The following is a 144,179-nucleotide window of genomic DNA, read 5'->3' as shown; positions in this document are numbered from 1 at the left end:
AGGGGACTCGGAACGTTTTTGGATTGATCAAGCCCAGCAGAAGGGCCAGGCCCAGGGTCCACATGCAAAGAAATGTTTGTAACCAACTCCTCCATTCGCAAGTTAATCTTTTCATCGCAGAGCAGCTATGCAGGGGAAAGAACCGGAAGGGCTGGGGGCAGCCGGCCTCTTTGAGAGCCCTCGAGGCCGGCCAATGTGGGATCCACAAGGGGGAAAAAAGAGACTTTAAAAATTCCCAGCTCAACAGCTGGGCTCGAGTTTTTCTTGGCGCGCGCGCGTGTGAAAAGTTCAGAGACTCAAAAAATTAACCACCTACTTTCTCCCCTAGTACCTGTCAGAGACGCAAGGAGCGCAGACACAATGGGGTTAAGAGGTGAAAGCTTTTTACTTGGGCAGAGTCAAGACAAGGGAAAGAAAACCATTCATCTCTAGGAACCCCTCGTCTTCCAAACGAGGGCGTCCCCATTTCGCTCCAGAAGCATTTCCCGCGCTGGGAAGCCGAGCCAGGCGCCCGGAGGCGTCTCTCCGAAGCCGCAGGTCCAAGGCAGGGTTTCGGATCTGAGTCCCCAAATGCCCCCAATCCCCGCTGGCTTTTTCCGAGACGCTACTAGGTGCTAGGTAGGTTAGTGCGCGACCTGCCGTTCGCCTGTTTCTTCTAAAAGTTCTCCAGCTGGATTTCAGCAATTTAGGAAAAAAGGCGCCCGGCCTCTGCGACCTCCGGGCCGCTCCTCAGGCCTCGTGGGGCAGTTGGGTCAGGATCTGCGCGCCCCCCGACGTGATGAGAATTGTGTGCTCGAACTGGGCGGACCTGAAATGCGCAGGGCAGCGGTCAGGGCGCGCGCGAGCGCCGGCGGGGCCGGGAGCAGCAGCTCGCCAGCACCAGCGTCGTCGCCGTCGGACCAACCTTCCCTCCCCGCACAATTTAAACGCAACGGGGCAGAAAGCAAGCACCTTTGATTGTCCAGAGAGACCGCGGTCCATGCATCCTCCAGGACCTTGAATTCAGGGGATCCCTCGGTTATGATTGGCTCTGTAAGAGGGAAAATATTTACTACAGTCATCTAATCAGCTTCTTGTCAAACATTGTTTAGGCTGATTATCAAAAAAGAGAATAAGGCTCTCCTCCCTCCTCCCAAGTGCTCCCCCCACGGGTTCATGTTGTCAGCTCGCGAAGGGCTGATAATTGATGTTGCTTACATAGTATACTACAAACTAAACAGTAGGGAGAGGAAATGCTACGGCATTCAAAAATGTATGAAGTTGTCTAGTTCATAATTTTTTAGAGAAAAAAGGGCATTTTAATCAAGGCTTAATTAGGACCCCGTGGATAATAACCACCCAAACACCAGTCCCTCTTATAAATACCAGTCAGTTTTTAAAAATATTTGAATTTTTAAAACATGCTCTAAATGTTCATTAATCAGCAAATAACAATTTTCTTATTTCACTCTAATTGCTTCTCCATTAAGTCCCACAGTCAGAAACATGATGCCTTCAGGGTCTCAGGTGATTGGAATTTGGTGGTGACACCAATCACATGTTCAGCCAGGAATGGGCCGCCAGAGAGTACACGCCACTTGCTGTCAGGAAGCAAGGGACATAATCGTCTCTAGTTACTGGGTGTTAATGAAAAAAAAAAAAACCCCACAAAAACAAAAAAACCGAACACCACATTACGCTGGTAACAGAATTAGAGGTTGGACAGCTGCCGTCTCCTAAATGTGTCAGTAAGTATCTGATTTAGGAAGATGGGGCTCGAGGATATTATTTAATCAGATTTAGTATGCATCTGAATTATTTCATTACACTGATTGGCTTTATTAGTCCTTCACGGGACTGCCTGGCCTAGGCCAGCGTGGTTGCTTCTGCCCTGGGAGCCACTGCTCTCTGAAGAGGAGGTGGGCACTGACCTATGGTGAATGCCATTCCCTCCTCCATGAGTAGATCGCTGTCATTCGCTGCAAAACAAAACACATGGGGGAAAGGGAGTGGGAATGGGAATTGGAGAGGACAGAGAGAAACACAATGAGAGGGGTTGGGCTGCTCCCAAAACTTGCTAATTTTATTTCTTTTAGGGTGGAAGGAAGGATGGAGGTTTCTAGACTCCTGGGTGGTGGCTAGCACCCAGGGGCTAAACACAGGGCTCCTGGGCCACAGCCTTTGCATTTTCTGGGCTTGGGGTCAAGGCCCCTGAGGAATGTGCACCAAGGCCTAGCAGGGGCAGCCTGGGGGTTTTAGACACCTGTCTCGCTCCCCACCTCCACCGTCCCCTGGCCACTTGCTGCAAGCTCTCCTGGCTTCACTGAGTCCTGGGCCTTGCCCCCAACTCCACCCTAAAGAGAAAGACATCTTGGGGAACTGATGCAAAGGGAAGGCAGCCACTTGGGGTGTCAGACGGAGTAGGAGGCAAGGACAAGGGTGACTTCCAACAACTCCAAGTGTTGGTGCTGGCTGGGGCATATGCCGGAGAGGCACTTTCTACGCCCCTGCCTGGACCCTTCTGAGCTGCTTCAGGAGGGGCTCTTTGGCCCAAAGGGAGTTCTGACCTGCCCTGTCTCCAGGGATCTTCCAGGGAATGGGTTCCAGGCAGTAGTTCCTCCAGAAACTGCTCCCACCCCAAGCACTCAGGTCAAGGCCCCAGGACCAACTTTCCTTTAGTCCCTGTCCAGGTGTGCACCCCTCTTTGGGGGCACTCCACGGAACTGCCTCCTACCCTACGCAAATTCCCCCACCCCTTCTGGCCCACACTTGCCTCTCACTGTAGGGTGCCCACAGGCAGTGAAAAACAGGAGGTTCTGGGGAAGGCACACAAGGGTGGGTACAATCTAAAAATCACTAAAGAGTACACGCTGCTAAATACATCAGCTGTCAACACGGTGTAGGATGTAATGAAGTTTAACCACAACAGTCGGCGGTTAGAGAAGCGGGCAGAAAAAGGCAAACAGACAACAGTGATGTGTGCATGCTGCTGGGACCCTGATGCAGCGGTATTTTGTTTTCAGTAACTTTTTCTAGACAAATATCCCCTATACCTTCCAGTTATCACCCTTTGGGAGAAGACAAAAAGCAAAGTAAACCTTATTTTGAGATTGAAACTGCTAGGCTCTAATCCAGTAACACAATAATGTGCAGGTTATGATTAAGTAGACCCCCCCCCATGCCAACACCCACACATATATATACACAAAAGGATAACAATGTGGAACCAAAGTTAGAGGCAGAGCCTCAGGAACAAAACTGCCTTATCCTGATTCCATTCAATAAACAGCTCTCAAATTAACTTTCTTACCATGATGCCAAATTTCTGGATGTCCATGAAAGTAAGATCCTATCCCATGTCCCACAAAATGTGGACAGACTTGCAAACCATTCTGATGAGTTATGTGGCTTTAAAGGTAACCAAACAAAATATTCAATTAAATTAGGTAAGTTTTGAATACATACATAGATAAAACAAAGTCACTGTAAAATATGCTGGAAAAGAAAAAAAAATCAGTTATGTTTAGAGTCAGATAAAAACAATATGTTTTCATTATTCTGGAATAATTTAAATTTTTTCCATTACTTGTAACAATTCCCTCTGGATAAATGAAAAAAAAAAAGTATGTATCTAACACAGTCATTTATTTCATTTACCTTAGTACAGCATGTAAAGAAGGCCACTTCTACACAACAAATGAATGTGGACACACAGATATAGAGATCAATATAACCAAGATACATGTGCACAGAATGCACATCATAAAAACCTGCCTGGTTTGCATGGGGTTTCACAAAAACACTGTGCAAATTACTACTGATTTAGAAACCAAAAAGAGAAAAATTTACAATCTAGAAATGTGACTTCCTACTTTTATAGTTCTCTTATTCTAGTCTATTTCAAAACATTATACATTTTACAAACAGGCACACTCACAAGGTCAAATCTGCTTTGTCAATATTCTTGAAACACTCCAAAACTTTGTGATCATTTGGGATTTCCACTCAAGACCGACACCATTAACAAAATTCATAATTTTATCAAATTATTCATAATTTTATCAAATTATTCATAATTTTAATCACGGTGATGCTTAAGAGAAGCTAGTATTGTGATTCCCAATTCTTAATGTTTCAGTTGTTATCTCTATATGCAAATTTTGGGGGTTCCATCTATTCCATGTATGTAAATAAAATCTGGAACAATGACTCCAATCCTAAAATCTTCACCTACAAGGTTAAGAAGTTGTTTTTGGAATCAGGTGCACGTGTTTACTTCCGGGAGCACCAGAAAGACAAGAACACATATACCATTAACAATTTATATTTTTATGTGGGTGAAGGGCATAGTGCCTTAACCTTAAATATAACAATTATTGGGATTTACAGGATCACTATTTAAGTTCTTAACAAAACCAAAGTTCTTAAATCTCAAACTAGTTTTCAACAGACCCTTGGTTTAGTTTAACATGAACTCAAGGGTGTTTAGCCAGCATCTTTATGAGCATTTATGTCAATGTACTTTTCTTCAAACATTTTTAACCTTCATCTCTAGATCTGTAAAATATCTTCACTTAACCAGGATGTCACTTTATATATATATTTATATAGTTTATACAGCAGATAGGCAGCCTCTCATTCAGAGTTAATTCACGTAAGTGATAGTGCAGAAATAAGTAAGATATGCATGTGCTGAGGACAAAAACGATAAAAGTCAACATTTTTATCTCTTAAATGGTACTTTATGGTTATGGTTATTTCTGTGTGTCTTTGCACTTTGGGCAGGAGGTATAACAACTTTTCCAAGGTGTTTCTATTTGCACTACACAATTTTTGAATAGAAACTGAGGATAGAGAGTGGATAGAGGGTGGAAGAGAGATTATTAAATAAGATATAATAATCTAGATTTTTTTTTACAAGAATAGGTTCTACCTAAACCTGTAAATTATGTCACTTCAGTCTCAACAAACCTCAACAATTCTGAGAGCACTGAATACAAACTGTTCTCCTAATTTCTTTTCTTAAAAAAAAAAGTTTTGGTTTTTTAAGGTTCTGATCGGCAGGCATCACAGCTACATCTTAAATGTGTTACAATGGCAATCTTCATTTTAATTTCTGATGAGAAGAGAGGAAGAAAGCCCACTCTGAAAAAACCCTCAGGGTCCCTCCCCCATCATACCTCTCATTCCTCTTCGTAAAAGAAGCTGTGCAATTACTAGGTGGCTAAAGATATCTGAGTGCATTCTCCTACAACTATTTATGGCCGGGATCCTGCTGGAACTTCTGGTTGTAGGAGTATCATAGAATGTATGTGTCATGGATGCAAAGGTCAGAGGATTTCACAACCATGTGGAAAGAGGAAAAGAACAGGACAGACTTCCCTTAGTTTCTTGGTTGAGCACCCAAGGACTCCTAGGAGCTAAGTATACACTTCTGTCTGCTTTTCAGGGTATTTTCCTTTGGATTGGTAGTTAGTTTTTTAACACATACTTACTGGGACTAAATTGGATAAAATCTCATTTAACGTTCTTAATTACTATTTAAAGCCATGCCTCTTCCCATGTATTTTTGGAATACACGGAATGCACAAGATTATTTACCTGATTCTAGGGTTTAAATCTAACTTCACTGAGACAATCCAACTGACTTGTAGCAGCAAATTCCACTCTAACATGAAAGTAAGTACTGGTACCTTTGACTGTGGCATGGGAAGGTGGAGCCTGTGTGCTTCTCTTGACTGGTGTTTTGGAAAAATGGAAACGGCTGGGTAGGTGGGGGTGCCCAAGAACTGCTGCATTGCTCCCCAACACCAGCCATCTCAGGGCCACCATCTGTTTCTGAGCACAAGGATCTTCTTGCCCTGGATATTTTACTGATGAAATCTGCCTTCTTTTTGCTGAAATCAACTGAAAAGAACTATCCTGGTATTAGCTCTTCTGTTCTGATTTTCTCTAACTAAAAATCCTCTAAGACAGTAAGACTCTTACCCATGAGCCTGAGCACGTTTATGATTAGAAGCCTTTCATATGGAGTATTTGGGGAGGGGCAGGAAAGGAGAGGAGGAAAAAGGTGTATAAAAGCAGTTTATGAACTTACTTTTAAGTTATATTGTATTATTACAGGTCATGTTTCAGTTATAGTTTATAGTTGAAAGAGAAATCTCTCTGAAGGAATTTCATCTTATGACAATTTTCTTCAGTTTAATTTCCTTTCATGAGGCAGTTTTCCTTAACTGAAGTACTGTCTAGATAAATTAAAATTCCTAATACATTTCAACTACATTTTATGACTAAGAATACAGTCCCCAAGAGGGCAAAGCAGTACTACATTTAAGTACATGCTCTTCTACTAAAGCAATAGAAATGCACGTGGAAACAGTTTTACTATCATTTTTACACGAACCCTATAAACAGCACTAATCTCTAAATGATCATATCTCCAACAAAAGGATCTCAAATGGCACCTGATTTTCTAAGTTAAGAAATTTTACTTTAATCTTTCCAGATTTTTATTTTAAGCAGTAGTCTTTGAATGAAGGAATGTACAAGTCCAAGGATTTCCTCTACTGACAAGGAATGTTGCAGTACAATTAGCAATATTTTTGAAAGCCAACAACTGTGTTCCAAAAGAGTTTCCAAACAAGAGTTTTCCAAAAATGGTTCACTTTTTTGTTTCAAACTGGATCACAAATTACTGTATTTTTCTTACAATAGTGCTAAACTTTTATTTGAGGTTTTCTGTTTCTGAAAAGCAGACATGATGGATTGAAATAAAAGATAATTTATTGCAATGCTTACTTTCATGTGCGGAGAGAAGCAGTGTAATTGTAATTTACAGTAGCTGTCAAGAAAAATCCATCACAGATGACATTAAAATGACTTATTTTGCCTGAGCCACTTATTGTTTAAATGTGCATAATCTAATAGAAAGAGATTATTTTTAAAAATCTGCTTTATATCCTTCTAAATTAATATCAAAACATATACTTATGAATTAAACATTAAAAATCATTTATTGATACTTTCATCATGACATTTACAAGTATAAGTTTAAATTATTTTTGATTGAACTGTCACATATTTGTGATGCATGAATCTACACATTCACAATATTCTCATATGTACAGATAACATCATCTAGAGATAATTACAAAAATACAGATTTAGATATATTTTAAAGCAAATGGAGGAAGAGTGAGTACAAAAACACTGTAACCTGAAGATCAGTAGCCATCCCTCATGAAGCAAAGGGCACCCAGAGAACTCTTTTCATTAAACTATTTCAGCCAATACTTCTTCAGAGATATCATCCTATCCTCTAGGTTTCAGAGAATTTCAGGATTTCCTATAAAGATCACTAGGTTTTTGGTAACATAATGCTAATAAAAGATGCTTGAATGTTCTTTCCATGGTGTATCAGTAGAGGGAGGCTATGCAAAAGATGGTGAATATCTTAAAATAAACGAGACTGAGTTGAAAGATGTTTGTAAACCTTCAGTCTGTAATGATTCCAAGTACTTTTAGCTTAAAGATGGAGATTGTTTATTTACTCCCTTGAGATTTTGCCTGAATAAGAAAAGGCGAAATAATAGATGTCCAGGAACAGTGCCGTAACACATCAGAACAAACATTCGTTACAACTGGGGCCAGTTTCCTCCCCCGTGGCAGACATAAACCATCTAAATAATGAAATGTATTAGGGTAAAAGTAAAAAGTTCATTGTCTGTTATTTTCCACATAGTTTTGTAAGTGCAGTTGTTGGGACAGATCTGGTTTTCAAAGGAGCTTGTATATGCAAATCCACGCTCTGCAAAAACTGACCTTTGCATCCAGATAGCTAAAATCCAATGTCACTTTCAATTCTACTCTCCTTCTTCTTCTTTTTTTTATGTAGCTAGAATTAATGTAGTGAATATGTAATGAAATGCATTATCCTGCATGGAGATTTATCAGATTTTCCGACTGAATGCTATGCTTTGCTAGTACTAGCTGGAGTTCACCTGCATGTTGGTGTGGCGTGTGGCTCTTTTTTGTAAAGAGTTAAGTCGTACACAAAAAAAGGGAACAAAGGTCAGCACCCAGCCGCCACTTGAATGTGAGATTTTTCTTTTTATTCCCCTTGATGTATACTAGGCTCTGTGTTATTAGTCTTAATGATGGAAAATTGTAGTGTTGATACAAATCTTTTTTTCAAAGTAGTAGGCGGGAGCTCCATTTGTTAGTAAGTTTTTTTGTGACTAAAAGCCACGGACAGTACATTTATGTAGCAGTAAAAGGCCTAGATGCTCTTTCCATAGCAGAGCTAATTATTCCTACTGTGACCTTACTGATCTAGCCTGTTCCTAGTACATCTCATCTGCACGCCTGTTCCTCTGTGTAGATGGTGTCAGAGAATATGAAAAACCCTATAATGAAACCATTTTCATGATGGAGAAAGGCTACTGGAGTTGCACTTGCTACAAAGAGGCTCAATTATATGAGTAATTGTGATAATTTTCTACATTCATAGCCTTCAATGGGGAAAAAAGAATGAGAGCCACAAAGGAAAATTACTTTAACAAGAAAGTACAGAGAGTAAAAATGGAAGAAGAGACAAAAAGGGGGAAAAAATAACCAGAAAAAAAGTTTAAAAAATAGATCTGGAGGGAGGAATAGCGAGACAGGGAGAACAACAGAAATGCTCAAAAGCCCATGTGCAGCTGTGTTGCACAATTAAATTGAATTTTTTTTTTCTGCAGTTGATGAATGTGACTACTGCAAATGTGCCTCTGTAGTTAGCTATCATTTGTTGTTCCGTGACAGGAAAAGGATAATTACCTCTCAGAGAGAATCAAAGGCTGACATGCCCTTTAGACACAGCCATGAATGCAGAGCTCGATAGAATGCTTGAATAAGAATCCAGTGTTCTCTGCCCCCTTCTACTGAAGAATAAATTCTGTTAAAATGCAAGAGCACCACCAGTGAATTTGTTGAACCCTAGGTGTTCAAAAATATGAGGTACATCTATCGACTCATCCCATTTGCAAAAATATAACTGCATTTTGAATTCATTTCTATTATATTCATAGACAGTAAGATAGTGAGATATGCATTAAATTTCTTTTCCCAGTAGGGGTCTGATTCAACATTTCCTATGAAAGAACAGAGAGACACTATCCTTTTTTCCCAGGCTAGTTAGCCTATAATTTAAAACTGTCAAAAACACAATTTTGTTCAAAGTCTTCAATAAAAGCTTCTCAGATATAACCCAAAGAGATTTTACTAAAGTTTGATTCAGACGCTGTTACAATATTTTTAAAGCCATAAATACATTTAACTGATACTTTACTGCCTTTTTTCTTAGAGTATTTGAAGGCTTAAGACGAAAAAAGGAAGCATCTTTTCAAGGTGACTAAGCCTTCCATCCTTTAGACAAACGGGAAATATTCAATGGTTCATATTAATGAGAACAGTACTTTAAAACGTACCGATGTGATCATCTTTAACAAAATGCATTACTTTTAAATGAAAACACATATTCTGCATGTCTACTTCAAAATAGTTACGGAAAAAAAAGATTTAAAGGTAGGGAAGGGATTACAAAGAAAAGTCTTGAATTCAGGAAATAGACATACACTCAAAAAGCAAGCATAGAATACTGCGTGAAAATAAACAATGATTTACGGAAAAAATGAGCCAGACGAAAAAAAAAAGACAGAAGATCACCCTTTCAGGCTGTTTGCTAATCCGCTAATTTGAAAGGTGAGGCTTGCTTGAGTGAATGCTTTTTATCTTCGTATGATAGGAATATGTTTCACTTTATTCCTTTATGAAATTTATTCTCCTGTCTTGTTATCCAAGGGTTTGGATGCTTCTCCACTTCTTAGGTACTTTCTTCCAAGTTTGGTATGATTTTTGAGTAAAGGAACGCTACAGACCAACATGAGAGGGTAAAACTAAAGCAGTCATATTACTTGCTGCTCCTTTAGGTTTCTTTGCTGACCCTAGCATAATTCACTTTTTCAAACCTTTTTTTTTAAAACCCAGGGAACAACATTGCAGCCTGGCAGTTCACATACTGATATCAGACTGAAATGATGGTTCTGAATCATAAAACATGTCATCAACTTTATACCAAGCCACCAATAACCTTTGTACCATTTGCTAACCCTCCCTTTACTTGTCAGTGTAAGGCTTACCTGATTGTGTTTCCAATTACAGAGAAGGGAGCCCCTGCTCTGCAAGCTGCAATTGCTTCATCTCTACACCTCCTGGCAACCTCCACCAATTTTTTACCACATTCATCCACATTGCCCACCAAAAATGTTTCAGAGGTGTCTCCATGGTAGCCATTGTAATAGACCTAAACACAGGCAGAAATTTTAAAATATGTTCTTGTTTAAAAATCTACTCTCCTAAACTATACATTGTATTCATTTATGTGTGTAGTAGATTCATGTGTTTCTCCCTTCCAGAATTAATCTCAAGTTTACCTACAAAAAAAGAAACAGATATACTGAAACCTTACAGAAATTAAAAAGACAAAGCCATTCAATGATATTACAAAATTTTAAAGTAAATAAGTGACTAGTATGGCTATTTTGGCATTATGATCAACAATGCTATTGTAACATTTTTATTCCTCACTTTATTTCTGAGAAGACACACTATATATGCAAAAATTAGTGATCAAAGACATTGACCCACAATTACTACAATAGGTTTAGAGAACCCAGAAGTATTTAACACAGTGAAAAGTTTCTTCAATGTCATGATGATACTTGATCTTTCATTTACCAGTTCTGTACTTGGAAATGATAGACACTGACAAGAAGAAATAAGATAGACATGTCCGTATTATAACAGACAGTAGGAGAATTTAGTTCTGGGAATTGAAGAGGCTCAATGTAGGAATGAAATATGTTATAGAAAAATCCTGTCGAGAAGTGAAATCTTAATCAAAAGTTCCAGATAGCAGAATGTTAACAGAAAACACTACACAGGGATTTTTTTAAAGAGTAGAATACTATAACAAAACAGGCTTAAGAATAAAATTGCAGAAAATATAATTTTATCAGTCTTCAATGATTCAAAAGGCCCTGTAGGATCTCTAAAAACATCAGATTCATCATAAAAATCAATAATTATCAAACACCATAATAAATATAGAAGGCCGAGGAGACTAGGTGAATACTGATCCTTTGATGTAGCATGGAATTTGCTATTTTGCATAAAACTGTCTTATGTAATTATTTTTCACATTTCTCTTTCTCATGAAGCAGAATACAGAAACTGTTATAAAAAAAGATATTTATCTGAGATTTCTGTCTGTTTTAATACCAAATTAATGTCTTAAATCTGTATACTATTCTGCATTTAAAAAATACTCTCCCACACTCTGAGGGGGAAGCAGGAAAGGTCTTTATTATATCTTCACTTCATAAGTCAGGAAACTGAGGCACAGAAAAACAACCTGTCTAAGGTTAGTGGCAGAATACAAACATAGATCCAGACTAATGTGATGGGTTACTGGCTTCCAATCGGGTGTTTTCTCTACTTTATCAAGTTACCTTGCAATATAGTATACATTTATTCCCATTTGCAATCTGAGAAAGCATAAGTTTTTATTTTACATACAAGTATATAACATTTGCTAAAATGAGAGTAAATATTCAAAAAAATTTGCAACTCAATGTTTATATAACTGCTACTTAAAGTAAAAATGCATTCTTAAAAATCTTTATTTGCCTTTTCATATTACTTTTTGCCAGCTTCCAAAATAACTACTTGAAAGCTCATAAGATATGGAAATATAATACGTTTGAAAGTCTATGGCAGGTATCTACAATTACTGTTTGTACCTACAAACTAGTCTTGCACTTCATTTATTTAACAAATATTTATTGAGCAACTACTATGGGCATTGCATTGTCTATTTTTTAACATTCAACTTTCAAGGGGTAAAGATATATACTAGATGCAAAAACTATGTAATGCAATCAGTATTTTCTCATAAAAAGTATAAGATCTAATAATGGAATCCTTCACTTAATAAAATATTTCATAAGAAATACAATTTGTTAAGAGATTAACCTACATGTTTCCTTGACTCCTTCACATTCCCAGACATTTGAAAATATTCCACTTTACTTTATGAGTTTTGCAATTTTGAAATTATTCGAATGTTAAAAATGGAATTGTTTATTAAAAGTCTTCAGGAAACTTAGAAAAGGCCTGGAATATTCTCTTTGGACACACTGGAAACAGTAGGGAAGAATATGTTGATTTCATTCAAAGCAGCAATATTTTGTTAAGGGGTGATTAGGTGAGATAATAAATGTAAGACCTACAAACAGGTACAATCCAAAAGAAAAGTATATCATGAAAAAGACTTTGTTTCAGGCACACTTTATTATCATTAAATACCTCCTTCTACATGATTCTGAGTGGGAAAGGTACCAACAGAATACATGTGGAGCAAATGTTCAAATATTCTAAGTAGGACAAAATGATACAAGAAAGAGCATCAGCAAAAAAAGAATCTTTGGCTATATCCTCACACCGACTGATACAAAGAAAAATGGGAGAATTAATTGAACACTAAAAATCTCACTGAGCTCAACTATTGGATGCCAATTTCCACCTCATTCCCATTCCTACTTAAGTTTCATGGTCTGGATATAAAATAACTTAAGAATATTTTCTCATTAATAGAAACTCTACTCCTTGAACACTGTCCATCTATATCAACTAGTTCTCACCAGATGTTTAAATTATATTTATTTATTCAGAATTTATTTATTAATCATCAGATGTATAGAATTTATTACAATCTACATAATCCAAAGGTGCTATTAAAAACTTTTCAGTAAAATAGACTGCCAAAGCACAAATAATCCACGTCCGAGAATAGTGGAAGGCTAACAAAATTAGAAAAGGTTAGAGCTTGTACAATTTGAAGGTCCTATGTTCAATAACTTTGGGTTGTTATTTAAAATAAAGGTTGTTAACCGTTTGGTGAAAATGTAAGTTCAGAGAGAAAACCACTCTGCTTGTGTGCTTCGAGTTCAAGGCTCTCTATGCCAGGAATGGAAGACAACGTTACCTTCAGGGATTTTAATAAATCTAAGGAACACTGCTAGCAAAAGAGTTGCTGTCCAAATAGACTGACACACACAGGCCAATGTAGCCCGTAATGACAGAGTAAGATAATGACAGGCCCCACTCAAAATCAGCAGGAAGAGGAAGATCAGTCTTGGCAGAGTGAAGGAAAAATGCTGGCTTTCTTCGCGTTAGCTCATCTCATACATATCTAGCTTCAGCAGCTGCCCAGTGCTGTGGTGCTCTGCATTAACTACACAGTGGATCAATAACAATTACACCTTCTCAAAAACATGACACATAGCAGGATTGGGTTGACATTTCACTTAGGCCAACATTGATCTCAGTGCATCTGATTCCAGCCCTAAATTCAAGTCGGGCCTGGGTTTACTTGGAATAAACACAGAGTTAAAGACAAAAAGGAAACCAGCTGCTTGCGTCTGGGTCTAGAAGTAAACAGCACTTCCACCGGTGCAGTCCGCATTTTCAATCGACAATTCTTCCTGTTGCTACCAGCAATTCTGAAGTTGATCAAAGACTATTTTTTATATGATTTACTCACCGTGACATCAATGTTGATAATATCTCCATCCTGAAGAGGTCGACTGAAACATAAACAGAAAAAAAGTGGTGATAGACAGATCTCAATAAAAGGAATATAAAAATAAACACCTAATGACTACTACCACAAACCCAATGAGATGCAATGGTAATTTGGAGTGGAGGAGGAATAAATGGAGTAACTATATCTAATCTTTAAGTTATGTTAGTCACATCAAATTTTACAAGAAATACGTAATATGAACATATTACCATTGTTTAAAAATCTACCATTCTTAAAAAAATGTACTTATTAGTTACCCTAATTTTGCAAAGAGCCAAAACAATAGTTGATAACCAATATTGGCCTACATTTGGATTTTTACCATTTATATGGTTAAAATCTAAAAAGGTAAAAGAAATATTTAATGCACCATGACTTTTTTGGATTATATACTGCTTTCACGAACATTAAATGGTGGTATTATGTCCATTTAGAAGCAAAATACTTCAAAATTTTTGTTTTACCATAATCAGCTCCAAAAGTTTGCAGGTGGGTTTCAATTAAACTACGGTGTCTCTCAACATGTGTTACAGATCTTAGTTTCATGTTTTAGTTTCCCAAGGAACAATATGTTATTAAGCAATGAATACCTGTCAGGAATACCATGACATAGCACGTTGTTTACAGAGGTACAAACAGATTTTGGAAAACCTCCATAGCCTAGAGGTGAAGGATAGGCATCATGACTGATGATTTCCTGATGAACAAGAGCATCTATCTCTTCAGTTGTCATGTCAACCTAAAATATTAAATAAAGAAATTATGGAGCAACAAGTGAAGACATTTCCTGGATTGATTGACTATGCCTACAGCTACAGCACTTTCAGGTGAGACTGTATAAATTTACTATGATAAACTTATGGTACAATATTTTAATTAATTATGACTAACATTAAAACCCTAAACTGTGCCTTCTGACAGTCATTTGGGTACATGATGGTGTTATGGACTATTAGGAAATGAAAATTTTAAACTCTAAGATCCTTTAAATCATTTGCGAGTCATTAAATGATTTGACTTTCAAAAATATGTTCTTAGGCAATTTGTTCCTCTTTCTCAACAGTTAGTGCCCTGGGCTAACCGAAGCATATAAATAAATTCTCAAAAGGATCTTCAGTTTAGATGCACAGCTTGAAAAGGAGGTCAAACCCCACATTTTTACCTCAGCGAAACATCACATGGGTTTTGCAGCAATGGTATGGAGATTACGGATCACCTTTTTAAGAATTTAGTCTGATACATTTTGTAGAGGTTTGATTTCCACTAATCTTGATTTCTTTCATGCCTAAATAAATCAATATGCTTGTTAAAATATTTTTCCCTTTCTAGAAGGTATCCAATCGCTCCCAAACTAAAACTATAATTGAGTTTTGTGAACACATGAAGACTATCTCCATAAACTCATAAATCATAAGTAAAATTCTAAAACAAAATCTTTTATTAAAAATTGGCTATTTCTTCAGTAATTTTCTTTGTGTTATTTTATATTCACATTATGCTTGGTTACGCGGCTATAACAGGTTTATTACACAATGATACCCTAAGTGATTTCGTCGTTGAGTCTGACTTCCCAAATCCTGCCCACCTTTGGGAAACCACAGGCTCGTATTTTCTTTTATGATCTTTACGTGGCAGGGTGTTTCAGATTATTCTGAAAGAACTAAATCCTGTAGTAAGATAGTTGTACATCATTCCATTGCTATATTACCTACAGCCTTTTGTATCTGGTCTGATCTTTCATTGCAGAGCTAATGCAAGAAAATAGGAGACAAAGGAGGAGGCAAAGAAACTCTTCAGACACACAGAAATCAGGTGGGGAATCGAAGCAGAAACTCCAGGCAGGAGGAAGAGGGCAAAAGTCAAAGCTGTCCGTCACTGATCAACACGGACAGGCTGACTGAGCCCAAAGTAGCTTCCGACTCCTACTTACAATTGAATTTGGATTTTAAATTATCTCTTGAATAAACATAAAATAATAAAATCCCTTCCCCCCACCTCAAGGCTTTACTTGATTTTTAACAAATTAGATGTGTACAAAAGAAGAGTCGAAGGGAAAGAAGAAAAAGGGGAGTAAGTCCTTTTGTAAGTTTGTAAGTATGTAAGTCCTTCCGGGGTTTGGTGAGACGCCACCTTCAAGCTCTTCCCAGCCAGGAGGAGGACATGACGGGCCAGCTGACAAGCCTGACGAAGCCCTTGAATCTGATCTTCATTCTTAACTTCTATGCTGTCTCCCCAGTCGGGTACAATGCCTGTCGTCACATAGTCTGGCTTCTTTATGTGCTTGAGGAAAAAGGATTGAAAACGAAGATCAGAACCCAGCGCACGACAATGGGATCATTTTTTCGGACACAGCCTCCTGCTTCATGGAGCTCTGCCCTTCCTGCCGGAGCACCGACCTCCAAAGCCAGCACAACAGACCCTCCAGGCTGCCCCGAGTTCCTTCCCCTGCCCTTTTGAACTTAACATTGCCTGTTAGTGCTGCCTTTGGACTGTCTGTTAACCTTACTGTGCTTTGAGTCAAACTGGACTGAAGTAGACTTCTGGTCAAAACAAACAGTAGTTTTCTTTTCTTCCTCCTCCCAACCCCGTTAGAAGCATATTGCCATTTATGAAAAATAGCATCAAGTTTCCAAATTGCCAAATGACTGATTAAGAGCACATTCATCTTCTTAACACAAAGATAAAATTTATGCAAAGGATAGCTCACAACACCCTCTCTGCGAGAACATATGTAAAAGGCGGACTGTCCAGTCCACTGAAACCTATTACATATACATTTTTCTTACACTTTGCAACTGTACCTAAACTAAGAAGGGACTAGAGAACAAAACAAAACAGCTTTCTTTTCCTAGTCTTTCTTTCTTTTAAGTACATAAAAAAACATCTAGAACATTTTACTTGTCAAAAACAAACCAAAAACTCCCCAAAACTCAAAACATTGAACTTTGATCCCCCTCGTAGAATATTCTCCACCACTCTCTTAAATCCATGGGCAGTATTCAGAAAATCAATACCATTTCACACACAGAGCTTCTTTCAGTCCCAAGGTTTTGCATAGCTCTTTACAAACTATTTATAGAAGCCACTAAATAAGCATTGTTGAAGAGTACCCAGTAAGGCTACACAGCAGTTGGGGACAGGAAGCTGAGGAAGATCACACTGTTCAATTGACATCACAGTAACTGCGGAAGGGCTGAGGTTAGGGCTCGGCTCTTCGTGAAGCGCATCACGCACGACTTAAGGACCCTCCCTTATTCCCATGTTCAGATGGGCCTTTCTGACACAGGTAATGCCATTGCTTGGGTTGCCACAGCTGAGCTCTGGACGAGTATCTTCTCTCCAACAGCTACACTACCAGTGCTCACAACGCTCACTCGGTCTCCCCATGGACTCTGTTCTTGTCACCACTCTGCTTTGTGATCTGGCCAGGTTACAACTACACGCAGAAGGGCAGTTGGATTGTCACTGAAATTCTAGAACAACACATTCACCTCTCCGGAGATTTCTTTTTCTTTTCTACTAAGGAAATACCAGGAACATACTCTGGGCTCCGGTGGCCTGTCTCGTCAGCCCTTGCCACAGAACTGGGCCACTCACCTTTAGGGAGTACAACATATTTAATGTGGGTTCACTGTAAAAAAAAAAACACCTAAAAGGGGGAAAGCAGGTGATCCTTGTGACAAATCTCTATTTCTTTCAGCTATTCTTGGTGTTCCTAAATGATCCACACACCTCTGTTATTTTGCATTTTGAAAAATGGATAGACTGTCTTTCCACAGAATTGTAATCTCTGAAAAAAAAAATCAAGGATGCTCTGAGATAAGACATTTTATTTAATTTACTCTAAAGGAGGATTCAAAGACAGCAACATTAGTAATACGGAAAGTATAAGAGCAGGCTTTAGGAAAAAACATCTAGTGTATTAGTTTCAAGTAATCTCTCTTGAATGATCCCAATTTTATAGTTGATTTTTTTCTCTAAAAATGTTACGAAACTATATACATGTAGTTTTGTCTTCACGTTAGAAATTTAATATAGAAAATTTCATGATAGAAATTTTAATTCTAAATAAGCTAGGCAGTTGTAAGCTCAGAGCTTTATTTTAAAAAAATTAATGTTTTACAACTGCAGGATGCTAAAACTGTTCAAATCACAATTTAAATCACAAAACAAATTTAAAAATTATGATTCAGATGGCTCACAAACCAAAGGTGCAAAAAAATTTGATCGCTTCTGCAGCTAACCTTTATCTTGGCTGGAAAAAAGAAGCAAATAATAGGCAATATCGTACCTTAGGGACTGGATGAGCTGAAGAAACTGCAGCCGGCAAAACTATACTGTGTGAAATCTCTCTTTGTCTCCGGAAAAAGAAATTTCTTCTTTGTTGACTGCTTGACTGCTTGTGTAAGTAGATATGATTGAGTGGTAAAGACAAAATTCTATGACAACCTATGAGCAGAAATAGACATATTTTAAGTAAAAAAACCTAAATGGTGCTACATTTTAAGATGTTGCATTGTCAAATCATTGTTCTAATCCTTTCTTGGCTCCAAAAGGAAAAGCCCCAAATAGAAAGGAAAGCAGTGGTATTCTGAGTTCTAGTACGCTAACAGCATAGCATATTTATTAGCTAATACTAAGTTTACATAAATGTCTGATAATGGAAAACTCTACTCTAATGGGCAACAAACATATAGAAACATTTGTGAACCACCAGGTCTGCAAAAAGAAGTTTCTGCTCTGGCACCTTATGCAGTCATGTCCAGGAAGACCTTAGATTCAGGGCATGGTTTGGGTGGCTTTATATTCTTTAAAGCCGTTTTCCTTTCAAGAATCATGGACAAAATTGCCAGCTGCACTTTTTGCCCTTGATAGGATTACTACTCTGTTAAGTTCACGTGCAGCGAGGTATTAGACTGAAATTCATTGTGATGAATGCCCAAGTCAGATAAAGACTAAATAGCAAAAATCTAGGTTGTAACTTGGAAAGAAAACGAACACAGAGCCCTAAAGTACCCACAATAGGAATTTAGAAATATCTATCAAAATTTTAAATGCACATATCCTTTGACTCAGCAATTCATCTCCCAGGACTTCACCTTGCAGATGTAATGCAATGATGGATGTATGAACATGTACCCTCACTGCAGCATTGCTTGTGGTAGGAAAAAATGTGAAATAACCCAAATGCCCATCAACAAGGGACTGGTTAAGTATAGTACTATGGTATATCTACACAACAGAAAACTATGGAGCTGTCAGAGAATAAACTAAATCATCTCTACATATTGATATGTAAAGACACCGCAATATATTGTTAGGAGAAAAGCAAGTTCTGAACAACACGCACAAAAAGCCCATTCATCTAAGAAGAGCTTATTCATTTATATAAGCTTTTATATGCCTATAAAAATCCTGAAAACTGATATTCATCAATAGTGCTTATTTCTGGGGCATGTGACTGGGACTGGGGGTGGGGAGGAAGACTTCCTGAGTCATTTTATTCTCTTCTATACTGTTATTTTTTTAAAACCATTGATTTGTATTACTTATAATTAAAATAATAGTTTAAAAATTCCCCAACGTGTCATAACTGTATGTCAGAGGTTGGCAAACTATAGCCCAAAGGCCCAATCTGGCCAGCTGCCTGTTTTCACACAGCCCAACACCTAAAGATTATTTTTGCATTTATAGACTGTTAGAAAAAAGTCATAAGAAAAACAATATTTTGTAATAAGTGACATTATGTGAAATACAAATTTTAGTGTCCCTAAATAAAGATTTATTGGAACACAGCTACACTCAATCACTCACAATTATCTATGGCTGTTTTTGAGCCACAGTAGCAGAGAAGTTGTGACAGAGACCATATGGCCCATAAAGCCTAAAATATTTACTATCTGGCCCTTTACACAAGAAGTTTGTCAACTGCTGGTCTAGATCACTGGTTCTCAGAACCTGGTACCCAGACAAGCATATCAGCATCATGTGGGAAAAAGATGCAAGTTCTTGGGCCCCTCCTCAACCTACTGAATCAAACCCCGGGATGAGGCCACCAGTCTGTGCTTTAACAAGTCCTCAGGATGGTTCTGATGCACACTAAAGTTTGAGATTTACTGGCCTAGAGTAACCTTTCAGCTGTGAAACATAATGGAAACACAAATTGCAGGTGAGTACTGGCCCCAAAATTCAAGATCTCCAAGTGAATTGAAAAAAGGCACAGAGGCAAAGAAACCCCAGTGGGCAGTGAGTCAGTGTCATAAGTTTCACTCAATTAAGTTCTTCCATAAAGTTGAATTTACATAACGTGTTGAATCAAATGAACAGAGGTGTTTTGGTATTATTTTAAACACTTCCAAATACCAGACAAAATGCCAGTAATATCACCTCTTTTAAAAATAAAAAGTTGTTCGATAGAGGCAGGTATGTATTCCCTAAAGCTTCTAAAGTATAGTATTTCCCTAAAGACAACACCAGCAGCCCTAGGACTGTGAACTGGTATTTGAGGGGCAGGGTAGTACCCTAGGGAAAGCACATGGTTGGAAAGCAGAAGCCTGGACTTTCATTTCAGCTCTACCACTTGTTAGCTGTGTGACTCTGAGCAAGTTTCTTCTTTTGAGTCTCAGGTGGGAATTAATTGGAATACGTGAAAAAAGCATGTGAAAGAATGTGAGAGCACCTTGCATTTAACAGATGCCCAGTAAACAATGGTTCCTTCAAGAACACTCAAAAAGTAAAATGAGCACTTATTCTGTGTCAATTACTGTACTAGGCACTTTACATATGTTAGCTCATTAATCTTCACGAGAATCCTATGAGTTGTGAACTGTTAGTACACCATTCCACAGTTGAAGATACCAAGGCACACAAAGGAAAATAACTTCCCCAGGGACATGCAGTATGTGCCAAAGCTGAGGGAAATCAGGTCGAGTTGCCTCCACAAAGTATATTTCTTCTCTCATATGCAGAGAAAAAATGAGGTCACACACATGGAAACACCTAAAAAATGTAAAAACTATTAAAAAGTTACTACTATTATTATTTTTCCAAAAGCGGTGATGGGTTGACCCAATCCATCCACTGTCTCAAGCCAAGCTCCCTTTGCTGACCAAACACGTGCTTCAGTGAGGTGGCTGAAGAAGTTGGTTGGGCAGCCTGTGGATATGGAATGGAAAATCTGGGACCCAGCTAAAGTACAGGGAAGACTCAGGTGGAATCAATCTATGACTCCAGGGGTGGTGGGGGTGGGAGGGCGCTAACTGCATCCCTAGGTAGGACCATAGACAAGACACAAACTCACAAGTGTTTCCATTCTGAGGAAAGTATGTATCATGATTACTATTAATAATGATAACACTAATAGAAACAGTAACAATAGTGGTTAACATTTAATGGCCAATTTCATTGATTAAGCAGAGTGCTAAGTGTCTACATACATTATCTCTTAGCAACTCTGTCAGGCAGGCTGGCAGCAATTGACATCACCATACGGATCAGGAACTAATGCTCACACATCAATGGCTGGCCCTGGCTCGAGTCCTCCAAGTCTAAATCCAGGACTGTGTCTGCCACTGAGAGCGGCCTCTCAACAGAGTGCAGGGGCTCTAGCAGCTAGCATGCTTTGCTGTAGAATGTGTTCTTTCAGGGATTGGATTTTGAGGAGGTTTTTTTCTTTTTTAATCATGAAAAAAATATCATGGAACCAGCCAACATTTAGAATGAAGGTGATTTTCATGGAAATTCTTAGAACTGATCTAATTGGGAGGCATTATGGTAGTAAAAACAGCATGAGCTTTGAAGTCAGACAGATCTGAGTTGCCAAAACTTCTGAGCCCCACTTTCCTCACCATTACATGGCAATAGCAGTGCTTTCCTCACCACTAGGCTGTTATGAACATTAGCTGAGATAACAAATATATATGTAAACCATCTTTAGAAAGTAGGTGCTCCATAAACGTTCATTTCTTTTCCTTTCCCTTCTCGACTCTTTGTCATGTTTACCTGTGGGCCTCTGAATTTATTTATTCTTTTATTCAACAGTACTTGCTGAGCTCCTCCTATATGCCATACTCTGGACACAGAGTGAACCAGGTGACAAAGTCCCTGATTTCATGGAGTTTATAATCTGTGGTGGGATGCAGACGAGAAGCCAACCAACAAATACATTAGATTACATCAGACGGTGATACGTGTGATGAAAAACAGCCCAGAGTGACACAGTCTTGGATGGCATCTTGGAGCTAAGGTTCTGCTCCTGGTCCTGCCAAGAGCTAACTGGGCGAGCTCGAGCAGCAACAGTAACAGTGAACACTGGCTGACAGCTTCCTGGTGCCAAGCTCTGTGCTGAGCACCTCACAGACACTGCCCACTGATACAAAAGGCTTATTTAGTAAAATGAGGGAGTTGGACTTCATAATCTTTGAGGTTTCTTTCAGCTCTGACACTTGTGCCTTCATGCAGCAGCATCTGATTGTCATGCTACATTCCAGGCAATGGGAATGATGCAGACTTCGATCAATTTCAGGACTCATGAAGATTTTTTTCAGAGTGCCTGATTACATGACAGGGAGACCATCTTTATCAGTATTATCAAGTTCAAGCACACAGTCATTATAGTGGGAATCTTTCCTATGTACTTAAACTTGAGGCATGAAGTTATCAGGCCTCTACTAGGAAACCTGGATGAGGCTTTTCAGTCACTCACTTCTAGGATGAACAGCTGCCAATGTACCTGTCCTGCCAAATGAGGGGCTCACAGTTGAAACGATGCAGGCACACCCACACATGACTTAAACATCGGGAACACAGTCTGAACATCTCCAATCTGTTGACAATTACGGTTCTGCAGTGTACTCAGCAATTCCATTTTCATAAGATACTTTTTTATTTGAAGCAAAATCTTTTCTTTCAATCTGATAAAAGACACCCTATAAACGTCACAAAGTAACAGGATAATAAGGTACCATACCGTGTTTATTCTACTAACTATTCATTACAAACCAGAAAAAAAATCTAGCGTTTTCACAGGTGAAATGAAGAAATGGGCTTAAGTCAATCCATGCCTTTAGGAGATAATGGTCCTGCAATTAATGTGGCAAAAGTGGGGGGGAGAGGCAAGGTCCTCAATTTTGTTTATCATATTGTAATTAATAAATAGTAATTAACAAATTTTCTAAATGCAGGTGAGCAAAATGAAAATCCCCAGTCCCAATTATGTTCAGTCACAGGATAACCAAACTAGAGTATCTGCTACAGATCATTCTAGAAAAGGTTTATTGAGTTTTCTATATATTTCCTTTCTTTATAAAAGCATTGCTTTGTACACCTAAAACTAATATACTGTTATACGTCAATTATATCTCAATTAAAATAAATACATAAATAAAAGCACTGCTAATACTTTATTATAACTACATCTAACTTCCAACTTGCTACCGTCAATGTTACAGGTAACTTGACCCATCATCAGAGGCAGAGATACCAGCCAGGTTTCCATCAGCCACAGGACTGGCCTCTCTGTCTTCTGGGCACCATCATTTACCCAGAATGCACAGTATACCCTATTTTGTTAAAGCTATTTTCAGGAAAAAAGGTTTAGGTGTGTACTAATTATTGCAAGGGACAAGTTGACTAATCTGAAGTTTAGGAGATACCAGTAGAAAATCATCAGAAACATCAGGAGAGTAGGAGAACCCCAGATGAGCAAGGAGCTGCTTTGGACTAACTTGATCTTAAAAGACATGATCATAGCGAGTGTTGTCACTGTTGATTATGCAACAGAACCTCTATATAGGGTTTCCTTAGGCAGTAAAGCTACACATTATTTGTTATGAATACTAGTTTATTTACTGTTTTCAAAGGTAATAATAAGAATTATTTTCAGCGTCACAAAAATTCTATCAGCACCTAGTTTGAGCTGAATGTTGAAAATTACAGGCAACTGCTTCATTCAGTCCACAGAGGAGCACACTGTACGGCGTGAATGTCTTCTGAAATTGGTGTATATGCTCTGGATCCTGAAGCACATTTTTCATATTTTAAATTTGTATTTGAAATGTAAATCTAGGTTGAGCTTTTAAATATTTTCATATTTGGTAATAACATCAATTTTTAAAAGCTGCATTCTATTTCCCTTTACAGATTAAGTCTGAAAGGTAGGATTACAGAATTCCAGTATGATGGAGGGAAGCATGCATTTTAAATAACCAATGTTGCTGCATGCAACATGCCCTGTATTTATTGGCCTCTTACTCAGGGTCCATTTTAATTGTTATCTACTCAAGCATTCTATACCACATAATAAAACGCTTCCATTTCACCCACTGAGCCCTGGGTTTTTATGCACACCTCTACTAATGACCCTTAATTAAGCCAATTTTACTCTTGAAAATATGAGTTTTCTTTTGGTCAACAAGTATTTTTAAGGGAAAGGTCTGAATGAACTTTCAGAGAGACATTTAAAATGCTTATTATTTTAAGCAGTTGTAAAACTGAACAAAGTATATTTGTACTCAAGTGTGGGCTACCAACACCTATATTTTTCATTGTACATTTCCAGGGAAGCACTTCCCCCTGCAGCGGGCCATCAATCCTCAGTTATGTTACATTTCAGAGGTATCAAATATCTGGGTAGAAAACAACACAAGAAAGCAGCCTGTACTACTTTACATTAGCTAACAATATCAACCAGAGATAATATGTAATTTAAAAGACACCCTGTAAAATATCTTACTGAATATATTTTTTCATAATGATCAGTAAATGCCAAAGTCTAGTAACAAAACTATTATTTATAGCATATCAACATCTAATTGATTTCACAAATGGAGGCAATTATTTTGGATGAAGGGAGGAATGCCTGCCAGATTTAAATGATTTATGATTACTAAGAGAGAAAACATCGTTTTGCTAATTCATTTTCAAATACGGCTCATACACTCATTGATACTTTTAATTTCAAACCAAACGATTTGCTTAAATAACACATTAACTTTAAAAAAAAGTAACTTTGTGACAGCAAACTGAGGGTATTTTTAACTGTTTAGAAATATTGTTTCCTACAGTAGGCTCAGAAGGGACTGTACTACAGAAATATATTTTTCAGGTGCTGATTTAGAACCACAGAAAGATCACACTTCATGAACTCCCACCAATCACCCAGCGTAGGAGCGCAGGCTCTCACAGCACTGTGTGCCCTAAGTCCAAAGGAGAACACTGCAAATGCATCCACGCCTTACATTTCTGGACCTAAAACACTGACTGTCTGCGTGATGGGTTTGATAACTCGCACAAATGTTGCAAAAGAAAAATTAGTCTGCAACCCTCAATATAACGCTCATTGATTTTTATAATCCAGTACTAAGATGTACATGTTTCAAAAGTAAATGAGAAAGATTGAAGGTTCCTCCCCACTTCAAGAAGACTAGAAAGCAGAAGAGAAGCTCACATTTCACAAGAAATAACCTATGCATTTGTTGAAGGAAAAAAAAAAAAAAGCTAGGGGAATGCCCCAGGCTGAAGCAGACACTGATTGGGCAAAGCTGAAGGACAAGGGCCCTTGAAACTAAACAAAAGCAAATTCATTCTGTTGACAGATGTTGATTACATCAAAGCAACAAGGAACTCCCCCAATTCCCAATTTTTTAAAAAACAATTAATACCTCTCTACAGCCTACACAATAAGGACAAAGAAAGTTTTAAAACCAATCATAATAAACATTGTTAAACTTGTTTTGAAAAAGTTTCAGTTCAGTTGAAGACTATTCTGGTGTGTTTCTAGCTACGGGCTTCTCCAAACAGTGGTTTATTCATTCCCATGGACATGTCTGGGGAGCCAAGCTGGCCATGCCATCAGCCCCTTCCTTCCAGGGGTTAACTGCTCTGGCTGCCAAATAAAATACAGAGCGAGCCATGTAATTATGGAGACAGTCAAAGGGCAGGCTCTATTTTGAAATCTATTTGCACAGACAAGGTCTTCCAATTGAGCTTACAGGAAACAAGCTGGTAAAGAGCCTCCTTTCCCCCAGATGCTTTCCACACTTTTTCTCCAATTCAGGAACTCATGGATATGGACACCATACACCATTGCTTCCTGGATTTCAAGCTAAGATGTCATCACAAGAAAAGTGGATCTGATTCAAAACCTGTAAAAAACTTTTTTTTTTTTTTTGCCTAATTAACAGCATTTGGCAACAGCCTCTGGATAAGGCTACAGTGTTTATTAAACAACATTTCTAAAGAGGATGCAAGCCCAGTTGTTATGCAGGTTTTGGAATGCAGATCATTTTCTTTAATGCTCAAAATAAAGCACATAGTTGAGTCTAAAATATACTAGCACAAGTACCTCTCTGAAATAAAGATTCTACTTGATGTCCAACAGTGTTGTCCTTGAAGTTATTTATAAAGCTGACTGCTAAAACAGTAACAAATATTCCACAGAAATAAAAAAGAAAAAATCCCGTCGTTTTTTTTACTGAAACATAAAGATTTGTCCCAGTTGCTTAAAGCTCTAAATTTGCAGTTTCTATGAGACTTAATCATGCTATCAAAATAGTTTTGGGCCACTACTCCTAATAAAACTAAATAGTCAAGTGAAGGCGTGATACCATAGATACCAGCCTGTGGATGTCAGAAGTCACCATCAAGCCATAAACCAAAGCCCCAGAATCCTGGTTCTAGAGAAGATAAGCTGGGAAGTCAGCCATAGTTAGAGCACTTTTGAGGAGGGGAAGAGCAGCGGCCTGAGGGCACCCTCTTCTAATAATAACAACATTCAAGAATGATGCCCAGGTCATGGCAAAACATGACCTTCCCCAAGGCTCCATCAGGAAGTTGTCTTCATGCTACATCCCTCTCCTTTTAAAAAATTTATCAATAGCAACTGATAGAGTATAACGTCAATGACAAGTTCAGAAATGGGTTTAGGAAAAGACTTCATTTTGCTTCTCTACAAAAGCTAACTGGATAATATGTGATTATTCCTTCATGTACACCAACAACACCCAGAGATCCGTGATTTAAATAAAAAGCATTCCCCTCTTCTTGGGAGACAAAAACACCCCAACCTACTCTAGAAACACAAATCAATAAACATATCTACTTAATAAAGCGGACTCGTGTTTGTGGGCCTAGAAAAAAATTGCTTTAGGCTGGTCCAACCGCAGCTGAGCAGAGGCGTCAAAGATTACAGTAAGAACTCAAAAGCTAAAACTAAAATCAGATCACTTGGTGGATAAGTAGAAGTTAAATAGAAACGATTAATTTGTAAAAGGGAATAAGGCTATTATGCGAAATTTCTCCAGTTAAGATAAAAAATGTTTACTTCAAAATTTAAATCTAAATTCATCTTTATAATCATAAAATATTGAGTCACACTGCAATAGTATATGCTTAGAAAATCCCATTGTCTCTCAGCTAAAGTTTAGAGAAAAGCAGCTTTTTAGCACTTCAACAATACATATACTCAGGCAACTTCTTGGACAAAGAAATATTGTCTCCTTCCAGGGGAAATAAAGGAGCTGTTTATTAGGACTGTGGTTAAAATGTAATAAGTCATTCTAGTTGAGCCCTGTGAAAAATGTCATCAAAATATCATTTTCTTTGCCAGATTTTCTGGATGCCGTAATATCATTTGAATACAGAATATATGACAAGCTCTGATCAGAGTAAAAAAACAACACCAAAAGGAACCAAAAGCAAATGTTTGTTCCATCAAAGTAACAGGAAAGAATTCACATAGTCCTGATACCCAGAGAATGCACACTTCTAGGTTAGCACAGAACATCTGGCAAACTTCAACTTCCCAAAGTCTCTCAAAAGAAACATTCCTGTTACCTCACACACTTTGGTTAAAGAAGGGGAAAATAGAAAAAATTTACATTAAAGCACACAAATAAGAATCAGAAAGAGCAGTTCACAAAAATCACAAATGGAATTCAATTTTAGAGAAAGTCCACCTAAAAATATGAGTTAAAAAAAACTGATATAAGAAAGCCCTTCTTTAACTCTTTTTTAAAAGACTATTCATAAATACCACTGTCATGTAAAATACTACTCAAAATATTAGTAATTTGGCTAAAAATATCCAGTAATAGAAGATGTTGGGACTTATAGTTTATGATCAAAGGCACAACTTTAATATGAATATTTTTCAAATGTATTAAAGCATTTGAAAAGAACGTAATTTTAGTCTTTATCTTACAATGGTGTCAACTGAATTTTATACGCAATATGCTTTAGTTATACTATTGGATGCATTTCTTTCTTTCTCTTTTTAGAAGCCATTTAAAGTTATACAAACAACTGGTACAAAATAGCTTAGAGCTTTGACCAAAACTGCAGTATCAAAACCAAAAAAAAAAAAATTTACATCTTAATATTTTCCTGAGAATGCTTCCACTGTACAACTCCAAATGGAAACCATGAAATAAGAAGAAAATATTTGAATATAAATCCTATGGTGGTATTCTGACAATTGTGGGAGTTTATCTCTGCTCTGTAACCAGGCATTGGAGTGGTAGGTATGTAGGTAGGTAGGTTAATAATCACGATCTACAACGAGGAAGCTAAAGCTCAGGAAAACGATATATTTCCAAGGTCCCGAAGTTGAGATTACATAGATTCAAGACAACAGGAGCCAAGATCACTCATCAAGGAGTTATTTTCACAAGAAAAATAAAAGAGAAAATATACAGTTAGCCTCTTTAGTAAAAGAAAAAGTTCTAAATTATCCAAAGGCAGTTTTTTGGACTGATGTAGTTATGTTGCCAGAAATAATTTTATATTCAATTCAACTGTGTAGACTTAGTTAACCATATGAATAAATAATCACTTCATAGCTTTAGGAGTTAATGCAAAAAATGCAATGCAGTAAAATAGTACAGGCTAAAAAGGGAGTCCCATAGGAGCCTGCTTACAAACTGGCCCTTGTATTTTTTTTTCAGGTATGGATGCTCAACTATAACACCATTATTTTTTGTACTAAAGATTAAAAATTAAAACACCACCACCACTAAGAAAATATGTATTCTTTATCTGCATAAAGCAGACTACCTCTCATATCTGAAAACACAATATTACATGAAAACCTTAGCTGACCAAGATCATTCACACTCAGTGGAATGAAAAATTCATCATCTTATTTTTAGATCAAAGTCTTCAACATAGTCACAATACTGAAATATTTGATAAGTGCAATATTTGAAACATGTTTATTGTCTAACATGAGGTGTATTGAACATTTTTTGAACTAATACTTCTACCAGAGTGTTACAAAAAGAAAATCAACCCCAAAATGCCTAAATAAAATATAGCCAATTTGGAGATGAAAAGCAGGATACAGTGTGGAATTTAAAGCACTTTATATTCTGCTTGTGAATGCACCATGGGATTTTCCTCCAAAAGATGTGTCTCCTAATTATATTTACTTGAGCTCTTGTTTAATTTAGTTTTCCTTCTCTGAGCATTAGCTCGTTTATTTGGACACATTAGTGAAATTCTATAAGCCTTAGTTTCCTCGTCCGTTAACAGGAATAATAATACCTTCTTCACAGGGTTGTTATGATACAGTAATTTTATGACATGGGGTATGGTAAGTGGCACAAAGTAAGCACTCGATAAATGGTAATTATGATCATTGGTTTCCTAACCATGGGAGAAGTTCACTCTAAAATGGACTAATCAACAGGTAGAAACCAGCCTGAATTTCAAAATGTGCTTTGGATGATTCACAAAGTAAGTAATTTACAAAGTATTCATGAGATCTTAGGTTGGGTCCCAGAACTGCTCCTTAAAAACCACAACATGCAAAGCACTGGGCCTCTCCTGCCTTCGTCACAGGACCACCCTGACCATCAATTGAGACTGCAGATGTATAAAAACCTTACAAACTGGGTAGCATCTCAAGATTGTAGTGTATTTAGAGAAGTCTTAAAGTCAGTAGGATGAATTATGCCCAGTCTAATTTTGACATTTTTCTGAGAGTTCTTGGTGGGGCCAGAATTGGTAGAATGCTGACAGCTAATGGTGAGGTCTCAGGAAAATCTCTTTTTCCACTCAGAAGCATAAAGGACTCCAGCTTTTCTCAAGAATCATATCCTTCTAAACACATTAGTGTATAGAATACTTTTCATATTTATGCCAAGGAAAGAATGATAAAAATCATGTTCTAGAAAGATGCCACTTGGTAGTGAAGACATGCCATGTGAAGCTCACTATGACAAACAATTCTAAGAGTTAGAACAGAATGCTGCAATTTTTATTCTGTCACTGGTGTTCAGTCAATGTTGTGATTTCCATAAACTGTTATGTTGTCCTTGGTAACCTCTGTAACTTAAAGTTGGTAAGAATTTAAACACACTGGTTTCAGTGTGCAACTTTTTAATATAAATATTCTAGAGCACACCAAACCTTATTGTTTAAATGTACCAAGATGTCTTCTTTGCATAAAAATTCCTCTTTATTAAACAGTGATACAGGAAGAACTTATTTACATTTCAAGCACTACCAACATGCATCATTTATGACAAAAAAGGCAAGCACTCTGTAAAGAATGCTCAATCACTGTCAATCACAAACACTAAAATACACATAAACCAAAGCAAGCTGTGTGAACTGTATTAAATTCAGCTAAACACAAAATTACCAACAGAACAAACAAAAAAACAAATAATTATCAGTGACTCAGACCTATTCACACAATATACAAAATAACTTGGAAAGGTGTAACCATAGAAACCTGATAGCCTAAATTCAGTGCCTTTAAAATTTGCATTTATTTATACACTGTGCAAACGATGTCCTTACAAAATTTAAATATTTCAAAAGCAGTCAAAGCTTATCTTTGTTATCTGATCATTGATCAAAACAGTTTCCACTATAAATTAGCTGTCTTTAAAATTACTCAAGGACCAATTTAATGAGACCGTGATAAAAATGTCAAGCAATTTTTTTCTAATTTTTCAGCAAAGTGTTATTTTCACAACCACTGATTAATAATTGTAAAAGCTCAACTGTATACAAGAAATCCCATAATAGTCAAAAACATTAAAACATGCTTTGACATAAAGACTTTCCTTAAACTCACACTGTTGCATGCAACTACCCCCACTTCCTCTGATAAACAGCTAAACCAGAAATGCTACTAGCTGTTTCAGTTTATGGGTGATTTTCACTGACAATTACCATTTGAATAGTTTAATATTTAAAGCTATAGTTAGTCCTAATGTCTTATATTTTATTTCATAAGCTACACGAGTAAAACATTATTTTGTAGTTCACTGGCTCCCACACTTAAGATGTAATGTTCAGTGTGTATTTCATTATGTAGATGAGCAATGGATGTTGTTTGACATGATTTAAATGGGTCAACAGTATTTTCCTAGTCACATTAATCATTCAGACAGCTAGAATAAAAAAAAAGACCTTGAAAACTAAAACTAGGGAATCTATTCACACAAATGACACTCACCATTGGTGTGTTATCTAGGATGTGGTTAAGGAGAAGGAAGAGTTACAGACTTTGAACACATGTTTCATTATTTATTCAGAAACCACTTTAAGACTCTAGCTCTACTTTCAGAACCCAAGTGAATACCCACAGGGACAGATTTCTGAGATACCAAACTGTAATTTTTTAAAAAAGCATTTGATGGAAATCTATGAAAACTTTTTCATTTCAGAAAAAAGAATAAAACTGGGGGAGCCCAGCTGCACATGAGACTGGGCCCCAAGGGTAGGGTGAACCTTATGGTATCTATAAAAATATACAGATGAGGACACAGCCCTCACTATGGACAACAATCCTGTCTTCACCTGCTGATGGCTCCTAGGAAGAGAAGAGAAGGAGAAAAAAAAAAAAGCAGAACTGTCCTTTAGAAGTAGCTGCAAATCACCTTGCTCCAGCCCTGAGTCAAAAGAAAGAATTTGATAAGGAACATGGAAAGCAACAGATGTGAACACCAAACAGCAACCCCACAGTTTTCCTTTTCCTTTCATCGTCACAATTGACCTTTACACTGGGTCTGATCAAGGGATGACTTGGTCTACATGGCTAGTCAACGTGCCAGAATACTATTCTGGATAACCATCCTACCACTTGGTTCCATATGAATTGGGTGCTTTCTAATAACAAGTATGAGAGCAACATACAATCGCTTCCCTCCCAGCGGAAGCTCTTCAGTGGGTCTTTGGCAGCCGTGAAGAAGACTGTCTAGCATTAACTTTTTCATTCTGAACCCACTTCTCAAAGGTCATCCTCCCAAGTGGATGTGCTCTGCCCTCTCCTGAAACCACACAGAATGAGCCAGGGTCCACAAGAAGCCCATGTTTTGTATTGTTTTTCTGATTACAAAAAAATGGTACATGTGTGGTATCAAATATTTTTATAACAACACTGAGAAAGCATAAACAGTAAAAAGTAAAAAACAGTAAAAAGCTTCCTCAATCACTGCTAACATTCAGCAAACACACTTTAGAACATTTCTTTATGTATTCACTAATATATTGTTATATATTTTTATAGTACATTAATTTATATTTTATAAATATTCTGTTTGTATATGTAATTTTATTAAACTGCTATTTTGAAAGCAATTAATTTCTCTCCACAATATATGAAAGACATCTGTCTTTAACAAAAAATATAGATCTACATCATTCTTTTAGGCCTCTTGGGTTGTTCTACTGGTTTCATAGTATTCTTTTGCATGGTTGGCTAACATAGCACTTTATTTAACCAATGATGAGCATGTAGGTGGGTTCTTTTTCTGTTTTTTCCTTGCATGATACACTTTTTACAAATACAGTTGTTGCACATGTGACCAATTATTCTTCTGAGCTTAAGTTCCTAGAAGTAGAATTCTTGGGTTAAGAAATACGCAAAATTCGGACATATTTGCAAAACTATCTCCACAAAATAGCAATTTATATTCCCAATGGTGCTTGTTTCCCTACACCCGCATCAATATTATTAATGGCGAAATCTTTGTCAGCCTTAAAAATGAAAAATGGTATCTTATTTTAATTATTTTTCTTCAGACACTACTGAGGTTGAAGATCTCTTTATTTATGTACTTATACTCCTTTGTGAAATCTCCAGTTAGGCCTCTTGGGTTGTTTTTTACTTGATTTACTTTTAAGGGTGCTCTATGAACTAGAAACTTTAAATATTTGTGTACTATATTGTTTCAAATATTTTTTCAATTTGCCATTGCATTTCAAACTTGTTTAAAGTGTTTTCAGTCATACAATTAGGTTTACAGTGCATTTATGGATTAATGTAGGGAGAACATGACTCTTTAAAATATTTAGTTTTCTTATTTAAGAGATGTCTTCACATTTACTTCAGTCTTCTGTAATACTCCTCAGTAGACATCTAATGTTTTCTCCAGATAGGTCTTGTATATTTCTTATTATTTGTTTATTCCTAGCTGTTTTATATTCTTGGTTGCTATCACAAATAGAATTTTTCCCATTATATTTTCTGTCTAAATACAGGACAGTGATTTATTTTTGTATATTAAACCTATTTTTCTTTAAAAAAACTTAAGTTTAAAAATTGAAGTATAATATTCTAGTATCACATTTTTATGCTGCTTAATATATCAAAAAAATCAACCACACATACAGATTCACACACTTTTTCCATTGGAAAGAAGTGCGTTGGGACTGACGGGGGTTAACCAGATGTTCTCTTCTATCATCGCCAACTCGCCCCCTCTTACTTTGTCTCCCCAAATACGAAGTGCTGGACTAACAGGTGCTGGAAGTGCCAGTAAGTTAAAGGCCCCCCAAAAAAGAAGGATAGACTTTTTTCGGAAGGGTTTGATACTGAAAATATTTTCCAAAAAAAACCAATGACCTAATCCCCAGGTGGGTAGAATTAGAACTTTTTTAGACTTATTATTCTACACATCTAATTTTACAGCTTAGTCTTGTTTTTGTTTGAATTATGTGTCTGGGTTGGGTTGGGGCCATAATCTTTTCAGTGCTAGAGTTCCTGTCCCAACTCAGCCCTTACTAACTGCAGAGTGCCTGAATGCATTGAGCAAACAGCACAATTACGAAACTTCTCCTAGTCTTATAACATTGAAAGAGACCGAGAACTTTAAGTAAAAAAAATTTAAAACTAATCTGCCAGCCTTCTGAACAAGGACTCTGTATAGCTCTAGTTCCTAGAATCCTCTTGTATTCAGTTTGATTTCCCCCTGAGAAAAGCAAGACATCTTGAAATTGTAGAAGGGGGATGGGCTGGGGGGAGGGGGAGGGCCACAGCGGAGAGGGGCCGGATCCCCTCTCTCTATTGCTCCCTTGGAGCAAATGCTCTCCTAATATATTTTCCTCCATGAGTTTCAGAATACTACTTCCAACTCCACCTACAAGTTTGGGTAATCATCATGCCATACAGAGGACAGAAAAAAAATGGCACTTTTTCCCATTAAAAATATCTGATCCACAGGTAATAGTATGGAGGATCATACCCTTTCCTCTGCTTTGACCTATATTTGAAATTTTCAGTAATAAAAAGTTTAAAAAGTATTTGATCCAGCACTAAAAACACATTAGCTTTCCTAAAGAATTCTAAGAAGTTTAGGAAACGGAAGGGTTCTTTTAAGTCTGGGGTGCTGTTTATACGTGAAAAAACAAACCATTTGAAATGAGCATCAGCCTTCAGTTGCTCCTGGGCTTAAGCTAGGAAGAGCCTCAGGACTAGTGCCTTTTGATGGTGAAACCGTACAGTGATTCACACGTTTCTAATTTGCAGTTCACAGCCACATGTGCTTCTTAGGAGTAATCCTGGGGCTGAGTTTTAGCTGCCCACATACATCCTGGGGCTGAGTTTCAGCTGCTCATATACATGCAAGTGAAATTCCTAAAGTCCACTAGAGCACAAGCGAGCACAGGGCTGTGCGCTGAATTGTTTCTGAGTACAGTGTGATATAAGGTGCTGGCTGGGATCTGAAAAGTGTTTGGGGCTTGTCCATCAAGATGATGTACAGAGAGGCAGGCAGTCTTCACAAAAGTTCGGCACTGGAAGTGCTGGAGAGACAATGCAGAGTGAAGGAACTTCCATTTCCAACTTTGCATTATAAAATCTTAGGCAGCAAGTAGATTTTTGCACAATGGTATGGGGCAGCCCCTCAGGTAAATTTTTTGGGGATAATATATACAAGAGGAAGGCTATAAATCCTGTAAAGGAGGCAGCAGTGGACTGACATGGACAGAATTTATACTTATAACTAACGTTTCTCCATCACCAAATCTACCCTGCTCTGAACTCCATTGCCGTGACTAGATGATGCAGAGCTTAATGAATAATCTGAAAGACTGGCAATATTTGGGTTTGGTGATTGCTAAATTCAGACCTCATAAATATTATGTAACTCTAGTCTTTTTGCCTCTAGCCAACCAGCCTGACTGCAATTTTTAGCCACAAGTAGCAAACTGACATTGAGAATTTATGAGCTCTGCTGTATTAGTAATGCACACTTCCTTTTGAATTATTTTAGCCTGTAGCCTGAAGCAGATTATAATTATCATTCCTTTTGCTACACAAGTCTGAAGATCTACAAGTGGTTCAGGTAGCTAAATTAATGTGTTTCAATGTTTTAGGTAGGTTGGTAAATAAAAGCCCATGTATGAGAAATGAAAAGCAGATGAATTTTTGTATTGCTAGAATTGTTAAACTATCTTATCTAATTAAAATTTGGTCCCAGTCACAATGTGTCCATAGAAAATGATTCCCTATCTCATTAGAGATGTTTTCCACTATACTATTTAAAAAATATATATTGTACAGTTTGCTTGGAGGAGAGTATTCAGGTAGTCAATGACCTATATTATGGATAAAGATAAATAGGTAGTCTTAGCTGTTCAGAAAGCATTTTCCTATGTAAACAATGTGGCTAAATTCTCAGGCTAGCCCATTTGCTCAGACTATAACTGAAATATTACACATTTCCAACGAAAACAAAAATCTAGGAAACAATTCAGCTGCAAGTACATAATATTTTAGCTACATTATGGGTTTTCTGGGCTAGCCTGGGAATGTTGCTGCTATTTACACTGTCATTTCTAGAGGAAAATGTGTTCCACATTGTTGGACAGTTAGGAAAACTGAAAAGTCCACTCTACAGCCTCCTACTCCCATTCTCAGCCTCTTCCTCTCAAGCCCCAACTAGAAAGGGGATGGAGGCTGAGTGGTCCTGAAAATACTGGAGAGGAGAGGAGAAGGCCAGATCTCACACCTTCCCATTAAACATGTACCAGCCCCAGAGCCAGGATCCTCATGTTGCATCAGCTTCTTCCAACTTGCTTGGTTCTGAAGTTCAAGCAAGCCTGGTTACCTAATCCATAGCACCAGAATAAACATCTCAGGGCCCAACACAGCCACCCTGAGAGGAAACACAGTGGTTCTGGAGGACTACTGTCACTCTATCCAGAGTTCTCCAATATGGGCAGGAGGTCTAGTTAATAATTGTTCATAACTTAGATGGAGCCAGTGGAACTCAATTGTCTAGCTTCAGTTCTGGCTCTAAGATTTACTAGCTGTTGACCTTCAGCAAGTTACTTCACCATTCTGTGCTTCAGTTTCTTCATCTGTTAAAAAATGGTAACATAAACACTGTTGTAAGGATTAAATAGGTTCATATGTATTAAGTACTTATTAGCATGGTGCCTGGCACATAGCGATCAGTAAATTGAGTTATCATTCCACATAGGTTTAATATCATTAGGAAAGAAAAAAGTAGAAAAATGCTCTCTCCTTTTTTAAATCTATAATATTTTTTCTGGTCTCCAGAGTAGCAGTTAGGTCGAAAGATGTAATTTAGCATGTAGACGTTAATACTAAGAAAGAGTTTATGTACCTTTGAAATACTGCTCCCCCCACACACACTCCTGAAATAAAACCCAGACTTTTAAATTACAAGTACATATAGGTAATAGACAACAGTGAACTTGTTTTACAAGAAAGAATTCAGGGGGCTGGCCCAGTGGTGTAGTGGTTAAGTTCGCTTTGGTGGACCAGGGTTTGCTGGTTCAGCTCCCAGGTGTGGACCTACACACCACTCATCAAGCCATGCTGTGGCAGCATCCCACGTGTAAAATAGAGGAAGACTCGCACAGATGTTAGCTCAGGGCATATCTTCCTCAAGCACAAAGAGGAAGATTGGCAACAGATGTTAGCTCAGCAACAACCTTCCTCACCAAAAAAAAAAGAAAAAAAGAATTTAAAAAGTTAATACAATTATAGGCAAGGACGTGGGGCAGCAAGAACTCTCATATACTACTGGAAAGAGAGTCCACTGGCACAACCACTTTGGGAAAGCATCACTATAAAGTCACTAGGTCACTTCAGGTTTATACATGATAGAAATGCACATGAAGGTGTACCAAGAGACATGCAGAAGAATATCTGTAATAGAAAAAAGTGGAAGCAACCCAAATGTCTATCAACAATAGATCGGCTAAATTATGATAAATTCATAAAATAGAAGACTATACAGCAACCACAATGAATGAACTACAGCTACAGACAGCAATACGGATGGATCTTTAAAATATAAAATCAAATAAAAAAAGCCAGACACAAAAAAAGAGTACCTATTCTATGATTCTATTTATATAAAATTCAAAAACAGGCAAAACTGAATCACACTATTCAGGAATCCATACACGGGGGTAAAACTATAAAGGAAAGCCAGGAAGTGAATGCTGTTAAAGTCAGGACTATGGTTAGCTGGGAGATGGAGGAGGTTTGGACTGAGAAGGGCACGCAGAGTTCTGAGGCCCAGGCAATGTTCTACCTTTTTTTTTTTAACTGGCACAATAGTTTTGCTTTATAATCATTCATTAAATTGTACATTTGTTTTACACATGTTTCTCTCCATATATTTTACAATAAACTGCTGGAAGAGAGGGAGGGAAGAAGAGAAGAAAAGAAGGAAGGAATGAAAGAAGAGAGGGAGGGAGGAAGGAAGCAAAGAGGAGAGGGAGGGAGAAAGCCAGAACTAGAGAGCAACGCAGAAAAGGAGAGAAAGCCGTCTAACAATCAGGTTTCTGTATGTTATGATGCAAGTAATTTAAAATATTTATTAATACGTTAAATTCAAGCAATTTTTTAAAAATCAAGCAAAATAAGAAATCAGAAATAATTCAAAATTCTTACTATAAGTGAAAAACATTAATAGTGTAGTTGTCTATACTACATTTAATTGACTAGGCTAATGAGAAAATGATATTTGAAAAAATGTTTAATGAATTCTTATAATTACTCTAATACAACAAACTAGTTAATAAATACCGTTGATAGTCATGTAACTATATTCTTATTCCAGAGCCTTTTAATTGTTATAATGTACACGGGACAACTATACTGCTTGCTCAAGCAGAAAAGGCTACCAAATTTTCTCAGCAGGAAAACTGCATCCTTCCAGGAGCTTTATAATAACAATAATAAAACAGCTGACACGTTTGTAGCAATTGACAAAGTAACTTCATACATATTATTTAATTTGGTCCAACAACCTGTATAAGGTAAACTGGGAAGATATTCTTGTATTTATTTTACAGGCAAACCCCCCTGACACTCGAGGAGGTCAAGGGATTTGCCCAAGATCACAGAAGTTACGAGTGGCAGATCTGGGTTCAAACCTAAGCCTATTTTTTCTAACTTAATATATATACAGAAAATTTCAAACATACACAAAATTAGACAGATTACTATAACAGACTCCCATGTACCCATCATCCAGCTTTAACAATTATCCACTTATGCCGATCTTGTTTCATCTATAACCATCTTCCCTTCCCACTGAATTATTCTGAAGCCAATCCCAGACATCATTATCATTTCATCTGTAAATATTTCAGTATATATATCTAAAAGATGAGAATTCTTTTTAATGATTTAACAATATAACCTTATTACATCTAAAAAAATTAACAGTAATTTCTTAATATCATCAAATATTTGGACCATCTTCAGATACTCTCCTATTGTTATATATATATATATAAAACAAAATATATAACTTAATTTATACATATACATATATAGTTAAATGTTTTAAATTAAATAATGGTTTGTTAAAATAGGATCCAAATAGGCCTACACACCGTATTTGATTGACATGTCTCCTATGCCTGTTTTAATCAATTCCTCTGTCCTCTTTTTTTTTCTTCCTTGTAATTCATTTGTTAAAGAAGTAAATTTGGGGGCCGGCTGATGGTGTAGTAGTTAATACTCCACTTCGGCAGCCTGGGGTTCACAGGTTCAGATCCCAGACATAGACCTAGCACCACTCGTCAAGCCTTCCTACTTAAAACGGAGGAAGACTGGCACAGATGTTAGCTCAGGGCCAATCCTCCTCACACACAAAAAAAGAAGTAAATTTGTTTGTCCCTAGCATCTCCTACAATCTGGAATTCACTAGCTGTATCTCAGTGGCGTCATTTAACATGTTTCTCTGTCTCTTATATTTCTGACAGAATAATAGACTGATACTAAACCTTGGGATTTGTTTTGATTCAAGTTCAGTTTTTTTGGCAAGAATATTTAATGAGTGGTGGCATGCTCTGACAGCTGTCTTTTTGTGATGTTAGCAGTCATTGGTGGTCAGTATTGAGATCCATTATGTCATTAGGGGTTTGCCAAGTGGCGACATTTACCTTCTTTATTCATTGGCAGGAAAACTTCTACAAAGAGAAACTTCCTTTTACCAAACGATTTGCTGAACCTGAGGTTCAGTTCACACAGGAAATCAAGCTAAAGGGTTGATTCTTGCCCTCCAGTTAACTAGTTTTCAGAATAGTGAGTTAAAAACCTGCAGCTTTGAACAAGAAATTCAGTGTTCTTAATCAGAGATTAGATAAAATGTCTAAAAGATTGTGGTCTAAAATAGTCTATTTCTATCTAAATGATTTCTATATGAAAGATTGAGTCAGTGAAACTTAATTTCACTTTGAAGTAAAAATACTAGTCAGAGTCCAGAAAAACAGAAATATTTTACTAATTTTTCTTATAAACTAAAAACACTAATTACCCAGACTTAATAAATCACATATCTTCTCCATCCTTTTCTTCTCACACTTTCATTATGGGGGTAGGGTTGGGCTGGGAGATTAGAGGTAACAAGAAAAGACTACAATTTAAAGTGGGGGAAAAGCCCCACTCAAAATGGATTTTTCTTTAAGAAAGAAACCCAAAACCAAAAAAAGAAAAAAAAAACCAGGTAAAATTAGCTATTGAAATTATGGCCATGTGAATCAACCCTTGCTCCCCACATCTGGCAGCACTTAGCTCCCCCAGGGCATGCCTGGTGCCCTAGGGCACCGTTACACATGTTTGACCAGCCGGGCAACAACAAAGGACACAGAGGCTATAAAAAGAGGCAGCAGGTAACCATCAGGCCGGCCAAATGGCTGAGGCACTTTGACAAAACACACAATGAAGCAACTGGTTATTCCCATGGTTGAAAAGTCAACAAGGGAGGGCTTTATTTTAGGATTCAAATTCCACAACGTCCCTCTTTAAGTCACTGGGTTACTTCCTTGTTTTAATCAGGTCCACAAATCCTCCCTTTTCTTTCAGACACTCAGTGAAAAGCATTGGAGACGAGCTGTATAAAGCCAACTTGTGTTCTTGCCAAAAACCCATCTGAGAATTCAACCAGACTGCTTTCTGGGCTTCACCCCCAGACTGTGGAGGAAGTGAAGGTGCCAAGTTATTCTGCACACACTTTGGCATTATACTCAAAAAGAGACATTATACTCAAGAAGAGACAGATGTTCACGAATGACATCGTCCATCTTATTATATCCATTCTACAACTTAGATGAGTATAGCACCATCAGTTTTAAATATGGCTCCCACCTAAGCAGACATTTCACAATTACGAAGTAGGGACTCCGCCTTTCCTACAGTCTAACGCCCTCTTTTGGAGACCTTGGTAGGGGAGTGTCTCCCTTCTCTCCCACCAAGAATCCCCTCCTCCCTTCCTCTTCTTCGCCAAGACTATTAAACCCATATCAACTCATTCCTTTTAATCCAATCTTAGCAATACACAGGAATAACTCCGATTAATCTAAGGCTTTATGGGTATATTCCCTGAAGCCAAAGGAACAATTCTAATAGTTGAAATTTTAGGTTCTAAAATTAGGCTGTCAGGAAGATACTTTGGGGCCAGGGCACCTTTCCAATTATTTCAGTTACACCATTTGTTAATCATCTGTTTTATAAATATAAAGCTCTTGGGGGAAAAAACTAGAAATGTCTTTAGTCTCCCCTTCCAATGAAATATTTCTGATTTATGAATTTTTGAAAATGATGAGCACTTAAGATAAAATATTTCTAAATTGTCATTCAGTATTTACTCCTCAAAACAATTTCTTAAAACTATACAACAGGCAGATGTTTTAAATGTACAAATACATACATACACACACATAGGCGTGTGTTTCTGGAATTATGACATCTTTGTGTGTGTGTGTGTGTGTGTGTGAGGAATATTGGCCCTGAGCTAACATCTGTGCCGATCTTTCTCTATTTTGTATGTGGGACGTCTGCCTCAGCATGGCTTGATGAGCAGTGTGTAGGTCCATGCTCTGGATCCGAACCCAGGAATCCCGGGCCACCTAAACAGAGCCCATGAATAACACTGGGCTCGCCCCAGAATTGCAATATCTTTTAAAAGATAGATCATGTACAATTAAATATTTGGAGAAGCTAAATATATTTTCTTTTCAAGTACAGGTAAAGTTAAATGAAAGATTTTATGAAGAAGAAGAATATTTCCCACTAATTGATGTTGCTCTAGTGTCTCCAACTTAAGAGAAAAGGCAGAAAGGTAACTGATGACTGCATTACTATTGCTCATGACTTTATTACAAAACCAGAAGCCTATCAAGGATTTCTATTTAGAAAGATACTTTCAGATGCTGAAAGCTGGGGCCAGGGTTCATGGGTTAAGAATGCAGACAGGGCTTTTGTCCAGGGTGTCCCTCCTGTGACGTGATAGCAATGTTGTGTCACACGTCTTTGGAGCCCCCTCTTCTTGCTTGTTTTAGTTCATGTCCACCTCTGCAATATGTTTTTTAAAAATGTAGGCTTAAAAATGAGCTAATCAGGTTTCATGAGTTTGAGGTGGTTATTTCTGCGGGCTATAGCTTTTTCATTCACCTGCTGCTTTAGGAAATGTTTGCCACAGATGCCCATTCTATGCCCGGAAAACATAATCCTAATCTCTGCTTTACTGTAATATAAACAGCTTCTTCTAGTCAAGCTTTTGCTCAGATTTTATAATTAGGCAGGAACTAAATGATGCTGGTGTTTTTACAGTTCAAGGGTTTTTAGGTATATTTTTCACAAAAATTAAACGTATTTTAAAAGCAAATAAATAAGTACATTTATAATTATTGACAATAGTAAACTGTACTTTTAAAGGTGACACATTCTCCCTGGAGTTTTCAGAGCACCTCCAGGCTGGTTATGGTTGGACCGTGCCCTTCCTGCTGTATTCTTATTCTTCTATTTTCCTTCTTTGTTCAGGCTGTGCCATATCTGGAAGACTAAAAATGGTCTATAAAGTTGCTTTAATAATAAATACATGATTAAAATAACACACTAATGATGATAGTTTATGAGAAAATCAAGAAACAAGTTAGAATATGTTTTCAATGTTCTTAAATTATTGAAGTGGATTCCTATCTATAACAGACATTAAAAACAAGCACTGTCCTTCCTTTTTTACCCCTAAGAAACTGATTTTCTGCCATAGCTTCAAATTCTTACATATCTAAATCTATTTGTCATGTCGTTCACAGCAAAACAAACATATTTTTCTTTATAAATCTTCCTTTCAGAGACGCTCATGATGTTATTGGTAAATGAAAAGACAAGTTGCAGATCATGTATAGCATGGTATCATTAAAAACACACACACAGAGGTTTACACATGCATAGAGAAAAAAGTCTAGATGAGCATAATCGCTAAGTTTTCCTGCTTAAAATTCTTCAGTGTTTGTCAACTGCTTTTAGAACATAATTCCAATTTCTCAAAGTCTACGACGCCCTGCGTGGTCTGGCCCCTGCCTATCTCTCTGGCCTCCTCACACCCTACTCTCCATGTCACTCACTGTCTGCCAGCCACAGGGGCCCCCTTTCTGTTCCTCAGACACACCAGTCCTTTCTGTCTCTGCATTTGCTCTTTCACCAACTCCTTACATTGCTGGCCCATTTACATCCTTCAGGCCTCAGCTCAAATGTCACTTCATCAGAGAGGCCCTCTGGGACTACTCTCTCTAAAGTGGTCTCCCCAGTTACTCACTCCCTCTTAATGTTGTTTATTTCCTTCAAAGCACTTTTCCCATTTTGGAGTTGTCATGTTTGCCTAATTGTGTGTAATTAGCTCCTCTACCAGAACACCAACTCCATGAGGTCTCGACTCCAGCATCTCCCACACCAGCTGCTCGGCCCGTCCCTCTCTTTCGTTAGGCCTCTCCAGCCTGGTGAAATCTTTAGGACTTTGCCCTTGGATTTTCTTCTTTCAGAATCCAATTCTTACAATTTGGATTTCACTTTTTTGTCAAAAGAACTATCCACACGAGCAAACATCATAGTAGGTATAAAGTATAGTTAATTCATTTACTACCTGAAAAGTTGAGGATGAGAAAACCTCATGCAAACGACATTTGTAGACAAATTAAAAATGAATAAAATGACTTTTTGAAAATATAAGTCAGAGGGGAATATCAATACACACATATATATACACGCTTATATATGTATAAAATTATATATATAATCAAATATATACATACACATGTCAAATATATATATATATATATATATATATATATATATATATATATATATATTTGATTACTATAAGTACAAGGTGACACCTGATGGCCAACTCTAGACCCAGAGGGATGTGGTTTTATGTGTTAGGTGGGAGTTCTCTAGTGTTTATCATCTATCCCAGTGCTGGCTCAGCGTCTGGCATACAGGTGACAATCAGTATGTGTTTGTTGAATGAAGGAACGAACCCATTCATTCCCAGTTCCTGGAGTGATCTTGGCATATCCAGCCTCATTCTTCCAGCCCACTTCACACTGCTCTGAAGGAGGCAACTGGGATGTAGGGAACCAATATGGTCATTGTTATAAGTAATAATTGTCTGCCCTGATCCAGAAACCTCATGTTTGCTTTTAGGACAAAATCAATAAATATAGGTATTAAAAACTCATTGCCCTCCCCTCAGGATGGGATGGTGGTACAGAATTGGTGACTCTGACTCATTTGTACTTATACCAGGTCACCTTGCCTGCAACTGTGCTTTCATTATAGGGCCCCAAACTTTCTGTTCAATTGTGTGGTCATCTATTCATCTTAACATGTCTCAGACACTGAAATGAATGCTGCAGGCACAAGGACAAATTTTAAAGATTACTACATTGTGAAGATGAGACTAAGATGTGAAAGCAAGAAAGCCTTTCTGCTTTCTGTAGCAAACACAATGTCTAAGTAGGCAGCTTTGGGTTCACTATGAAAGCTGTGAAAGCTTTAAAAGCCTAAGTGAGAAAAGGAAAAATCTATGATGAGAGGGAGAAGGTTCTTCCCTGGGCTACTTATTAAGTTAAAATTTCCTAGGGCTCTCCCTAGGAAATTACGGATCTCAGCAATGATCATCAGTGGCTGCTAATAGGACAAAAAGAGAGATGACCAGACATGTGCCTCCAGATGGAAGTATACACCACTACCTATGAAGTATTCTTGCCAAAAAACTAAACTTTAATCTGACCAAACTTCAGGATGGAAGTGATGGAGTTTGCAGGAAATACAGGGGAAAGAAAAATGGTAAATGACATCATGGGAATCCAATCAGAAAATCTAGACTGAGAAAATCTACAGAACAAATGACCTGGTTTCTTCAACAAATAAATCACAGAGGAAAGAAAAATGGAGGGAGGGGGAACCCATAGATTAAAAGATTAAAGAGACACATCAATCAAATGCAATGTATGGACTATGTTTGGTTCCTGATTCCAACAAATGAATTGTGGGGAAAAAAATGACACAAGCAAGGAAATCTAGACACTGACATATTTGATACCAAGGAATTATTCTCAAATTTTGTAAGGTTTAATAATGGTATATTTTTTAGAGTACTTATATTTCAATATTTAAGAGTTGCCTACTAAAATATTTATGGATGTAATGATATATTCGCTTCCACAAATAATCTGTAGGGGAGGGTACAGGGAGTAGAGGAGTGTAGAAGTGAACCAAGATTGTTGAATTTGGGTAAGGGGTCCATGGAAGTTTATTATACTATTCTCTCTACATTGGTGTATGCTTAAAATTTTCCCTAAGAAAAAGCTAAAAAAATATAAGATTCTATCAGTTAACATACTACCCATCAGAACACATCTACAGTCATTCTCACGTGGCCCAATAATTGCATCAGTATCACAATGGGTCCCTAGTAAAATGAAGCTTTCTGAGCTCTGCCCTAGACCTACTGATTCAGCAAACCCAGGTGTGGAAGGTGAAATCACTATTTTAACAAAATAAATGATTTTTATACACACTAAAGTTTCTTACATAAATGATTCTTATAAGCACTAAAGTTTGAGAACCACTGCCTGAGCATTTTGTGTCTGGTTTTATTTCTCACTTTCCAAGTGAGAAAATCAAAGGATGGAGATAAATAACCGGTCAGAGTTTACTTTGAGAGCCTGAAGGAATTGAGATCTTTGAATCTCTCAAATCTTGACTTTCCAGTTTACTGTTGAAGCACAACTGAGCAACAGGGCCTCATTTAAAAATATATTACCATTAGCTTTTAAAAGTTGGTTCAAATTCCACAAGAATCAACTTGCCTTTTTTGACCTTTCAAGACTGAAACACACACACGCACCCAATGTAAGTATTACAGGGGTCCCACATAGGATATCTTTAAAAAGAGGGCTCTATCAGAAGGTAAGAGATAACTTGGCACTCTGATAAAAGTAGAGGTGTTCATGGCCAAATCCCTGGGATTTGGCTGAAAACTGAAAGCCCATTTTCATTTGATAGGCCCTTAGTATAAGGTATATAGCAGGAGGTTACCTGCTTGCCATTAGTGAAGATTACGTGTCAGGATGCCACGTCCTTTTCCATGGTTAGGGTTCTGGAGGCCAATTTTTACCTGCCCAGAGAGGTCATGGGTTGGGCTGCACGGTTTGGGTTTCTCAGAGCTCTTCTTGTTTATAAAGACACCCTTGGCTTCCATGCTTGGTAATGGCTTTCAAAAGGTAACTAGAGAAAGTATGAAGTGGGCACATTTTTCTATTTATCTAAATGGCTACATTCACACCCCTCTCCCCTTTTGGTATTAATCCAAGTGGTTCGATTTTGAATTAAAGTGGGGGGTAGAACTACAAATGGAGGTATACAGATCCTTTAATGAGCAAAAACCAATACCTTCATTTTTTCCCTAACATGTTACTATGAAAATTTTCAAACATACAAAATTGTTAACAGAATTTTAGGATAAACACTCACACTACCCAGATTCTACAATTAATATTTTACTATATTTGCTCTTTATCATATTTCTAAATTTCCATTATCTATCTCTTTTTTTGATGCATTTCAAAGTAAAGTTTCAAAGATCAGTAACACCCTCACCCATACTTCAACATGCAACTCATTAGCCAAACTTCAAGATATGTTTAAAGTTCCTTTTTTTGCATTTTGAGGTAAAATTTACCTACTATGATATGCACAAATCTTGAGCATACCACTCGATGATTTCTGACAAAAGCATACACCAGTGTAACCAAACATCCCTTGAGATACAAATATTATTAACGCCCAGGAAGCCTCCTCACCTCCCTTCCCAGAAAACCCCACCCTCACCCAGTACCTACGGAAACATGTGATCTGATGGTTCTTATCTTCTGGTGAAGTTACTGGCGAAAGAACTGAAATTATTCTAACACTTCCCAAGTAGGATAACTAAGGCCAGAGAGAGATTATTTTTTTTAGACCACATGAACATGATATGAGAACAAAAACCTTAGATCCTGAGCAATTTCATGCTTTTCTCACTTGACTATATCCCAAAATTTCCTTTCAAAACTTCTAAATTAAGTTGAACTCAAATTTGTGACTTCTGACTGTTTCCAAGCAAAAAGACAACTTTCCCATAACCTTTTATCAAGGCAAACCTACAGGAATAGCTAGGATAGAGGAAAAGAATCATAAATGCATTTTAAAAAGAGACTAAAAATAATTCACATAGGAAATGCAATTAAGTTTAATTACATTGAATGCTAATACTCCCCCTGCAATCATAAAAGCAAATGTTTGAAATATATTTGAATGAAACGAAAAGCTCATAGTATATTACACAGCTAAAAATAACACATTTGCTTAATATTCAAATTTTTATTACTCTAAATCTAACATAACCCAGATTTCAAAAATTAATGATTCTGTTCATTCTACTATTTTCTACTCATGCAAGCAAAGGCAATAATGTTACAAGGATATTCTTAGGATATCTGAAAACTACCAATAAACAGCAATTTTTTCTTATTTGTTTAATAACTGCTGTCATTCTTTTTGTAAGCAGTAATCACAAGATGTCAAACAAATTCTGCCTTGACTGTGGGTACTGATACATGTCTCTGCTTGTTTTTATTAAAAACAAAAAATTTTCCCTGCATTAATTACCAACACTGGAGAAGTGGGGGCACCACCTCACCAGCCTCTGGGCAAGCAGAGATGCAGCACAGAAAACCACAGAGCAAACTCTAATATCAGAGTACCGGAACGCATTTTTCTTTAACTCCCTTGGGGACCCAGGGACTCAAAGTCTTAGATTCCCTTAAAGGGAAAAGCGGGAGCATGCCCGGGGGCAGGGTGGGATCATGTTTATCAGTCACAACAGTTCATCTGGGCCTGGATCCAGGTAGTCTGCATGTCTAAATTTGATGAAATATAGGCGCCACCAGGTAACAGTAGTGGTCAGGGAGCTTGCCAGAAACCTGTAACTCAAAACTGAAAAATGAAATTAAAAGACTAGTTTGGCCAGGCAGTTTCTTTCTTCAGGATGCAATAACTGCAAACTACAAAGTTGAAAGCACAGACAATTCTTTGTAGGTTTCAAAATTTCTTCTTCCTAATGTGATACAACATCTGGGCCAGGAAAATATACACAAATATTTTCAGACTTGCATTTCAATACTGAACTGTAATGTTCCACACAACTTCCCCTCCTCCTCCTCCTTTCTTCTTTCTCTTCTCCACATTCTGCACGGGGGGTTGGTCTAGGGCAGAGAGCCCAGGCCAGGCCGGTCGAGGTCTTGGGTGTATCCGGAGGGCAGGTACGAGGGGCAATGGTGACCGAGCAGACGCCTGACCCTGTCCTGTCAATAAAACTTAACCCCGACCTGCCAGGCCCCTGAGCCGGCTCTTCTCTGTCTAGCCTCTTCTCTAATTGCTCTAAAAATGACTCTTCATTTAAAAGTACCTTTGTGTAAACACCCCACAGGAACTGACAGTCATCAGAATTACCACACAGTTCTAGTTTTTAAGAAGTGCAAGAAAAGCCTTTCACTGTGGTAGGACTTTGAAAACAATTTCAACTGCTGTGCAAAACAATACGCATCACTCTTTCAGCTTACTCGGCAGGTGACATTAATTTGACTTTTAAGACTGTTTACAGTGAAATGTTAGATCTTTTGATTAAGTGATTTGAAAGTAAAGATGGAGAAGTGATTTTCCCCACAAAACCAGCCTGTTTGTCTTACTTGTGAGCACCTCAGAGAGACAACGCTAAAGTCTTGGTCTTCCGCATCCACATAATGAGGCTTCCCCATAAATTCTAAAAGGATCAGTACTTTTTACTTAAATATGAAAATCCAAACAAGCGAAAAATTAAAAAAGGGAAGTGGGAAGAAAAGAGGTTTTAGAATAAAAAAATTTTTTTTTAAATAATAAAATTAAATCAGCTTTGTAGATTAGTATAAAGCACAAACTTCAAGGGCCAGCCCCATGGCCAAGTGGTTAAGTTCCTGTGCTCCACTTCCAGGGCCAGGGGTTCACTGGTCCCCATTCTGGGCTCGGACCTACACACCACTCATCAAGCCATGCTGTGGCAGCATCCCACATAGAAGAACTGGAAGGACCTACCACTAGATATACAACTACGTGCTGGGGCTTTGTGGGGGGAAAAAAAAACAACTTCTTTTTACTGGTTTGTGGCTTAATTCTTTTCTCCTTTTTCTTTATAGCAGTAAAAAAAATTATATCACGTAACTTACTTAGGACTCCTTGGAGGTAACTCCCTAAATTATTTCTCTCCTACTGACATAATGGGGAAGCTAGTTATTGTCACTTTTATAAAAGAAAGCCAGACTTGAATTTTGCAAATCCCAAGCTCTCTTCTGATTGGGTGCAGGTTAAAATCTGCCCTTTAAAGCATGGCTTATTTAAATAGCTCAAATTAAAGAAACTATTATCTCTAGCAATTTATTTCTAAGTCCTGACAAAGGAAAAGAAAGCCCCCCTCCATGTCCCATTTTCTCCATAGCACTTGTCACCTTCTAAAATACTCTGATTTAGGGCTGGCCTGGTGGCACAGCGGTTAAGTTCGCACTTCTGCTTCAGCGGCCTGGGGTTGCCAGTTCAGATCCCAGGTGCAGACATAGCACCACTTGGCAAGCCATGACATGGCAGGCGTCCCACATATAAAGTAGAGGAAGATGGGCATGGATGTTAGCTCAGGACCAGTCTTCCTCAGCAAAAAGAGGAGGATTGGTGGCAGATGTTAGCTCAGGGCTAATCTTCCTCAAAATAAAATAAAATACTCTGATTTACTTGTATTTGTTTATTGCCTATCAATGTAAGCTCCTTGAGCGTAGGATTTTTGCCTGTTTTGCTCATTGATGTACTCAAAATGACTAGAACAGTGTCTGGCACATAGGAAGCTCTCAATAAATAGTCTTAGAATTAATGAATAAAAAGTTGAACAGATTAAAGAAACATTCTTAAATGAAATAAGTGTATTTATTGTATTCTACTTATCTACCTTACCCTGTATTTCAGTATAATAAGCTATCTTATTGTGGGCATGAAAAAAAATTACATGTGCTTTTTTTGTTTCAAATCAACTACCCAAAAGCTTTCCCCCCTCCAAAACACTAGTTAAAATGCATGGAAGAAAAGCCTTGATATTTCAAAGTTGAAGTAGATCTTAGAAACCTCTTAAAACGGAGGTCTGAGCCTTCAGAATCCCCAAAGGAGCTTGCTGAACATGAAGATTCCCAGGCCCCACTCCACACCTGCTGACTCAGAATCTCTATGTTCAAGGAATTTATGGTCTAGAAGGGAAGAAAAAGAAACTGACTAACCCACAGTTACAATAAAGCACTAGAGGTGTGATCACGATGCTGCTGGAACTAAGAGGTGGTGCATACAAATCAGAGCATACTTGAGCTGAATTCTAAAGCAGAGCAGAAATGTATTGTTAGATCAGTCGTGGTATATGCATTTCACACAGAGTGCAGTCTTTGTAAAATCTATAGTTGTTGTGGCTTTAGGGAAGAATGCTCACCACATTAGAGAGGTAGGCTGAAGGTCAAAATATGAAGAGACTTGTGTTCTAAAATAAGGACTTTAAATTTTATCATAAAAACTGGGGGATGACGTTAAAGACTAGAGCAAAGAAAAGTTATGATCACATTTAAATTTTAGAAATATCTAGAGAATGGACTGACTGGGGTGGGCTGGAGCTGGGGGAAGATTAGAGGCACGAAGATAAATGAAAAGCCTACTGTAGTACAGAAGGGGACAAGTGATGGGGGCCTGATTGGAAAGTCACCCAGGAAGCTGTCTCTACAGCATCTACAGTGGCTGTGTGTGGGATGCGGAAGATGGAGAAGTCTAGGAACTTACCCCTTTCTTTCCTCCTCCCAGGTTTCTGGCCTAGGACCCTGGTGAATGCTGGAGTTACTAACCCAAACAGGGAAAAGATGTGGAGGAGCAGACTTTTTGGGCAAAGATGATGAGCTCCATTTTGGACAAGTTGACGTTGCAGGGCTTCTCGAACTGTAATTCTTTAGACTAGCATCATTAGCATCACCTGGGAACTTATGAGACCTACAAATCTGGGGAGGTGGGTGGAGCTCAGCTCTCAGTCACCAAGCCCTCCAAGTGATTCTAATGCACACTGACGTTCAAAACCACTGGGATAGCCTGATCTCTAAGCTCTAGAGGATAGTTAGCTTTGGGGAATGGAGAGATGGAGAGACAGGTAAATCAGAAAGGAGTGGCAGCTGAACCATAGGCTGCCAACTAAGAGACCTGCCTAAGGTCACATTGTAAGGTACATCCAGAGCTGAAGTTACCATTCCTCATACCGTCTTGTGTTGTTACCTCTCCTCTACGTGGAAGTGTCTCTTAAGAGAGCCTCTTATTTCAGAAAAAGACTTCTAATACAATTTATCTCAAGTTATCCTTCAAACTCTGACTGCCACTCATTATTAGAGTCCTTACATTCTCATAAATCTGTCAATAGGCATGAAGTCAAGTTGATCACTTTGTCATCTGTGGCATGAAAGTTCTTCTTATTTCCCAGATGCACATATTTTCTAAAACCCCTTTTTTTTTAGTTCTCTGCTTTCTTGTCTTAATCATCACAGTAGGTCACCTGCCTCCATTCTTAATGAGCAGACATAAGTCTATAGGACTCAATTCCATCCACTATCCTAAATCTTCTCATTCCAAACATCATGTTCAGTGTCAACTGCACCTCACCCATAGGACACTTACCTTTATTTCATGATGTCAGGATTGGGAAAAAGAGTAATTTGTGGCTAGATTTTCAATTAAATTTCCATTTTTTACACAAACTGAATTTTCCCCTGGAGTTTTTAAAACTCCCTTCTAATTACTACCTTGTCTTTTCTTGAGTTAATATTCAAAGGTTTTCCTTTATATCCAAGTAGTGATGCTACTCTTGGGAAGATTACTATATTTCACTCTTTTAGCAAATAGTTATTTAGTTATAACCCTCTATAGAACCTTGTATATTTACCGAGGGGAGTATAGGAATTACTCACACATATTTCCTGCCCCAGCTATCTTGATAATCCAGTAGCACGATAAGGTTAACGTGAAAATTATTACAAATATAACGGCTCATTGCTCACACTAAGTGACTACGGAAGAAATGATGGACTCAGCATCTATTCCAACCTTTTTTTAGGTTGTCTTCCATACTGCAGAGGCTGGATAGCTAAAAACTATGTTTCCCAGGCTCCCCTACATATAGGTTCTACTTCTGAATTCCACTTTACCAATTAGTTGCCTTTCTAGGAGATTCGAAGGGAGAAGTGTGATGGAGTCTCCATTCCTGTTGCTTCTGCTATTCTTTTTTCCGCTGGTGATCACAGTTGTGAAAATGTTTGGTTCTTCTGAGCAGCATTCTAGTGTCCCATATTAGTTTCATGAGTATTGAGAAGCAGTTAGAGATGGCAGCTGTTAGCTTCCCTGGTAAGCCAGCTCTACCTGCTCCCTGGTGGCCAGTGCAGAGGAGCTGTCCTGGAAGTTGCTCCTCTAGGCTCAGCCTATAGGCTGTTTCTTTAATCTCCCAATTAGGAACATCCAATTCCTATATTAAAGACACTTCTTGACATAGCTAGAGTGACTTCAGTTTTCTGCAACTTAACTCCAACTGGTGGGGTTCCAATATTGGTGGAAAAAAGGAAGAGAAGGAGGAAGAGGGGCAGACAGACAAGGCCACAACTGTTAGAGAAGACCAAGGGAGGCTGTATAGAGAAGGTGGTGCTTGACATAGTCCTTGATATACAGATAGGATTTCGACAAAAATGAAGGGCAAGGAAACAGCATACTAGGCTGAGGGTAAAGTATGAACAAAAGTGTAGAGTTACGGAAGCCCAGAGCACATTAAGGGCTGAGTGGTCTGTTTTTTTTTGAAAATATTGAGTAGGCGTATTTGGAAGAGTGAAATAAGACTATATGCTGAAAGGTTTAAAGTGCTTAGGATAAAGAGCTCAGATTTAATTCAGCAAATTATTAAAATTTTTGAGTGGAGGAATGCCAATAATCAGAAATGACTCCTTAGGGAAAGTAAAAGGGTAAGATGGATTGAGTGGAGAATCGGGAAATGGTTCAGTTAGGAGGCTACTACAAGAAGAGAGACGATAAGTAATGAGAGATTAAACCTCTATGGTAATGAGGGAATGTAGGAAAGGAGATGGACACAAGAGACTGCAGAAGTATCATTTACATAACTTGACAGTTGGTTAAATATATACAATTAGGGGAAAGGAGTCAAAGATGACTGACTGAGGACAGTGGTGCCATTAACACAAAGAGGGAATACAGGAGGATGAATTGGTTCTGGTCTGGGGAAGACTTCACTTGGCTTTGGATTTACTGAATGTGAAGTAGCAGAAGGTGAAGGTGTCTAGAAAGCACTCGGAAAGGCAGGGTTCATGCTTAAGAAAGAAGTCAACTATATTGAATCTGGAAACTCACCTCAACATCTGGTGACACTTTATCTAAAGTATTAACTGAAAAGTAACCAACTATAAAGCCTTCCTACTTCTCTAGCTACTCCTCATCCTCTTTTGTAGGCTTCCCTTCTCTGATAACCCCTTACATATCAGTTTTTCTTAGAGTTCTGTTCTCGCTCCTCTTCTGCTCAAGCGACTACCTTCTCCTAGGTAGCTTATATTGCCACCACGTGTACGTGACTTCCAAATCTGTATCTCTAGCCCAGATCCCTCCCCACAAGTCTCCTGATCCGTTTACCTCCTCTGCTTACTGGAAATCTCCACTTGGCTGTCTCCAGGCACTTTACACTCAACATGCTGCAAGTTAAACTGATACATTCTCTTCCAAACCTTGTCCTCCCTCCAGTGTTTTCAATGAATGGCACCATAATCCACTCAACTACCAGAACCTGGGAATCGGGGGGTCATCTGCCACTCATCCTCTTCCATCATCACCATCCCCAAATCTAAGCAATAAACAGTTTGTGAATTTACCTCACAAATATCTACTAAAACCATTCACTTCTCTCCACTCCTACTATCCTGGTCCTGGTTGCTATCACCTTTCACCCAAAACAGCTGCCAACTGTTTCCCTACTGTTCTCTCAGTTTCTGGAGTCATCCTCCTCCAAATCATTCTCCTCCCTGAGGCCAGTGAGATCTTTATACCATGCTAATTTGAATATGTTACTCCCTTGCTTATAATATTTCTCACTTAACTCCCAAACTGCCCTTATGATAAAGCCTAAACATACTTGTATTGGTTAGCTTTTACTTTGTCAAAGTCACCTCAAAATTTAGTGTCTTAAAACAACAAACATTTTTTATTTCTCATGATTCTGTGGGTTGGCTGGGCAGTTCTTCTGGTCTGGGCCAGCTCAGCTGATGTCTGTGGTATTCAGCTGAAGGCTCATCTGAATGAGCCTCATTCACATGTCTGAAGATTGGCTCAGTGTTAGCTGGGAAGATGGTAAAGACTTAGCCATGCGTCTCTCATCCAACAGCCAGCTTGGGGTCATTTATATAGTGGTGGTCAGAGGGTTCCCAGTAGCAGGAGAAAGTAAGCTTCAATACACAAGTGCTTTTCAAGCCTCTGCTTATGTCACCCCATTGGCCAAAGAAGTTATATGGCCAAGCCCAGATTCAAAGGGTGGAAAAACAAGAGTTGACCTTTTGACATGAAGAGCTTCAAACTCACCCTACAAAGCAACATACAGAACGGGGGAGAATTTGTAGCCTTTTTGCAATCTACCACATTAATGTACTTTACAAACTTCTTATGATCTGGATCCTGATTGCCTCCTACGCCTCATTGTTTAAAACCTGGCCCTTGTCCCAGGACTCCCATGGTATACTTGCTTCAAACACAATAGGCTCTTTCCCTTTTAGCCTTCTCACATGTTGTTCCTCTACCTTGAACACTCCTTCACTTCACTACCAATTATCCTTCAGGTCTTCTCTTAAATATGACCTTCTCTGGGAAGTCTGCTTTGATCTCTTAAGACTGGAGTAGGTGACCTGCTGCTGTGCTTCACAGACACTGTGCTTAGCCCCATCACAGCCTTAACACATGCACTGCCAATACCCACATATTCGTCTATACTCTCCAGTAGATTATAAGCTCCCTAAAGGCAAGGGAGCTTTCTTCATCATTGAAGATCCATGCACAGTAAGTGCTTGATAGATTTCTGACTAATGAAATTACCAGATATGAAGTATTAGGGCAAAAGAAAGTAAATTAAAGAAAGGGAGAATTAGGGATGTGGATAAAATGTGATTCGTGAGTAAATCAGTATTCAAAGATTAACAGTGTTATCCTGCCCAAGATTTAACAGAAAAGTAAAAGGATCTGCAGAAAGACTTGAGTGTTTATCATATCAGAGGTGGTAAGACCCCGAGAACCATTCAACAAGTTGGATAATTGTCACGGGGTAAAGCGAAAGGATTGACAATTAGATGAGAATTACCCCCACAAAAGAAATTATAAAACTGAAACAAAATCTGATACATATAAGGGCAGTATTTCTGGCTCAGATGTACCAAATTCATTTCAGAAGTCAATAAAGATGGTGAACTGAACACAATTCATCTACTTTTACTGCCTCTCTTATAGATTAAGGCATGAACCTATAAAATCAGAGAGAATAGGAGAGGAGCAACAGGGGATTGGAGAAGATTGGAAGCTGAAAAGCAGATGATGGGAGGCAAATGACTTAGTGAAACCAAGAAAACTGTGTCCTGTTCAGGCAGTGGAGAACAGTGAGAATTCCCAGGAGTCAACTGGTAGCACCAGGTTTCTCTAGATATAAGGGTGAAGTGGACCTGAAATAAGGAAGATGGGTTGAAAATCTGTTTTAATTTAGACACAGCTAAATCCTCAGATCTCATACTCTACAAAGTGGAATGACTGCCCCTCTACCACTCTGGCAAAATTATTCTCAGGAGACAGTAAAACAGAAGGTCTCTGACTGGAGAACACCAGGAACCATTAAGCGTGGGGTTCTATAATGAATTTAGGGGATTAAGTGAACAATTACATACTTGGGAGCTGAGACCCACTCCCCACCTTCCACCCCTCCTACTTAGCTTCCAGAATGTTGGCAGCAGACCTTTGCCTTTCAGGCAGGAAATTAATAGAACCTGCTCTGGGGACTCTGAATAGCCTAGGAAAAATGACTCTAAGATGTTGACCCAATGAGATTACCCCACAGCTCAGAGCTGACCCAGAGCAACCTGCCTTCGCCACTTGCTCAGAGCTTGCACTCAGTTCGTCTTGCTTTTCCTTTTTATTTTGAAATAATTTTAGACTTACAGAAAATAGTACAAAGGGAAACAAAAGTACAGAGAGTTCCTGTACATCCTTCATCCAGCATACCCTAATGCTAACATTTTTCATAACCACAGTTTTATTATCAAAAAAAAAACAGGGAAATTAACATTAGTAGATTACTATTAACTGAAATATGGACCCTATTTGAATTTCCCCAGTTTTCCCTCTAGTGCCCTTTTGTCTGGTCCAGGATCCCATCCAGTATTCCACAATGTAGTCAGTTGCTAAGTCTTCTTGGTCTTCTACAATCTTGGTCTTCTACAATCTTGTGACTGTTCTCACTCTTTCCTTGGCTTTCATGAGCCCACTCGGCTTTAAAGCCCCCACTCTTATACAGAAGCAAACAATCACGGATTTTCAGATACCAGAGAAAGCCTCTTATACAAAAGATAAATCCCAAACAACAATAACAAAAAGAAAAAAAAAAACTCAGAGGAAACAGAGAATATACAGAGAAGAAAATTTCTAGAAAATTATTAATAATATACTCAAGAAAAATATTATAACCATGAAACAAGAACAGAACACTATTTAAAAAAAACTTTCAGGGGACAAGACAGACTCTTGGAGATTAAAAATATTACAACAGACATGAAAACCTCAACTGAAGGGGCAGAGAATAAATTTGAGGAACACTCCCAGAAAGGAGAGCAAAACGACAAAGTCCAGAGGGGAGCTGGGCATTAAAAGAACAACCACACAAGTGAACATATGATTTTAAAATGTGCTATGTGTTTTATGAAAGAGAAGCACAGACCACAATGAGAGAATATACTGGCGGATGGAGCACAGGGGCAGTAGAAAAGTTCAGGAAACCACTCTGATGAGTTTAAGACCTCAAGAACAAGCAGGAATTAGCCAGGCGAAGAGCTCTGAGGAAGGGCAATTCAAGCATGGGGAACAGTAGATGCAAAGATCTCAAGGAGGAAAGGGCTTCAGGAATTAGAGCATCTTAGGAGCACACCAGTAGACAGGAGTGGAGGGACTGGAGGGCTGGAGTGGTAAGACAAGGCCAGCGGGCCTTGGAGGTCAGGATTTTCATGGTAGTGCAATGGGAAGCCAAAGAAAGGTTTTAAGAGGGAGTGAAATGATCTCATTGGAAAGCATGCTTTTTAAAAGATCATTTGACTGCAGTGTGGAGAATTGGGGGAAGTAGTTTAAAGACTATATAACAGTCCCTGTCATCTTACGGATTTATCATAATTTACTTAATCATTCCTCTATTTTATTGGACATTTAAGGTGTTTCCAGTTCTTTGCTAATATAAGCAACACTGTAATAGACATCCTTGAAACTAAATCTTTACTAGCACCTCTGGTTATTTTCTGAATATAGATTCCTAGAAGTAGAATTAAATAATTGAGTTAAAAGGTATGAAATTTTCTGGCTATTTTTTAAAAGTTCTTTTTAAAAGATAAAGATTTTGATAAGATAAAGATAAATATGAAAAATCTATTTCACAAAATGGATATCTCCCCACCTATTTAGTTAATTGCTATCAACAGAAGATTTATTCAAAAAGATGAAAAACTTCTATTTGTGTGTAAAAATTACCCCATTTATTTGTTTTTAGTAACGGCAAGCACTTAAGTCATTAAAATTGATACTGTCCAAAGTCTTGGTTGGGACAAGCCAAAATTAAAACAATTAACATGCCAGCAGCAGGCTGTGCTTATGAATCAAACGACTATATGTTTGGGACATCTGAAAACAACCTCAAGGTAATATACTCTTCTAAGGGTATATTTATTTGTAGTTTAACTTTTTTATAATATATTTTTTTGGTTATAAATATATTCACAAATCTGAAAAAAATGCTTTGTCAGACCATGTTTCCCAACGACATGCGTGGTCATGTTCTGCCAAGCAGAGCTGTTGTTTAGCTCTCTCCATTTTCTCTTCTCATTCTCTCACATGTGGCCTCTTTCACACGCAAATTTCTCTCTTTTGTTCCTCATCTCAGCAGCTACCATCACCGTACACAAGCTCCTCCTCCTCTTTACCTACTTCTTCCCACTCACATTCTGTGTACACATACTTCTTCACCTTCAAGTTCTTAAATATTCATTTTCTCTTCAGTTGATGCGATCCTTTCTCTCCTCTCTCTCTCACATTTCTTTGCTCTCACTTTCACCTTCTCTCAGACTCTGGTCCCCTCACTTCTCTCACACACTCCAACTCCTGCCCTGGGTCCTAGTTCAGGGAAGGACTGTTGGTCAGGAAATCTGCCGAAGTGGCTGAGGGGATAATTGGGGCAAGGGTGGGGGTGCAGACGCATGGATGCTGGGCAAGAGGAGACCAGGTGGTCAGTCAGGGTTTCCCAGGCCTCTGTGGCAGGAGGGGGTGAGCGTGAACTAAAGGATGGGGCCACCAAAGCAGGGGACAGCGGCTGAGTCCTGCTGCTCGACAGCCGGAGCGCACACACACAAGCCACCCAGAAACGCTTGGCGGCCTGGAAGGGGTCTGAGAGTTGCCGGTTGGACATACTGACCTAGACAACCAATTAAGGCATGTTCAAGGTCTGCTGAACAGAACAGTCTTTTAAACGAGGCTAAATCCCCTGTTAAGAGTTGCTGATTTTTCTCCCCCTAAATTTTCCAGATTTACAGTCATGGTAAGAACGGGAAGACGAGTTAGACAAGGGTACTGAAAAATCTGACACATTGAACATGACAGGTGAAGGTACTTTTGGAAACAAACCAGGTATTAGGGGAGCACTGAGGGATCTAGTAGGTACGCTTGATGAGAATCTGTACTGGGAAGGAGTTTAAGCTCAAGGTCAGGAATCATTAATATGCATGCAGGAAGTCATCAACATTTAAGCATAAGCAATATGAATCTCATTAAATCTTCAATCGCTTCCTATTGCCTGAAGGAATTGGTGGTAGTCTAATGATTAAAGCAGTAACATTAAAGTAGAAAACCGTATTAGAAATTAATCTGATCCTTATAAAAGAGGCTAAAATAAAGTACGAATCCGCCTAAGCCCACTTTACAAGACTTCCCTCGGCAGCTGTGATTTTTTCTTTAATGCGTACTGTCTCCCTGACCCCTGAGTTAGGAGGTTTTGCTGAAAAGTGACTGGTGAAAGAGATGTTTGAGGGCTTTTTTTTTTTAAATCTAGGTAATTGATAATCTTTCACACGCTTCCCAACTGCCATCATACTGCTACCTAGCTGTTTGTCGCGTCCCCCACCTACTCACTGTATCACAGAGAACGGCACCCCACTACACCCGGCACAGCCTTCTCCTGCTGTGTCGCTCATTCCCTTTTCTGATTGCAGCACCCCTGCACTTGGCAATGCCCTGAACAGCTGCTATTCACAGAGCGTAAGTAAGGGAGAAATGACAGGAGACGACAGAGAGGAGCTGTCTTTTGAAATATCAATTCCTAGAGGGGCTGGTTTTCAGCAGCATCAGCCAGTTGGCAGAGAGGATGGCGAGGGAGTTCTTTTCATCCCTGACCTATTTCTACTTGATCTTACAGGAAAATCATAATCTTACTGATGACAGAGACAGTGTATGGGATGCCCTAAATTCAGAATTATTACGATGCTGAATAGAAGGATAAATAAGAGTGTGATATATAGACTCCAAATGTGAGAGATAAAAGGACCTCAAAGTTAATTTTCCTAACATAATATTTCAGTAATTAAAAAGTTTTCTCCTGCCAGCCCCCGTGGTGTAGAGGTTAAGTCCATGCACTACACTTTGCGCGCGGGGTTCACGGGTTTGTATCCCAGCGCCGACCTACACCGCTCTACTAGCCACGCTGTGGTAGCATCCCACATAAAGTAGAGGAAGATTGGCACAGATGTTAGCTCAGTGACAATTTTCCTCAAGCAAAAAGAGGAAGATTGGCAACAGATGTTAGCTCAGGGCCAGTCTTCCTCACAAAAAAAGAAAAGTTTTCTCTTGTGGATGTGTTAAAAGTTTGTTTAAATCATAGTCGTATTTCCAGTAGCCCTCCTTAAGAAAAAAATCATTTTAGAAATGCCTACTCTTTCTATCCAAATGGTGAGATCATGGGTGACTTATACTTTCTTCTTTATACATTTCTATAATATCTTAATACTATCACTATGAATAGTTATTAAGGGCTTCTTATGTGTCAGGCACTGTGCTAAGAGCTGTTGTGGTAGCCAGCCTTCAAGATGGTCCCCAATGACCCAGTCTCCGGGCATTCACACCCTGGTCTGCCACACTGTGCTGGTCTGTGTGATCGATAGCATATGGCAGGAGTGATAGGAGGTCACTTCTGAGATCAGGTTATAAAAGACTGTGGCTTCTGTCCTGGCCACCCTGGTTCTCCCTCTCTTGCATGACCAGTTTTGGAAAAAGCAGGCTGCCATGTTGTGAGCAATCTTATAGAGACACACAGGTGGCAAGAAAGTGAAGTCTCCACAAAGAACCAAGGCTGGCCATGTGAGCTTGGAAGTGGGTCCTCCAGCCCCAGTCGAGTCCTGGGATGACTGCAGCTCCCGCCAACAGCTCAACTACAACCTCATGAAAAATCCTGAGCCAGAGGCACCCAGCTAAGCCATGCCCGGATTCTTGGCCTTCAGAAACCATGACATAGTAAGTGTTTGTTGTTTGGGATAATTTGTTACATAATAGGTAACTAATAGAGCTGCACAGGCATTATTTCTTTAATCCTCACAAGTACCAGTAAGGTAGGTACTTGTCTCATCCCCATTTTACAAACGAAGAAACTGAAACTTAGGTAGGTTAACTAACATGTCCAAGGTTCCACAACTAGTAAGCAGCAGCGTCAGGATTCAAACCTAAGCAGCCTAACTTGAGAACTCACATTCTTAGGCACTAATACACAGCCTGCTTCATATTACCTTTATAATCAGAAAATATATTTTCAAAGTATTTTCATTCCTAGAAAAAGAAATTCCCACTCTTCCTCCAGTCCTACCTCAGAGGTAGAGGCATTCTCCCTACTTCCTAGGGGAATCTCCCTCTTCTCCTCCTTCTGTTCCTTTCCACCTCTTTCAAGTCTGCTCTCTCTCCAGAAAGCCCCCTGATCTCCAGGATTTCCAGTGGATTTCCTTCTTTCTTATCAGTTTCCTTCCTTCCCTTTGCTTCTAAACAGCCAGGGCCTCTATTTCAAAAACAAAACATATGTCCACATAAATGTCCACAGCAGCATTATTCATAAGAGCCAAAAACTGGAAATAATCCAAATGTCCAAGAATTGGTGAATGGATAAGGAAAATGTGACATATCTATACAATGGAATATTTTTTGGCAATAAAAAGGGATGAAGTATTGACACATACTACGACATGGATGAACCTTGAAAATATGCTACGTGAAAGAAGCCAGTCACAAAAGACCACATATTATATGAGTCCATTTATTTGAAATGTCCAGAATAGGCAAATCTATAGAGACAGAAAGCAGATCAGTGGTTACCTAGGGCTGGTGGGGATGGGAAGATTGGGGAGTGACTGCTAACAGGTAAGAAGTTTTGGGGGTGATGAAAATGAAAATCAACTGTGATAATGGTTGGACAACTCTTTGAATATACTAAAAACCAGTGAATTGTACACTTTAAATAGGTGAATGTATTGTCTATGAATTTTATCTTGATAAAGTTGTTATAAAAAAAAAAGAGGACAAAAACCTCACACTTCTCTACAGCCACTAAGAACCATCACTTTTCATCTGTTCCTTCCACTGATAAAATTTGGTCCAAGCCACCATGACCTCCTAGTGGCCAAATTCACTGACCTTTACTGAGTCATCCCAAAGCTTCCTCCTGAGCCTCTTCCTGACTAGGCTCTCTCTTCTACCAACTCCTCTTCTGCTTTGATGATCCTCACCTTCCTTGGCTCTCCTTTCCAACAAGTCACCAGGGCCTGATGAGTTCTTCTCTGTTTCATTTCTCTTGCATCCATCTCTCCCTTTCCATCCCACAGTCATTGCACTAGTTCAGGGCCCTGTCACTTTGCTTCTGCCACCACCCCCTAACTGATGTCATGGCTTTCCCTCTCCAATACATCCAGAACACCACTAGCAGCAGATTAAAATGGAGACACCATTTCACTTTCTTGTCAAAAACCTTCAGTGGTCTCGGCTTCCTATAAGATAAACCCTAAGCTGGCCTCCAAGGTTCTCCACAACCTGGCCCTAGCCTGTATTACTACTCTTCATCTCCTATACCTCCCCTATACAAACTCTCTGCTACAGCCAAACTCACCATTCCAGAACTCTCCAAACATGTCTTGACTTTTCCTGTTTCCAAATGATTTGCCCACTTTTTTTTTTTTTTTTAATGTATGCTTTCTGGTGAGGAGGATTGGCTCTGAGCTAACATCTGTTGCCAATATTCCTCTTTTTTTTTCCCCCCTCTCCAAAGCTCCAGTACACAGTTGTATATCCTAGTTGCAAGTCCTTCCAGTTCTTCTATGTGGGATGCCACCTCAGCATGGCTTGATGAGTGGTGTGTAGGTCCATGCCCAGGATCCCAACCAGCAAACCTTAGGCCACTGAAGCAGAGCATGTGAACTTAACCACTACGCCACCGGCCGGCCTGACTACTGCTCTGCTTTATCCCCTTAGGAATGCCTCCCTCAGCCTCTCTGTTGACCACTTTACTCATCCCTCAAGGCCCTATTCAACTCTCATTTCTTCTGTGAAGTAATCACTCCAGCCCCAAATTACCTTACCTTCCTCTTATTCCCAGACCACTTCTATACTGTTCTGCATTGTTATATGTATTAGGCTTCTTTCTCCAGTTAAACTAAAAACTATTTGACCCAGTTCAGAACTCACTTCCATCATGAAACTCCGACTACTCCCCCGAAAACTTCCTGTTCTCTCACTCCCCATTCCCAGTGTACCTGTTCTTCAACCTTCCTAGGAATTCCCATCTTAGGACAATTCCTTTCTCCTCCAAACTATCAGCCTCTTCTCTTTTCACTTCCACACTCTCGATTATTCATTGTAATAATAATGGCCCCCCCCCCCCCAAAAACAAGATAGACAAGGTCTATGTCCTTAAGAAATTTCCAGCATAGGCTAGACTCTGGAATTCATTAGTTCCATTTTACTCCCTGGTCCTTCCAGTGCATCCATCTGGAAAATTCCAATCAACCCAACCATCTACCTTCACTCTTACACACACAGGATGATGCCCATTTGAAGAAAATCACACAGTGGCAATGAAAGGGGCCACTACAAATATACTGTCTCTAATTTCTCTTGGATCTCAACACTGCTGAGCAATCCTTCCATTATTCCTGATCAGTTTTTCCTCCTATTTCCCAATCCCCCACCTCGTTTCATCTCTAATCTCTGCAAAAATGCATAGAAAGAAATAGAAGTCACTGGGGGATGAAGTTTTTTCAATTTCCATCCCCTCTCCTACCTAAAAAGTATCTGCATGCACACCTACCATTTCCTCCAACCCTAACGGAGCAGGAGTCTGGTATCTTTACCCCTTCTCACACACAGGCCTCAGCCATTCAGGTGGTCCCCAAATCCTGCATATTCTACTGCCCAAAGTAGCCATCTCCAACTTCCCCTCTGGCTACTCCCTAGCTCTCACCCTACTTGCTTGCCATATTAAACCGGCAGAGCTCCCAGAAGGCTGCATGGGCTCCCACGTCCCTTACTTTGGGCAAGAGGCCCACTCTGTCTCTAGACTCCTTCATCTGACCAGGCCCTCCTATACAGGAGAACTCAGCTCAGTCTTCTCCTCCTCTGTGAAGGTGAAGACTCCTCAGTCTCTACTGGATGATCCCATTGCACCGTTTGCTTACCTCTATCTGTGCATTTATCTTCCTCTGTTGTAATAATTGATTTAATGTCCAATTCTCCTAAAGGACTGTGAATGCATGGAGAACAAGAACTGTGTATTCCAAGTCCAGTACAGTGTTAATGGCACATCCGCCACTATCTAGATTCCCTTTGTGTTTCCACAATGCTTCAGTCAAATCTCTTCTCTCTCCCCATTAATCTGTTCATTAATGCCTTGTGATCAGAGAATGTAGTTTATATAATTTTTCTTTCTAGAACTTATTGAGGTTTTTTAGTGGCGTAACTCATCAAGTTTTATCCTATTCATGTATATTTGTAAAAAAAATCCCTTTAATCCAAGGTATCAAATTTAATATTAAATCAAATTTACTAGTTACAACATTCTCAACTTCAATAACCTTATTATGTCTGTGCCATAAATTGCCAAATGAGAGTCATGCTAAAGTTTCCCACTATGATTGTGGTTTTATCCATTTTTCCTTTTACTTCTAATAGCTCTTACTTTATGTATTTTAACACATTATTTGATTCATAAAGATTCATATTAATAACTTTATTGTATCAGAATTAACTAGCCACTTTTCATTTATTCATTCAAAAAACCTTTCTTGAACGCTTATTATGTCAGGCATTGTTTGAAGTAGGTGGGATATGTTAGGTAACAAAACAAAAACCTTTCTCTTTGTGGAACTTACGTTCTAGTGGGGGAGATAGGCAACAGACAATAAATATGACAAATAAAGTACATCATACAATGTGTTAGAAAGTGTTAGGTGCTAAGAGTAGGGTCTTATATGACAATATAAAGACTTTGGCTTTTACTCTGAGTGAAAGGTTTTGAGCAAAAGAATTACATGATCTGACTTACATTGTTTTTTTTTTTTGCTGGGAAAGATTCACCCTGAGCTAACATCTGTTGCTAATCTTCCTCTCTTTTTTTCCTCCCTCCCCAAAGCCCCAGTACATAGCTGTATACTCTAGTTGTAAGTCCTTCTAGTTTTCCTATGTGAGCCACCACCACAGCACAGCTACTGACAAACGAATGGTGTGGTTCTGCATCCAGGAACCAAACCTGGGCTGACTAAGCAGAGCACGCTGAACTTTAACTGCTAGGTCATCAGGGCTGGCTCTGACTTACATTTTTAGAAGCTCAGTTTGGCTGCTGTGTTGAGAATCAAGTATAGGAGGGCAAGGGTAGAAGAAGCAGGAGGACCACTGGTGGGTTATTGCAGTGATCCAGGTAAGACATGATAGCGGCTCAACTCAGGGTGGTGACAGTGGGGGTGACAAAAATGTTTGTATTCTGGGTATATCTTAAAGGTAGATTCAATGAAATTTTGTTTTTCCCTTTTTTTGTTGTTTTTTTGTGAGGAAGATTCACCCTGAGCTAACATCTATTGCCAATCCTCCTCTTTTTTTCCTTTTTTTAAAGATTTTATTTTTTTCCTTTTTATCCCCAAAGCCCCCCAGCACACAGTTGTACACTCTTCATTGTGGGTCCTTCTAGTTGTGGCATGTGGGATGCTGCCTCAGCGTGGTTTGATGAGCAGTGCCATGTCCGTGCCCAGGATTCGAACCAATGAAACACCGGGCTGCCTGCAGCGGAGCGCGTGAACTTAACCACTCGGCCATGGGGCCAGCCCCTCTCCTCTTTTTTTGCTTGAGGAAGATTAGGCCTGAGCTAACACCTGTGCCAATCTTCCTGTACTTTACATGTGGGATGCCTCCACAGCCTGGCCGATGAGTGGAGGAGGTCTGCACCCTGGATCTGAACCTGCGAACCCAGGCTGCCACAGCGGAGCACGCGGAACTTTAACTACTCAGCCATGGGGCTGGCCCTCCACAGGATTTCCTGACAGATTGGATACAGAGTGAGAGGAAGAAAGGAATTGGGGGTGATAGAAAAGTTTATGGTCTGAGAAACTGACAGGATGAAATTACCATCAACTGAGTTAGGGAAGTCTTTGGAGTGGAGCAAGTTTTAGGGAAGAGATTAGAAGTCCAGTTTTGGAGTTTGGGACATGTTGATTTTGAGATGGCTGTCAGACATCCACGGGGAAGTGTTCAGTAGGCACTTGGATGTATGAGTCTGGAATTTGGAGAAAGGTCTTGGCTGGGGGCATAAATATGGGAGTCAACAGCTTAATGGATGGTGTTTAGAGCCTCTGGACTGATGAGATCATTAAGGGGACAGTGAGCATAGAGAGAAAAGGTCCACGTTACTGCCTGCATGTACTCCCTACAAGTGGTTCCTTAGGTTTTCCCCTGAAAATTAGATATTTTATACCATTCCAGTTACTATTGCTGTGTAACAAGTTACCCAAAACTTAACAGTATTAAACAAAAACTAGTAATTTTAATATGCTCATGAATTATTTGGGTCAGGAATTCGGAAATGAATGTCTGAGGCTACATGATGTCTGAGTCCCTTGAAGGCTGGGGATGCCTCAATGGCTGAGGTCTGGAACCATCTGAGGGCTCAGTCACTCACATATCTGGTGCCTGTGAGGGGATGACTTAAAGACTAGGTCTCCTGACGAGACCACTTTCAAGTGGCCTATCCCAGTGGCTTGGCTTCCTCACAGCACGATAGCCCCAGGGTAGTTGGGTCTCTTCCAAGGCAGCTCAGGCTCCAAGCACGACTGTTCCAGTGAACAAGGCAGAAGCTGCATTCCCTTCTAAGATAGCCTTGAAAGTCACACAGCATCACCCCCCTACTCTCTTTTGGTGGAAGCAGCCACAAGACGGTCTGGATTCAAGGGGAGGGAATATAGATCCCACTTCTTGTATCAAAGAATTTTGAGGGGTGGGGGGTGGGCACAGGGGGTGAAGGGGAGCACTTATGTGGTGACAGTGAAGAAATAATATACAATTGAAATCTCACATTGATGTAAACTATTATGAACTCAATTAAATAAAAAAGAATTTTGATAGTATCCTAAGGGAGATGCTATTTTTTTCATCACATCTTACCTCAAGAAATTAATGAAAGCCATGCCGCGATTTGATTGTTAAGTATGTTATGCAGTAAAAAGCTATATTATAATAGAGTTGAAATGTATTTGTTAAAAAATATCATATACCAAAAATCCATCTCCATCCTCTGGTTATCAACATGAATAGAGTTTAAGTCACAGGAAGCTCCTTATTAATATTAGCATTTTCCAAATCACCCATGGACTGCATCCAAAAAGTTTAATTCTAAGTTGGTTTGCTGAAACTGAGGATACATTTTCCTACAGATGCCACACAAGGTAGCAAGGATCTCAGGTCAGTTGACAAAAGTTTCAAGTACTTAATTCATGATATACAATAGCCCCTCTCCTACCTGGAGGCTAGATTTTTGAAAAACCACTATGGTAAGAGAATTCTCAGTGGAAGAATCTATGGCCTTAGAGTCACAAATGAACAGAAGCATATATATATATATTTACATTTGCTAAAATAAAAAAATCAAGAATAATAAAATATTATAAGCATTATATACATCTTAAATTATAATAATGAGTGTATGTAAGTAATTTCCATTTACCATTCTGTGATCATGGAAATCTTGAAGATGTTGCTTTCCTATATTATAAATTACATAGACATTTTGCTTTGTTGCAGAGGGTATGCATAGTAAAAAGACATCTTTCCCTCGAGTCTGGTCCCATTCAAACATTCAATGCCTTTTATATTTCTTTGTGTGTGCGTGTGAGGAAGATTGGCTCTGAGCTAACATCCATTGCCAATCTTCCTCTTATTGCTTGAGGAAGATTGTCGCTGACCTAACATCTGTGTCAATCTTCCTCCATTTTGTATATGGGAGGTGGCCACAGCATGGCTTGATGAGCAGTGTGTAGGTTCACGCCCAGATGCAAACCCACAAACCTGGGCCACCAAAGCAGAGTGCACGAACTTAACCACTATGCCACCAGGCCAGACCCTATATTTCTTTTTATTTTTAATACATTAAAAATATACTCCTTTGGATAATAAAAATGTTATCTTCTCAATGTACAAAATTCAAGCACATCAGGTATAAAGAAAGTAAAAATCAGTCCAATCTCACCATCTAGATATAATAGCTATGAACATTTGGGTGAACATCATTCCAGATATCTCTTTGTGCATATAAACACATAAGGAAACAAAGATATATAATTTTACATAAGTGGGAAATACTGTTCTATACCCTTCCTTTTTTTCTCAATATATGTCAACAACCAAGTCTCCCATGCAGCTACATCATCTTTTTAATGGCTGCATAGTACTCCATTGTATGGATGAACTATAATTTATTTAGCCATTCTCTTACCAACAGACATTTCAGATTCTGTCTAATATTTCCCAATTACTATTATCATAAAGCTACATTCTTACTCATATATCTTTCCACACTGATCCTATTGTTCTCTCAGGATAAATTTTTAAAAGCAGAATTGTTAGGTAAAAAGAATGTACACCTTACACCTTGATACACATTGCCACACAAACCTCTGGAAAGGCCAAACTATTTCACACACTCACCAACAGTGCCTTTCTTAGACTTTCTGCTGGACTTGTCAACAGTCTGCCCCCTCTCCTCTCACCAGCTTCAGCTCCCTCCACATGGATTGTGGAAAGACAGCAGGACAGTACTAGGTCCAAGAGTTTACTTCCATCAGCTTCCTTCATATCTCCCATGACTACACCACTTAAACCTCAGGCACTTCTAGATTTCTCTCCCTCCCCCACTCCAATCTCTGTTTTCCAATCATCTCCAGTAAGTCTGACTCACAATTCAAATTACCTGGAATGAAATTCTCACAGTTGACAAAAAAAATTATGCAGATGTAAAAATTGCCTTAAATTATTATCAGAAGGAGATGGAATATAAAAAAGGAAAAGAGGGAGAGAGAGACAGCATGCAGAGGAGGGAAGGAGGGAGGGAAGAAGGAAGAAGAAAGTCACTAGTTTGGCCTATCATGTGAAGAAAACTGACATTTTGAGATAAATTATTCTTTAGGCCTACTGTACAACTTTTGTGAACAAATATTTCCAAAGGAGGTTGAATTCTGAAAGGTCTTTCATTCAGTTATGAAACTGAGTACTTACTATGTACGGACATTGCTCTCCAGGCTTTGGGGAGACAGAGATGAAGAAGGTAAGATCCTTGCCCGTAAGAAGCTCCTACTCTGGCAGGTGAGATAGAGGTGTAAACAAATACTTTTTAGATAAGTGTACATACTTTGATACCTGGTGAGAACTGTTGTGATAAAGGTACACCATAAGGTACACCTTACTTGCTACGTAAGTAGACTGGGTCAGTTTGACTGGGCAGACGCAATGCTGCTTTAAAGGAGAGATTGCCTTTAAGTGTGACGTTGAAGGATGAATGGTTTTCTGGGTGAAAAAGGATATTGCAGGGGCTGGCCCGGTGGCCTAGTGGTTAAGTTCGAGGGCTCTACTTTGGTGCCCTGGGGTTTGCTGGTTCAGATCTCAGGCGTGGACCTAGACACCACTCATGAAGTCATGCTATGGCAACATCCCACATACAAAATAGAGGAAGATTGGCACAGATGTTAGCTCAGGGACAATCTTCCTCACACACACACAAAAAGGACATTGCAGGCAGAGCAATTATAGAGGTACATAATGGTGAACCTTAGCAGAGATAGAAGGGTAGGGAACTGGCAGGGGATGAGGCTGAAAAGGTAAACTGAGGCCACACTGTGATGGAGTTATTCTTCCATGCTAAGGGATTCAGACTTTATCTCAGCAATGAGGAGTTCCCAGGGGCTTTTCGGTAGGGAGGCATCATAATCAGATCCGAATTTTAGAAAGAAATTCCGGTTGTGGGGAAGAAGAAGGACAAGGTGGAGACCAGCTACAAGGACCTCGTCTAGGCAAGGAACGGGGAAGAACTGCACCCACACCATGCAGAAAACTGCAGGGATCCAAAAATGGGATTTACTGACTCACTGGACAAAGAAATTGAGGGCAATGGTGGACACCAAAAGAACTCAAATGCTTTCACTTAGATACTGACTAGATGGTGATCCCATTAATGGAAACAGAGTATATAGGTAGAAGAGCAGAAGACGTGGAGGAACGTATTCATTTCCATGTCGGACCTGCGTGTTGGACACATGTGTACGTGTTTGGCCTCCTCCTTTACCCTGACTCGATCCTCTTCACCATTACCTGCAGCGCACACACACAAAACGTCTAAATGCCATTATTTTTTAAAAGAGGAAACAGAAAGTAACTTGATTAGTAAACAGAGTTTGGACTGGAACCCAGATCTTAAAAGATGTAAACTGCACTCTTTTCACAAGGCTGCACTCTCATTTGACCTCCACTCTTCCATCCAACCATCCAAAATACTGCCTACAGCACCTTCCCCTTACACGTTTCTCACCTCAAATCTTCCTGTGGCTCCTTACTCATCTCCACTAACTCCGAAAGACTGAGGTCTATCCACCTATCAATCTCCTTCTTTCTAAAACATCTTCCTCTCTGCTTTTCACACACACTCATCAGAGCTGTCCTGTCCCACCTGAACTCTGCACATTGATTTCTATGGACAGACCATGCCATGCAGTGAGGAATGAACCATTAAAAAAAAAATCAGGGGTCAGCCTGGTGACATAGTGGTTAAATTCACATACTCCCCTTCAGCAGCCTGGGGTTTGCCGGCCCCAATCCCGAGTGCTGACCTACACACCATTTGTCAGGCCATGCTGTGGCAGGCGTTCCATACATAAAAAGTAGAGGAAGATGGGCACCGATGCTAGCTCAGGGCCAATCTTCCTCAGGAAAAAAAAGGGGGAGGGATTGGCAGCAGATGTTAGCTCAGGGCTAATCTTCGTCAAAAAAAAAAAAATCAGTCATGTCCAAATGCCCATTTTGACTCTTACCATCTGTGACCTTAGTCATATTATTTAACCTCTCTGCCTCACTTTTCTTGTCTGCAAAAGGGAATAATGCCTATCTCACTGAGTTTTAAAAGGTAGCTACTATATATAAGGTGTTTAACACAGTATCATATACTTAAAAGGCATTTAATAAACGACAGCTATTTACTATGAAAATAATATTTACCTCACAAGACTATTGTTCCTACGGGCCTGACACCTAAGCAGTCCCTCAAAATACGTTAGTTCCCGTCTCCCTTCATTCTTGAAACAACTTCCTAGTTCTTTCCAATAAAGACTCAGAAACTAGTTCCAATCCAACAAAAATTCCCCTAATTCAGCTGAAAAACTATTTGTACATTTACTAAAATCTCACCCCTCACGCAAGGATAACACTTACTGAGAGCTACCCAGACATAATTTCTCCTCTTCGTAACTTTAAATCACTGGAAGAGAATAATCCCATTTTTCAAGTTCCCCAAAGCCAACATTATATCCTGTTGGCTTTGTGTTGTATCATGCCAACAGCTACAAGTTGCCTTCTCTGTGTCAACTGGGTGTCCAGGTACATTTCAGAGTTATGGTAGCTTCAGCTCTCCGCAGCCGGAGTAAATAAGTTTGCTACGCTAACCAAACAACAAAAGTGGAGAAGAAAACTTCAGACAGTGTCCCATTAATCTTAAGTGACTGTGAACAGATGCCACGCAGTGACGTGGTCCAAGCGAGTGACGAGTGAACCAAGGTGTCTGTTCCTGCAGCGTGTCAATGTGTCAAAGTGTGCGCGTGTCCGTAAAACTGAAAGTACACTCGTGTGCGCCGAGACGTCTGAGCACGGATGTGTACCCCTTTCAACCCGGGTGCGCAGCGAGCGAGCGACGGCGCGGACCCCCACGGGGCTGTCCTCCAGGTGCTTACCTCTGAGGACGAGCCGGTGGACGCCGCTGGGCGCCGCCATGTTGGCGCTGGTCACGTGGCCGCGAGCCCTCGCTCGCCGCCCTGCCCCGCCCCGCCCCGCCCTCCGGAGCCATCCAGTCGCAGCCCAGGAGAAGACCGTAGGCGCCGAGCCCGCCCGAGGCGAGCGCGCGTGCGCGCGGGGGGCTGACTGCGGGAGCCCCAGCGGCGGAGCGGCTCTGACGCCCGGGGCAGCAAGGGAACCCGCGGCCGGTCGAGCCCGCTCCCGTCGCGAGAGGCGGGCTCCAGCCGCGGTTTGCGCGCTTGCTCTGAGCCCCCGCGCCCAGGTGGGATGGAAGAAGCCTGTCAGGTAAGCGTGGCATCCGATATTTGTAGCATCAACATTTTGGTGCATGGAAACGTGAAGTTGGGAGGAAAAAATAAAGCACAATCTAGCGTTCAACATAGCACTTTGCATCGTCCGACACCTTGTTGCAAATTATTTCCCTGGATTCAATTGAAAGGTAAAATTTGGTTCAAAGTCACCAGCTGCCCCTTTGATGTCCCAGAATCTACATTACTCAGCAGAGACGCCAGACAAGAGGAGATCTGTGTGCAGCTGCAAAATCTATTCTGGGTACCCCAGTGGGTATGTTCAGGAGACTTCTCTTTCCCCAAGGACACCTCCCGCTCAGCGGCATTAACTGGACTCTTAATCCCTAAATTTGACTTTTAAGAATGAGAGGATGACGTCTGCCAATTGCGCTGCCAAAAGACGAAGCCCACAGAAGGCCAGTTGTGAGTCAAGCGAGGGAGCTGATGGATCCCTAGTGATGATGGTGCCCATTTTACCAAATTCACTGTTCCTCTTATCTGCGTTCGGCGTCAGATTTCCATCCTGTCACGGACCAGGTGTTACTCATCTTGGTAGCTGGTGCTCAGCCAAGAACCTGATAGTCAAAGAATGTCTGGTGAAGGAATTGAACTCTCCATGGAGCCAGTCAAACCAAGACTGTAACAGTTTCCCGGACTTTAAATGCAGTAAAGATTAATAAGGATTGTTGGCAAATGTGTTGATGTCTCCTAATTAGTTTTCAAGAATTTAACTACACACAGTGAAAAATCCAGACAATTCAGAAATGAGTAAAAAAAACAGTGCGTCTCATTCCTCACCCTCTCTACACACCACAATCCCACTCTCCAGTCACCCACTGTGTGCTTCATTCCATTCCTCTTACAGGCAAATATGCGCAAATATTTTAAATAGCATCACATACTTACTGTCACGACTCGCTTTTTCCACTTGTAAACATCAAATCTTAGAACACTTAGCTCGAGCTCCTTCTTTTTAATGGCTGTGTAGTCCTGATAGTTTTACTTTTAAAGATAATGAATTTTGGCCATTCATTAGAGGATACATGCTCTACTTCTTGGAGATCCAGTTTTGGATGCTTTTGGGTCACCTTGAAAGATAAAGAGAAATAATGTTTTCCACTGAGGTAAATAAGATATACAAGGATGCGAATGAAAAGTACTCCTACAGGTTACTTCAAGCCCCACCTTTTTCAAACTCAGATCCGTTCTGGGGAGAGGGTTTTGGAACACGGTAAATCTGTCCTCTGTAAGTGAAGCCAGCAATCTGAGTGCAGCAAAGGAGCCTGAGAGGTAGCAGGGCATAGAGTCTCAGGAAGTGTGTAGAAAAAAGAAGCCTAGAAGTCCCTAGCGAAGTGTCAGAGGCATTAAGCCCAATTTCAAACACATCTGAAACAGAACACGTGTTCATGTGATTCAGCTCAGCCAACCCTGGGAAAAGAAATGCACGATTTATTCCCCTGCAACTGGAAGGAAAAGGAAAAGGAAACACTATGAGGACTCAGGTGGCACCACCATAGTGGAACCCAGTGAGGAAATCCCCAATAAATTCAGCATAGAATGCGGATATTTAGGATGAGCTAGAAATGAAGCAGATGTGGACTTGCACAGGCGATGGCTCATTCACTGATCCTCGATTTGGTTTCTGTCATACCACATCCTTCTGACATTAGAAGGAATAAAAGCTGTCAGCATGTGTCCTCCAAAGTCATCAATTTATGAGGTATATGCATGCTGACCAACAGGATAAAGGGCTAGACTCCTGACATCTAAGATCCCTTGCAGTTCTAACGTTCTGTGGTCTTGGGCACTAAGGGCATTAGAATGCTTTCATTTAGATGAGTAACCGCTACTGACTCACATCTCTACCCCATTTCTGCCCATCTTCCCACCTGGGAAATAAAGGTTAATTATGTATATTGTGGCACTTCACTGATTTGAACTCCTACCATTATTCAGATTTTGTACTTGGGATTCTTGAATAAAAAGTTGAATAATTTTTCAAAACCAGCGTTCAAGAAATAAAGGATAACTTCTTAATACTTTCAGTTTCTGTCTCCAAAAATTCATTCTTTAATGTTAAAATGTTTTTATTAATTGTGATTATTGTTTTATAGGTCTTTTTACCTTGGTTTTAAAAGATCATGTCTTATTAGTATCTTTTAAAATCTTTTTATCTTCTTTATAAATTCTGATGTTCATATTTTTGAAAAGTTAGTTTTCCGTCCTCTTTCTTCTACTTAATGATATTTTATTATAGACTTATACCATATAACTTTTTCAGAAGTTGTATATAGTTTGTGATAAAATTTAAATTATATCAGTTTCTGTAATGTGTCTTGAATTTGGTAATTCAAATTCACATTTTTTTCAATGCTTTAGGGGATTATACAACATGAAGTAAAATCTCTTTAAAAATAAATTTTGCTTTGTAATACATGAACCTGTAACTTGTTTCACAAGTTTAGAGTTTTAAATATTTTTATTAGGTTTACCTATAATGCAAGATACTTAAGAACATAGACTATAAAATAAAGACTAAGGTGCTTACATATCTATAGAAGAAAATTGTTATATATATATAAACACGTTGTAAAATTAGCTGAAATGATGTGGTATTTCCTACTTGGCACAAGGCAGGTTCTATGGCCTGCTGAGGGAAATGGGTGCCCTGGGACCCGGAGAACTTCCATGGGACTGTCACATAGCCTGAGGTGCCTTCATTCTCCCTTCCTGACCTTGTTTCTCAGTTTTGCCATCTGAATCAGAAAAATCAGGCTTTTGATTTGATTTCAGGTTTGTTTCTTAGCATTTTACTCTGTGGCTTGAGAGGAATATTTACAGTCTTGCCCTCTAATTTGTCCAGTTTTAGTATGAGGAAACTCTTATTTATTTACATTTTTAAGTCAAATGAACTAGGAGTCCTGCGTAAATGTAATCTGCACATACAACAGGGACCTGTCTCGTAGCTGAGTGGACCCCTCTAAAGTTGGGGTCCACCTTCTAATGGTTATATGTCCAGGCCGATAGTTTCCAGGGCACTCTCTTAGCCAACTTGCTGGTGGTTGTTGCTTCCTATATCAATCATTTGAGAGAATAATAGTTATGTTACTAGATAATCTAGGTGTATGCTTGGAGAAAATGTGTAAGTGCTCCATGTTTTTTGCGGAAAAGTAATGCCATATGCAGGGCAATTGTGAGAAATCAAGTGAATTTCTCTTCACTGCTTGTGCCCTGTTTCCTTGATCTATAGCAGTGCCAGGAGGGAGCCGGGGGCAGGGGAGGGGAGCTTTAGGTGTACGTGGCCCTCCTGCCCCTCCCACTTTTTGATTTGTCTAGTGACCTTTTCTCAGTCATATAATTCCTATGCAAATGAAACTTCAAGCCCCACCCCTTTCAGATGAGATTCCCCTACCTGAGCCCCTCCTGCATTGAAATTCTGAAGATTTCGGGGATCTACAGCCATTTATAGATCTAACCCAAATGGGCTCTTCAAATAGCATGCTGCACCCTTCTGAACAGTTCCGTCAGGGTAAGCAGAGAAGAATGGGACCAGACAGGGCTAACTGAGCTGTAGGGTAAGACCAAAACATTGGCCCAAGGGAGCTGTTGCTCTCAGGTCCAATCTGGCTTGCATTCATTTCAAGCTGGTTCAACCCTTTGGCCTGAAAGATATTATGGGAGATGTAAACAGAAATGATGCTTCAGCATACCAGCCTATCCATTGTGGGAGCAGTAGCCCACCTGGAATAGTGGCAAGAGCCAAGGGAGGGATGGCATGGGAAGGGTATAGGGAAGAGGATGAGGGTGGTCCCAGACCTCACTCACTAATGTGTCCAAGTTTTCTGATAATGTGCTTGCTTCGATCAGAGTTGGCTTTGGAACTGTGCAGGCTTGAGGCACAAGGCTTCCCTGACCGCATGTCTTGAAACTGTCTCTGAAGGAAGTTGGGTTAAAGCAGAAGTGTGCAGTCCCCCCATGAAATCTAAATAAAAATGTGTGCCATTAACGACTGCCATCTACTCTCAATTACTAATCCCTGGAAAAGTGGCAACTCCTTATACACTTCTGGAGAATGAAGAATTCCATTCAGAGTAAGGAAGAAAGGCAAAAGTTTCCAAGAGAATTTAGAGATCAATCAGCCCATCGGGAAATACTTAAGTGCCAACTCTAGGCTCCAAGGAAATTTATTATTTTTGTTCTTAAGAAACTAATTGGGAAACTGAGACTAACATGCTCACAGGATTGTTCCTAAAGACCAAATACCCTTGAGACTACAAGCCCCATAGGAGCAACGCCGGGTGTGAGGGGTCACACATTCTGGCTATCCCTGGCTGCCAAGAACTGAGAGAAATGCTGAAGTCTAATTATGTAAGTTCCCATGAAATTGCACCTGTTTTATCTTCATTTCTTGCAAAGATGAAGGAGAGAGTAAGGGAAATAATGCTTCCTTTAGCATCTCTAACCCACACTTGTAAAAGAAGAGAAAGGAAAATGCTCTCTGTATCCTTGTTGGAGTTTTTTTTTAAAGTCTGTTTTGGTTTTTCTTTTCTGTTTACACATGTATGTAATATGTGCTCTTTGGAAACGTTTAAAAAATACTGAAATGTGTAATATAGAAAGTAGAAGTCCCCTAGAAAAGCTCTCTCCAGGTAATAGCTATTAATAAGTTAATGTATATTCATCTAGATTTTTTTTCTACACATATATCATTTGTTGGACTTTCTAAGGGCAGGTACCTACTTTTACCATGACCAGTCACACATCTATATAGAATAAAATGAAGCAGACTAGGCAAACGACATGCGAAAGGACAGGAATGCACATTACCTATGACTTTATCGCAATCCACTGTGCATTCTTTCTTCCTTTTGCCTTCACTCTGCACTTGTTTCTCTTCTTTCATTGTTTCTACCCTTCTATAAGATTCCTTATTTTACTGGTTTTTTTTCTTTCTCTCCTGGTGTGATGATACATTCCTGGTTATGGTTACCTTCTCATATTTTCCATCTTTGTTTGTTCTTTTGCTGGATTTATGGTTGTTTGCTGTTTAGTTCCTAGTGTGTTTGAGTAAAAATACATGGTCCTATAGGATTGTATGAGATCAGTTCATATAGAGAGCAGTTTGACCATTAATATCAGAGTTTGAAAATATTTGTGATTTTGGTATTTCCTGCCTATCAGCATGAAACAATGCTCCTTGGTCTGTTAACAGTTATGCAAAATACACTGCAGTAAGACTCTCCAAAGTGGAGATTATGAAATAACAAGGGATTTAATAATAGAAAAAGAAAACTAGCTGCATGTCCCTTTCTCCCCTCCCACTCTCCGCCTCCACTCCACAAACTGGCTGACACCCTAAGCAGTAGTGCATTTCTTAACTTCTTCTGCTCGCCTCTCACTCAATGAATTCTATATTCAAGACTGAAACTGTTGAAACAAACAAGAGGGCAGATGCTGCCTCGACCTCTCTTCCCATTGAGCCGAGCTCCTCTGTGCTCAGCCCATCCACTCTAACCCGGAGAATAACCTGTCTGGAGAGCATTCTCCTCATCTGAAGCACACACAAGCATCGCTGCATTTTCCTTTGCTTGATAAAGGATAAAGGAAGAAAAGCGGCAGCTGCTCCAGGAGCAGACAGCAAACAAGCCTCACTGTGGTGGCCCCCCCAGCCTTCACAAAGCGGGGATTCAGAGAGCTAGGCAAACAGACTGTACAGCCCAAGACTTCCACACAGATTCACCTGCCAAAATTATTAATTAAAAATCTAAAGGACTCTCCAGGTGAACTGAGAGTCTGAGCAAAGCACATTTTCCGACTGGTCTTTTATTAAGTTGGAAGAGAGAGAACACAGTTGAAGAACCAGAAAGGGCTTCAGAGATCATCTAATCCAACTCTCACTCTACCCCGTCCAATTTTAAGATAAAGATAGCGAGGCCCACAAAGGTCATAGGAGAGAAGATTCAACCTTTTTCCAGCCTGTGTACGTTATAACACTGGAGGTCTTAAAAAATACTTTTTTTCCAAGACATTTATAAGGCACTTCTTGCAGCATATTACATGCAGTAGCTCTTCAGACATTCATAATAGATGGCATTACACTTTTATTGCATTATATTTCTCTGCAGGGTTAATGGAAAGCCCCCAAAATTATGACATGAAAAATTTCAAAGCTTTGGTTTTACGTTTAGTGACTTTTTTTTTTTTTTTTTTAAGATTTTATTTTTTCCTTTTTCTCCCCAAAGCCCCCCGGGTACACAGCTGTGTATTCTTCGTTGTGGGTTCTTCTAGTTGTGGCATGTGGGACGCTGCCTCAGCGTGGTCTGATGAGCAGTGCCATGTCCGCGCCCAGGATTCGAACTAACGAAACACTGGGCCGCCTGCAGCGGAGCGCGCGAACTTAACCACTCGGCCACGGGGCCAGCCCCCGTTTAGTGACTCTTGATTCATAGAACCAGGATGTCAAAATGGGGAGTTTGCCTTTGGTAGCCAAATAAAGTGCATGGTGAACTATGATTCCTTTGAGAATCAGTTTCCAAACAAAAGGATTGAGTATTGCTCTTTTTTTTTTTTTTTAAAGAAAACTCTTCACTATCTTTTCTTTTGGTGAATTCTCCTTTGTGGAAGTCGGCTGAACACAATCTTACTGTTTAAAGTTGCCACTTGTCTGCTTCAAATAAACTTATTTTTAAATTTCCTTAGTTTACAGTTGTATTTTATTTGACATTTATATGGTGCTTCAGTTGCTGAACAATATAGTAATTTTTTTTTAAGATTTTGTTTTTCCTTTTTCTCCCCAAAGCCTCCCTGGTACATAGTTGTGTATTTTTAGTTGTGGGTCCTTCTGGTTGTGGCATGTGGGACGCCACCTCAGTGTGGCCTGAGGAGCGGTGCCATCTCGGTGCCCAGGATCCGAACCAGCAAAACCCTGGGCCATTGAAGCGGAGCGCACGAACTTAACCACTCGGCCACGGGACCTGCCCCCCAGTATAGTAATATTATTTGACAAAATTTTGTATCAAAGAAACACATATATAGTTTTTAAAAACATGCAATTATAACAAGGTTTACGATGAAAAGCAGGTCCCCATCCTACCCTTTCCCAATCTGACCCAACCCAACCAATTTGAACTGTTTTTGTTTCTGCTTAGTGCTCTAAGTCATGCCAACTATAGTTTACTATATTTGGACTCTGATTTTCTTGTACACTTTCTTTTCTGGAGTTCATAATTTCCAATTATAATTTGGACCAATTACTTTCTTAGACCTGTGACTCCATTGCCATCTTCAGATTTCTTTTTATTGGAATCAGATTAGTTTTATGATTTTTTGTACTCCACATCTTACATGCTCTTTGATTTCACCTTTATGCTGCTAAAATAGATCAAAAGTAACTTCATCAGAAAATGTGTGAAGTTAGTTTTCTGGTTTCTTAGCTTTCCAAAACCACCTTTATTTTGCTCTCACACTTGATTGATAGTTTGGATATAGGATTCTAGATTCAAAATAATTTTCCACCAGAACTTTGAAGACATTGTTCCATTGTCTTTTAGCATGAAGAATGGCTGATAAGAAGTCGTATGCTATTTAAATTCCCCTTCCTCTCCCAGGTTACTTGTGTTTTCCCCTCTGCCAGCATTTAGGGTCTTTATTTTTATGCTCAGTGTTTTGAAATTTAATAATTTAACCTACATGTGGATCTTTTTAGTAAGTAGTATAGTGGTTAAGAACTCAGGTGAATTCTACTACTTGGGCCAACATCCTAGCTCTGCCACTTACTAGCTGTGTGACCTCAGACTCCAGGCCTGACTGGAGGATAATACCCTATGCGTCAAACGGTTTTAAAAACTGAAATGACTAATGCAAGTGCTTAGCAGATAGTAAGTGCTCAATAAATGTTAGTGATGTTGACTTGATCTTGCTCACACTTCAGGGAGCTCTTCTAATTTGAAGATTCATTTCTTCACCTCTAAGGAATTTTTCTCCCTTTCTTTGATAATGTCCTTCTGTTTGCTTATCCTCTCTGAAATGAAAATAAGCTGGCTATCAGATTTCCCACAATAATTTATCTTTTATCTTTTTTTTTTTTTGGAGGAAGATTAGCCCTGAGCTAACATCTGCTGCCAATCCTCCTCTTTTTGTTGAGGAAGACTGGCCCTGAGCTAACATCCATGTCCATCTTCCTCCGCTTTATATGTGGGATGCCTACCACAGCACGACTTGCCAAGCGGTGCCATGTCTGCACCCGGGATCCGAACCGGTGAACCCCGGGCCACCAAAGTGGAACATGCGAACTTAACAGCTGTGCCACTGGGCCAGCCCCCTATCTTTTCTCTTTTTGATGTCAGTGGAAATCTCTTCAACTTTATACCCCAAGTTTCTGCTGCTTGACTTAGAATGATCATTTTAATTTCTATGAGCTCTTTCTTATTCACTGATTGTTCCTTTTTCACAATATTGTTTTGATTTCATATATGAAATATCTTTTCTTTCCCAATTTTTATCTTGAAAACTTAAAAACATACAGGAAGGCTGAAAGAACCATACAGTCAACACCTGTATATACCTTCCACCTAGATTCAATAATTTAGAAATTTTTGTCACATTTGCTTTATTTCTGTTTACATACATATATATGTCTATGTATGCATCCACGTATGTATGTATGTATATATACCCCACTTACATACTTTTTTTGTGGACCACTTGAATGTAAGTTGCATACATCATGACCCTGCTCCTAAATACTTCAGCATGTGACTCCTAGGAATAAAGACATTCTCCTACACAATCACAATACCGTTATTACAACTATGAAAATTAACAAAATTCCATATCATCTAAGATAGAGTCCATATTCAGATTTCTCTATTGTCTCAAATGTGTACAAAACCTATCAAAATGTAAGATGTCCATGCCCTTTCACTCAGAGATTCCGTCACTATCTTGCATACATACTCCCAAATGTACAAAATGGAGTATACACAAGAGCAGTGACTGCAGCACTGCTTGTAAGAGCAGAAGATAGGAAACAACCTAAATGTCCATTAATACAGTGTTGGGTTTAAACACATTGAAATCAAATTATGGATTATCAAACAGCTGTTTAGAATCAAGGTGTTCAGAATTGAAGTATTCTAATATATATTAATAAAGATGAGTTAAATTTAACTGGAAAAGATTCTGAGTATTGCATATAGCATTATCACCATTTGTGTTAAAAATTATGGATGTTTGCAAACATAATTAACTCTGAGGGACAAAAGAGAAACTGGTAAAAGCAGTTGCCTCTGGAAAAGTGATTTGGGGGACTGGGTGGAAAGGAGGGCAGCTTACTTCAAATACTTTTACTCATTTTGAATTCTGTACTATGTCCATGTTACATAATAAAAATGAGTCAGTGCTTAAAGTGGATAAATATTCAATCCCACATAGCAGTGGTTCTCAACCAATGGTGCTTTTGCCTCCCAGAGAACATGCGACAATCTCTGGAGACGTGTTTGGCTGTTACAGCTGGAGGTAGGGGTAGTGCTACTGGCATCGTGTGGGTAGAAGCCAGGGATGCTGTCAACCATCCCACAATACACGGGTCAGTCCCGCACAACAAAGATGCTCTGGCCCAAAATGTCAATAGTGTTGAGAAACCCTGTGGCAGAGCAACTCTTCTGGATCCTAAGGCTTAGAAAAGCCAAGAAAACTAAAGGAATAAACACAAAGAAAGTCATGTGCATATGCCTAAGCATTCAAATCATTGTGCCTTTAAGATAATTCATATTTCTAGCTGTGAAGGAGGATGGTTGAAGTCCAAAATACTCCTGTTTGCCTAGTTTTCTCCAGATTGGTACAGTATCAAGCTTCTGTAACCTTAGTTCATGTTAGTAATTTTAACTATTGTAAACGTAGTATAGTCAGTATAAGAACGCGGGTGAGACTAAAGTCTGTGATTTCTAGGGCTTTAATCTGTAAGTAGACTTGCACATGTGTGTACAGCACATGTACAAGAATATGCATTGCAGCATTGTTTGTAATGGAAAATATTGGAAACAATCTAAATAATAGGGGACTGGCGGAGTAGTTTATGGTATATTCACACAATGGGATACCATGCAGCCATTAAACAAGACAGCTCTAATGATCTCCAAGATATTAGGAAGTATAAAAAGCAAGTTAGGAATAATCTATATGGGAGGTTGCCATATGTATATGTGGCATATAAAAGATATATACATATATGCTCATTTATGCATGTATCTCTGAAAGATATACAAGATAGCAGAAACAATGGTTGTTTCTGGAGGATTGGGACGAGGAACTTCTCAGTGTGTGCCCTTTTGCATTTTTGTACTATGTGCATACTACTTATTATGTGCATAAAGACGGCTCTGTCCAAGTCAGTGAGTAAATTAAATGCACTCTATAGTTCCACTGCAACAATACAAGGAGAATGAAATATGTATTACAATAAAGATGTAAGGAATATGGAAACACAGAAAAGTTGTAGATGTGGAAAAGTGGAAAATGTTGAGAGGAAATGAGGAACTTCAAGCCATACTTCAAATGAGGTGCCAATAATTTCAGTCATCACAATCAAACATCCTTTTCCTAATACTTGCTCCTCTAAGGGTATGAAAACAAGAGGGCAATTGGAGTATTTGGTGACTAGGGCAAATGTCATGCTAGTGAGGTATTTTACAGATGGTAATGAAAAAAAATCCCCTCTTACGAAGAGCCTAATGGGCTGGTATGCTTAAGACTTGGTTGGCCTACTTGATGGAAGATGAGTTGGAGGAGTGGAAGTCAGGAGCCTTGGGTATAGTCCTGGCTTTGTCACTAATTCACAGTGTGACCTTAAGCAAGTGAACTTTTGGATCTATTGTCCATCTATAAAATGAGAGTGTAGATCCCAAAAGGTAAATTTTTAAAAAATCAAATGGATAATTCATACTGGGTAAAAAATTTCACAAAAATACGGAAAAATATTCAGCCTTCCCACTAAGCAAAAGGAATATAAATTTGAGATTTTATACTTATTGAAACAACAAAATCAACATCCCATGCCATTGAAATTCTGTTAAAACCAGTATACATATTCTTATGTTAGTAATTTACAAACCATTCTGGGAAATACCACAAGTTTATGTAACTGAGCCATAGAGATAGTCCTATCCTTTGACTCAGTAGCTGCATTTCCCAGAAATTTAACTTAGGAAAATGATTTAACAGACACAAAAATATATATATACAAAGACATTAATTCATTTGAATGTTGTCTATAATAAAAAACATAGGTAAATGGTTAATATGAGCAAATCAACATGAAATGTTGTACATCTATAAGAACCATTTTGAACCCTAGAGATGTTAAAAATACTATATCCAATGTATATATATATAGATAATATACAAATGTAAAATAATTTCATTTAGAAGAATTATGGGTACCTTATTATTGAATCAGTATTTAATACTGTTAAACTGGCTTTAAAATTCTAATAAAAAGAACTTAAGAATGAATTTAAGGAATCAAGTCATTGACCTCTAAGGTCTATGATTCTAATCATCCTCTGATATGGTGTTGGGGGCTTTGCTGTCAGCTTTCCTCTAGCGGGCAAGGATGACGGTGAATGAGATACATCGTCAGAATAGACAAGGCTCTGGAACAGCAAGCTGGGACCCCTGCAATTTGGAGACCGTCAGCAACATAAGGCACTTTTTCTTTCCTCTCACACATAAACTAATTCATGTATAAACTATGAATTTTGTGTGATTTATAAAAATGCTTTACTTTATACTTATATCACATCTGACTATAAAAGCTAAAGAGTGGAGAGAAAAGATGTGAAAAGGATAAGCACAGTTCTTAGAACAGGAAGGGAGCCTAGAGATCATTCTAGTACAACCTCATTTTACAGATGAAAAAACTGATGCTCAGAAAGGAAACATGGTATTACAAAGTACAATTGGGAGGGGACAGGAAAAAATTAATTAAGAGTGATGGAGGGGGAAGGGCAGTGAAAAAGGCAAAGGTGACAGTAAATAATGTTGCTGTGTGTGTGGATGATAAAAGGGCTGAAGTCTACAACTGGAGGGTGGAAAGTGACCACCAGACCTAGAGGGTGTCTGTGCTGGTTTCAGACAGTCCTATACATCTATCCTGGCATTTAATTACCTCACACGAGGTGCAGATCTTACTGTCAGACTTTACCCTTCTAACTCCAAATGAAGGTACAGGCTTTTGAGTCACAAAGATTAATGCTAAACCAGGTCTTTATGCATGAACTGAACAAAAAACATTGCTTTAAAAAAAAGTACATTAATTGGTATCATATTGGCTTTTTCTGGTGTCTACATAAAAACAATATTGAAAGATAATGTTTAGATTGTACTGTTTTTTCCCAGAGCTCATCTTTAGTATCAATTGTGCATTTTCAATAAAAAATTTAAAAATTACTTAATTTAGATGGAAAACAAATTGCTTTCATATTGGTTTCAGAAAGAATTTCAACTGAACTTATTCAGTCTATCTGTAACAAATTATGTACATATATACACTCTCTCAGAAATCAACAAGTTTATATATAAGCTTCTGAGAGGAGACTGTTTGAACTTTTGCAACATCCTCTTTCTACGGCTGAGTGCCATCGCTATGCTGCCAGCCACAGCGATTTTGTGTCCAGAGGGTACCAGTTACTTTGCTTTCTTTACGTTTGACAGGTTTTACTAATAGAAAGCTCATCTATGGACAAGATAGTGCTTGTCCAAGTTGAGAGTTTGCCTTAAGCACTGAACAAATCAGATTTTAAAAGTAAAGTTCAACTTAATCCCATTTTTGACACTAAATACCTCACTCACTGGCACACATAAACGTCAAGCTTTTACTTTTAATGATTCTGTATCAAGCAATTCATTTATACTCTACTTCAATAAAAAATAAAGGAAGACTATTAAGCAATTTATCATTACTTTGGTTTTTTTCTTGTTGGACTTCAACATCTTGGTAACAATATAGCAAATCACAAGAGATATACAACTCATTTTACACAAGATACATTTCAATAATGGTTTGTAAGGTGAATTTTTATAAACTGATTTCTATCTTATCTTACATCATTATTTATAAAATGTTAATACTAACTTCTAGATTATCTTCAATTAATATTTGATGCCAAACATTTAGGTTTTAGACTGTATCTAGTTTATCTTCTCTCTCTTACCCACCCTACCCCCAACAAGCAGTTAATAGAAGTTTATTTAAAATAAAATAAATCTAAACTATGAACATTTCCTATTTAGAAAAAATCACATAGGAAAAACAAGATTACTAGGAAGACCTTAGAGAAAGGTGTTTTAAAAGGTGCCAGATGTAAAATCTTAGAAGTGTGGGAGGAATGATGATAAAAGTTTAAGATCTAAAATTTTTTAACAAGACTGAAAAAGTTTATCAAAAGTATTTAAGAATCATATCATCACACATTAACATATCACAACTAAGCATTTATTATACTGTTTAAGAAGGGAAGCAATTGCAGTGGTACTTCAGAAGCCATATCTTTTTTTAATGTAATATATGCTCATAGACTCTAAACAGTATTTTAAAATATACAATCTCTCCAAAAGAAAATATTCAACTAAAGATAGATAACTTTTAATGTAAGTAAAATGTTACAAGATTTTAAAATTAAAGTCATCATCAGATTTTTCACAACACAGTGTACAGAAATTTGCAACATTCCTGTACAGAGCAATCTAATCTTTACTCTTGAGCCAGGCGTTCAATAACGCGTCGGTAATCTTCCACAAGTTCCTGAAAGCTTTCTTCCAGCTGTTCATGTTGCATGCTTATTTCTATTTGGTTCATCTGGTTTGTCAGTTCTTCTGGTCTGAGACATTTTCTCATTTTAGCAAGATCTCTCTGCTTTTTCTAAGCAACAAACACAATTATTGGTTAGCCTAAGAAAGCTGATATATTTCTTTAAACTCAGAATTTTAAGTCTCCAGTGTTAAAAATAAGAGTAATAGAAATATGCCCAAATTTGTCCCATACAGCTTTTTTCTTAAGGAAGCATAAACATAATGTTAACCATGAATTACAGCCCTCTAAAAAGAGTTAACCAGAAGGGACCTGGAATTTGTGTGAATTGATGGTAAATACATATGTATGACTAAGAGCCCCCTCTCCAAACATAATAAAGAACTGGCTAGTGCAGACACTCAAATCATTCTTTGATAAATAAAATACACTAACTGAAGAAAGACAACTGAGATTAAGTGCTTTATTCTTCATTTCACTATTCAATCATTAATTACATTAATTTTAATTCCAAGCTGGCTTCTTCCTGCCATTATGCTCTTTTCTAAATTCCCTTACCCGGCAATGTATTTATGAACCACATATTAATTTTAACATAAACTGTTGGAAGAGTTTCAGAAAGATAAACCAGAAACTGTCACATTTTAAAAAACATTAACTAGCATTTATTGAGTCTCTACTATCCAGACATACAGTATCTTATTAAACCCTGGCCATTTTACTGAGAAGGAAACCACCATGCTGAGGAGTTTGCAGTAGGGAGCTAGTAACAACTTTTAAGCAGGACACTGTCAGAACAATACTGTGTTAGTAATGCTGAGGACTGGCCTGGAGGACCCAATCAGCAGCTACTGAGGAATTCCAGTAAGACCTGATGAAAGCCTAGACCAAGTCAGTAGCAGCAGAGATGGAGGGGACAGGTAGTTTTTGGGAAGAAAACATTGGGTGATGTGAAGAAGGAAAAAGGAAGAATGACCCCAAGATTCCTGGATGGGTGGCAACCCTGCACTATGTGAAACACTGCCATATATGAAACTTTCATACTTTTGGATAAAGTGTTCTAGATTATCATATCGATCCTCTTTTATTAGAGCATATAACAAAGAGCTAACTTTACATTGAGATCAGATATCACATATATTAACTCATGTAACCTTAACAACTCAATATCATAGTATTTTAGTTTTCTTCAATTGATAGATGAAGAAAAAAGAGATACAAGAGTTAAATAACTTGTCATAAAGGTAGCTGAGGAAGCCAGGATTAAAACCTATTTGGTTGGAAGTCTGTATTTAGTCCCTTCATCTAACTGCCTTTCAAAAGACAATTTGAAAAAAAAACCACCCTAAAAATAGTATCTTAAATCCATCCTAAAATCTAATAAATTGTCCCTTAAAGGAAACCCTAATAATTTTGGAATACTAGGCAAATATATCATGATTACTACTTAAAAGCTCAAAATTAAGCTAAATTTATAATCAGTCTAACATTTTTAAGACATGGTAATAATAATAAAGTTTGGAGATAAGCCTTTACTGAAATAAGCTATCTGACACTACAAAAAAATTAGGTTGATCCTGGGTTTAAATTGGTGGAGCGAAGTAAATGAGGTTGCTCCTACTATAATCAGAAAGAAATAAAATTAACTTCATTAATATAAGCTGCCCCTTTAAAGCAGTGCTTCTCAAACTTGAATGTGCACACAGATTATCTGGTGACCTGGTTAAAATGCAGATTCTGATTTAGCAGGTCTAGGATGGGGCAAGATTATGCAGTTCTAACAATCTCCCAGGTGATGTTAATGTTGCTGATCTACTGACCATATTTTGAACATTCTACAGAACTAATGAAAATTCAGATTTATTGCTTCTAAAGCCTGGAAGGACAGTGTATTCTTTACTCTTCCATCATGTGGATGATAAATGCTTTGTTTTTCCTGTAAAAGTTATTTTTTCTGCCAAGAGGCACAATTGCACTATGTAAGAGCATCTAACTTAAGGAAACCGTTCAGGAACTAAAGGGTAATGCATCAAAAAATTATTGTGGTATGTAATAGGAATATAAGCTATTTTTCTAAATTGCTAACCAGTTACAACATTTATTAAATAATCTATCCCCATTGCTGGAAGATGCTTCCAATCATATTAAATTCTTATATATTATAGAACCATCATATTAAATTCTTAAATATCTTAGACTATCAATTCTGTTCCAAATAACCTATAGAATGAATCCTGTGCCAGTAACATACTGTTTTAAATGATTATGCTGTTTTAACTCTCTCTCTAAGAGAACTTACTTCCCCCAATTTATCTCCCCGATCCTTACCACCTTCAATTTCTTGTCAATTTTTTTCAGATGGATGTCAGAATTAACCTCTATTGTAATTTTTATTGTCATGGCAGTAAACCTATGAATTAAATTTAACAGCTCTAAGTATATAGGAATAAAAAATATATGTAATAGCTTTATGGAAGAAATATAAAACTAAGTTCTTCATGAGCATGTAAGGTATGGTTCAATTTAAAAAATACTTAATTTGAGGTATTTGTTTTATTAATCTTTAATATTCCTTAAACTGTATATATTCTGCTTTGTATATGTATATTACAAATTAATCTTTCAAAGAATGTGTGGGGAAAAAAAGGGACTTAAAAAAAAGCTGATTTGGGGAACACCTCTATCCAAGCCAAGTGACATACATTGGGAGTACAAATGAAACAAGAAAGGTAGAGCTCCTTAAGATTGGGAAAGACATTCTATAGACTTCAGAATAATTTTCTCCTTCCAAAGATAAACAAAAACTTAATTCCTTCATAGATTATAGCTGTTGATAATTTTTAATTAATGCAAATTAACTAAAGATGGTACTAATATCAATTTATTTATGTTAACATTTGGCTTGAATATGAATTCATTTCCAGAAAATAATCCTTTCTTCTTACCTAGTTTTCACAGTTCCAAAAGGGCTTACAAATATAATCTCAAAAATGTTACCACCTCTAAGGGCTCCTTAATCTCCATCTGCTGAACTAGGCTCTTTTTGTGAAGTACAGAGATAAGGTTCTTTTGTAAGAATTTTAAAATAATAATAGTGTGGAGGCATATGAATTCCAAAGACTTTTCAAAAGACACCTTTAAAAACATGCACACTATATTGTATTTCTGTTCAGTTCCTATGGAGGCATTGCCATTTTATAGAAGCGAAACCCTCTACCCAGATGTTAGTAAGTTGTCTACAGTCACACAATTTGTAAAAGGTAGAACCAGATCTCAAAACTGAGTTTCCTGATTCCAAATCCAATGCTCTTATAACAATGTTTCTAAATTTTATATTTGTAAGCCAATTATGAATTAAAATATGCCCATGAAACAAGATAAAAACTGTAAAGCTAAAACCAAGCAGCTGCACCAACTTTTCCTTTTTTAGCCAAATTGTTCAAATTTATCTTTTCTTGAACACCTGAAAATTACTTCTGTACTAGAGATGGAGTTGCTTTTTGTGCTTTTTAAAAATGATTCTAGTTAATACAGGTTATTTTTATCCCTTCTTGGCAGTGATACAAATAAATTATCAGTGTTTAAAGAACTTTTAAAGTAAGATACAAGTACTTCTAATATCTACTCAATTTCTTAGTGGGAGAGTGGGTTTAAGCTCACATGATCCCTCAAATAAAAGGCAGCACAAAATTGGTGGACTTTGCTACCAATAAATAAATTATTTCATACCTCAGTAACAACTCAGTGACAACCAAAATTATAATTTCTTTTCATAAAATGTGTTAAAGTAAAAATGTAAATTTTACACTTCAAACTTTCCCAATTGGGCATACATTTTAAAGACCCAAAAAAATTCTAAACCACGTTCAATATTAAGCAATTCTACTTTATTCTTCAATATAATTTTGCATTTGAGAATGCTTTGATAACACAACAAAGTACACAAGTATCAGCTTGGAACAACAAATTGGAGAAGATCCTCTGCATACATTCAACAAGGAAATCTTTTCACTCTTCCCATGCCTAGAGGACAGTTAACTCATTTCTAGGCTTTCCCAAAGTTTGTGGTAGGTTTCCTATCCCAAATACTGTGGCTATCAACCCAAAGAGGGGGAGGGAGACCTTAGAGCTTTCTTGGTTTTCTAGCTGGTATAGAATACTGGATAATGAAGCTTATTAAAATAAGCATTACTGTAAATAGAGTTTGAATAAGTATCTGAAGAATCTGTAACTTGTGTATGAGGTTTGGTGCAAGGGTGGTGATACCCGTTAAGCACCTAAAAGATCACCTTTTTGGTTGTCTTTCAGAGAAAGGAACTTGCTGGACAGGTGAGGATAGTTAATAATAATATAAAAATTATCATCATTCTTTAAGAGTAGAAAATACTTGTTTTTATGAACTACAGAAATTCCCATTATTTGGCATAACTTTATGACTCCTATTTATACTTAAAACTCATCATTTTCACTTGCTACATCTGCCTATATAAAATGTCACATAGAATGAGATGCATAATTCAAAAAATTATTTTACTTTACTGAAACAGTTTTAATACTCTTCAATGTTGCCATAACATCTAATTATACTGTTCTATATGCCCAAATTTCATCATAAAAAAATTTTCTAGGTAAAAAATTAATAGTACTTAAAGATCAAAATCTTTGTGTACCATTTCTACCAATTTTCTGATGTTTCTGAATTGATAAACATCAAAGAATAAAATGCTACTTCAGACAATTTTTGGGACGAGAGACCATTATAATTTATTACAGTATTACATCTGTTATATGCAGACGGTAGTCTATAAGACAGAAAATCAATCCATTAAATTGCTTAATGAAATGACACTATGAACTATATATATATATATATACACACTATATATATATGAATTCAAGATACAATTATTTATAGTCATAGGCAAATAATAATTTTTATATTCAAAATGTGATATGTTTGAACAGAATTACAATGACAAATTAGGAAATACAGTTGCACTGGAAAGTAATAAGATGCCATAAAGGAAAAAAGTTGAGATTCAACAAGGAGTAGTGTGAGCTAATATACCATTAACATTCAAAAGACTAGCTCTATAAAGCAGAATCTAAGACAAATAAAACTTGAATTAATGTAGGGAAATCAGAACTATGTGTACTTGGTATATTAATTACTCATTTAATTTACTTTCTCCTTGAGTTTTAAGATAGATTTGGATTTGTCATTTATGTTCCCAGCTATTGTGCTGTATAAGCCTACCAGTATAGAGGACATAAATGCAGCAACCACATGTCAGGTGCTCAATAATTATTTGTTCAGTAAATTAACAAATATTCTCCCCAATCAGCTTACTGCCCTGCTGCAACTATCATAGCAAATGCTCATTCACAAAAGTTGGCATGGACAATATCTGCCTTAATTATTAAGGCCAAATGAATATGTCCAAACCTGATCTAGGAGGGGAAATTTTTGAGTTAGAGGAAAATATGGGAGATGAAAAAAGGGGAGGAATGGGACACAAAGAAAGAATGTTAAAAAAGTAAGAGAGAAATTAATACTAAGTTGCAATTTCAGCTATGGTAAAGTACAGAGGTTACAAATGGGCAACCAAGGCCATATTCATGAAGAAGGGAGCAAAGGCAAATAGGACATATATGACAAATGGGAAGACAAGAGACTTGGAAAAAACTAATAAGATAATTTGTTAGGGAAGAGTCTCAGCGTTCAGATTTTTAAAAGATGCATACAAATGAAAGAAAAAACATAACCATGGGTAAACTATCCTTGGGATTAGTTTTTAAGTGAATAAAAACAGATTTATAGCTTACATTGGAAAATTATGACAGTGCGAATTCTTATAACTAACTGGAAGAATATTTTCATTTTTGTAAAAGTTAATTTAGCAAAATGATTTGGACTCTCCCATACACTGGCATTTGCTAGACTTTCTTCTCTATTTTAAACAGTGACAAGAATATAATGCTTAAGACTCTTGAAAGTCCTACCTTATATGGGCTAATTAGTCTTCTTTTAATATCCAGTCTATAGCTTCTGTATTGTTCAGCATCACTCATGTCAGTTACCAGTAGTCTAAGAATTTCATAAACCCGTCTAGCATGTTGCTAATAAACAAAAGAAAAATACAAACATTTTCAAATTACAAAATAGTGACACTTTCCCAAAAGAACACAGGATATAAAGACTATGTGCCATGGGCCAGAAACTGTGCTAGGAACCAGACAAAAAGGAATAAAAGATATTCTCTGCCTTCAAGGATCTAGTGTTCTAGTGGGTAACACAAATAATTGAGGTCTGGTTAATTTAATGATATAAATATGCATAGGGTCTCATGGTAGCATAGCCTAGGAATGAGAGACATGTTGGAAGAGAATTCCTGGGGGAATAAAACCCGAGCTGAATCTTAAAAGGAAGGGAGCGTGCCATTCTGCAAGAGGGGAGGGCCCTGTGTACGCACATGCAGAACAGAAGCAGCTTGACACTGATGGACCACAAAATGCAAAATAAACCCTAGAGGTAGAGTGAGGATGGAGCAAGAGCACAGGGCCTTACACAGTGGGTTAAAGAGCTGGGCTTTTGGGGCCGGCCCCACGGCCAGGTGGTTAAAGTTCCGTGTGGCTCTGCTTTGGTGGCCCAGATTCACCAGTTTGGATCCTGGGTGCGACTACTGCACTCATCAGCCATGCTGTGGAGGCATCCCACATACAAGGTAGAGGAAGACTGGTGCAGATGCTAGCTCAGGGCTAATCTTCCTCACAAAAAAAAAAGAAAAGAAAAGAAAGAAAGAGCTGGGCTTTTATCTAGTAGGTGACAGATTCTAAATGAAGGAGTGAGTAAAGCACACAAATTTGAGTTTTAAGTAAAGGATTCTCTCAGCTACACAGAAATGGTAGCTAAAAAAGGGCAGGGAGATCAATTAAGAAGCTGAGCAATTAAATCAGACAAAAAATGATGAGGGCATGAACTGAGACAGCCTAAGTAAGAATACCAAAGGAACAAAGATTCTAGAAATATAGAAAAGGAAAGATTGGCTGTGGAGGAGGGTGTGGAATGACAGTGAGTTTTCATGGCCTAGGAGAGATTTAGGAGGCAGAGAAAATATAAATCTGAAGAAAATTCTAGTCTAAGGGTGAGGATTTAAGCAATATCAGCATACAGGCAAGAATTAAAACCATAAAATTGGTTAGGATCACCCAGGGAAAGCATACACAGTGAAAAGAGAGAGGTCAGAATCCTGCAGCACAGTGACAGTTAAAGGGCAGAGCAGACAGAGGACAGGAAAAAAAGCCAAAGAAATATGAGGAGAATTAGGAAGTTGGGTATCACTGAAGCCAAAGGACTAGCCCACAGTTTTTCTGTTTGTGTTGTTTCACTTGTATATTTACTGGTGGTGTGGGAGAGCTCAGTCTAGGTAGCTTGGGAAGATGATATTTGAAGTTTCTGGAAGGGACTCTTGAACTGAGCTAGAAAAATTGAGTACTATCTGGCCAGGCAAAGATGGAGGAACAGAAGGGGGTATCAAGGGCAAAGGAAATAGTACATGTAAAGGGTATAAAAGAAAGAAAAACGTAGCATAGTTGGGAAATGGCAAGAGGTTCAGTACAGCCAGAGCATGTAGGAAAGTGGCAGGAAGCTGAGGCTAGCAAGATAGGGAGGGTCCAGATTATGATGAGCTCTGTGTGCCATACTAAGGAGTTTTAATTCCTTTAAGAAACAAAAAGCATGATTTAAAGAAATAATGTATTCATATTCCCTTTCTTTTAAAAGCTGAGCTATTAAATAAAGTCTCATTAATAAATAAAGGTTTAATGCAGTCTGGAGAATCAATTATTTCTAAAATGTATTTTAATCTTAAAGCCAGGAAGCCATTAAAGTGTTCTAATGCAGGAGAAGATGGAAAGTTCCAGTTCAAATTAAGTCATTTGTTGAAGGTCAGTGATCAGGAATTTTGGGTATACAGTTTCAGAGCTCAGGAGGAAAATCTGGATTGGAGACTTAGATGAGATCTCCCAGGTAGAATAAGTAGAATGAGAAGAAATGAGGACTGAATAAAGAACTTTGGGGAAGAATTATATTTAGGGAGCATACATAAGGGTGGAAGCCAGTGAAAATCTCTCAAAAAAGATGATCACAGTGGTGAACGGAAAACCAGGAACTGCAGTGCCTTAGAAGCCAAGGGAGGGAAGGTCAATAGTATCAAATGCTAATCCTTATTACTGGAATACCCTTCATCCGACATACTTTCACAATCCAAATTCTACCCATTCTTTGAGGCTTAGATCAAATGCATCTCTCCCATGAAATTCTCTGATTTCCTGGCTTACATAAATATAATAAACTCCCTTCTCTGAACTCCCATACTATTTTTCTGTACCTATCTTAAGATATTTACTACTTTAAAATTCAAACAAATATATAGAAGTACATAAAGGGAAAGTTAAATGTTTTACTCCAAGCCCTCTCTCCACCAATACTGACCCCAGGGGTATTAACTTTCTTTACCAGTTTAGATAAACATTTTCTTAAGAAGCAAAAATAAGATCCTACCATCCATCTTTTTCTGCTTGTTATACTTAATATAGCCATAAAATCAATTATTCCCATTCTATTACTGAGGAAATTGAGGCACAAGGAGGTAAACTAAGTCATAAGTCACAGAGCAAGTGGTGGAGCCAGATTTGAACCCAGGCAATCTGGCTTCAGAGCCTGTAATCCTAACCACTGCCTCTTCTTACACATGTATTCTCAAAGTATTTGCAATGTTTAAGTTATGTACTTAAAAAGAAAAAACTTCAAAATTCAAATGTTTTCCTTCTATAGAATAAAATACCTTATTTATTTTGAACTTCTGTTGTGCCTCTGTTGCCATATCTTCATTGAATCCTTGCATTAACTTTTCCCGGGAAAAACAGGGCAAATCTTGACAAAGCTTCACAAGCACAAAGTCTCTTAATTTCACATAGCTTTTGGATGGATCTTCCGCTAAAGAAATAAAGCAGAATAACATTTCCCTTACCCAACATAATTTGCAATCTTAATAGACGTGCTGGGCTAGAAAGGCAAATATTATTAAAAGAATTCTATATACACAAAAGTTACAATGTGAAAGGATTATTCCTTACAAATCAAAAAATATCACTATTATTTTTGCCAAATAAAATTATGGGTGCAATCCTTTAGCAAAGACATATATTCTACGTATTATTTGTGAAATTAGGGCTACTTCTTTCAAATGTAAACTTTTTGGACTGGTGTGTTATTATATGCATCTTAGTTTTATTTTCAATTAAAGTAGCGGTATAAACAAGAGATTTGAGTTTGGATAATCAATTCCAAAAGCAAGTATTTTCTGATAGCTAACAGTTCCAAAGCTCCCTTTATAACTCTTTTACTTTAATCCAATAACCTTTATAGTTTGCTATACTTCCCTCACCCAATTAAAAAACAAATCTTCCTTTTGCAAAAGCAAATCTTTTCTTGTGTATGTGAGGAAGATTGGCCCTGAGCTGACATCTGTGCCAATCTTCCTCTATTTCATGTGGGATGCCAGCACAGCATGGCTTGATGAGTGGTGCAAGGTCCACGCCCAAGATCCAAACCTGCAGACCCTGGGCCACCAAAGCCGAGCATGTAAACTTAACCACTATGCCACTAGGCCAGCCCTCAAATCTTTTTTATTCAGAGAATAAAATGAGAATATGATTTTGATCTTTCTTCATTGCATCTGAATAGCATAGATCTTCCTCTGTTTGTCTATGTAATCTACATTAGACTTAAGTAGTGGACAAGGAAAACATCAAAACATGATGGGTAGAAAGAATACTACACAGAGAACATGAGTTTGAATCCCAATTCTGTCATCCATAGACGTAGGACCTTGGGCAAGTTACCTCACTTCTCTGAGCCCTAGTTTTCTGATCAGCAGAGGGCTTGTAACAAAGAATGTTAAAGCCTGAGCTAGTTCATGGATCATAAGACTTAATATTGTCACAATATCAATACTCTACAAATTATTCCATGCAATCCCTATCAAAATCTCAGGCAGCATTTTTTGTTGCAGAAACTAACAAGCACATCCAAAATCATATGGATATGCAAGGAATCCAGAAGAGCCAAAACAATCTTGAAAAATAAAGTTAGAGGACTCATGTTTCCTGATTTCAAAACTTACTACAAGCTACAGTAATCAAGACAGTGTGGTACTGGCATAAGGATAGACATGTAGATCAGTGGAACTGAACTGAGAGTTAAAAATAAACCCATCCATTTATGGTCAATTAATTTCTGAGAACGGTGCCAAGACAATTCAGTGAAGGAAAGAACAGTCCTTAACAAATGGTCCTTGGCCAAGTGGATCTCCACAAGCAAAAGAATAAAGTTGGACCCCCTTTCCTCACGTCATACACAAAAATTAACTCAAAATGGATCATAGAACTAAACAGTAAGAGGTAAAACTATAAAACTTTTAGAAGAAACACAGGAGTAAATCTTCATGACCAATGATTTCTTTTGTTTTGTTTTTGCTGAGGAAGATTTGCCCTGAGCTAACATCCGTTGCCAATACTCTTTTTTTTTTGGCTTGAGGAAGATTAGCCTTGAGCTAACATCTGTACCAATCCTCCTCTATCTTTTTTGTACTAGGACGCCTCCACAGTGTGGTTGATGAGTGGAGTAGGTCCATGCCTGGGATCCAAACCCGTGAACCTGGGCTGTTGAAGTGGAGTGTGCAGAACCCTAACCACTCAGACACAAGGCCAGGCCCTTCATGACCAATACTTTCTTAGATAATAGAGCCAAAAGCACAAGCAATAAAAGAGAAAATAGATAAACTTGGCTGTATCAAAATTTACTTTTTGTTGTACTTCAAAGTTTACCACTAAGAAAATGAAAACACAACCCACAGAATGGAAGAAAATATTTGTAAGTCATATATATGATAAAGGACTTGTATCCAGACTTTGTACAAAAAACTTTTACAATTCAATAAGAAAAAGACTAATAACCCAATTAAAAAAATGGGCAAAGGATCTAAATAGACATTTCTCAAGAAGATATACAAATGGACAACAAGCACATGAAAAGATACTCAACATCACTAGCCACAGGAAAATACACAAATCAAAACCACAATGAAATACCATTTCACGTCCCCTGGGATGACTAGAATCAAAAAGACAATAACAAGTATTGATAAGAGTATGGAGAAACTGAAACCCTCATGCACTGCTGGTGGAAATGTAAAATGATACAGCCACTTTGGAAAACAGTCTGGTGGTTTTTCAAAAGGGGAGACATAGTTACCAGATTTTCTACATTTCTACTCCTAGGTATGTATCCAAGAGATATGAAAACATGGGTCCACACAAAAGCACACAAATATTCACAGTAGCATTATTCATAAGAACCAAAAAGTGCAAAAACCCAAATGTCCATCAATTGATGAGTGGATAAATAAAATGTGGTATTATTCATACAATGGAATATTATTTGGAAATAAAAAGAAATGAAGTACTAATATATGCTACAATAGGATGAATTAATTGTATTAATGTTCTGAATAGGCAAATATCTAAGAGACAAAAAGTAGATTAGTGGTTGCCTAGGGTTGGGGGTGGGGAGGGAGGGAGGAGAGGAAAGGAGTGACTGCTAGTGAGTACTGGGTTTCTTTTTGGGAGAATGAAATATTCCAAAATTAGATTATGGTGGTGGCTATACTGTAAATATCATAACAAATTAATTGTATACTTTAAGTGAATTATATGATATATTAACTATATCTCAATAAAAATGTTTATAAAAAAGGTCTGAGCTATGGGTAATTTTTTATGATTGTGAATTATTTAAATCAATCATTCATTCATTCAATCCATATGTACTGAATACCTTCTTTAAGGTTTTATGTACCACTTCACCATAGACTTTATATGCATATAATAAATAAATATATGACTATGGCTTTAAAGTGGTAACAAGTGAAATTCTGTCACTGCGTCAGTTTGGTATGAAATTATGATCTATTAGAAATGTACAGATGATGAAATAAACAGTAAACCAAATAAGTGAAATACAGACCTACAGAGAAAATCATCAAGTAAACCTAAGATTGTAATGTAATAAGTTACCCTATCCCATTCTTCAGTCTTTGCCCCATTAATCCAGGTGCACCATCTTATACAAGCCACCCAGAAACCTGAAGGACATTCTGTTTCCTTCTCCTAAGTGCTGCTACCAGTATTTTTTTCAACTACTACAATAACTTGCTTCTCCTTACCTGTACTCACCAGCTTCATAAACTGTAAACTGGACTCTGCTGCATCCCAAATTAAAACCGTTCAAGTGTACTAACATAACTGTAATGGGAATCTCAGAAAGAGAGGAGAAAAAGAGGCAGAAAGAATATGTGAAGAAATAATGGCCAAAAACTTCCTAAATTTGATGAAAAACATTAATCTACACATCCAGGAAGCTCAACAAACTTTAATTAGGAAAAATACAAAGAGATCCACACCTAAACACATCAAAAGCAAACTGTCAAAAGCCAGAGATAAACAGAAAATCTTCAAAGCAGCAAGAGGAAACAACTCATCAGAAACCAGAGGCCAGAAGTCAGTGGGGTGATATATTCAAGGTACTGAAAGAAAAATAGCTGTCAATCAAGGATTCTATATCCAGCAAAATTACCCTTCAAAATGAAGGTGAAATAATGACAGTCCCAGAAAAGTAAAGACTGAAGAAATGTATTGCTAGCAGACTTGCCTTACGAGAAATACAAAAGAAGTTCTTGAGGCTGAATGAACATGGGACCTCAAATCTACATAAAGAAATTAAGAAGAATGATAATTATGTACATAAACATAAAGGCTGGTATAAATATTTTTTTCTCTCAACTGATTTAAAAGGCAATTGCATGAAAAAATTATAAAACCAATGTTTGGTTCACAATATAAAAAAAGATGTAATATATACGACAATAGCAGCACAAAGGAGGGACGAGAGATAATGAAGCAACTTATTTATTTTACTGGAATTGAATATTAATCTGAAGTAGACTGTTATAAATTAAGATACATATTGTAATCCCCACAGCAACCACTAAGAAAATAACTAAAAAAAAAAGTTCAAAAGAAATCCAAAGGAATTAAAATAGTTCACTAAAAAATATCTATTTAACACAAATGAAATGAGGAAAGGAGAAACAGAAGAACAACAAAAGCGACATATAGAAAACAAGTAGTACAATGGCAGGCATAATGCCAACCAGAGCAGTAATTACATTAAATGTGAATACATTAGACATTTCAATCAAAAGGCAGGGATTGTCAGACTAGATTAAAAAAGATCCAACTATATGCTTTCTACAAGGGAAACATTTTAGATTCAAAGACAGGCTGAAAGCCAAAGGATGAAAAAAGATACACCATGCAAACAATATGAGGTCTGGAGTGGCTATGTTAATATCAGGCAAAATAGGGTTTAAGACATTACCACAATAAAAAACAAATTGGGAGGAAATGGAGTTTAAGACAAAAAATTTACAAGAGAAAAAAGTCTCACTTTATAATGACAAGTTAATTCATGAGGAAGACATTATAATTATAAACATATGTACACAACTAACAGAGCCCCAAAATACATGAAATAAAAACTGACAGAACTAAAAGGAGAAATGGACAATTCAACAAAAACAGTTGGAAATTTCAATACTACACTCTCAATAATGAATGGATGGAACAACTAGACCAAAAATCAGCAAATATACAGAAGACTTGAACAGCTCTATCAATCAACTTGACCTAACTGATATTTATATAACATTCCACCCAACAGCAGCAGAATACATATTCTTTACAAGCACACATGAAACATTCTCCAGGACAGACCACATGCTGGGCAAAGGATGAGTAAACTATGCCCCATGGAGCAAATCTCACCTATAGCTGTTTTTGTATGGTTTGTAAACAAAGAATGGTTTCTAAATGGTTGTCAAAACAAAACAGTAAGAATATGCAACAGAGAATGTACGTGACTTACAAAGCATAAAATATTTACTACCTAGCCCTTTAAAGAAAAAGTTTGTGGACCCCTAGGGTAGGTCATAAAACAAAACTCAATAAATGAAAAAGAACTGAAGTCATACAAAACATGTTCTCTGGCAACAAGTGAATTAAATTAGGTATCAACAACAAAAGTAAATTTGGGAATCCACAATATTTGGAAATTAAACAACATGTTTCTAAATAACCCATGGATCAAAATGAAATTACAAGAGAAATTAGAAGATATTTAGAACTGAATGAAATGAAAGCACAATTTATGAAAATCTGTGTGATCAGTTAGAGCAGCGCTTAAATTTATATATACATATGTAAATAATTTATATATTTAAATGTCTATGTTAGAAAAGAAGGAAGACATCAAATCAATAACCTAAGTTTCAATCTTAATTAGAAAAAGAGCAAATTAAACCCAAAGCAATAAGCAGCAAGAAAATAATAAAAATTAAAGTGGAAATCAATGAAGTAGAAAACAGAAAGTTTCATGAAAATACAAGGGATCCTATATAACCAAAACAATTTTGAAAAAGAACATGGTTGAAGGACTTTCACTTTCTGATTTCAAAACTCAATATAAAGGTCAAGGAGCTGCTGCCACTGGAGCCATGATGCCTAAAGAGGGAGAGAGGGAGGCCACAGAGGCTGGTCGAGGCAGTACATGAGCTCCAAGGAAACTGATGCACAGTTCCAGGCTGGAAAGCAGAAGGCCAGGGAAGAGGAGTGAAGAAAGAGGGTGGAAATGGGGCTGCAGGTGACTCCAAAACGCAGAAGGAATCTCTAGCCTCAGAAGAGTGTGAGGATCAAGATGACCACCTGCAAAGGTATAGAAGAGCTCATCAACATCGAGAACCCCAAATGGGTGGCACAGACAATCAGAAAGGTCATACAACCGGATCTAGACAGGCCAAGGAGCTTTCAAGGAAAAAACAAGACGACACTAAGAAGAGAAAGCAAGAACATTTCATGAAAATCCATTTGGCTGGGAAGACAGAGCAGGCCAAGGCTATCTCGCCTGGGTGACAGTCATTCGGAAGTAGCAGCAAGAGGGGCAGGAGGCTGCCAGGAAGAAAAAAGAAGAGAGGAAAGCAAAAGGTGATGCAACTTTGTCAGAAAATCTAATGCAGTTGCTCACCCTGAATAGGTAAGAATGGCCTGCAGGAAGAAATACCAGGCAACTGGGCCCTGCTGCCAGGTCCTCTGCCATGTCTTGCCCACCCTATGCCCTGGCGACACTGCAGCAGCTCCTCACAGCTAGAAGCCTCCCCCTGTGGCCTGGGGCCTCCTCCTCCTCCTCACCTTGACACATAAATCACTGGAGGTAGGGGTGGGGGTCGGGGCGTGGAACTAAGGCAAGGGAACAACTGCTATCTTTGAGACAAAAAGATTCGCACTGCATTTCCTATGTAATCATTTGAATGTTTTTAGGATTCAGAACACATGCTGGGGTGGAGTTGTCTGAGAGGTAGGGTAAGAAGAGTTTCCATTTGTCAGGGAGATTGTACCTTAGGGGGTGGCTGTGCCAGGGTCAGCTGCTGATGAGTTTGTGACAACCATCTCCAGCCTGTGTTGCTTGGATGCTCTCAGAGAGAAGCTGTCCTCTGGGAGCCTGTGCCTCCGGGTCCCTGAGGGTCATGGCTTGTCCTGCACCAATCCCCTCTGACTGAGGCCACCCTTCTCTGACCTTCCCTGCTCCATTCCCACCCACCTGGCCAGGGCCAGTACCCATTTTTAATCCTACTCATCAATCATTTCAGGAAACTTCTGTTTACTCTGCAGCACCCAGGCAAAACATGCTCCACAAATTCAACTTACCTATTTGGCAGATTAAACTTCACATTATCATTTAAAAAAAAAGCAACAACTTAATATAAAGCTGTGGTAAACTAACCAAGGCAGTACAGTACTGGCATAAGAATAGACATACAGATCATTAAAGAGTTCAGAAAAAATCTTTATATTTATGGTCAACTGATTTTTCAAAAAAGATATCAAGGCAATTCAATAGGGAAAAGGACAGTCTTTACAAATGGTGCTGGGACAACTGGATAGCCACATGTAAAAAGATGAATTTAGAAACCTACCTCACATCAGACACGAAAATTAACTCAAAATGGATCAGAGACTTCAATGCAAGAGACTGAGGATGGAGACTGACTGCAAATGGACATAAGGGATCTTTTCACAGTGATAGAAATAGTCTAAAACAAGACTGTAGTGATGGTTACAAAGCAACGCAGATGTACTAAAACTCACTGAACTGTACACTTAAAATGGGTAAACTGCATGGTATGGAAATCATACCTCAATAAAGTTGCTTTAATTAAACCTCTACTAAGTGACAAATTCTTAAGCAAACATCTCTTTAAAAATATTTTTGAAGGGACTGGCCTGGTGGCATAGTGGTTAAGTTCGTGTGCTCTGCTTCAGCAGTCTAGGGCTTGCAGGTTCAGATCCCAGGCACAGACCTACACTGCTCATCCAGACATGCGTGGTGGTGACCCACATACAAAATAGAGGACAACTGGCACAGATGTTAGCTCAGGGCCAATCTTCCTCAGGCAAAAAGAGGAAGATTGGCAGCAGATGTTAGCTTAGGGCCAATCTTCCTCACCAAAATGAAAAAAATTTTTTTTGACGTACTGATAGATAAGGCACAAGCTTATTGAATATCAGTTTTTCCAAGTCAATCTCTTTTTAAACTGGTTTAGAAAAAAGAACTGTGCTGCAAATATCAATTTAAAATAAAATTTAGTATGAGTGAAAGCTTAAGTAACTTATATACCCTCAGAAGTTTAGGAAAAAACATAGGAAAAAGAATTACAGCTGAGAAAATCTAAAAACTCATGCCACATTCCTATCTGAAATTTTCATATAAATTGAAAAAATACGCAAAAAATTTCCATTTAGCCTTAAATAAGCTGTTATAGACGGACAATATTTTGTTTGCAGCTTAATATAAGGGGTCAAGTCACCACTCAATCTTTAAGCACTTTAACTAAAAGTGTCAGCCTGAAAATGAACTTAAAATGGTGATACCCAATAATTTGTAACATCCTTCAATTCCTTTGTTTCTATGCTAGAAAGATAAGCAATACATTTAAGAAATGAAATCTGCTTAATTATAAATCTACAGTGATATGTGGATTAAAAGCTGAATTTTTCAAAGTTAAATACATCATCTAATAACAAGTGCTCTTCTATTATTTTTTTAAAAACCTCTCCATGTTAACAAGCTCTATTAGAGATAGAAAAATCATACTCTAAAGAAATGAGATGATAGCACAAATGACCTAAATGAAAAAAATTTACAGATAATATTCAAAAAGGCTATATAACATATTCTAATACTATAAGGGACATTTAAACAACAGATATACTTAGCTCTTATACTACTGATCGATTAATAATACTGACATATATTCTAGCCCAAGATCAATTTCTATTGCCAAATGCACCTCTCTTCATAATTCTGGAAGAAACAAATTGTTGTTTCCATTTATAAGGTCACACAACTGGGATGTATTCAAATGCTATATATCTTAAGGTACTGACATCCTCAAATCCTGGAAGATGGTACCTGATATAAAGAATTGTCTTCCAGTATTTTAGTTTAAAATTAAGTGCTAAGAAAAGAAAATGAGTGGCAATTACACCACAAACACCTATCTATCCTGTGACACAGGCCATTGATGGTAAGTTTTAATTATTACTATATCTGGCTATATGTTAAGTAACCAAAAGGCTATCTCAATATAAAGAACATCCTGGATTGCAAAGGGAGATCCAGAGCCCGCTAAAGAGCCTCAAAGTTTAAAAAAATATAGGAGATACTGGAGAAATAGGCAACTAAAATGACAAAAGAGTAGGAAATTCCGTACTTTTCTTTTTTTAAAGGACTGGGTATGGAAATCTAAGAGAAATATCTTAATGAGAACAGCTGATAAGGCATTTTTAGTAATTTATAATGCTGAGAAATGTTAATGCTGAAAATAAAGGCTAATACCCAGTTTTCAAATTCAGAAGTCCTTTAGCATGTTTAGCCTTTTCTCTTTAGAGACTTCAGTTTGCCATGAATAAAGGCTACCATTATTGATGACTCTTCACTGAGATTTAAGAAATAAAATTCTTTATCTGCTAATTGGTGCTAAGTATCAAGGACTTTATTGGTTGGAGTAGACAGAAGAAAGCGGTTAAGAGGCTTCACAGAAACAACCCCTGCTGGCACATTACCCACTAGAGAAGACAAAGACTACTTATGTGAACTCTAAGTCTCTAGATTAAAATCACCAAAAAAGTCCCTTCATGTAGCACCAAGTCCAAGCACTGTAAGTAAACAGAAGCTAAACAATTTTCAGCTGGGCTAAAAAGAAGTGTTATCATTTGTATTATGTTTCTATAATTTTATAAGTCACTAAGCTAGTGAAGATGTCAAACAATTTATAACTTTTGATATAAACTAACTTTAGTAATTACTTCATCTCCCAAGTTTCCAAACCATTTAACAGTAGCAAGAAGACAGATGAAAAGGTAATTCAACTCTATAAACATGGAACTCCCTTTTAAAAACAACGTGCTTTCCCTGTAGTTTATTAATCTAAAGGATCAATTCAAAATCTGTTTTGAAGTAACTTTATTTACCCTGGACAAGCAAAACACTACATTATGTGAAAAAGGAGGAAACTAACACATAATCTGCCTACTAGCCCATTTATATTTTTGTTAGTCACACATTCAGTATTTTGGTTTTTTTGGTGTCTTTAAAAAAATTGATACAATTCCAAAATAGCATTTTTTTAAGAAGTTAACATTTTAGCGTGTGTTAAGTATTGCAGTTTTAAAAACAAAAATGTATTCAAACTCTCACAGAATTAATAAAATTTAATACCTAATTTGGATGTGAATATCTAGCACAGTATTTTTCATGGAAAACAAAAAGGTGACTTTCAGTTTAATCAGCGACTTTATGAGTAACAAATCTGCAACAGTGTTTCTTCGGGGAAAGAAGATAAGGACAACATAAATGTTCCTTGGGTCACTTTGTTCTCCGGTGGTTCACATGTTTATATACTATCATCTGTAACTCCATCTAATGACGACTTCGTTTAAATAGAGTAGAGTCTCTTTCCTTCTCCTAAGCATCCTAGTCATAATACTACTTTTATGGCTAATTCATACTCAAAGATGTTTCCAAAACAAACAGGCCTACGTTTCACCTTATAAAATACTGTTGTGAAGGTGTGCATTTTAGGAATATAAATCACACACCTTAAGAAACGTGTATTCTACTCAGGAACTACTTACCTTGGTTTTTTTCCTCAGCAATGTTTAGTATATTCTGCCTCTATATGAAAATTAGAGCACGGCCTCTGACTAATGCAAGTGTTTGCAAATAAACTGAACAAATAAGTGATACCATACTTGCAATGTATTTATGCCTGACCAAGACTTCCCAATGTATATTTAGTTCATTATCTTCAATTTGTTCAATGAATAAGCACTTCATACTTAGAGATGCAATCCATTCCACAAAGACTTATGATTCAAAATGTAACCTTACACCATCTTTAGACAGTTCCAGAAAGACCCCAGGAGAATGCTGCTGTTTAAAATTGAATAGTTATTTCTGACAAAAACAAAATCTATCAGTAAAGAAGAAATTTTTTAGAAAGGCTCTTTCAGTAACAAATCAAATTTTACATACCTGTAATATCAAGAACAGAGGGAGATGCAATGTAGTATCTATGAACTGTTTCAAGAAGTTGGGCACCATGGCCTTGACCTTGAAATGGAGTCAATATCAGCATCTGACTACAGTAAAGAAATTATTTTAAAATTAAAATAACACATGACCAGTTTAAACATTGCAAATCACTATAGGATTATGAACACTTTAAAGTCCATGTGTTTTTTTTTTAATCAACCTTCAAGAAATTCAAAAATTATCAAGATACTCAAAATTGGTTTAATCTTCCATACTGTTTCAAAGGGAACAATGAAATAAATCAGTATATAGCCAATGAATAATGGTGATTTTTTTAAACAAATCAACACTATTATAACAAGTATTGGAAACTTCAGCAGTTCCTTCTTCTGAAATAAAAGACAAGGCACGTGTTATACTGCCAATTACCTTACACGTGGCCGGGTTTTGTCTGGGTACACATAGTAATTATAGACTGTCATGTAGCCTACGGTCGCAAAGAGCGTAGCTCCATCCTTATTATACTTCTCAAATCTGCAGATAAAACAGAAAGCCAAGCAGGTCAATTACAGTCGCGCTCCCATGCAGTGTCCATTTTCTTTTCCATTCTCTGACTGAATTTTCAGTGTCAGCAAGCTACTCTGTGAGGGCCCAATGGGTACACCTGCTATGTTCTGAATGTACAATTCACTTAATTGGTGTGCAGCAACTTGGATAAATCAGACCTCTTTACATCACTTCAGTGCACTTGCCTATTATAAAGATGAATAGGTGGCAAGTAAAAGAAAACACAGGCAAAGCTCATTTTACTGTTTAAGCCTACATTCAGGGCCCTAACGGACAACAGCGTTTAATTCAGCTCTATTCTCAAGGTCTCCCAAAGCATAATGAGGGAAAACTCAAGCCTCATAAACAATAGTTTTTCTTTCCTGGGAAAAATATCATTATACTGTCCCAATAATTGGGCCGCCACAATTAAAATGCTGGCTTTGTGGAGGTAATAAGGTCTACTGTTGCTTTAGAACTGTACTTACACTAGAAAGTAGTGCCATCTTTCATCATCCACGTCAATAAAGCTAGCAGTTTCAATAAACCACATCAAAAAGGTCTGAAGCCTTTCATGATATTCTCGAAAGCCTCTACATGTCATGTCAGCCTAGGGAAAAAGCCAGGAAAAGTCAGGTGAAACTCATCACAGAGGTAAGTGAAAGTCTGCAGAACACAAAACTATCCTGTGGGAAAACGTTTAGAAGGCTCAAATTAAGATCTGTATACAGACACACATACAAAATAGATCTTTGTTCTTAATGCTGACAAAAATTTGTTTCCTAAAGTTAGAATAAATGCCTGAAAATAACAGAACAAAATAGCATACAGGTTTGGGCAAATAGAGTACTTTTACCCAAGACATATTTAGATTTATCTTTACCTTGTATATCTGAAAAGTAAAGTTTTCTCCTCCTGTTGGACTGAGAACAGAGTATGTATGGAGTAAGGTTCCAAATGGCTTGAAATCAACTTCTTTTTCCAGTAAAGAAAGAAAATCATTTGTGTTTGTGCAAAATCCAGGTGGAATAATTTGTCTAATTTTGCCTTCGACATCATCTGCCTAAGGAATGGAGATTAAAGGACATAAGAAAAAATTAACGTATTTGACATTTAGTCGAATATGCTTAATTTCTTTGAAATGGACAAAAACCCACAAAAATCACAAAACTTCAGTTAACGGTTAAACTGTAGAAGGAAACATGCAGGGGCCAGTCCCATGGCCCAATGGTTGAGTTCGTGTGCTCTGCTTCAGTGGCCCAGGGTTTTGCCAGTTCAGATCCTGGGCGTGGACATGGGACCACTCATCAAGCCATGCTGAGGCAGCATCCCACACAGCACAACCAGAGGGACCTACAGCTGGAATACGCAACTGTGTACTGGGGGGCTTTGGGCACAAGAAGAAAAAAAAAGAAGATCGGCAAGAGATGTTAGTTCAGGTGCCAATCTTTAAAAAAAAAAAAGAAAGAAAGAAAGAAGTAAACATGCAGTGAACTGGGAAAGGATGAATTTCATGTACATAAGATACTGCCGCACAAATCTGAGATGAGCTTAAGCACAACATAGAAATAAAAAAGAGGCGGCAGGTGTAGCCTGAAATCAAGTGCAAGAATAAGGGCAACGCTATTGAAATTTCTAACATCATGTAGAAAATGCTGACTATATCCCTTCAGGACAATTTGAATTGGCTAAAACAAAAGGCTGCTTATTATTTTATGTGTCAAAGAGACCATATTATCCAAGACATGAAAAGATCACCAGCAGTGGTGAGGTGAGGCTAGAGTCTGACCAAACGAATAGCAACTTCACAATGAACAAGTAGACAGGTCATAACTCCTTCATACACCAAACTCAAAATTAAGATAATAATTTTTAAAATATACCCACTTAGGAAATACATAAATTGTATGAATGGATATATTATCCACTTATCCCTATAATGTGACACAATTTTTATAGACTTGGATTTGTGACAGTAAAAAGAGACAAGCCTGGGCAACAAAATTAAACCCAGAGATTAAAATTACCCCTGTTAAACAACCTCGATGAATGTTAAAACTATCAGCTGAGCAGACTTCATAATCCTTTTCAAAACCCCAAAAGACCACTTGATTGAATACATTTACTACTTCTCTTTAACCATGAATATTTGATGAAGTCTTACAATAAAGTATTACTGCTTCTCACCAGGCAATAAAACTTAATGAATTGGTCTCAACTTAACAAAACCTTATCCCTCAATACAGTCCCTAAAAGCCTGACATTACATTCAACAAAATGAGCTTGCAGTCTATTCAAACTTTTTTCTGAACAATGAGGCCAGGTTTTTACTTAATGGAGTTTGCCGTGAGTTCAGCTGTAATGTTTGTATTGTATCTATTTCCACAAGGACTGACACAAGAACACTTTGTGTTAACTTACTAAGCAGCTCTTTCATACCGTTTACATGCATGATGGGTATTAGTTCTAAACCAAGACCCTTGCTACTTAGCATTCAAAACAGGGAAATTAAGATGCTTAGGACAAAATACACTACAAAAGGCTAATACAACATGCTACTAATTCCTGTCCTTTCAACCATCTTTTAACTAAGTAGAAGCAATGCACCTGCAGATGAATAGCACTTTATTATTATTCAGTTACATTTTAGGAAAGAGAACCAAGAATGGAGTTTATCACAAACAAGTTTTATTTTCAAGGCTGTGGTACCACCAACATTTATATATAACTTGTTTATAGCTCTAAAAAAAGAGCTATTATTTAAAATATAGCTCTTCAACATTTTGCCCAACAGCTTATTTCTAATATGTACACCAGTCCTTGCAATCCATTCACCCTCAAAATCAAATAAACTGCATTCGACAGGACTATTTTTGCTTATTTTTAAAGTACCAATTGGTAAATATTTCTCCTTGAAACTGCTATATAATGTGAAGAGACCATCTTAAGCATATTTTATATAGAATCTGTACAATTTCAGTAATTACAAGAGGAAATTGTAATAATAAGGGATAGTTTTAATAGGTCTGTTGTGTGTCAATTAAAATCCAAACTAGTAATGGGTAAAGTAGTATAATTTTTGTCCAAGTTTAAAAAAAGTCTAGAAACGCTACTTTTAAATAAACAGGTTTATAATCTATCAATTTAAAAGAAAACACTTCAAGGAATTTATAGTGTATATAATTTTAACTTTTAAAAACTTTCCCCATGTCCTGTCTTCTCAACAAGGCATCGCAAAACATGATGAAATAACTTCACAAATCTTGCATCAAATGTACTTCAAAGATTTCTTAGAAATTCTAAGAAATCTTGCAGCAGTTCTGGTGGAAGACAGAGCAACCCAAAGGTTTGAGCTCAACAAAGTTGAAAGAGAGTTAATGTTTAACTTTCAGCCTTCAAAAGATACCTATTTATTGTAATAAATATCATCAAATAAATATTTTGCTCTGGGCAAGTTTACACATTACTTTAGAACTTTTACATGGGAATAAAAGGCTAAGTCTAAAAACAAGGAATCTGTTATATAATTTAGGTTACAGAAAACGTATATCTGATATATTACATAAAATACATAGCATACAACCAAATAGCTCCTCAAACCTAGAATTCACAACTTTGCTTCACTGAAGGAAAAATGTCTGCATTTCTCTACTGAATGGATTCTGCTTTAAGAAAAAAAGTCCTATTACCACTATCTCTTAGAAATCTGTATTTTTCATATTGTATTACTGGCAAGATAATAAAATCATCACCCATCTAATCATTTTTTTTTTTTAAAGATTTTATTTTTTTCCTTTTTCTCCCCAAAGCCCCCTAGTCCATAGTTGTATATTCTTCGTTGTGGGTCCCTCCAGTTGTGGCATGTGGGACGCCACCTCAGCGTGGTTTGACGAGCAGTGCCATGTCCGCACCCAGGATTCGAACCGACGAAACACTGGGCCGCCTGCAGTGGAGCGCGCGAACTCAACCACTCGGCCACGGGGCCAGCCCCCATCTAATCATTTTTAATTAAATACAGAATTACAGATTAACTGAAACCTTTTAGTTCTAATGCTTGTGGCTAAATGTTTAGATTCTATTCCTGAAGATCACTGAGTAATTCCTTATCTTTAAGAATATTATTTTAAACTTCAATTACGATTATATAAAAATATAGTTATAGAAAGGCTAAGAAATTAAGCTGAATAGGTAAAGAATCCAGAACACAACATGACATATTTAATTAATAAAGACATTCCTTACAAGCATTTTCTGAACATTTGGCAATATCTTTTTTAAAAGGAAAGCATAAAAGTATTCTATTTGGGTCTTAGGTGAGTCATGATGAAATGTTTTAGACTGTACACCCTCTCACCGTGGTCATTTCAACTTTCAATGTTCTATACTGTGTTACACATAGGATGTTCCCATGAAACAATTTTTGCTTTTCCTCATCACTGTATAAAAGCAATGTGTCTGAGAATAACTGGTAGTCTGCTATAATATAAATATCTTTACACTTGTATTTCTATTTATACACATTTGAAAACCAAATTACCTCTTTAATATCTTATCCTAAACAAGCACCATTTGTCTAAATTTGTCTATGGTAAGTTATTTTTTTAAACCAACTTTAAAGGCATGTTAAGTAGGTATGCTGTCCCTTACTTGGCTAAAGTGGCAGAGACTTAACATTAACTATAATTCTAAATATACCTAAGATATGCTCCAAAAGCAAGCAAAAAAATTTTTCATTTCTACTTAACTTGCTTGATCTTACACTCTCTGATAATATTTAAGGTGTAGAAATTTTAGTACTGTTAAAGAAATTAACAGCATGAACTCTTTCAGTAATGGAAAAACAAAGGCCAAACTATGTTTATTTATACTCCATTAGTGTTTTATTACTTGAACTCACAAAATTCCAAGATAAAAATCTCAATATATAATTTTAAAGCTTTTTACTATATTTCATAAAAACCATTACTCATTAAGAATACTGTCACAATTACCAAAAAAAGAGTACAGTAAAATATTATTAGTCTACCAAAGATTCTTGTTTTCATTTCCTCAAGATTAAATTTTATAAATGTACAGGACTTTTCTATGAGGCAAAGGAATCCCAAAAAATTTTTAAATCTGCTCTTATCTATTCTCAAATTCAATGGGAGACAAGAATAAAAGAGATGACGGAATTCAGATAATATAAACCTTATCCATGTATTTCAACTTCCTCTACCCAAACTCTTCCCAGAAATGCTAGCAATTAGCAAAACTGAACAATCTTAGTTACACTCTCTCTCACTAAAAGGCAATGAAATTACCTCAAGAGAGGGCAGGAAGTATTGATAAAAACAAAGGTCAAGGACAACCATAAGATGAATAAACCATCAGTGTCTGAATAAGCAAGTTTATTGTATTGTAAAATTCAGAATAATTATGTTGCCTTTAAGGATGATGGTTACTGGAGATGTTTTACAGGCATCTTAGTTGTGACTAAAAAATTTTAGGTGCAATTGGAGAACTCAGCTTGGAAAAGAAAAAGAATGAATGATGAAAGATTAATATAATGGCAAAATTCTAACAAGCAAATTAACTTCTAAGCAGATTTCTTGTGGTTTCTGACCATCTGAAAGGGTTTATTTTTCACATGCAAAAATAATGCTACATAGTTTAGTCTGCAAAGACTCAAATATGATAAATTATATAATAGTCTCAAACTTAATGCACCTAAAACAAAAATCTTGATTTTTTTTCCCCACTTAAATCTAATTCTCCAATCTTCCCTATCTCAGTTAACAGCACCACGATTGCCTAAGCAATGGGATCCTCCTTGATCATCTTCCCTCATTCATCATATTCAATTCAACAGCAAGTCCTACTGGCTGTACCTCCAAAATAGATCATCAGACAACCAAATGTACTGTTGTCTGTCACACTGCAATGGTCTCGTCTCCCTTCCTTCACTCCTACCCCCTACAGTGTGTTCTCTGCATAGCAGCCAGAAGCATCTTTTAAAAATATAAACCATATCATTATATCATTAAAACCTCTAAAGGTTATCAATTATTCTTACTATACATGATCTAGTTTTGCCAACCCCTTCAACCATCTCCTACCCTTCTCTCTATCACCACAATGATTTAATGACAGTGATTTTTCTGGACTACAAAAATACCAAGAATGTTCTCATTTCAGGGCCTTTATATATGCTGGTCCCTTTGCTTACTAAGCTCTTGCCTCAGATTATTGCATGGCTGGCTCTTCTTTATTCAGAAACCAGCAAAATGTTTCTTCATAATACCATCTGAATTTAATTTATTTACTATTTGGTTATCGACTATTCCTCTTGGCTAGAACGTAAGCTCCATGAGAGCAGTGGCTTTGTTTTGTTTGCCACTATATCCCTGGCATCAAGAACACAGAAGGCACTGTGGAAAGAACATTCTCACTGCAAACTCAGATAGAAGAAGTAGGCCCATTCCCCCAAAATCCACTATCCATTCTTTTCTCATAAGGGAAAAAAAGTGTTTGCTTGAACATGTAATTTAAATAAATGATCTTCAACCATGAAGCAAAAAATAACCCTAGCAAAAGACATTATAAAAGATTGATTCCTTATGCCTAACACAGTACTTCTAAATGGAAAAACCTGTTTTTTAAGAATGGAACAATTAGAAATCAATGCAAATACACAGCTATTTTCACTGCACATAGTACTTGAAAGATTTATCAATAACTAAGTCAATAATTCCTTTGGAAGAAATCAAATCCTATCAGAAGGAACTTTAAAAAAAAAAAAAAACACCACCAAAACCCTAAAACAACAGTGAACAACACAAAGAAAAATACTGTCTGCAGTTTTATAAGAATATCCACCAGGGCTTGAGAATTTAACAATCTAATAAGAAATATCTGATTATGGAAAAACTCCATTATAATAAGTCTATGTAAAAGTTTATCTAAGATTAAATCTTTTCAAACATCAAATCACCACACCTACAGTATTACTCAGAATCACTTTTATGTATGTAAAATTTCAAAAATTTCCAAGAGACACAACCACTGAATAAAATAAATATTAAGTGCAGTTACAGATTATTTATTTGACAAGCTTAGTTATCTGGAACAGGGCTAGGAAGTGGTAACAAAAAAAAGTAAGTGCTCAAAATATTTCTCACACCAAAGTTGAATAACAAGTATAAGAGACTATTTCAGATCTCTTTCATGCTATATACAATTCATGTTATGATGCCATTAAGCTTACCATAAGATGACTGTTTGCAAGAGGGAAGGCCCTCACAATAACAATAAATTGAGAGCTTATAGCACAAAAGTATCAGAGCAGGGGAAAAAAAATAAATGAAATACACATTGTAAAAAAAAAAAGATAAAAACTAATAAGCACAAGAGCCTGGGCCCATTTAAAACAGGTCATAAACAGTCCTAATATCTTTTAATAGGATATTACTAGATATTATGCATACTACTGCTAAGTGATTATCTTCTAGTACACTCTTGATTAATTACTAGTTGTGTAACTTTGGGAAAGTCCTTTACAATAAAACAAAAACAAAAAAAAACGAAATAAAATAAGGGCCAAATCAACCAGTCCAAGTAATGAAAAGAGGTTTTAACAAAAAAGGATAGGGCATGAGGCTGGCAAAAGATAAGTCAGAAGTTTAAAGTCAGTTTAAAGCCTTGAACAAGCTGGCTTCATTGTTAATGCTTTAAGAACTGATTCTTCTACAGAAAAAAGTTATGATCCAAACTGTAGTAATACATAAGGTCTTCATTTTCCACATTTTAATTCTCTGCCTAGTTGTGTGTAGCACAGTATTATCAATAATATGACAGATTTGATTTGATAAAACTTGTTGGATTGATGTCCAAGGGATAAGAGATTTTACTAAAAAAACAATTTCCAATTTTCAATTTATAAGTGTGATTCAGTGACAAAAATGGTATTTAATTTTCAAAAAATCAACTCTGTAAAGTAATTCTTGATGAAAAGTTTCAATGCCTCTAAACAGGAATGCCCAGAAGCAGAACAAGTCTAAGATAGGTAATTTTCTTAAGTTCCCTCAAAGATTCATGTGCATTCCAAACACAAAAAAACATTCATCCCATCCAAACTTCCTCAAAAGTTTCAACCACTGCAGCATCAAGTCCAAAATCTCATTATCTAAGTTGTCTAAATCAGGTATGGGTGAGACTCCAAGTATGACACATCGTGGGACAAAATTCCTTTCCTCTTATGAACTAGAAAATAAGTTATTCCTTCTAAAATACAATAGTAGGACAGGCATAGGGTAAAAGTCATAGACTTTCCCATTCCAAAAGGGAGAAAAGGGTAGGAAGAAAGTAGTCACTGGTACCAGGCAATTTCAAAATCTAACAGGTCAAATTCTTAGGTTTCAAGGCCTGGAAATACTGTCACCTGTGGCTCTACTCTCTGGGCCCAAAGAGTCATTTTTCCTTTTTCATGAAGGGTAGCACATGTTTGCAGCTGAGTGGTGTTAACCACCTGTTTCCTGCCCACAGAATTTTGGAAGTTCATCAGCCTTCTCTCATTCTGTCAGTCCAAACTGGAAGTGTTTCTGCTGATATAACACTCTCAAAACCCTGTGGGTCACCTGTGTATGCCATGAGGGTTCACATCATTAGACAAAATGGTCCTTCATAGATCTTCCTTGAACTCTATTCAGTCTCTTTTCCTGGTTTTCGCTGAGATTACTGAAGAGATCCATGAGTCACATGCCTAATCTATTCAGCAAGAGCAAAAGGTTAGCTAGCCACACTCTTGGGCTTCTTTCCAGAGCATACTTTCCTGACAATGAATCTCCTAATTTTAGCATCTTCTGCAATCTGGATAGGCTGAGAATCTCCCAAATTATCAAATCCTGGATCTATTTTGCTTAACAGTTCTCCCCTCAATTTATCTCTTTCCTCTCACATTTTACTATAAGAAGCCAGAAACCAGGCCACAGCTTTAATACTTTGCTTGGAAATCTGAGCTAAATATCCAAGTTCGTTGTTTATAAGTTCTGCTTTCCACCTAAGTGGAGGACACAATTCAGCTAGGCTTTCTGGCACTAAATAACAAAGATCTCCTTTCCTCCAACTTCCACTAACATCTTCCTTCTGAGCCCTCATCAGAGGCACCTTTAACATTCCTATTTCTACCAACATTCTGTTTATGACAATACATGTATTCTCTAAGATGATACAGACTTTCTCTTCCATGTTTCCTTTGTTCTGAGCCCTTACAGCAGTACCTTTAATGTTCATATTTCTACCAACAGTCTGTTCAAGGCAATCTATGCTTTTTCTATCATGTGCCTCAAAATTCTTCCAGTCTTTACCATTACCCATTTCTAAAGACATTTCTGCAGTTTGAGTTATTTGTTGCAGTAGCACCCCACTTCCTGATACGAAAATCTGAATGAGTTTCCCATGGCTGCTCTAACAAATTACCACAAACTTGGAGGCTTAAAACAACATACTTATTCTCTCACAGTCTAAAGGCAAAGTCTAAAATCACTATCACTGAGCGAAAATCAAGGTGTCAACAGGGCCACACTCCCTCCAGAGGCTCTAGAGGAGAATCTGTTTCTTGCCTCTTCCAATTTCTGGGGGCCAGCAGCATTCCTTGGCTTTTGCCCACATCACTCTGCCTCTGTGGTCATACTGCCTTTTGGGGGGCCATAATTCAGCCTGCCACACATGCATACTCTTCAATGCCTCTCTTCGCCTTCAACCTCTTTTGGCTCATTTGTTTCCAATAGTTTTATAATGTAATCAGCTTAATTATCTGTGTTCATAAAGGAATATATAAGCAAAATTTGTGAGATCAGAAATGCAGCAAGAGATATTTAAACAGGCAAATTCTCTATGAGGTAAAAGTAGAAAATTTAGCTATTTCCCTCCTCCTTATTTAACTTCTGGGAAAAGAAGTTTCATGTCCATAATAAAAAACAAAAGTTGGTAAATAAACTACAACTCTGATCATAAAAGTGAAGGTTCTTAAGGAGATGGTCCGCTCAGGAAACAGATCAAGCTAAGGATTATAATCACAGACTTAACTGAAATGACAGGCAGGCAATCACCTCCATAACTAAATTTGAATATGTGATTTTAAACCTACTATAAAATAGATTCTCTCCTCCCTCAAACCTTCAGATTTTAAAACCTGTTTTATACTCAGTTAGAAACAGTTAAAAACAAATTTATTTCTGTTCTTACCTCTACACAGTCAAAGTTCTCATCAACCTTAGATGCATATTCAACACGGAACATTGTTGACAGGCTACCAGCAATATAGTATAACAGGATCTTCAGACCCTTGTAACCAAAAGCAGTTTCGCTGAAAGGGAAAAAAAACTAGCAGTAATCTAACACTCCAAAATGAATCTTTGCAAAAGTCATTACAAAGTATTAACCCTACATGAAGTTAAAACTTCATGAGTAGTTTCAAGACTTTACACTATACTTATTTGGGGGGAAAAAAAAGAAAAGAAAGAAATATTTGTAATGAAACTATGCCTTAGCTTTCCTCATTTATAAAATAAGACAGAATAATAGCACCAACCTCAGACATGTTGTTTGGGTTAGACAAACAAGTTAATACATGTAAACCATTTATAACATTGGCACATCGTACAAGTACTCAATAAATGTTAGACATTACTACTACTGCTACCATTGGTGCTGTTGCTATTACTAGTACTAGAAGGCATTTCAAATCAGAGACAAGTACTGTTAAATGGGTACCTGGCCAGGCAAGCAGCTAAGATGTAGCTTTGACCTAGTCCTTGCAATTACCACTTGCTTCTATTGCCAACATCCAGAGCTGCTGAAAGTGGTGATCGCACCTGTCTATTAGACCCCTCCAAGAACTCAGAAAGCAGAAAAGGAGCTGCTGCTATTTTTCCAACCCTGTTCCCTGCTATCCATCTACAGCTTGCTATTCCCTTTCTAAAAAGTGAATTCTAAAATATCCAGAATAGGTAAATCTAGAGAGACAGAAAGTAGATCAGTGACTGCTTAGGGCTAGGAAGGGTGGGGGAAAAAGGGCATGAAAAATGCTAACTGGTTACAGGGATTTTGGCAGGAATGACCAAAATGTTCTAAAATTGATTGTGGTGATGATCGCGCAACTGTGCATATACTAAAAACCACTAAATTGTACACTTTTAAATAGATGAATTGTATGGTAAATTATATCTCAATAGAGCTCTTTTTTTTAAAGTGAATTCTGAAAGAAGACTGTTTGAAAGAAGCAGTGTCATTTCCAGATTTCTGTCTAGGGCACCAAAATAAAATATTAGCAGTGTCCATTTTAGGCCTGTGAAAGTTACGTGCAATAGAAAGGAGTGGCAATGATACTAGGATCAAGACCAATGTCATGCTTGGGTCATAAGATACAGGGTTATCACGATTATGTGACTGTCATTTGTCTACCTTAGAAAAGCAGTATGCAAACACACCACTTTTAATGACATGCAAAACAGACAAGTGAATGTGCAAAATGCCATTAAGAAGCAGTATCTGTAAAACTAGATCCTACCCACTAAGAAATCACCACAGGAAGAGATTTTAAATAGCAGTAAGAGGGAGAGAATAAAATAAATAGCTCCTTAAAGATAGAATTCCAAAGAGAAAGCATTGTTATTTTTATTATAAAATAAAACCTGTTTAAAATATGAAAGGCTCAAATTTTGCATGCATCAATATATATTAAAATATAAGTATTAATATTTAAAAGCACATAAAATACCTAATCTGATTCATTAATAATGAGAAATTCTCAGGAAATTTGTTTCATGAAAAGACATTTGTCAATTTTAAAACATTAAATAAATATGTCAACAATGTTGAAATAATGCATAGGGAAAACAGCCACAAAGGGAAATATTTTAAATGTCTACTATGTCTAAACACTCTTCCCTTTTACAACAAACCAGGGTTCCTTGGGGAAATGGCTGACTCCGGAACTAGTAGAGAAAGTACAAGATGAATCTGGAACAGCTTATTGTATCAGAAAGTAAAGTGTCCCCAAAGTGATGATATATCAAAAGGACTCCCACAAAAGCCAGTTTGAAAGGGTAGGCCCCTGCTGAATCTGGGATAATTTGAGCACAAAATGAATAACAGAACCAGATTATAACCCACTGAGTTAAAAAAGAATCTTTGAGTCTATTCTGATATAAACAAAGAAATACATAAGGGGGAGAAGCTCTTCCTTAGAGTAGAATGCCAACTAATAAATGTATAAGGTATGACAGAGATAGAAAAATCACCATTTTACAATCATAGTAAAATACAAATTCAGGCAAAAGTCATTAACAACTAGGTGAAAGTTTGATGGGAAAAAGGCTATTTTCAGTCTCAGAGTATCTCCTCACAGATTATATATAAATAACAAAGGGAAAAGTGCTAACTTTATAGTAAAGAAACCTGGCAGCCACCTCTAAACCCAGTGACCCAAGTTAACTTAACCAACAATGGGATAAACTGACATCGTGGACTTTCTGATATGACACACTGAGAAGGACACAACTTCCGTCACTGTACAATAAAACATGCATTATCTAAATTTAATCATGAAGAAACAATCAACCTAATCCAAAACAAAGGTTTTCAAAACTAGCCAGCCTATACTCTACAAAAATGTCAATGTCATGAAAAACAAAGAAAGGCTGAGGAACTGTTTCAGATTAAAGGTGACTAAAGAGAGGTGACAACTAAATGCAGTATGTGATTCTAAATTGGATCCAGGATGGGGAAAAATTGTTATAAAAGAATTATTGGGAATCTAGTGGCAAAATTTGAAATGTGGACTGTATATTAGAAAACAGTATTTTATCAATGTTAAATTTCCTGAATTTTGATCATTTTATTATGGTTATTGTCCTTGTTTTGAGGAAATACATACTAAAGTTTTTAGGAGTAAGGAATCAAGATGTATTTGCAACCTACTCTCAAATGGTTCAACAACAACATATCAATATATTTATGTAAGAAGAGACAATGATTAAAGCAAATACAGACAAATGTTAATTGGTGAATCAAAAAGGATATACAGAGTACTATTGCAACTTCTGCAAATTTGAAAATTTTTTCAAAATCAAAAGTAGTAAGAAAAGGTAACTGATCATTCTAACAATGTAATTAAGGTACAGTAAGTTAAAGAATTGCACTGAATGTCCCACAACATATCTTTAAAGATGTTTAAAAAAAAAACTTCTCTTGGGCTGGCCCGGTGGCGCAGCGGTTAAGTGTGCACGTTCCGCTTCGTTGGCCTGGGGTTCACCGGTTCGGATCCTGGGTGCGGACATGGCACCACTTGGCAAGCCATGCTGTGGCAGGCATCCCACATATAAAGTAGAGGAAGATGGGCATGGATGTTAGCTCAGGGCCAGTGTTCCTCAGCAAAAAGAGGAGGATTGGCAGCAGTTAGCTCAGGGCTAATCTTCCTCAAAAAAAAAAAACAAAACAACAAAACTTCTCTTAACTGCTTATTTTCCTGTCATAGATAACAACTTGAGCTTTCTTACTTTAGGGGAGTGTATTCTGTACTAGAAGTAGCATAGCAAAATGGTAGGAAGAAAAAAGTAGTAGTTATGAATATGGGCTCTGCAGTCAGATTGCCTGAACCTGAACTTTGTCCACGAACGTGTCCTTAGGCAACTATCCAATTCCACCAATGTTTGATATAACAAATGATAATACCATCACTAACACTGTTATGAGAATTAAATGAGACAATGCATCTACAGCACTAAATGATAGGTATTATACAGTAAATTACTGTCTCAATGTCAAAAATGCTACTCTAATATATATTTTTAAATAAATCACAAGAAAAATAACAGTAAAGAAAATAAAGTCTGATTTCTAAATCTTAAAAAAAAGGATTTTTTTTTTTGCTATACTAATTTGGCAAACATCTTACTAAGTTACTTACTCATCCCCAAAGAGTTGATGGGTATATTCAGGAAAGAAAGTTCTAATGTCATTCTCAAGATCTTCAGGAAAACGAACTGTTTAAAAGAATAAAAAAATACAGAGATATTAAAGATAATAAACTAAAGATACAAAAGGAGACAGGTATTCCCATTTCAAGAATTTCACTATAACTAGGATACAGCCAACATTTTTCTTACTTAAAATGTCACTTTTCCACATATGATTTATGCTGGATTCTCATGAGACAAATGAAGAATGAAAATTAGAATATCACTTTGAGTGCTTCGGTGTCAAAACCCTACTGATCCTAAGAACTAGAAAACTAGGTATGGCAGAGGCATCTGATTTAGTTTTTATTTTTCTGTACGTGTACACACAATGCAGAGTAAAAGAAAGCAAAACCAAAAAAGATGCTCTGAGATAAGAAAAGCTACAGCATCAAGGAAACAAAAACAGAATGCTACAGGAAACATTCTAAGAACAAGAATCATCTGAGTTTGATGAAGCCTATATCATCACATCATTCTTTATGATGCCAGATGATATTTAATGTTGTTCCTAGGTTTTTCTTGCTATTGAAAGTAATGCTGCAATGACATCTTTATGTACACCTTGCTGTACTTTTACAAATAGGATAAATTCCTGGCAGTAGAAATGCTGAGTAAAAGTACTGAAATGTTTTTATAAATACTGCTTAGGTGCCCTCTAAAAATACTGTAACAGTTTATATACCCACCAGCTACTTAAACTCCTTTGTTTCCCACATCCTTGAGAATATTCTGTACCCTTAACTTTAATTTCTACCAATCTAAGATAGAAATGGGTGTCATGCTCCTATTTTCATTTGCATTTACTGTGAGTAGTGATATTATTAGACATTTTCCCAATATAATTTATCTTACGAAGAAAAACTTTACCCAAAAAAAATCCTTAAGCAATCGAAGAATGGAAAGATAAACTGTAGATGAAAAATTTCTATCACTGACCTCACATCATAAAGCAGGTCCTTCACAGAGTGCCAAAGTATCATCTAGCAGATTACTGATTTACAGAAGGAAAGATATCTTCTCACTGTAGAGATCTGGTAGTCACCACCTTTCTAAGTGATCTAACTTAGAAATTACTCATTGTAGGACAGATCAACATTATGTGCCTCCTGAGTCAACGCAATATAATGTATACAGCATCACCTATGACATTTTCTTACCAAAAATATTTATCCTAGATCTAACCCAGCTTTATATCTTCCAATGTACAACAAATATAGAGGGTAGGGCAACAAGTTAAATACTACCAAAAGGAAATAGACAAATCCAGGATGTAGATTTGTCTGTTAACTCTACACAATGATTTTATTCTTCCAAATAAATCAATGGCATGGGGGAAAAAGTTCCATGTGGGGAGAGGGACTGTTCTGGATTAAAAGAGATTAAATATTAAAACCAAACACAATGCATGATCCTTGATTGGATTCTGGTTTAAATAATTTTTTAAAAAAAGCTATTGAAGGGGCTGGCCCCGTGGCCGAGTGGTTGGGTTCGCGCGCTCCGCTGCAGGCGGCCCAGTGTTTCGTTGGTTCGAATCCTGGGCGCGGACATGGCACTGCTCATCAGACCACGCTGAGGCAGCGTCCCACATGCCACAACTAGAAGGACCCACAACGAAATATACAACTATGTACCCGGGGGCTTTGGGGAGAAAAAGGAGAAAAATAAAATCTTTAAAAAAAATTAAAAAAAAATAAAAAAAAAAAAAAGCTATTGAAGACTTTCAAGGACAACCAGAGAAACCAGAAAATTACATGATATCAAAGCATTATCTTTAATTTTCTGAGGTGTGATAATGGTACTACAGGTATATATGTGAATATTCATATATTAGGACATATGCTATGAGGGAACTGTCATGATGTTCAGACACCTACTTTCAAATAATTCAGCAAAAATACACACATATTAAAGCAAATATGGCAAAATGTTGATTGCTGAATCTAGGTACTGGACGTACAGGTGAGTATTCTTCTGTTCTCTCAACTTTGCTGTGTGTTTGCAATTTTCATAACGAAATTGAAAGGAAAAAAAGCCCTGGGCAAGTACAGCAAAATGTTAAGATTTGAAAAAGCTGACTGATGGGATCACAGATATTCATTAGTTTCCTGTATATTTTTTGCATGCCTATAATATTTCATAATAAAAAAATAAAGTAGTCCAATATGTCTAGACTCATTAACCTAAAAATTCCCACTACTGCCTAATATTTTAAAATGTTTGGAAGTCTCTAGAAATTATTAAAAATTAACCTCAAACTACTGCTTCTAATATAATATATAGCACTTTGGTAGTGATGGGTAAAGAGACATGGATAGAGAAAAAGACAACTAATGACTAAGAAAAATATCACGAGCCTAGTTATAACTATTTCTATAATTTGGACTGGGCTTCTTCCAATGCCCTTGTCATCCAAATTAATGAGGTTTTACTACTTTAGCTTGGAATTTGGTCCACAGAAAATAGTAACGAAAAGAAAAGCAAGCAAAATAATGAGACTTTTAGTTAAAATGAAGTAAAACTCACAGAGCTTAAGGCAAATATGTAATTAAATATTTACTTTTGAAGTTGATTAGACTAGATTTTAAATGAGTCCAAGAGAAACTGTTTAAAACCAATGCTATGTACTTTATAAAGGATGCTTTTAATAACCAATAAATGAAGTTTTTCTATCAGTTATCATATTACATGAAAACTTGTTCACTGTACAATCTTCAACCACACCAGGCAGATTTCTAAAACGTTGCCCAAAAGCCTCTGGGATCACACATTGAGAAGAGACCAAGGGCTATAGTTGACAGAGATTAGAATAAAAGTTACCTCCTCAAAAGAGGGTTTTTAAGGTAAAAAGTTGTAGGTCTAAACGAAAGAAAACAACAGTTGGTGCTAAGGGACCAAGGAATGGAGGTTAGTCCTTTTAACAGGTAAGGAACAAATGCGAATTTTCTATTCTCATTTAAAAAAAACCCTCAGGGGCCGGCCTGGTGGCACAGCGGTTAAGTATGCACGTTCTGCTTCAGTGGCCTGGGGTTCACCGGTCAGGATCCCGGGTGTGGACATGGCACCACTTGGCAAGCCATGTTGTGGCAGGCGTCCCACATAAAAAGTGGAGGAAGATGGGCATGGATGTCAGCTCAGGGCCAGTCTTCCTCAGCAAAAAGAGGAGCATTGGCAGCAGATGTTAGCTCAGGGCTAATCTGCCTCCAAAAATAAATAAATAAATAACCCTCAATGCTTATACAAGTGTAGTAATTACTGCAAAAGAAATGAAACCAGATCTCTAAATGTGCCTATTCTGGACATTTCACATAAATGGAATCATATAATATGTGGCATTTTGTTTCTGGCTTCTTCCACTTAATATGTTCTGAGTTCATCTATCTTGTAGCATGTACCAGTAGTTCATTCCTTTTTGTGGCTGAATAATATTCTACTGAATGGATATACCATATTTTGTTTATCCCATTCATCACTTAATGGACATTTGGGACGTTTCCACTTTGGGGGTATTATCAATAATGCTGCTATGAACACTCATGTATAAGTTTTCGTGTGAACAATGTTGTTTGCCAACACCAGATATACTCTTAAGGAGCAGTCACACACAAAATAATGTGTTATTAACAATATTATTAGTTGTCCCTTGAACTTTTACTGTGTGCCAGGCAATTTGCCAAAGATTTTATAAACATTACTGTAGTTAATCCTCACAAGATCTACAGAAGGTAGGTACCATTATTACCCCCATTTCATAGATAATAATGCAGAAAAGACTAATCTGCTCAAGGTTACAAAGTTGGTAAGTAGTGCGTTCAAGGCTGAATCAATCTGACATGTATACATGTACACGACAGCATGTACAAAGTGCAAATTCTCTCCTGGATATCACAAACATTAAGACTTTACAATGCAGTTACGGTCACTAAAGCAAGAGAGCAAGCAGGCAATCCAAATGTCAAGCAACAGGAGAATGATTAAATTATATAAACATTGAATGGTTTATATAATCACTAAACATTATGTTATTGAGACATTTGGTGACACAGAAAACTGTTCACAATGTACAGTTAAGTGAACAGAACATGACCTCGTGACCTCAATTTTATAACAGAAATAATATAAATGAATATATGATTTTAAAAACTGAAAGGAAATATCTCAAATTATAATGCAGAAGTAGTTATTCCACAAAATAGAATTATGAGTAATTTTTATTTCTTACATTCTGCACTTTCCAAAGTTTCTGCAAAATATGTATTAGTCCAATAGAGAAATATACAACATAAAAAACTAAAATAACTTAAAATAAGCTCTAAAAATTTTCTTTCCAAGAAAACCTATGTCACTCACATTTTGGAGAAAAATGGAGGATCAGGGCCTAGAAAACTAAATGGCACCTTACTGCCAACATAGAGCAAAGGACCTGCAATGAATCCTTTTGAATGTATGTCCTATTGTTTCTACTCCTATTTACAGTTCCCGTATTTCCTAGTTCCCATAATCACTTCTGTAATTTTTGGAGGGACCAGATACATAAAAGAAGATACATTCTACCTTTGTCTTATTAGCCAAAAACAAAATCAAGAAATCACCAAGCCACATTAATTTAATCAATTTTTGAAGTTTGTTTAATAGGTACTTATAAATTTAACATAGGGGCCAGCCCCCTGGCCGAGTGGTTAAGTTTGCGTGCTCCGCTTGGGTGGCCCAGGGTTTCACCAGTTCGAATCCTGGGCGCGGACATGGCACCACTCATTAGGCCATGTTGAGGCACTGTCCCACGTAGCACAACCAGAGGTACTCCCAACTAGAATATACAACTATGTACTGGGGGGCTTTGGGGAGAAGAAGAAGAAAATAAAGAAAGAAAGAAGACTGGCAACAGTTGTTAGCTCAGGTGTCAATCTTTAAAAAAACAAAAAGAATTTAACATAGATACGACCCACTGACAGGTGATCATAACGCAGATATAAACGGGTTCCAGCTCTCAAGCAGCTTCAGAGATACTGCCACATATTCTCCATAGTATCTAACCGTATTCTGGATTATGGCTAAGTTTATTCATAACCCTGTGTTCTTTAAAGTTTTTTTTTTTCCTTTTTCTCCCAAAGCCTCCCAGTACATAGTTGTGTATTTTTAGTTGTGGTCCTTCTAGTTGTGGCATGTGGGATGCCACTCAGCATGGCCTGATGATCGGTGCCATGTCCGCGCCCAGGATTCAAACTGGCGAAACCCTGGGCCAGCAAAGCAGAGCATGCAAACTTAAGCACTTGGCCACGGGGCCGGCTCTCTCTGTGTTCTTTAAATAACTGAAATCTTAGTGTTTTGGCAAATACATGTTTTCCTGACCACGATAAAGTGAAAAATAAGTTTATATTATTTTAAAATGCAGGGGTAAAGACAGGACCCAGTGGGCTCCCAGTAACATTCCCATTAGCACCACCAGCCTGCAATATTACAGGGCTTAACATTACAGTATACCTTAGAGACCATCATAATCCCATTATATTCTTTATTCTAGAGAACTTTAATCAAGTTCCTAGGTTATCCCTTATCACCCAGATTCTCATCCCCATACAATAGCTTAAAACTACTAGTCTAATGGTTTTTCCTATCCCTCTCTAACTCCCTGTTGCCACTGTGAAATTTACAGGTCATATCCCCAAACTTTTCCTTGAATGTTCTCCTATACCTTCTTGCTCTAACAGTTCAAGAACAAACATGCCTCTCCCCTGAAGACACTGATTCTCGTACAACTCTCTCAAGTAGTGACTGCTTTCTCTTCCATGCCTTCATAATGTTAGGACAAAGAGTCTTCCTTGCTCCTCACTGCTGGTTTCAGACTAAAGTCTTTCCACACCCTAATGACAACCAGCTTTGAAGCGAATGCATTACTTATCTCCTTCATTCTTTGAAGAATTTAGCTTCTGGCTTGCTGTCCTCTTTCCAACATCACATCTGACTTAAATCTTGGTGACTTCAAAATTTATGAAAATTAATCTCCAACCCAGCCTCTCAGTTTCTTGATTTCTCCTCCAAGAATCTAGTCTTCATTGTACCTTAGCCACTTATTCCCATGACATACACTAGCCCTTACGTATTACTATCAATCTCGTCAAGCCCTTTAATCTCTGTTTCAAACACTGTACAATCTTACCACTATCTCTTTCTAACACTCCCTGTGATAGGCCAATTCTAACAATACTTCAACCCCCACCAGGACTTACACTGTATTGATTAGAACATAATTTCACTGTCCCTCCCCTCCTTTGTATCCTCACTTTCCAGTGCTGAATTCTATGGCCAATGAATATTATCACTCCCTTGTAAACATCCTCAACTCCTTTACTCCAATCTTTGTCACACCAGCCTGCTAAAACCCCACTCTAGTTAAATCTGACCATATGCCCACTCTGTGCTACACCCTTGCATCTGGATGTGGTTGACCTCACTTTATTTTCACGAGTACTAACTTGAAGTGGGCCCTTAGTGCTACCTGAAAATCAGACCATCGTTCTCAAGTCCACCCACCCCTCTTGCTTGAAAGATGACTATTTCCTCAAACCTCCACATATTCTACAATCACATTCTCCCCTCATAACCTTGCTTCTTGTTTCACCTAGGAAACAGAAGCATTCAGAAGAGAATCTGCACAGACTGCCACCTCTACACCTTCTCATTTATTGCAGCCATTCCCATATAATCTATCTTCTTCTTGTTATGGTAGAGTAACTCTCCATGCTCCTATCTAAGGCTAATTCTTCCACCGATGAACAAGATCTTTTGCCCTCTCATATTCTCAAGGATATCACTCCACATATATTCCCCTTCCTCTCCTGTATCAGTTTTTCCTCCCATGACAGATCATAGGCATCAGCATATAAACATGCTGTTATTTCTTCTATGCTTAAAACCTCTCATTGTAGTATTCATAGCTGACAAAGTAGACTTCAATATGAGGCAAGATGAAGAATTAAAGAGGAGACAGAGATAAAGAGATCCTTTTACCAGAGATAGAGAGGAAACATTTTATGATTAAAGAGTCAATTCCTCAAGAAAAGATAAGTCTAAATCTTTATGCACTTAATATCAAAGCTTCAAAATACATGAAGCAAAAATGACAACTGAAGAAATAGACATCCACACTTATAGTTGGAGATTTCAACAGTCGTCTCTGAATTGTTCTAATTGATAGAATAAGTAGATAGAAATCAGCAAAAATATAGAAGACTTGAACAACACTCTTAAGCCAATTGACATTTATAGAACTCTATATATAACTGCAGGATATAAATGATTTTCCAGTGTACCTGGGACATTCACCAAAACAAACGATATATACTGGGCTATAAAACAAGTCTCAATAAATTTAAAAGGACTAAAATAGTCTGACCCCAATATAAAATTAAATAAAAAATCAGTAACAATAAGACAGCTAAAAAAAAGCCCGAAATACTTGGAAACTAAGCAATGCTTTTCTATATAACTATATGTCAAAGAAGAAATCACAAGGAAAATTAGAAAATATGTTCAATTGAACAATAATAAAAACACAACATAACAGAACTGGTGGGACGCAACTAAATCAGTATTTAGAGACAAATTTTTTAATTTTAATGCTAATGTTAGAAAAGGAAAGTTTAAAATCAATTATGTAACGTCTACCTTAAGGGAGTTTTTTTTTAAAAGAGCAAATTAAACTAATAATAATAAAGGAAATTATAAAGATTAAGAGTGGGAAATAAAAAATAGACAAATGGAGAAAAGGAATCATTGAAATCATCAGTAAGCATCATAAACTGATAGGCAGACTACTCAAGAAGAAAAGGAAAAAAAAAAAAAGAGCAAAACCACAAATTACCAGTTCACAATTTACCAACATCCTCAAGAAGGGATTGTGGATTCCACAGTCCTTAAAAGGGTAATGGGGGAATATTACGAACAACATTCTGCCAAGAAAGTTAGATGAAATGGGCAAATTCCTTAAAAGACAAAAATTACCAAAACTGACATAATAAAGAGAAAAGCAGAATAGTACTAAATCTATTAAGGAGATTTGTAGTTAAAAGCCTTCTGACAAAGAAAACTCCAGGAACACAAAGCTTCAATGGTAAATTCTATTGAACATTTAAAGAAGGAATAATACCAACCTTCTGCAAGATTGGTTCTTTCAGAAAATGGAGAAGATACAATTCTCAATTCATTTTATGAGGCCAGCAAAACCGTGATACCAAAATCGAACTAAGACAGAGAAAAGAAACCACTCTCTCTCATGAACAAAGATGTAACAATTCTTAACAAAATATTACCAGGCAGAATCCAGTAAGGTAGAAAAAGGATAATATATTGGTGTGGAAGATTGATTTAATACTTAAAAATCCATCAGTATAACTCACCACAGTAAGAGAATTAAAAAAGAAAAATCACATCATCATCTCAATGGATTGAGAAAAAGAAGTGGATCAGAATGCAACACTCATTCATGATAAAAATTCTTACCAAACTAGGAATGGAAACAAACTACTTCAACCTGATAAAGGGCACATATGAAATATCTACAGCTAACATTATACTTAATGGTGAAAAGTTCAATATTTTCCTATTTAAACTGGGAATAAAGCAAGGACGTCTGCTCCACTACTTCCCTTCAACATTAAAACAGAGGTCTTAGCCAGTGCAACAAGGCAAGAAAATGAAATATAAGGCATATAGACTAGAAAAGAAGAACTAAAACTGGCTTCATTAATAGGTGATATGATTGTTTATGTAGAAAATCCTAAGGATACTACATTAAAAAAAACTGCTATAAGAAGTGACTTTGGCAAGGTTACAGGGTACAATTATACAAACTGCAATTACACACACACACACACACACAAACAACTAGAAAAAGAAATTTTAAAATCATACCATTTTCAATAGCATCAAAACCCAAAATATATAGATGCATTCAGAGATCAATTTTTAAAAATACAGGCAAGACTGAAAACTTGAATCACTTCTGGAAAAACTAAATAAATACAGAGATGTGCCATGTTCACAGACTGAAAGGCTCAATATTAAGATAACAATTCTCCCCCATTCATTTATAGATTCAATGTAATTCCAAAATCCCAGAACTTTTTCCATGGAAATTAAGCATGTAACTCTAAAATGGATTCTAAATGGCAATGAAAAGGTTAAGAATAATTAATCTTGGAAAAAGAGCAAATATAAAAGACTCATACTACCTGGTTTCAAGATGCATTATAAAGTTACACTAATCAAGATAGTATGACATTGACAGAAGGACAGACAAATCAACAAATGAGAACAGAGTCAGAATACAGATCTACACTTAAAAGGTAAATTTATTTTTGTCAAAGGCATCAAAGCATTCATACAAATGGTACTGGAACAAATGACTATCCATGTGGAACAAAGTTTGATCCTCTTTCTTATACCATACACAAAAAACAACTTTAGATAAATCATAAATCTAATTGTTAAAAGCTAAAACTATAAGGCTTCCAGAAGAAAATACAGGAGAAGATCTTCATGATTTTCTTGGTGTAGACAAAGATTTTAGGCAGGAACCAGGAAACACTAACACAAATGAAAAACTAATAAACTGGACCTCACCAAAACTAAAAACTTCTGCTTATCAAAACACATTGTTTAGGGGCTGGCCCAGTGGCATAGTGGTTAGGTTCGCACACTCTGCCTCAGTGGCCTAGAGTTTGCAGGTTCGGATCCCAGGCACACACCTAGCACTGCTCATCAAGCCATGTTGTGGCAGCATCCCACATAAAACAATAAAATAGAGGAAGATTGGCATAGATGTTAGCTCAGGGTCACTCTTCCTCACCAAAAAAAAAAAAAAAAAGTCATTGTTTAGAATATGAATAGGCAAGCCACAGAGAGGAAAATATGTACAAGACATATATCCAGCAGAAAGGACTCACATCCAGAATATATAAAGAACACCTACAATACAATAACAAAAGATACAAACCAATTTATAAAATGGGCAAAAGATGTGAACAGACAATTCACAAAAGGAGATATATAAATGGTCAATAAGCACATGGCAAAAAATGCTTCATCACATTAGTCATCACAACTTAAAACCACAATGAGATACCACTATAGACCCATGAGAATGACTAAAATTTTAAATATTGACACCACCAAATATTCATGAGGATGTGTGAAGTGACCAGAATTCCAATACACTGCTGGCACAAGTATAAAAGTAATTTTGGGGGCAGCCCCAAAATGAACTAATGGTTAAGTTCAGCGTGCTCTGCTTAAGCGGCCCAGGTTCGTGGGCCAGGTCCCAGGCATGGACCTACACTGCTCATCAGCCATGCTGTGGCGGCAAGCGACATATAAAGTAGAGGAAGACTGGCACAGATGTTAGCTCAGGGCTAATCTTCTCGGCAAAGTAAATAAATAAATAAATAAAAATAATTTGGAAATCAGTCTGGCAAGTATCTCATAAAGCTAAACATATAACTACCCTCTGACCTAGCAAATCTACTTCTAGGAATTTATCCAAAATAAAGTCTATGTCCACAAAAAGACTTGTGTAAGAACATTCTTTTTGGAATTATTTATAATAGCCAAAAACTTAAAACAATCGATGTCTATTAACTGGTGAATAATAATGTACCAAAATGGAATAATATTCAGCAATAAAAGGGAATGAACTACTGTTTCAGGCAACAATAAGATGTACCTAAAAAATACACTGAATCTAACTCAGCCAATCACAGAGTATATATGTATAACTACATTTATATAAAGTTCTAAAACAGGCAAAACTAATTTGGGTGAAAGAACTCAGAGGAGTAATCACCTTAAAGGGATCAGAGACTGAACAGGAAGGAGCAAAGTTCTGTCCACTAAGAAGGCCTGCTCTCATTAATGTTAGAGCAACACTCTAACAACAATGAGCTCACCTGTTCACTGAGCAGATCTTGGCTTTGAAATACCATTTTCCACTAAAAAACACCAGGGCTCCTTAGAGAAATGGCTGATTTCAGAGCTACAGCAGAGGTAACAGATAAGCCTGAAACATCTTGTTCCAGAAAGTAATCAAGTATGAAGTAATGAAAGAATGAAGCAATCAAATAATGAGGAAGATAGGTAAAAAAGACACACAAACTAGCTTCAATTGGGGGCCCACTGGCCAAGTCAGGGACAATTTGATCACCAAAATAAATGACAGTAACAGGTTATAATCCATTAAATAAAATAGGAAATAAATAAATGAAAGAATTCGGAGGTTTTGTTTCTGTTTTTGTTTTTGGTAAGGAAGACTGGCCCTGAGCTAATATCTCTTGCCCATCTTCCTCTTTTTGCTTGAGGAAGATTGTCGCTGGGCTAACATCCATACTACTCTTCCTCTACTTTGTATGTGGGATGCTGCCACAGCACAGTTTGATGAGAGTTGTGTAGGTCTGCACCTGGGATCCAAACTGGCTAACCCCAGGCTGCCAAAGCAGAGCGCATGAACTTGACCACTACGCCACCACGCTGGCCCCAAAAGAATTGAAAGTTGAATGAAAAACTGATAGGGTACAATGAGATCCGTGCATCACCTCTGCGATATTCCTACCAAACATGTATAACCTAAGATAAACCATGAGCAAACATTAGCCAAACCTATATTGAGGGACATTCTACAAAATAACTGGCCTGTAATCCTCAAAAGTGTCAAGGTCATGAAAGTCAAGAAGAGACTAACAACTCTTCCAGCCTAAAGGAGACAAAAGAGACAAGGCAACCAAAAGCAAGCTCTGATTCTAAACTGGATCCCTACTATCAAGAGCATTCTGGAACAACTGGGGAAGTATGAATGGAGCCTGAGAATTAGATGGTGATAATATAGCGATATTAATTTCCTAGCTTTGATGGTTATATTCTGGTTATGTAAGATAACGTTCTTGTTCATAGGAATTATACACTAAGTATTTGTGGTGATGGTTCATCAAGTAAGCAATTTATTCTTAAATAGTTCAGGGGAAAAAAGGTCTTTATATTTTTACTTTCAACTTTTCTGTACGTTGGTGATTGTTTCAAAAACAAAACAAAACAAAGAGAAATGTAACCCACAAGGTCTGCCACATGCCTCAATGCCCCAAAAACCAGGTTTTAAAATTAAAACCCCAAAAAAGCAGCTATTTTGTGGGTGAAAACCCATAAACCTCACTGAATCAAACACTTAGTGTGCATTTCATTGTATGTAAATTGTACATCACTTTTCAAAAGGTAAAAATAAAGTTATCTAATTTTATCCCATGTCTTCCTCTACCTATCCCATTTCTCAACTCCACTTCACAGCAAAACTCTTCAAAAACAGTCTATATTCTATTTCTCTAATGCATCTCCTCTTAATTTCTCTTAAATTACTATAAAGAGGGAGATCCTATGACTCCATCACTACTCTAATTAAAAAAAAAATCATCAGATCACTAAATCCCAATAGTCCTTATGTTACTAGATCTACCAGCAACATTTGACATGGTTAATTACTTCCTGATTCTTCAAACACTTTCACCATCTGGCTTCCAGATACTTCCTCCTCCCAAGCTATCCTTCTCAGTCACAACAGCTTCCCTAGTGTTCCTTGAACATGTCCAGCACATTCTGGACTTGCTATTCTTCTGCCTAGAATACTCTTCCTTGAGATATTAACATGGCTCACAGATTCACTTCTTCTAGTATCTACTCAAATGTCACCTTAGCAGTAGGACCTAATCACCCTATATTTTCTCCATAACAGATATCACAATTTGTCACATATTTATGTCTGTTTTTCATAGCCAGAATCTAAGTTCCATGAAGAAAGGGACTGTTTGTATACTGCTCTATCTCTGGTGCCCAGATAAGTACCTGCCACATAGTATAACTAAATAACTATTTGCTGAATGAATTTAAAAATATAAAGATTATCTCAGTGGAACCAAAAATACACTATATTTTAAAAATAGGATATATGGCTTTTTAATAGAATTTAAAACAGAGTATACTGGAGAGTGAGGGGTAAGGGAAAACAAAACACATGCTACATAGGAAACAGAGAAATAAGAAAGTGCAAGGAAGCAAAAGAAAAATAAAATGACAAAAGTAACAAACAATAAATGTAAAGGAGATAAACTATGTAAAAAAAAATTATACAATCAAATCCAAATATGCTCTCTATAAAAACATATGTAATGGGGCCAGCCCCGTGGCCTAGTGGTTAAGTTCAGTGCTCTCCACTTCAGCAGCCCAGGTCTGGTTCCTGGACATGGACCTATACCAGTTGTTGGTGGCCATGATGTGGTGGCAATCCACATACAAAAAAAATAAAGGAGGACTGGAACAGATGTTAGCTCAGGGCAAATCTTCCTCAAGCAAAAAAAGGAAGAAGGGCAAGAGATTTTAGCTCAGGGCCAATCTTCCTCAGGAAAAAAAAAAACACATCTAAAAAGAATGATGAGTTAAAAGTAAATGGAAGGGTCCAGCCCCATGGCCAAGCAGTTAAGTTCACGTGCTCTGCTTCAGTAGCCCAGTGTTTTGCTGGTTTTGATCGTGAACGTGGACCTAGCACTGCTCATCAGGCCATGCTGAGGCAGAGTCCCACATAGCACAACTAGAGGCACTCACAACTAGAATCTACAACTATGTACTGGGGGGCCTTGGGGAGAAAAAGCAGACAAAAAAAAAAAAAAGAAGACTGCCAACAGTTGTTAGCTCAGGCGCCAATCTTTAAAAAAAAAAAAGATTCACTCTTTCTGCAGTAACCTACCCCCATAGCACTGAACCTCTGTGGGAAAAGCATGCCTGTCAGCACTCACACTCAGTAAAAACAGCTTGCTATCAGAGAAAGAATCCTGGGATAAACCTTAGTGGAATTACTGGTATTCAGTCAAGAGTTCAAGTTATCCGATGTGCCTGACACAATACCTGTCACATGGTAGGTTTCAATAAACATGCGTCCAGAGAAGGTGGGTGGGGAGGCAGATGGGATAGAAGGGCCAAGGGAAGAAAGGGAGGGAGAAAGGAAGATTAGCCTGAGGGACACAAATTATTGCTGTGACCGTCCCTACAGGATGACTAAATGACACAGTAACTTTAGTTCTGTCATCTATGTGTAAAACTTGAGTTAAGTAAACTGGATTTTGATGTGGGGAAAAAATATATCTTAAAAATTATTTTCAACAAGCAACTAGCAGAAAGAGAAATCAAGAATACAATCCCATTCACAATCAGAACAAAAAGAATAAAATTTCTAGGAGTAAATTTAACCAAGGAGGTGAAAGAACTGTACACTGAAAACTATAAGACACTGTTGAATGAAACTGAAAAAGATATAAAGAGATGGAAAGATATTCTGTGCTTATGGATTGGGAGAATTAACTTAGTTAAAATGCCCATATTACCTGAAGCAATCTACAAATTCAATGCGATTCCAATCAGAAGCCCAATGACATTTTTCACGGAAATAGAACAAAGAATCATAAAATGTATATGAATCAACAAAAGACTCAACTAACCAAAGGAATCCTGAGAAAAAAGAACAAAGCTAGAGGTATTACACACTCCCTGATTTCAAAATATACTACAAAGCTATTGCAAACAAAACAGCATGGTACTGGCAGAAAAAGAGACATACAGATTACTGGAGCAGAACTGAGAGCCTAGAAATAAACCCACACATCTATGAAAGCTAATTTTTGACAAAGGAGCCAAGAATATACAATGGAAAAGGAAAGTCTCTTCAATAAATGGTGTTGGCAGAATTTGACAGCCAGATGTGAAAGAATGAAAGTAGACCATTATTTTACACTATACACAAAAATTAACTCAAAACGGATTAGGCTTGAATGGAAGACTTGAAGCCATAATACTCTTAGAAGAAAACATAGGCAGCACGCTCTTTGACATTGGTCTTAGCAGTATCTTTTTGTATACCATGTCTCCTCAGGCAAAGGAAACAAAAGAAAAAATAAACAAATGAGACTACATCAAACTAAAGAGTTTCTGCACAATGAAGGAAATCATGAACAAAACAAAGACAACTTACCAATTAGGAGAAGATATTTGCAAATTGTATATCTGATAAGGGCTTAATATCCAAAATATATAAAGAACTCATACAACTCAACAACAACGAAAAACCCAATCAAAAAATGGGCAGAAGATATGAGCAGATATTTTTCCAAAAAAGATATACACAAGGCCAACAGGCATGTGAAAAGATGTTCAACATCAGTAATTATTAGGGAAATACAAATCAAAACTACAATGAGCTATCACCTCACACCTGTCAGAATAGCTATTATTAACAAGACAAGAAATTGCAAGTGTTGGAGAGGATGTGGAGAAAAAGGAACACTCTTACGCTGCTGGTGGTAATGTAAATTGGTGCAGCCACTATGGAAAACAGTATGGAGATTCCTCAAAAGATTAAAAACAGAAATACTATACAATCCAGCTATTCCACTTCTGGGTAATTATCTAAAAAAACACTAATTCAAAACAACAGATGCACCCCTATGTTCACTGCAGTATTATTCACAATTGCCAAGACTTGGAAGCAACCTAAGTGCCCATCAATGGATAAATGGATAAAGAAAGCATGGTATATATACACAATGGAATGCTACTAAGCCATAAGAGAAGAGATGAAATCTAGCCATTTGTGACAACATGGATGGACCCTGAGGGTATGATGTTAAGTGAAATAAGTCAAAGAAAGACAAACACCATATGACTTCACTCATATGTGGAAAATAAACACACACACACACACAGATACAGAGGCCGGATTGGTGGTTACCAGAGAGGAAGAGGATGGGGGAGGGTAAAAGGAGTAAAGGGGCACACATGTATGGTGACAGATGGTAATTAGACTTTTGGTGGTAAACACGATGCAGTCTATACAGAAGCTGAAATATAATGATGTACCCCTGAAATTTACATAATGTTATAAACCAATGTGACTTTAAAGAAAAAAAATTATCTTCCATCGTTTTCCTACACACTATTAATAAAGGTAGAAAATATAACAAAGAGAAGATTCCATATATAATAGCAATAAAACAGATGAAATACTAGGAATAAACAATAAGAAATGTTTATCATCTATAAATAAAAATTAAAACTAAAGATAGACATAAAAAATGCCCAGATAAATAGAAAGATCTTTTTTTTTTTTTTTTAAAGATTTTATTTTTTTCCTTTTTTCCCCAAAGCCCCCCGGGTACATAGTTGTATGCTTTTAGCTGCGAGTCCTCTCAGTTGTGGCATGTGGGACACCGCCTCAGCATGGCCTGACGAGCTGCCCCATGTCCGCGCCCAGGACTCAAACCAGTGAAACCCTGGGCCACCGAAGCGCAGCACGCGAACCTAACCACTCGGCCACAGGGCTGGGCCATAAAAAGATATTCTTGCTTTTAGAAAGGAAGACTCAATAATGTAAGGATGTTGATTTTCCCTAAAATTAAACTTAAAATTTAATAGGATCTCAGTTAAAAAAATGATCAACAAAGTCTTTTTGGAACTTGATAAAATGTTCATCTAAAAGAATAAACATTAGAGAAAACTTAGGAAAACTCTTAGAGAGTAACGAGTGGGACCTAGTCACACCATATATTAATTACAACATTTATTGTAACAGTACACTAATGGCTCAAGGACAAAAAAGGGGCCCCAAATAAACCCAAGAATATATGATACTTTACTATGATAAAAGAGAAATTTTAAACCATTAATAAAACAACAAATTGGTAGGTGGATAATTGGTTAACTCATCTGAAAAAAGCAGTAAGCTGGATTCCTATCTTATGCCTTATATCAAGATAAAGACTCAAAGGTTTTGGGCTCAGCCCTGTGGCTGAGTGATTAGGTTCATGTGCTCCGCTTTGCCGGCCTAGGGTTTCGCCAGTTCGGATCCTGGGCGCGCACCTGGCACTGCTCATCAAGCCATGCTGAGGCAGCGTCCCACATAGAAGGACCTACAATTAGAATACACAACCATGTACTGGGGGTCTTTGGGGAGAAGAAGAAGAAGAAGAAAAAAAAATATTCAAAGCTTTCAATTTACAAAAGAAAAGAAATCAAAAAAATTATTAAAAGAAACAATGAATACATTTCTTTATAATCTTAGAGTGAGGAGAGCTTTTTTGTAAGACAGGATGAAAACTCATAAAAGAAAAAAATTTTTCTAGATAAGTTTTAACTTCTAAATAACAAACTCACCAAAGTCAAAATCAGGAAAAAGTACCTGTAACACATGACCAAAAAAGGGCTGGTTCTCTTAGAATATAAAGGATATAACCTCTCTTCCAATTAAAAATCAATTTTAATTATCAAATCAAAAAATGGTCAAAAACACACAGAAAAAACAAGTAAGTAAGTGTTGCAAGGCTATGGAGAAATTGGAACCTATGTGTACCGTTGGTAGGAATGTAAAATGGAGCAGCCCCTATGGAAACTGGTATGGAGATTCCTCAAAAAATTAAAAACAGAATTATCATATGATCCAGCAATCCTACTTCTGCATATATATGCAAAAGAATTCCAAGCGGGATCTCAAGAGATGTGTGCACACCCAGTCACAGCAGCCTTATTCACAATAGTTAAGAGGTGAAAGCAAATGTCCATCAACGGATGAATGGATAAACCAAATGCGGTATATACATACAATGGAAAATTATTCAGCCATAAAGGAAGGAAATTCTGTCACGTGTTACAACATGGATGAATTCTGAGGACATTAAGCTAAATGAAATACAGCAGTGACAAAGACAAATACTGTATGATTCCACTTATATGAGGTATCTACCATAGCCAAATTCTAGAAACAGGAAGTAAAATGGTGGTTGCCAGGGGCTGGGTGGGGAGGAAATACGGAGTTGCTTAATGGGTATAGAGTTTCAATTATACAAGATGAAAAAGTTCTGGAGATCTATTGTACAACTATGTGAATATACTCAACACTACTGAACTGTACACTTAAAAATGGTAAAGATGGTAAACTTTGTTACTACTTTTTTTTTTTTTAATGAGGAAGATTAGCCCTGGTGAGGAAGATTAGCCCTGAGCCAGCATCCATTGACAATCTTCCTATTTTTTGCTGAGGAAGATTGGCCCTGAGCTAATATCTGTGCCCATCTTCCTCTATTTTACATGTTGGACACCTGCCACACCATGGCTTGATAAGTTATGTGTAGTTCTGTGCCCAGAATCCGAACCTGTGAACCCTGGGCCACAGAAACAGAGCACACGAACTTAACCACTACACCACCAGGCTGGCCCCAATGTTATGTGTTTTTTTACTACTAAAAAAGTCTGTTGCAAGGAAAACAGTCAATTCATATAAGACAAAAATGATCAACAGGATAAAAGGGGCCGGCCTGATGGCACAGTGGTTAAGTGCACACATTCCGCTTCTTGGCGGCCCGGGGTTCACAGGTTCGGATCCCGGGTGCGGACATGGCACCATTTGGCAAGCCATGCTGTGGCAGGCGCCCCACATATAAAGTAGAGGAAGATGGGCAGAGATGTTAGCTCAGGGCCAGGCTTCCTGAGCAAAAAAGAGGAGGACTGGCAGTAGTTAGCTCAGGGCTAATCTTCCTCAAAATAAATAAATTAATTAATTTAATTTAATTAAAAAAAGGATAAAAGAAAAGTTGCTGAATCTCACTAATAACAAAATGTGTACTAAAATAAGAAATCATTTTTTACCCATCAGAGAGGCAGGATTTTTTGTTTGTTCTTGTTTTTTAATGACAATATGCAACAGTGACCAGGATATAGGTAAAAAGACAATCTGAAAAAATTCTGGAGCAAGTATATGGATTTTTTGGAAGGTAATTTGGCAACAGCTGCTGAAGCAGAATAGGTTCATATCCATAGTGGTTCTCAGACAGGGGCAACTTTACTCACCACCCTCAGAGGGTATTTGACAATGTCAGAAGACATTTTTTTGGTTGTCGCAACTGGAGGGGAATGTTACTGGCATCTAGTGAGTAGAGACCAGGGATGCTGCTAAATATCCTACAATGCACAGAATAACAAAGAATTATCAAACCCAAAGAATTATCTAACCCAAAATGTCAATGGTGCTGAAGTTAAGAAACTCCAATCCAGCATCTCAATTTCTTGCCACACGTTCTATCGAACACTTACACAAGTGGATAAAGATATAGACAGGCTATTCATTGGAGAATGATTTTTAATAGCAAAAGAGGAGAAGCAACCTAAAAATCCCCCGACAGGGAACACTTAAATAAGTTATGGTACAGTCATACTGTATTACATAACTTAAAAGAATGAGGTAGATCTATATGCAGGGAATGATATCCAACACGTTGTTAAGAAGCTTTACGAGAGGATCTTGGTTTTAGAAAAATAAAGTATGTACCAGCAAAAAAATCTAGATCAGTATTATCTCTGTAGTGAGGGGTTAGAGAACCACTACTTTCTTTGTCACTTTCTTTGTATTGTTTTAAATAATAACAGCTAACATTTATTGAGAATTTCTACAAGTCAAGTTGTTTAAGCATTTTACTTGTATTTAACCTTACATTTAATCTTCACAACCACTATAAAGTAAGTACTATTAACTTCATTTTAAAGATGAGGAACCAGAGGCATGGGAAGTGATGGATTCAGGAGCATATACTGTTTTATTTTTCATGAGCATATACTTTCTAAGCAGCTTTATTGAGGTTTAACTTACATACCATAAAACTCACTTAAGCATAGAGTTCAATGATTTTTAGTAAATTTAGAACTGTGTGACCAATTCCACAATCTAATTTTAAAACACCGCTATCACTCTCAAAAGAAATTTCATGCCTATTTGCAGTCATTCTCTCTCCCCAGGAAACCACTAAGCTACTTTCTCTCTATGGATGTGCCTTTTCCAAACATTTCATACAAATGGAATCACACAGTGTGTGTGGGTTTTTGGTTGGTTTCCTTAACAAGTATGTTTTTGAGGTTTATCCATGTTGTAGCATGTGACAGATCTTCATTCCTTCTTATCCTCAAATAGTATTCCATCATATAGGTATACCTTACTTTGTTTATCCATTTACCAGCTGATGGATATCTAGGTTGTTTCCATTTTTTGGCTATTGTGAATAATGCTGCTATGAACATTCGTGGACAAGTTTTTGCATGGACATATGCTTTCATTTCTCTTGGGTAGATGCCTAGGAGTAGAATTGCTGGGTCATATGATAAATTTACGTATAACTCTTTAAGAACCTGCCAAACTGCTTTCCAAAGTAGCTGAATCATTTTACATTCCCATCAGCAACACAAGAGTGTTTTTCTACCACCTCACCAACACTTACTGTCTATTATTTTTATAAGCAAAAAAGTAAAGGTAAATATTTTTAACAGGCTAAACCACTTATACTTGTCACTTTTGCCACACGGTACTTACTATATGTAAACTCTGCCACCTCTCAGACATCTACCCACTCCATGACGTGAATCAAGACTGAAGTAAAATCTGAATGTTCAGCAAATGCAGATATCTATACATTTACATAAACAACTGCTTTTACGTAAAATTCTACTTAAAATTTACAAAGAAAGATTACATACACACACACAGTACATATATAACACCAATTAGAAATGCATACATACCTAATTTTAGTTCAATTGCTGTGTTGGTGTTACATTTGTACTCGGCCAGTTTCTTCTCCACTGCACTCTTGTATTCAACTAGAAATTTCTCCATAGCACCAAATCCTAAGAGAAAAGGTTTTTAAAAGGTCTGGTTGGAAGTGATTTAAATAGTCAAACCTACAAATAGGGGTCTTATTAGAAGTGGAATAAAGGTAAGATTTAAAACACGCTAATAGATCATGAAAGTACCGGTCATTCTCCATATATGCCCAAATAAATGCACTGTATGACTGCCTCATTATAAAATAGGGAAAACATCACTTTTGAGATAGAGGCTTATGAACAAGGCATGCTTTACATAAATGAGCAAACCTGAAAATTAAGATGACAGACTACTGACATTTTTAAATATCAAATACTAATATGAATTACCTGCTAGGATTTATACCTAACTAGCTTTTTAACAAGAAATATAAAAAGGATGCCACTGCTCTACTAAGAAACAAAGTGAGAATATCCTTTGATAATTACAATAGCATTTCATTTCTAACACTGGAAAAATTCTACCCAGAGTACTTCCAGATCAACCACTAAAAAAACTATCAACTGAGGCTGGCCCCATGGTGTAGTGGTTAGGTTCAGCACACTCCACTTCAGCAGCCTAGGTTCACAGTTTGGATCCTGGGCACAGACTTACACCACTCATCAGCCATGCTGTGGCAGGGACCCACATATAAAGTGTAGGAAGAATGGCACAGGTTTTAGCTCAGGGCTAATCTTTCTCAAGCAAAAAAAGAGGAAGATTGGCGAGACATGTTAGCTCAGGTCTAATCTTCCTCAGCAAACAAAACAAAAAACCCCCACCATCAACTGATAATGCATAGATCATCTCAAGAATGCACAAGAAACTGGTAACCATGGTTACCTCTAGGATAAGAGAGAAGGAATGGGGACAAGATTAGGGAAGAAAATTTCACTGTATTAAAAAAATTGTTTTGACCATATGGGCACAAAGTCAAAACTATGGGCTACTGGAATAACCAAACGGTTTTACTGCAACCTGGCTACCCATCAAGAGAAACTTTTGGGGCTGGCCCCTGGCCGAGTGGTTAAGTTCACACAATCCGCTTCAGTGGCCCAGGGTTTAGCCGGTTAGGATCCTGTGTGCTGACATGGCACTGCTCATCAAGCCATGCTGAGGTGGCGTCCCACATACCACAACTAGGAGGACCCACAACTAAAATACACAATTATGTACTGGGGGGCTTTGGGGAGAAAAAGGAAAAATAAAATCTTTAAAAAAAAATAAGAAAGAAACTTTCAAGCAAAGATAATGATAAATCTCCTGACAAAATGAACATAAAAATTAGTAAAAAAAAAAAAAACCAGGGGAAAAAAGTCATGAGCAGAAACAAAAGAAGAGGTACAATGACATGCCATAAACTTAAGTAATTTAAAGACACAAGGAAAATGGGAAACACTTGAGACAGTATACATTAATGGTATGGAGTCAGAATTCTTGGATTCAAATCCAGGCTTCACCATTTACTTATTAGAGCTGTGAACTAGAGCACATTATTTGACTTCTCTAACCCTAACCTATAAAACTGAGCTAAGAGAACCCACCTCAAGGAATTTATGTATAACCCAAGCAAGAAAGTTTAACTTGTGAAATCATACATCAGCTAAATCTCCACAATTCTATAAGACAAGCAAATACTATATCAGTCCCATTTCATTTTTAAAAGCTCAGGCTTAGAAAGAGGTTTACCAGTTGCTTAAGGGCACCCAACTATGAAGTGGTGAAGCTGAAATTCGAATTTAGGTGTAATTCTTATAATATGTACACTCTATACAATACATAATATGTCCCCCCCCCCCCTTTTATAGTACCAGCGTGTCCCATGATCCTACAGTCTCTATCTGGGAGAAGAGCCCTTCCTTAAACATCTATAGAGCTCATGCTATAGCCTGTCTATCCAGCACATCCATAAAAGTGTAGTGAGATTACTACGAAGGCACTGGAAAAGAGAAAAAATAGAAACTGTCCATCACTTCAAAAGATACGTAACTGGAAAAAAGCATATACTCACACCAAAACAGTCTTAACAGACGTACAAAATAATAGCAATTAATAGATCTGAAATGTTGTAAACTGAAGAGACTCAATAAAGAAGAGAGCAGAATGGAATGAACACAAGAGAATTATATGAGAGTAGACATACACTAAAAGAGAAGTTTAGATGAAGGAAGAATGTGAGAACAACCTCTTTCTGAAGACATCCTAGGAAGACTAAAGAGTGAGACACTAAGGAGACGATTACGAAGTCAGTCCAGATTCAAGTGAGAGCCCTAGCGCAGGGCAAGGCAGCAGTGCGCCAGCTCAGAAGTTGACTGTAGAGGAAGGTGGAGGGAGCCGTAGAATAGGAGGAGGAGGAGGATCTGAGCGTTAAAATCAGCTGGCGGGAAAAGAACCAGACTAGAGCGGCTGAGGCAGCAACGGGAAAAGGAACGAGAAGAGAAGCAGGCCTCGAAGCATCTGCACCTTACAAGCCCCGATCGCGACGCCCTCCCCGGCCTCTTCGGTCCCTGCGGAGGACCGAGCTCTTCGCAGAAGGCGCAGAACCCCGAGCACTAGGGGGCGGGGACACGAACCTCGACCGACAAGGAGTAGGGCCGAGAGTTCCGCGCTTCCAGGCTGACGCAAGCCTTCCGGAACCCAGGCTAGGGCCCGAAAGTTCCGAGCGGGCACTGTCACCACCGTCCCGGCGTTCTTTCCCAAACCTGCCCGCCCCCTCCCCTTGGTAAACTTTTCCCGGCAACTTACCCGCCATTTCCGAGCTGCGAGCACCCGCGGCCAAGGAAGGACGAATCAACCCGCGCGCTCCCTGGCCGGAAGTGAGCGCGCTGTCTGACGCATTTCCCCCGCCCACAGCTGGCATGTCGCTGGCCAATGAGAGGAGGAGGTTTGAGGCGCGGGGTGGCGGAAGCTCCTCAGGAGGCGGGGCTAAGACCGCTGGGAAGGCTCAGAGCGTGGTCTGGCCGTGGCACTGCCGTCAGCTGCTCAGCAGGCCTGAGCTGGAGGGGGAGGCCGCAAAAGGGACTTGTTATATTAAGACTCTCGCTGGCCCGAGGAGAGTTTCTTTAGGATTGATTTGAATAATGTAGCGACCTTGTGGCTGTTTTCTTTTCCCCGTTCGCGATGTTTTGGAGACTAGTAGAAAACCTTTCCCCGTGGCCTGGACGGTGGATCCAAACGCCTGAGCCCTGGCTTTACGGAGGGGAAGATGCGGGCATTGAGTTACAGTTGCGGGAGAAATTTTCGCTTAGTTTGTTTCTATTTTTGCCGTAAATACTTGTTTAACATCGTCTTACTTTTCTCTCATGTTTTTTAGTAGACTACAGTGTGATATTTAGGTACTCGGCTTTCACTCTTAAGGTGGTCAGGCCACC

General features: G+C 37.7%; 2 protein-coding genes and 1 pseudogene across 8 annotated transcripts; 1 reads left to right on the top strand and 2 right to left on the bottom strand.

The window, feature by feature from the left end:
• Positions 1–366: 366 nt before the first annotated feature.
• On the bottom strand, positions 367–71,737 carry METAP1D (methionyl aminopeptidase type 1D, mitochondrial). 5 transcript variants are annotated; one of them, XM_014846580.3, is made up of 10 exons: positions 71,633–71,737; positions 17,955–18,112; positions 15,794–15,943; positions 14,254–14,402; positions 13,622–13,664; positions 10,158–10,321; positions 3,290–3,387; positions 1,911–1,958; positions 952–1,030; positions 367–808 (listed from the first exon to the last, which is right to left on the bottom strand). In XM_014846580.3, the coding sequence occupies exons 1-10, from the start codon at positions 71,670–71,672 to the stop codon at positions 730–732; spliced, it is 1,008 nt and encodes a 335-aa protein (XP_014702066.3). In that variant the 5' UTR covers positions 71,673–71,737; the 3' UTR covers positions 367–729. The 5 variants fall into 5 exon arrangements, with proteins under 5 accessions (XP_014702066.3, XP_070364203.1, XP_044624663.2 ...); XM_070508102.1 differs by lacking the exon at positions 71,633–71,737 and adding an exon at positions 60,988–61,173; XM_044768728.2 differs by lacking the exon at positions 1,911–1,958.
• A 13,722-nt stretch (positions 71,738–85,459) lies between these two features.
• Positions 85,460–143,683, bottom strand: HAT1 (histone acetyltransferase 1). 3 transcript variants are annotated; one of them, XM_014846584.3, is made up of 11 exons: positions 143,554–143,683; positions 140,745–140,849; positions 120,056–120,131; positions 116,332–116,452; positions 106,991–107,170; positions 106,596–106,717; positions 105,991–106,095; positions 105,562–105,668; positions 94,637–94,788; positions 91,794–91,910; positions 85,460–85,901 (listed from the first exon to the last, which is right to left on the bottom strand). In XM_014846584.3, the coding sequence occupies exons 1-11, from the start codon at positions 143,666–143,668 to the stop codon at positions 85,734–85,736; spliced, it is 1,368 nt and encodes a 455-aa protein (XP_014702070.2). In that variant the 5' UTR covers positions 143,669–143,683; the 3' UTR covers positions 85,460–85,733. The 3 variants fall into 3 exon arrangements, with proteins under 3 accessions (XP_014702070.2, XP_070364201.1, XP_014702071.1); XM_070508100.1 differs by having other exon boundaries at positions 143,382–143,558; XM_014846585.3 differs by lacking the exon at positions 143,554–143,683 and adding an exon at positions 143,272–143,383.
• LOC106834742 (28 kDa heat- and acid-stable phosphoprotein-like) lies at positions 96,142–101,130 on the top strand (annotated as a pseudogene).
• Positions 143,684–144,179: the final 496 nt, after the last annotated feature.

Source organism: Equus asinus, chromosome 4 (genome assembly GCF_041296235.1).
Source record: "Equus asinus isolate D_3611 breed Donkey chromosome 4, EquAss-T2T_v2, whole genome shotgun sequence".
NCBI classification, from domain to species: domain Eukaryota; kingdom Metazoa; phylum Chordata; class Mammalia; order Perissodactyla; family Equidae; genus Equus; species Equus asinus.
The sequence above is the reverse complement of the archived record's forward strand: the minus strand, read 5'-3'. Positions and strand labels throughout refer to the sequence as shown.

Coding starts and splice junctions, on each gene's coding strand:
- METAP1D (XM_014846580.3), bottom strand. CDS start 71,672: ATGGCGGCGCCCAGCGGCGTCCACCGGCTCGTCCTCAGAG. Junction 18,113..71,632: donor CCACCGGCTCGTCCTCAGAG/GTAAGCACCTGG, acceptor TTCTGCTCATAG/GTTGTCATAGAATTTTGTCT. Junction 809..951: donor GTCTCTCTGGACAATCAAAG/GTGCTTGCTTTC, acceptor TGCGCATTTCAG/GTCCGCCCAGTTCGAGCACA.
- HAT1 (XM_014846584.3), bottom strand. CDS start 143,668: ATGCCAGCTGTGGGCGGGGGAAATGCGTCAGACAGCGCGCTCACTTCC. Junction 106,096..106,595: donor AGATGGCACTACTTTCTAGT/GTAAGTACAGTT, acceptor TTTTATCTGCAG/ATTTGAGAAGTATAATAAGG. Junction 91,911..94,636: donor AGAAGTTCAAAATAAATAAG/GTATTTTATTCT, acceptor TTTGTTTATTAG/CAACATGCTAGACGGGTTTA.